This window comes from Cucumis sativus, chromosome 2 (genome assembly GCF_000004075.3).
Source record: "Cucumis sativus cultivar 9930 chromosome 2, Cucumber_9930_V3, whole genome shotgun sequence".
Taxonomy (NCBI): domain Eukaryota; kingdom Viridiplantae; phylum Streptophyta; class Magnoliopsida; order Cucurbitales; family Cucurbitaceae; genus Cucumis; species Cucumis sativus.
Window position 1 is genome coordinate 22,446,932 of NC_026656.2, and position 119,372 is coordinate 22,566,303.

At 32.8% G+C, this 119,372-nt stretch overlaps 19 protein-coding genes and 1 non-coding gene across 36 annotated transcripts; 11 read left to right on the forward strand and 9 right to left on the reverse strand.

Annotated features, from left to right (window-relative positions):
- Positions 1-1,507: 1,507 nt before the first annotated feature.
- On the forward strand, positions 1,508-4,996 carry LOC101215269 (protein PLASTID MOVEMENT IMPAIRED 2). 2 transcript variants are annotated; one of them, XM_004138755.3, is made up of 3 exons: positions 1,511-1,916; positions 2,291-2,422; positions 2,899-4,996. In XM_004138755.3, exons 1-3 carry the CDS (start codon positions 1,893-1,895, stop codon positions 4,669-4,671), a joined length of 1,929 nt encoding a protein of 642 aa, XP_004138803.1. In that variant the 5' UTR covers positions 1,511-1,892; the 3' UTR covers positions 4,672-4,996. The 2 variants fall into 2 exon arrangements, with proteins under 2 accessions (XP_031736893.1, XP_004138803.1); XM_031881033.1 differs by lacking the exon at positions 2,291-2,422 and having other exon boundaries at positions 1,508-1,916.
- Positions 4,997-5,179: 183 nt separating this feature from the next.
- Positions 5,180-8,329, forward strand: LOC101215026 (receptor protein kinase-like protein ZAR1). The gene is made up of 2 exons (XM_004138754.3): positions 5,180-7,342; positions 7,470-8,329. The coding sequence occupies exons 1-2, from the start codon at positions 6,055-6,057 to the stop codon at positions 8,117-8,119; spliced, it is 1,938 nt and encodes a 645-aa protein (XP_004138802.1). The 5' UTR covers positions 5,180-6,054; the 3' UTR covers positions 8,120-8,329.
- A 2,960-nt stretch (positions 8,330-11,289) lies between these two features.
- LOC101214789 lies at positions 11,290-13,956 on the forward strand. Its single transcript, XM_004138753.3, has 7 exons — positions 11,290-11,848; positions 12,006-12,169; positions 12,260-12,362; positions 12,586-12,702; positions 12,797-12,967; positions 13,205-13,328; positions 13,401-13,956. The coding sequence occupies exons 1-7, from the start codon at positions 11,579-11,581 to the stop codon at positions 13,535-13,537; spliced, it is 1,086 nt and encodes a 361-aa protein (XP_004138801.1). The 5' UTR covers positions 11,290-11,578; the 3' UTR covers positions 13,538-13,956.
- Positions 13,139-15,837, reverse strand: LOC101214305. 2 transcript variants are annotated; one of them, XM_004138583.3, is made up of 4 exons: positions 15,650-15,837; positions 14,516-14,696; positions 13,725-13,860; positions 13,139-13,648 (listed from the first exon to the last, which is right to left on the reverse strand). In XM_004138583.3, exons 1-4 carry the CDS (start codon positions 15,774-15,776, stop codon positions 13,592-13,594), a joined length of 501 nt encoding a protein of 166 aa, XP_004138631.3. In that variant the 5' UTR covers positions 15,777-15,837; the 3' UTR covers positions 13,139-13,591. The 2 variants fall into 2 exon arrangements, with proteins under 2 accessions (XP_004138631.3, XP_011649932.1); XM_011651630.2 differs by lacking the exon at positions 15,650-15,837 and adding an exon at positions 15,294-15,643.
- A 1,075-nt stretch (positions 15,838-16,912) lies between these two features.
- On the forward strand, positions 16,913-19,742 carry LOC101214062. Its single transcript, XM_031880757.1, has 3 exons — positions 16,913-17,759; positions 18,191-18,836; positions 18,988-19,742. Exons 1-3 carry the CDS (start codon positions 17,053-17,055, stop codon positions 19,495-19,497), a joined length of 1,863 nt encoding a protein of 620 aa, XP_031736617.1. The 5' UTR covers positions 16,913-17,052; the 3' UTR covers positions 19,498-19,742.
- Positions 19,743-22,485: 2,743 nt separating this feature from the next.
- Positions 22,486-26,665, forward strand: LOC101213816 (putative lipid phosphate phosphatase 3, chloroplastic). 6 transcript variants are annotated; one of them, XM_011651634.2, is made up of 9 exons: positions 22,489-22,711; positions 23,397-23,518; positions 24,773-24,997; positions 25,104-25,191; positions 25,275-25,384; positions 25,479-25,569; positions 25,684-25,872; positions 25,957-26,016; positions 26,153-26,665. In XM_011651634.2, exons 3-9 carry the CDS (start codon positions 24,782-24,784, stop codon positions 26,362-26,364), a joined length of 966 nt encoding a protein of 321 aa, XP_011649936.1. In that variant the 5' UTR covers positions 22,489-22,711; positions 23,397-23,518; positions 24,773-24,781; the 3' UTR covers positions 26,365-26,665. The 6 variants fall into 6 exon arrangements, with proteins under 6 accessions (XP_011649938.1, XP_011649934.1, XP_011649936.1 ...); XM_011651635.2 differs by having other exon boundaries at positions 23,417-23,518; XM_004138581.3 differs by having other exon boundaries at positions 22,699-22,878; positions 23,417-23,518.
- A 3,867-nt stretch (positions 26,666-30,532) lies between these two features.
- On the forward strand, positions 30,533-33,822 carry LOC101214547 (zinc finger CCCH domain-containing protein 14). 3 transcript variants are annotated; one of them, XM_011651638.2, is made up of 3 exons: positions 30,533-30,664; positions 31,449-32,114; positions 33,163-33,822. In XM_011651638.2, the coding sequence occupies exons 2-3, from the start codon at positions 31,473-31,475 to the stop codon at positions 33,454-33,456; spliced, it is 936 nt and encodes a 311-aa protein (XP_011649940.1). In that variant the 5' UTR covers positions 30,533-30,664; positions 31,449-31,472; the 3' UTR covers positions 33,457-33,822. The 3 variants fall into 3 exon arrangements, with proteins under 3 accessions (XP_011649940.1, XP_031736506.1, XP_004138800.1); XM_031880646.1 differs by having other exon boundaries at positions 30,553-30,664; positions 31,463-32,114; XM_004138752.3 differs by lacking the exon at positions 30,533-30,664 and adding an exon at positions 30,727-30,924.
- Positions 33,823-42,153: 8,331 nt separating this feature from the next.
- On the reverse strand, positions 42,154-48,274 carry LOC101213578 (probable histone chaperone ASF1A). 2 transcript variants are annotated; one of them, XM_011651639.2, is made up of 4 exons: positions 48,120-48,274; positions 47,764-47,940; positions 42,880-42,995; positions 42,154-42,798 (listed from the first exon to the last, which is right to left on the reverse strand). In XM_011651639.2, exons 2-4 carry the CDS (start codon positions 47,870-47,872, stop codon positions 42,442-42,444), a joined length of 582 nt encoding a protein of 193 aa, XP_011649941.1. In that variant the 5' UTR covers positions 47,873-47,940; positions 48,120-48,274; the 3' UTR covers positions 42,154-42,441. The 2 variants fall into 2 exon arrangements, with proteins under 2 accessions (XP_011649941.1, XP_004138628.1); XM_004138580.3 differs by having other exon boundaries at positions 47,764-48,241.
- A 10,437-nt stretch (positions 48,275-58,711) lies between these two features.
- Positions 58,712-59,050, forward strand: GRX4 (glutaredoxin-C1-like). The gene has a single exon (NM_001308894.1). It carries the CDS (start codon positions 58,712-58,714, stop codon positions 59,048-59,050), a length of 339 nt encoding a protein of 112 aa, NP_001295823.1.
- A 2,106-nt stretch (positions 59,051-61,156) lies between these two features.
- LOC101214064 (GRAS family protein RAM1) lies at positions 61,157-64,204 on the reverse strand. The gene is made up of 2 exons (XM_004138750.2): positions 63,260-64,204; positions 61,157-62,355 (listed from the first exon to the last, which is right to left on the reverse strand). Exons 1-2 carry the CDS (start codon positions 64,202-64,204, stop codon positions 61,243-61,245), a joined length of 2,058 nt encoding a protein of 685 aa, XP_004138798.1. The 3' UTR covers positions 61,157-61,242.
- Positions 64,205-72,096: 7,892 nt separating this feature from the next.
- Positions 72,097-79,261, reverse strand: LOC101213341 (actin-related protein 2). 3 transcript variants are annotated; one of them, XM_031881336.1, is made up of 16 exons: positions 79,106-79,261; positions 78,540-78,719; positions 78,230-78,340; positions 77,735-77,869; positions 77,547-77,618; positions 77,386-77,464; positions 77,063-77,112; positions 76,572-76,675; positions 76,395-76,463; positions 76,217-76,280; positions 75,883-75,951; positions 74,354-74,437; positions 73,316-73,374; positions 72,972-73,038; positions 72,497-72,580; positions 72,097-72,379 (listed from the first exon to the last, which is right to left on the reverse strand). In XM_031881336.1, the coding sequence occupies exons 2-16, from the start codon at positions 78,579-78,581 to the stop codon at positions 72,299-72,301; spliced, it is 1,170 nt and encodes a 389-aa protein (XP_031737196.1). In that variant the 5' UTR covers positions 78,582-78,719; positions 79,106-79,261; the 3' UTR covers positions 72,097-72,298. The 3 variants fall into 3 exon arrangements, with proteins under 3 accessions (XP_031737196.1, XP_031737195.1, XP_031737197.1); XM_031881335.1 differs by having other exon boundaries at positions 79,042-79,251; XM_031881337.1 differs by lacking the exon at positions 79,106-79,261 and adding an exon at positions 78,768-79,017 and having other exon boundaries at positions 78,540-78,663.
- A 930-nt stretch (positions 79,262-80,191) lies between these two features.
- Positions 80,192-83,600, forward strand: LOC101213818 (pentatricopeptide repeat-containing protein At5g14080). Of its 3 annotated transcripts, none has more exons than XR_968789.2 (2): positions 80,192-82,643; positions 82,866-83,001. XR_968789.2 is itself a non-coding variant. In XM_011651644.2 (2 exons), the coding sequence occupies exons 1-2, from the start codon at positions 80,738-80,740 to the stop codon at positions 82,902-82,904; spliced, it is 1,689 nt and encodes a 562-aa protein (XP_011649946.1). In that variant the 5' UTR covers positions 80,192-80,737; the 3' UTR covers positions 82,905-83,049. The 3 variants fall into 3 exon arrangements, 2 of the variants coding, with proteins under 2 accessions (XP_011649946.1, XP_011649945.1); XM_011651644.2 differs by having other exon boundaries at positions 80,192-82,387; positions 82,866-83,049; XM_011651643.2 differs by having other exon boundaries at positions 80,195-82,391; positions 82,866-83,600.
- Positions 83,601-84,145: 545 nt separating this feature from the next.
- On the reverse strand, positions 84,146-86,979 carry LOC101213097 (ACT domain-containing protein ACR6). The gene is made up of 7 exons (XM_011651645.2): positions 86,550-86,979; positions 86,210-86,255; positions 85,996-86,110; positions 85,846-85,913; positions 85,132-85,731; positions 84,931-85,035; positions 84,146-84,849 (listed from the first exon to the last, which is right to left on the reverse strand). The coding sequence occupies exons 1-7, from the start codon at positions 86,594-86,596 to the stop codon at positions 84,508-84,510; spliced, it is 1,323 nt and encodes a 440-aa protein (XP_011649947.1). The 5' UTR covers positions 86,597-86,979; the 3' UTR covers positions 84,146-84,507.
- A 3,845-nt stretch (positions 86,980-90,824) lies between these two features.
- LOC101212858 (ABC transporter I family member 11, chloroplastic) lies at positions 90,825-96,822 on the reverse strand. Of its 3 annotated transcripts, none has more exons than XM_011651646.2 (11): positions 96,646-96,822; positions 96,505-96,562; positions 96,192-96,266; positions 95,775-95,826; positions 95,511-95,644; positions 93,490-93,604; positions 93,298-93,384; positions 92,833-92,881; positions 92,262-92,346; positions 91,483-91,590; positions 90,825-91,342 (listed from the first exon to the last, which is right to left on the reverse strand). In XM_011651646.2, exons 1-10 carry the CDS (start codon positions 96,734-96,736, stop codon positions 91,512-91,514), a joined length of 825 nt encoding a protein of 274 aa, XP_011649948.1. In that variant the 5' UTR covers positions 96,737-96,822; the 3' UTR covers positions 90,825-91,342; positions 91,483-91,511. The 3 variants fall into 3 exon arrangements, with proteins under 3 accessions (XP_011649948.1, XP_004138625.1, XP_031737255.1); XM_004138577.3 differs by having other exon boundaries at positions 96,192-96,271; positions 96,646-96,821; XM_031881395.1 differs by lacking the exon at positions 96,505-96,562 and having other exon boundaries at positions 96,646-96,817.
- Positions 96,823-99,375: 2,553 nt separating this feature from the next.
- LOC101212622 (probable WRKY transcription factor 75) lies at positions 99,376-100,704 on the forward strand. Its single transcript, XM_004138576.3, has 2 exons — positions 99,376-99,694; positions 99,928-100,704. The coding sequence occupies exons 1-2, from the start codon at positions 99,420-99,422 to the stop codon at positions 100,115-100,117; spliced, it is 465 nt and encodes a 154-aa protein (XP_004138624.3). The 5' UTR covers positions 99,376-99,419; the 3' UTR covers positions 100,118-100,704.
- Positions 100,705-104,575: 3,871 nt separating this feature from the next.
- On the reverse strand, positions 104,576-105,423 carry LOC101212375. The gene has a single exon (XM_011651650.2). The coding sequence runs from the start codon at positions 105,122-105,124 to the stop codon at positions 104,915-104,917; it is 210 nt and encodes a 69-aa protein (XP_011649952.1). The 5' UTR covers positions 105,125-105,423; the 3' UTR covers positions 104,576-104,914.
- A 2,934-nt stretch (positions 105,424-108,357) lies between these two features.
- On the forward strand, positions 108,358-109,481 carry LOC105434681. Its single transcript, XM_011651651.2, has one exon. The coding sequence runs from the start codon at positions 108,969-108,971 to the stop codon at positions 109,176-109,178; it is 210 nt and encodes a 69-aa protein (XP_011649953.1). The 5' UTR covers positions 108,358-108,968; the 3' UTR covers positions 109,179-109,481.
- Positions 109,482-109,594: 113 nt separating this feature from the next.
- LOC101211888 lies at positions 109,595-113,552 on the reverse strand. The gene is made up of 2 exons (XM_011651652.2): positions 113,231-113,552; positions 109,595-110,104 (listed from the first exon to the last, which is right to left on the reverse strand). The coding sequence occupies exons 1-2, from the start codon at positions 113,430-113,432 to the stop codon at positions 109,878-109,880; spliced, it is 429 nt and encodes a 142-aa protein (XP_011649954.2). The 5' UTR covers positions 113,433-113,552; the 3' UTR covers positions 109,595-109,877.
- On the forward strand, positions 111,220-111,715 carry LOC101212134. The gene has a single exon (XM_004138574.3). It carries the CDS (start codon positions 111,392-111,394, stop codon positions 111,596-111,598), a length of 207 nt encoding a protein of 68 aa, XP_004138622.1. The 5' UTR covers positions 111,220-111,391; the 3' UTR covers positions 111,599-111,715.
- A 1,699-nt stretch (positions 113,553-115,251) lies between the features above and the next one.
- On the reverse strand, positions 115,252-115,333 carry TRNAS-UGA. Its single transcript has one exon. It is a non-coding gene; the product is annotated as a tRNA-Ser (tRNA).
- Between the last annotated feature and the right edge of the window lie 4,039 nt (positions 115,334-119,372).

The following is a 119,372-nucleotide window of genomic DNA, read 5'->3' on the forward strand; positions in this document are numbered from 1 at the left end:
CCATCTAAGGGGACGTGAGTTTACGATTGGGCGTTTTATCCTTAAACTTGTGATTGTAAATATATAAACATAGTAATGATATGTTGATATTTAAATAAAATAGTTTGTTGTTTTATATTATGTTTCAATATTGCATAATTCAATCCAATCAACAAAATATATGGTTATTTAAATGAAACTTGAACGGTATGGAGTTGACATATAGTAGATTCTATTCAAGTAGTATAACCTTAAGAAATCAATATTAAATGAGAAGGAAATAACATTTGAGAAGTTTGAACACAAGACTTCCCTAGAACAACTACTCTGATAGCATATTAAATCATCAATCAACCTAAAAGTTTAAATTAGTTAGTAACCGTAAATTGAATTACATATCACTAACACTCCCATTAGTTGTGAGCTTACAAAATGAGAAAGACTCAACAAATAGAAATCAATATGAAACGAAGAGGAAATAGCTTTGTAAGGGTTTGAACACTTGACCTTCCTATACCCATCTTAAATCACCTGTCAACTCATCAAGTTAAGTTTTTTGGTCAATTGATTATTTAAGGGTACATATAAAACCCAAATAGACATATTCGATCCACTTAAATATGATTTCATCTTCAATTGGATACATTTACAAAAGCCTTTACTCTTCTAAGAAAATTGTGTGTTTTTTATATCCACATCATATCGAGAAAGTATATTAGGTGTACAAACAAAAAATTTAGTTTGTAGAGAGCCTCCAATTCAAATGATTACTAATCTTTATTTAAACAACTTGTAACATAGAGTCAATAGCTTAGATTTTCTTTAACCTAAACTTCAAAATGGAATTGAGATTTTAGATTGGGTTTGATAGCAATTTTGATTTTTGAAAATTAAATCTATTTTGTCTCGATTTCTTATTACAATTTTCAATTTACTAAAATATTAGAATTGATTCGAACAAAAACTTACTTCTTTCCGGTTTCCAAAACTATAATGGTAAAATGTAAATTAAAAAAGCAATAAAATCATTGAAAATAATGCGTATTGATTGAATTTTAAAAATTTAAAAATAAGTAAAATGAATCGTATGGTTTTAAAAAAAATATTATTTTAAATAACAAAACTTATCAAAATACTTACAAATATAACACAAATATCACAATCATTTTTACTATAAATCAATATAAATTAGAGATATTTTTAAAAATAGCAAAATAAATTATTTTGTAAAATTTAAAATTTTATATATTTGAAAATTTCCCAAAAAATTCAACCCAAATTAGAAGGGTTGGGTTTTGTTTGGAAAGTTTACGTGGCCTATTTCTTTATAAATATTGAAGGAAAAAGAAATGATTGGGGTTGTGGAGGATTGTGTGGCGACGGGGAGCAGGACGTGGCCTCCAAGGAGACGTGGATTATTGTGTGGGCCCCTACATGACTTGTCTCCAAATAATCGAAGCAAGACAATTTATTGTAATAATAATTCATGCTCAACAACAAAGCTTTCTTTCTCCTAACCTTTGTCTTTTCTCCCACTCTCTTTTCTTTTTCTTTCTTCTATTTTCCATCCTATAACACACTTGTGTTGCAAAATCTTTGGGACTTCCAAATTCTTTTGATCACTTTCAATCAAACTTACCCCATTCATTTATTTCTTTTTTACTTCAAACAATAAATTGTTTTTGAAGAGGTGAGATGTGTGCACTATGTTCGTACCCACGTACCTTTCTTCCATTATTCCTTTTTTTTTTTTCAAAATTGAAAAAGATAATGTATATTCTTTGTACAAAAGGAAAACATTTCCCTCGTTGCTCGGCTCTCTGTTATCTGTTGCATTGCGATTGTGGTTCATCTTTGCTATGCCCTTCTTCACTTAAACCCATTCCCCAATCTCTCCACAACCACAATCCCCCATGCCTTTCCCTCCCAATTTTCAGGTAATATCCATTTCTGCTATCATCGTCTTTTCATTTTTTTCCCATTTTTTTTTTTTTTTACCTTTAATGGACTGACCACCAAGCCTATGGAATGCCGGTTTTTGCTTTACTTTATTCCCTACCTTCTTCAAGTCTTTGGTTCTGAGAATTTTATGATTTTCTTTTGAGCTTAACCTTTTTGTCATTGGTCTATCCGTGATTTCTTTTCTTTTTTTGTAAAAAAAATAATATTGTAAGTAAGGAGAGAGGGCGATACCCTCTGCTGATACTGACTTTGAGGTTGATAGTACAAGTAGTGAATCTGTTAAAGGACGCTCGTGTTGGGTCAACCAATGATTTAAGAGAACCTTTCCTTCTTGTGGATGAATGAATAGGTGGAGATGGAGAGGAGAGAGTTTGACAGCAAAATTAGAGGTGGATTAGTCAGAGCAGCTGTTAATCAATATGGAGATGGTAAAGAGAATGGTATTTCATGGAAGAATTCACTCACCCAAGATTCCCCAGAGGTATGCAAATGCATGATTTTAAGAGATTATAGGTGGTTTCAAATGGGCATTACTTTACATTTCATGTCTTTTTGACCTGTCTTTTTTAGAAGCATTTAACTGATTTTCTTTCTATAATAAGTGCTTCTACGAGGATTTTTCGTAAAAGTGCTTCCATACTCACTCAACATGCGTTTAGATTATAAAGATATTAAATGCTTCCACTGACCAACCATCCAAAATGTATTTAAAATATAAAAAAAAAAGTAATATATTTGAGTGAATTCTATTATGGATATGAAGTTCATCACATATATTAAAAAGTGAATTAAAATATTTTGAAAAGACATGACAAATTATGATTAGATAATTTGATGGATACTTTATTCTATTTTAGAATGCACTACAATATTTTCCTTTTAAAAAGTACTCTCCAATGTAGCATCTGGAAAAGGTTTAAATGGAAAGTAGTTAAATACCATGTTATCCAATTTCAGTATTCCTTAAAGGCAAGAGAGCTCCAAAAGGCAAAGACAGACATTGACCATTATAAAAAGAGTAGAAATGCAGCAGATTCCTCTAGTGCCCAAGCTCAACTTGAACTTCTCAATGCCAAGAACACAGTGAAAAAGCTCTCCTCACTTTTTGACAAATCAAATGCCATGGCTCGGGCGCATAAGCAGGAACTCGAAACGTTGAAGAAGTCAGCTTCTGTCCAGGGCACGCGGTTGGCTGTGGCAAGCAGTGAAAATCGTGAGTATGCAGAATTGATGCGGGAACTGGAATCTGCAAAACTAGAATTAAGCAAACTCAAACTTGATATGGCTTCTGTTTTTCATGAGAAATTGCTGGCAGAGAAGGAAAAAGAAGAAACCATTTCGAAATTTCAATCCCTGTCGAGCTCTATTGAAGAGCTAAGGAAGGAGATCGATGAAATAAATGAAGAACAAGTACTAGTTGAGTTAGCTCAGATAGAGGCTTTGAAGGAGTTTCAAGAGATAGAAGCCCAGCGAAGCATGGAAGCCAAAGAATTCTTATGTGCCATTGAAAACAAGAGGAAGATTATTGATGAACTTGTTCAAGAGGTTGAAGGCTTAAAAGAGCTAGAAAAGCAATTGAGTCTCACAACATCGGATGTGAATGTGTTACAGAGGGAACTAAAGTTGGTGAAGGAATTAGAAATCAAATCTCATAGAAAAGTTAAGATGATAGAACTGGAAAAAAAATCTCAGGTAGGAGAAGATGAACTTTTGTTGCAGTCCATCACAGAAGAACTCAAGACTGCAAAGAAGGATTTGGCCTTAATACGAGATGAAGGTTTTCAGTTCATGACATCAATGGATGCTGTACGAAGGGAACTAAGGCATGTCAAGGAAGAGATTGCTAGTTTGAAAAAACCTAATGAAAAAACAGATTCAATTGTTCAAAAACTGAACTCTAAACTGCTTAGAGCAAAAGCAAAATTGGAGGCTGTATCTTCTGCTGAAGATAAAGTCAAAGCAATTGCTTCTAATCTGTCTTTAAGCATAGAACAAATGAAGAAAGAAACGGAAGCTGCAAAGAAAGAAGAAGAGCTTACTGAAGAAGAAATTAAAAACAGTAAAGCAGAAATCCAAAAGATCGAATCTGAAATCGACTTAAACGAGATATGCTTACAAGATGCCTTGCAAGAGCTTGAAAAAGTGAAGTCCTCTGAGGCTTTGGTACTTGAAAATTTGAAGTCACTATCAGAAAGTACAATGAGATCTAGAGCTTGTGCAACTAATAATAGTTCCTTTATCACCATCTCTCGTTTCGAATACGAGTACTTAGCTGGTCATGCGGTTGCTGCCCAAGAAGTTGCTGAGAAAAAAGTTGCAGCAGCTCAGGCTTGGATTGAAGCCATTAAAGCAAGTGAAGTTGAAACAACAAAGAAAATTGAATTGGCCGAACTTGAAATCGAAGAGATGAGAATGGAAGAAGAGAAACAAGTATACAGGGCAAACAGATCTCTATCTGCAAAAAGAATGGTGGAGGGAGAGTTACAGAAGAGACAAAAGCGTGAGAATAATGTAGATGATGAAAATGGGGAACCAACAAATCGTCAGAAAACTATTAGGAGAAATGGAAGTATGACTCCATCAAGGCGATTAAAGTTCAGAATATCAGCCTCACCATCGCCTCATATGATGAATGGAAGAACCGACTCCTTTTCCACGCAGAAGAGAACAAAGGTTGTGAAAAATCTTGCCAAATTCTTCAATGGCAAGCAAGCTAAAATGAATCCTTGAATTGGGTGAAAGATTGTTCCTACTGATTGTGATTGTTGCAGTCAGAAGCTCCATGGCCTCATATTTTGCAATCAATGGGAGCGAGGAGTTCAGATAAGGATTTTCTTTTCCCTTTATAATTTGATGTGCATAGAAACAGAATTCATTCAACTTTGGATTTTGCTTATTGGAGTAAACTAAATTCCAAAATCCAGATTATACCAAAATCTGCCTTGAATAATTGCCTTTATGCAGCTTCTTGGCTATGTATGCTCTAACTCACTAACTGCAGTTTTCATGAACTCTCCTATTATGAATTATCATACACAGAAGTCAGGTTTTTGTCTTCTTGACCAGATAAGTTCTTCATGTAAGAGTTATATAAAGTTGATCCAATATCTTCTCGATGTCCACTCTTCATTTTGTATTTCAGCAGAACTTGCATTACCTAAAATCATTTAAAAAGGGATAAAAAAAAAGCTAGCCCATGAAAACATATTGAAAGAAAAATCAGGAGTAACTTTAAAACAAATTATTTAAGTAAGTTAACTAATTACAAGTTAGTAAGTTTATTTGTAACTTTACAAGGACTACATCTGAGCATAGTTACTGTGTTTTACTTGTACATTACATTAAATTGGTTCTTGTTTTTAGTATTTGGATGTTCATTAGTTAGTTTGAATTGAGGTCACGTTTATCCATCTGTAACCAAAATTGGTATAATTATAATAAGATTTTATCGATAGAATTATCCCGATGGTCTCTATTGTAAACATAATCAATCGGATTGCTTTTGATCATTTTTACTTAACGTTAGTTTTTGCTTTGTCTTAAATGGAAGCTATTTTCCAAATGAAATCACCATTGACAGATTGAGATCTCAAATAGACATGGCCCGAGTTAAAAGAGGTGTTGAGAGATCCAATACAATTATATTTTGTGTTTGATTCCTTTACAAAAGAGAGAAGGAAATAAGAAATAAACAAAGAACGACCAACAAATACATGTAATAGTAACATATCTTGACTTTGCAGCATATCCGTCCACACCAATCCCGCCGTACTTCTCTTCATTCAGAACTATGCACGATTTCCACGAATGGTGGAATCAAAACAAACCAACATTTGTCCATTTCTTACAACATTTTCCACTACAAACAAAATCTAAGCCAAACTTTTCCAGCCAAAAACCTTCAACAATCAGCTCAGCAAGAATCTCCTCCAATTACGCCGAAACCAGTCCAAATGGACCACCTTAAAATTTACAAATCCCAGCAGCCTTCTTTCTTGTTTTCTTTCCCAAGTGTCAAACTTACTGGTCACGATCAGGAACCTTCTGGCTTTCCATTTTGATGCTTATTTCAAGGAAAACACTCTTTCAGATTGTAACATAACTCTAAACAATATGGATCTACTGGAGATTTGGTTAGTTTTCATTGTGAGCAACTATTTCTCGCTTGCCTCTTCTCTGAACGAAGAGGGATTAGCTCTGCTTTCATTCAAAAGCTCAACTTTTGATTCTCAAGGGTTCCTCCAAAACTGGAACTTGTCTGATGCAACGCCGTGTTCATGGAATGGAATCACTTGTGCAGAACAAAGAGTTGTCTCTCTCAGTATTGTAGACAAGAAACTCTCTGGTACTCTCCATCCTGCACTCGGGAAACTTGGGTCACTCCACCATTTGAGCCTTCAGAACAACAATCTTTTCGGAAGCTTCCCAACTGAACTCTACAACCTGGTAGAGTTACAAAGCTTGGACCTCTCACAAAATCTCTTTAATGTTTCTATTCCAGATGGGTTTGGTTCCCACTTGACATCTCTTCAGAATCTCAATCTTTCCTTCAATGTGATCCACGGTCCGATCCCTGCTGACTTTGGCAACTTGACCAACTTGCAAGGTACTCTTGATTTGTCTCACAATGTCTTTACAGGCCCAATCCCAGTGAGCCTACGCAGCCTCCCTACAACCCTTTATATTGATCTCAGTTACAATAATCTCAGCGGCTCAATTCCACCACAAGAAGCTTTCCAGAACCTTGGACCAACAGCTTATGTTGGGAATTCGTTTCTCTGTGGACTTCCCCTTAATGTTTCATGTTCATTCGTAATGCCACTGCCAAACCACGACTCATGGTTCCATTGCCCATCACATGGAAAAGGTGGAAAAGCTTGTTCCATAATCACAGGCTCGGCTAGTATCATAGTTGGTTTCTGCTTGGTTATCCTAGTAGTATTTTGGTGCAAGAGAGCTTATCCGGCTAAAGGTAGTGAAAATCTAAATGGCTCCTGTAACTTTCGGCAGGTATTGATGCTTAAAACAGAGTTTTCTTGCTTCGCAAAACATGAAGCTGAGCCCCTACAAGAAAACATGGATAACTATAACTTTGTACTACTTGATCGGCAAGTCGACTTTGATCTTGAGCAACTTTTGAAATCCTCAGCTTATCTTCTAGGCAAGAATGGGAATGGGATTGTGTATAAAGTGGTTCTAGAGAAGGGACTAAAGCTTGCAGTAAGAAGGTTGGAAGATGGAGCATATGAAAGATTTAAAGAGTTTCAAACTGAAGTTGAAGCAATAGGGAAAGTGAGGCACCCCAATATTGTAGCTCTTTTAGCTTATTGCTGGTCTGATGAAGAGAAGCTGCTCATTCATGAGTATATACCTCAGGGAGACCTAGCCACTGCAATTCATGGTAAATATTCAAAACCCTTCTAAACATATGGATCAATTTCACACCAAACAGGACTAATCATCCAAATTGAAATTATTTTCACCAATAATGCTTCTATTTCTAATGATATTTTCCAATATTCAACCAGGAAAAGCAGAAATTTCCTACTTCAAACCACTTTCTTGGACTGATCGTGTGAAAATCATGAAAGGAATAGCAAAGGGATTGACATATCTTCACGAATTCAGCCCAAGAAAATACGTCCACGGCGATTTGAAACCAACCAACATTCTCCTAGGCAACAACATGGAACCCTACATCGCAGATTTCGGACTCGGACGACTAGCAAATGCCGCCGGAGATTTCACCTGCCCACCATCGGAACAAACCACCACGGCAACGCCGCGGCGGTCTCCATTCCGATCAAATTCCATGTGCTCCTCTCTGTCGATAGGGTCGTATTATCAAGCCCCAGAAGCGTTGAAGGCGGGAAAACCATCGCAGAAGTGGGATGTTTACTCGTTGGGGGTGATATTACTAGAAATTATAACGGGAAAGTTTCCGGTGATTCAATGGGGTTCATCGGAGATGGAACTGGTAGAATGGGTGGAGCTTGGAATGGATGAAGGGAAAAGGGTATTGTGTGTGATGGATCCATCGATGTGTGGGGAAGTGGAGAAGGAAGAAGCTGCGGCGGCCATTGAAATAGCTGTTGCTTGCACTCGGAAGAACCCTGAGAAGAGACCTTGTATGAGAATTGTCTCTGAATGTTTGGAAAAATTGGGAACTTCATCGTAATTGAACCGTAATTGCAAAATGTGAAGATGAAGAACGTCTCATGCATCACCGCCGAAGAACATGAATGAATCTCTGTGTCTCCTACGATATTGGGAATCTAACCTTTATTTTTTAGATTAGATTTCAAAAGTTCAAATAATAAACACATATAAATTGTAATCTAATAATAAACATATTTATATTTATGAAAATTGTATAAGATTACGAAAAAAAAACGGCTCACGACACAAATATATATATATATATATATATATATATATATTAGGAGAGTGCAACTATGAGACTTTAACTTTAGTAGAATGACTCATTAGTTAACGAATGTCGATTAGCTTAGCCTAAAGAGTTTAGCTAGTTAATTTCGGTTCGTTGGAGCCCATGATCTATATGTCCACTGGATTTCTCTACTTGCTCGTAAGAAATTAATTTAGAATGTTTTTGTTGGAATAATTTGAATTGTTCGAATTAAGTAAAGAAAGAGAAATCAACATATATATAGACATCAGTTACAAGTTTAAGATATATCTTTACGTTTAAATGTGATTTAAATATGAATACATATTCATATTCGACAGCTTGGAATTGATGAAAACGGTCAAAATTGTAAAAAGTCAAACTTTGATAGGTTTTATATTCAAATGAAATTTGAATTTCGAAAAAATGAATGCGAATTTATGATCGGGAGGTAGAAATTAGACATGATGAACAAAATAGTAAAAACGACTTGAAAAGTTAAAACTTGAATATGATTTAAATAATGTCAAATTACCATATTTCCCTTAAACTAATTTAATTATCACTATCAATTATTTAGATTTGGCAAGCTCATCACATGCAATTTTGAAAGTGGTTTCATGCATGTAACACACCTAACTCACTAATAGTTAATGGAATGCCAAAATTTGAGACTGTAACAAGCTCGTTACATACATATAAGACACCTAACCTATTGATAGTTAGTGGAATGTCAAGTGTTGAGAATGGGGAGCTCATTACACGCAATCTTGCATGTAGTTTGCTTATAAAAAAAATTTATTACAAATGGGTAAAAGAATCATTTGATCATTTTTGTAATTTAAAATTGTAAAATAAACCAAATCACTCTTTAGTCTCTTCGTAATCTCAAACAAAAGTTCTTCCTCCAAATTCCATCTCTCTCTCTATTCCTCCATTGTTCGAGTTGGCCCACAACCTGGTTCTAAGTCTGGAGAATAGCGGGTCAACACTTGTGGTAGTCTCAGCTTCAAGTTCGTGAGGAGATTACGAGAATAGAAAAGCTTCAAAGGTGAGTTTTTCTATTTATCAAGGGTAGTTATGCATGTTAATTACTAAAATATTTAGTTGCATTTAGAGTAAAATTTTGTCTTTATTCCTCTACACATGTCCTCGTTTTCCATCACTCCAATACCCACTTCAACATCTAGAAAAGTCGCATTAGAATTCATCTTATATGTGCCTAGACGAGTGACAAAACCAAACTACGTCTCCTCAATGGAACAAGATTTAAAATAAGTAATTTAGATAAAATTATATCTTTTCTTGTAACACAAGGCACTACAAGAAAAAAATGACCTACCACGACATTTAAAAAGCTATTAAATTTAAAATTCTTGACAGTTTTTTGCAGTCATTGTATCGCCTATAAAAATATGATTATCTATGACAAAAAAACAATCATAATAAGTATTGTCAGGTTGAAAAATAAATATCACATATCTAGTAGTATTGATAAATAATAAATGTCATTATTCTATATCTTATAATAGTTAGTCATATGTAATTTCAAACTTGCCATATATATATATATATAGTCCAACAGTTCAATCAAACTCATCTATCAAGAAATCAACGTTAATTGAAAAAATGACTCAACATATAGATCAACTATCAACTCATTTGCAACAGTTCAAGAACAGATTGGTTTCATATATATATATATATATATATAATTAATTAATAATAAGCATAGGTTGGTTCAGATTGATTTTGGTTATTTCGATGAATCCATAAAATTTGAATCTCTATTTAGCTTATCACAAGTTTCATTAAATTTAATTCTAATTTTTATAGTATGAACTAAATTATTACAAACAAAAATTGAATTTGAATTGGGAAAGTTTGATTTTTACCCTTTGCTTATTTTTGTGAGATTAATTTAGGAGAAGCAATACTCTATAGCCAACATGGATAAAAGGAAGTCGTTCTGGAAAATTAAATTGTTTAAAAAGTAAAACATTTTTTATTATGCTTCTTTTTAGATGAATGTTCATGTTCATGTCAATTATTTCATTCATGTTTTTGCATCCGAATGAGGTAGAAAATTTTGAAGCTCCATCTTCTAAAAAGAATATTAGTATATATGAACTATTATTTAGTTAAACTTTGCTTCCATATACTATTTTTGTTTGCAGATTAATTTTCAAAATTGTGTTTCATTTATCTTCAAATGTTTAACTAAACATTAATTTTATGTCTAATTTGAATCTAATCATTCCTTAACATATTAGAAAAATTTATGAAACAAAGTTTAAAATCTAATCACATAAAATTTAATTTTATGTCAAAAGTATTAGTTTATGTAAAAAAAAAAAAATCCAAAAGAAAATTAATTGTCCAACTTAATTTTATCATTAAAATGTTGATTGCCTGTAAATATTGAGGTTGATCATTTTATACATTTTTTTTTATATATATAACTTTGCAATTTTAGTTTATGAATGTAAATTTTAAGTTTTATTTTTAAAATTTGAAGTCACATAGATATGTATGAAATTAATGAGTTTGAGTATATTACTTTATTTTTTCTGTACAAAATAGTTTAGCGGATCATGTAATTTCTCTATGTTGAAATTGAATCCCAAGAGTCTACAAGGTTTTTATTCTTCTTTTTTTCTTTTGAGTATCAACATCTAAAATTCAAGAACATGAAGGTGGTGGCAACTTTTCCACCGCAGACTCCACCCTCTTTAGAGTCACACAATCTGAAGGCCTCTAGGGTATTATCCATACATACAACTATACTAAACTTAGTGTATCAATGAGTTCAATTCAAGCATAAGTAAAGTAGATAAACGTATCACAGAAGGGCTTACAATGCATCACAATTTAACCCAACCTAACAATAATGGCTTAAAGCAACTTCCAAATTATATTTAGGAAGTCAATTGGCCAAACACCCCCCAATGACCATGTCAAACATGGGGTGAGAATGTACTATATTGTGTGCCATTTATTGCTTGATATGAACATCCATGACTGAATTATAACTCCAACAAATTTCACGTGACAACTCTCTGATAGGTGCAAATTAACTTATACTATTTATTTATTCTCAACCCATTATAAATTATACTAGGAAACCATAAAGCAGGCACATAGATAGAGAAGAAGATAAGTCACGCTTCAATTGCACCAAAACACCATAAGAAGAAAAGGCTGAGAAAAAATAACAAAAGTTGGGCTATGGAAGACAAAAAGCTGGAGATCTTTGAAGTTGGTCCATGCGAATCTGCCTACCAGATGGGGTTCTTGATTGGAAAGAGATTCTCAGATACAATAAAGAGCAGATTGCACACTGACCTTGTTCTTCGCAACGAGCTCCTTCCTTTTGCTCAATCCCCACAATCGCATCCTCTTATTGAAGCTCTATGCAATAATAACAAGACAAGGTTTCCAATATATTGGGATGAACTTGTTGGAACTGCAGAAGGAAGTGGTGTTCCTATTCTTGAGGTAATCGTACAAATGTAGAGAGAATTTTTAGCATTGACTTGATAGATGAGTTGCTATTGCTAGCTTTAGAAAATGGAGTAAAAAAGAGGTACAAGTGTGGAAATAATACCTGGTTTCTGTTCTGTCTATGATGTCTTTGTTGAAAATCAATATGCAGATTGTCCTAATCAACTTCAGGAAGGAGATTCTTCCGTTTCTTCAGAAGGAAGTACCTTCATCAGTTGATTGCTCAGATGATTGTTCTGATCTTCTTCTTGTTAGTGATAACATGGCCATTGCAGCACATAATGAAGATGCCAACAATGCTCTGGTTGGCCACACGTAAGTTCACAAACCTGAACTTCATTGCACTTTATAAAAGAGCTCAGAACGGACTAATAACCAAGTTCATTTTTTTCTTCACTTTTGTAGCTATTTAGTTAAAGGAAAACTGCAAAATGGGCTTTCCTTTCTTGCTTATACGTATGCAGGAGAGCTTCCGAGCTGCGCGTTTGGTTTTAATGATCATGGACTGGTAAAGTTTTCATATCATTATCATTCACTCATTCATTGTGAAGTAATTAAGCACAGATATATCTTACATAGGCAACAATTGGCCTGGCCAGTTTACAACAAGCATTCCAGGTCTCCATCGTAGATTTTGAAATATTGAAGAATGACACATAACATCTTTTCCAATGTTGTCCAACTATTTTGATATTGAACGCTAAAACATAACATTTTTTTAACTCTTTTAGGCATTTACCTTGAATTCAGTGCCTCCAACCAATGATGAGATTGCCGCTGGGGCAATTGGACGAAACTTTATATCCCGGGACCTCCTTGAATCTACAAGCCTTGAAAATGCAATATTTGTAAGACTCCGCAATAATGTCTTCTAGCATAAATGTTCTAGTTTACCAGAGCAATTTTGAAAATATGACACGTGGGGTTGGATCCTCTTTACAGAGAATTCGCTCAGCCGAAGTATCTGTTGGGCACAGTTATAATCTGATTGATGTTCAGACAAGAAGAATTGTGAATGTAGAAACAGCATCAAGGTATAGATTTTCAGTCAGCGAAGTTGGGGCTACACCATTTTTCCATGCAAATATGTATACACATCTTCAGATTAACCAGGTAACAATGTCGGGAAAAACCATTTATATAGCAATGACAGCAACAGCATCCAATTAAATATGTTTGGCCATCTCAACGAAAATAAGTTGCTTGCATACTTTAGCCATATAGTTTCTACTCAGAACTTTCTCCATGACATTGAAATTTGAACTACACATAACATGCTAGAAATTAAGTATGCCAAGTGATCATTTACGTTAAGGTATTGAAGTCAAATTTAATTCTTTTGAAAAACAGGTACAAGATCCAAATTCCATAAGCAGGCAGAAACGAGCTAATGACCTGCCAAAAGAATCAAAAAATGATTTCCTGTCGGTTCTAGGAGATATGGATAACAAGAAATATCCTATCTATATGACAGGTAAATATTAAGATGATTTAAATATGTCTGTCCTTTCAATCCTACATTTGAAAATTTTCTTAATGTTTTCAGGCCCTATGCTTTACACACTGTGTACTGCCCTAATTGACCTGGACGAACAAACTCTATCAATTATTCAAGGAAATCCGAAGAAAAATGTGATATCCCACGTCTTCTCCATGCCTTCGGTGGAGTTAAGGAAACCGTAAGCACACTGCTGCCACCATATGTTGCAAGTACTCAAGAAAGTTAACTCTGAGCTCTTATGCTGGTTCATAAAGGCCCAACATATGGCCATCAATACATCGCATGGACGCAACCTGAAGTGAGCATTTGACACTTTAAAATCACTTGATCATTTATGATCCAAGAGAAAGGGGGTGGGGGAGTTTGTACCTTTCCGTGTATTTCATACTTAATGGAGCCGTCTAGTTCAGCTCCCATTGCCATTAATTTGGTCACTGTGCTGTTAATATCTGTCACTGTGAATGATAGCAGCGAAGAATAACCCTTTTGCTGGACAATATGGTCACTGTGACCCCAGGTTAGCAACGCATTTAAATATGTGAAATTAAAAACCTCAAATTTCTACATTGAACTAGAAGAACAAATTTGTTTCAATACCAAACAGCTCAAGTTGCTTTTATAATTCATATTAAGGACAAAACAAGTCCATGCCACAACTTAAACATTCAAATCCTTTGCATTCATGGCTTCCCCAAAGGGGAAACAATTTAACAAAAAGTGCTTCATGAGAAATCTTTTTGACAAACACCAGAATTTTCATGAAATGTCCAGCAATCCACGTACATACCAAGTAAACAATGTAGATTGTTTTTGTTTTAAATTAATTCAGATATCCTCGAGGACAATAGAACCAGAATAAAGCCTTTCATGTATCTTCATGGCTCATTTATCCCTAACAGTAAACACCATATATCTTTTGAACCAACATAAAGCTTTTCTTATTGCAAAAGAGAAACACCTTTTGTATACCCTGTGAATTGAGCCCTTTTGTATACCCATTGGCCAGATAAACCTCTATTTGGCCGATTTCATTTTAAATTTATCACAGGCAAAACATCAAACACAAACAAGGCACCTAACTATGTCACACTCATTTTCGCTCAAACAAATCTACTGCATAGATTAATCAATTCGAAGAGAACTAAAAATTGCGAAATTACTTGGATTGCATGAGAGCCAGCTTGAGAGGCCCAGATTGAAGCTCCGCCCAACGGAGAGTGCAGACATTAACAGTGAAGTCCAAGCCTTCAGAGTAGAATCTTGCCGCTTTAGGGACGTCCTTGTGTAATTGAAGTATCCACCTAAATGAAGCTGCTGCCATCTCTCTCTTCCAAGTTTTCACTGCATCACACCTTGAAAGATTTACGCTTCTATTTGGAGTGGGAATAAAGAAAACCAACAACTGTATGGATGTAAACGAGTCGGATCACGTCGGTTCTTCTTCAAAACCGATTGGATAAATATAAGCCTCTGGCCCTCTGTCGCCCTATAATTCTTACAGACATTTATTCAAACAGTGGCTCTGCTTCCGAACAATTCTAGAAAAGTTTTTTTTTTTTCCAAAGAACACATTTCATTTCAAAATCAAATCAAAACGAGAACTCATAGAAAAAGCCCGACAGTTTTTATAGATAGATAACCAGCCTCTACAAACAAAAACAACACATTTAATTCAAAATCAAGTGTAACAGACAGGCCAATCATTCACAAACTTTAAGCAATTCCAATTTCCTTTGCATTTAGCAACTGGAAAATCTGATTACACGAAACCCATTAATCTGAAAGGCGTTGCCGCCGAAAAGGTTACAACAACAAAGAGATTCAACAACATCCCTCCAAGAAATTATAACGACAAAGTAAAAAGCAGTGGTAACCCCCCAAAATGAGAGCTGATTACAAGATGGCACAAAGCAAAGGGAGAACACGAATATTGTATACCATGAGAAGAAGCCTCAGAGCTTATGAGAGAGTGCAAGGCTTAAAAAATATCCGGTAGCTCTTCAAAAGACGACAATCGAGTGAAAAGAAAACGAGGGATTGAATATGTATAAAGATTCAAAAAGACCCTCAAAGACAAGAATGAAAATTTAGGACAATTTTGAATGAAAAAAATGAAAAGAGTTATTGAATGAGCCTATGAAATGTCTATTCTGCCCTATAGTGAAAAAGACCCTAAATTCTCCATAGCTATCTGCGTAAAAACAAAAACCCATCTCCCCAATTCTGATTCTTGCCAATAACGACTACCCAAGTGACGTCGATCTCACAGTAGTGTGCCCGGCAACGATGATTACCTAACCGACGGGTGATGGTGATTACGTACCCAACCAGAGTTGGTCGACGACAAACACATAGAAGAAGATAGATATAGGAAATTAAAAGATTGTGAGTTACAGGTTGTTCTATGGTTATCACTGCCATTGGAGAGTTAGTAGGAAAGTAAGATCTAAGAAATTCTTCTTCTTCATTTTTCTATAATAAAAAAAAGTAGTACCATGAGTTCCCAACATAAGAGATAGAATACTTTTCTTTCCTTTACATTTTATTGATTTGAATTCCTTTGAAATTAGTTGGATCTTAAGTAAAATCTAACGTTTAAAATCCAAGTTATACTTGTTTTGTAAATAAAATTGACAGTAGAAAAGAAGTTTTGTTTTGGATACAAAATCTCTAAAAGATGTGTAGAATTACTATAAATTGCATAAAACAAATATATACAATGAGATACTTGAGAGATAAGAACGTGTGACTAAAAACTTGCTGAAACATGTGGTAAAACCAATAGTAAATTGATTCTATACCTTTTAGATGATCTATGAAAGTTTTGCACACGTTTTAAACAAGTTTTTAGCTACTGTTTTTTTGTATCTCACAACTTTCAAACTTCAAGTGCTCAATCTCAAACACAGTTACATACTTTTACTTTTTATATGTGTTTTAAGAAGTTTTTAGCTACTGTTTTTGTATATCGCTAACATGAAGGGAAAAAAATATATAGTAACTAATTTTGATCAAAATTAATGATTTTAATTCTAGTGCAAGAGCTTGTGAAATGTTTGGAAGAAGACAGAGAGAACATTAAATACTAATAATAAAAAAGAAAACATACACCTTTGCAGGAAAAAATATTAATTTTTTTTTTTAAAAATCAACATTAAAATTTGGAAGAAAAAACAAAAAAAGTTAGAGAGATAGCACTGAAAAATCCAAATAATCTATGTTAAAAATTGCTAATATTTTATAATTTAAGAAAAAGTAGGAGTGGATATGAAGATGAGACGGTGTTGGTATCATCGTAGCAGCGCTGATTCAACGTTCACGTGTCGTCCAAATGAAACATAAGAAGTTCTTCCCATTGTTCGCACCTCAAATTCATATACCCAATACCTATATCCATAAATAACAATCTTTTCTTTCCATAATATTAGTATGCGTAATAAACTAAAGTTTATGGTAAATGGTTGCTTTTAGTGAAAATTGAAGGATGAAAAAGAACTAATAATAATAATAAAAGAAAGAAAAAGCATTAATGTAGAATGTAGATATATAAAAGAAATAAAGCAAAAATACAAAGTCAAGGTTCCTTTCCTTTTGGGTCCCCATCCCCTGTTTGAGTATCTTCCCGTACACTCCCTCTGCTCTGTTCTGCTCTACTCTCGCCAACGCACGTCAATCCTCCCCGATCTCACATACCCAAATGGACCCACCACCGCCACCACCCTCCAACGCCGCCCCCACCATCACAAAGCTCCGTTTGATGTGCAGTTACAGCGGTCATATAACCCGTCGCCCCCGCACCAAGTCCCTTTCCTATTTAGGCGGCGAAACACGCATTATCTCCGTCGACCCAACCACCGTCAACACTCTCTCCACCTTCATTTCCCACCTACTAACTATCCTTCCCATTAAACCCCCCTTTTCCCTCAAATATCACCTCCCTCACTCCGCTCTCGACTCTCTTATCTCCCTCTCCTCCTCCGACGACCTCCATTTCATGTTCTCTGAGCATCTCCGTCTCTCCTCTTCTTCTTCCTCTTCCTCTCGCATTAGGCTCTTCCTCTTTTTCCCTGAACCCGAGAAACCCCATAATGTTATTCATCATCCCAAGACTGAGGCATGGTTCTCCGATGCGCTTAAGAGTGCGAAGATTTTGCAAAAGGGGCGCGATTGCTTGGTGGGTTTTGATGGGGAAGGGTTGATTGGAGAGAATGAAGTCAAGGGTATTGTTGATTTGGGTAATGGGGGTTTTTCTTTGCCGGAATCCATGGTTTTGGAGACTAGTTCTTCTTTTGGATCATCGTCTTCTTCGGCTTCTTTGGCTAATGTGTCTCCTCCCATTAAACCTCAGAGTGAGGATTTTGGACTCAGTTCGGTGGCTTCGGATTCCGTCGCAACCCTCGCGAGGTAACTTTGACTTTTGAAATTGCTTTGTTTCAATTTGGTTATAAGCTTTGTTATTGATGTTTTAGTATTGGCTCTAGTTTACTTAAATCTCTCTTAACAACCTTTACTATTTTTGGATTGCGTATACGAGAATGTTAAACTGGTTAATTGTATTAAGGTTTGAGTGAAACCAAGTTGGAAGAAAATGAAGATTAAACTGTTTAATTCTCATTGCTTCCTGAGAAGGAAAGAAAACAAGGATATGGTTTTTCAGCTGTTTTTTTTCTGTTTGGATTATCATAGTTTTGCCAGTAAATTGGTTAGTTGTGAAATTTAAAGCTTAATTTCCTCAAAAACGATACAGATTAGTTTCAAGATCACATTTCTCCCTATTTTTCTTGAGCTCTGATAACCAGTCTTCTAATAGGCAAAAGAATTTGTAATCTTTACAGTGATATTCCCCCTACCAATTCGTGTTCTTCAGTTGAAAATGGGGTCACGTCTGTTCCTGTAATAACAGAGAGTAATTTTCACAATCTCGCTGCCGGAGTTCGTTCCCGAAACCCTCATGACTTTTCAGGCTATGCCCGACCGAACCTTTTTCAGCACCAGGAATTGCAATTTGTTCAACCAAGCATACCGGTAGAGAGCTGCCTTCCTGTTGTGTATCAAATGCCTTCTTACTATCCAGTCCAGCAGCCTCAGTTTGTGCATTACCAGCCGATGCCGAACCATATGTATCCTGTGTACTATTTGCCCGTTGGACAGACACAAGTTTCAGCCCCTTCCAATCTACCCGTGCAAGCCCCCGTTGGACAGACACAAGTTTCAGCCCCCTCCAATCTACCCGTGCAAGCCCCTGTTGGACAGACACAAATTTCAGCCCCCTCCAATCTACCTGTGCAAGCCCCCGTTGGACAGACACAAATTTCAGCCCCCTCCAATCTACCCGTGCAAGCCCCCGTTGGACAGACACAAATTTCAGCCCTTTCCAATCTACCCGTGCAAGCCCCCGTTGGACAGACACAAATTTCAGCCCCCTCCAATCTACCTGTGAAAGCCCCCGTTGGACAGACACAAATTTCAGCCCCCTCCAATCTACCCGTGCAAGCCCCCGTTGGACAGACACAAATTTCAGCCCTTTCCTTACAATCCGTGCAAGCCCCCGTTGGACAGACACAAATTTCAGCCCCTCCAATCTACCCGTGCAAGCCCCGTTGGACAGACACAAATTTCAGCCCCCTCCAATCTACCCGTGCAAGCCCCCGTTGGACAGACACAAATTTCAGCCCTTTTCAATCTACCTGTGCAAGCACCCGTTGGACAGACACAAGTTTCAACCCCTTCCAATCTACCCATGCAATGGGGCTTGCACAATACTGCGACGGCAATCTCAACTCATAGTTTGGTTCTGCCTGATGCGTCACCTGTTGTTCCTCTTCCTCAGGTAGCTTACAAGGAGATGATGCCCGAGCTACACTCACAGAATCATGGAGCAATGCCATCTCTTGCTAATCCGACTTCGCTCGAGTCTGCTGACGAAGTTCAGCAGCATCCAGTGATCATTCCTAATGATGTTGCAGCTGATGCATCCAGTGAAGTTGGACATACTTGTGACGAATACAATGAAGATGATCCTACAAGGACCTTAATATACAAATCTCAGCCTCTGCCACCGCTGCAAAGTAAACCAAGAGCCTCAACAAACCTTCTATCGGACGCGATGGCACAGCTGCAGATGATAAAAATCAACCAGTAAAAGATTTTGATGACCCAGTTTTATGGGATTCTTTTTCTTTTATGATTGGGGTTCCTGATGAGGATTGTGTTATAGGTGTAAAGACTGAATGGTTGTTATTGTTGTTCTTTTTCTTCTCTGTCTATGTTGTATTTCTTTCTTTGGTCATGGGATAAATCATCTAATATATATGTTAAACACAAAGTGTCCTTTATTTATATGGAAATTGGATTAGAAATGTTATAAACAATCCATTCAACTTAGGAGCTCAAGGTTGAAATCAATCCATTTAAACATCCAACATTTACACTCTTTTGTTAGGTATTTGTTTGGATAAAACAAAATATTTATAATATATAGCAAAATATATGTGTAGATTGTGATATTTTGTTTTATATTTAATATATTTTGCTATATTTTTAAATACTTTTAGAAGTTTTGTTATTTAAAATAATTGTTTTTATTTTTTTAAAAAGTTGTTCATGCATCAACTAAAATATCTCTTGTATTAATATGATCATAGTGCATTTAAATTGATTCACTAGATATCACATTGAAGTCCAACCACAACTTCAGAGCAATAAAAGTTGGCAACAAAAAGCCGGACCAATCACCACAAACATCGGTTGGACGAGCCATATACCAGTCAAGACTCTTGGGCAGAATAGCATAAATGAGTTCATTAGAGTCTGACCCAACCACAAGCAAAATAGTCAAATAAAGAGCTAGCATCACCAAAGCTTCAAGGGTTGAGCTAGCATCACCAAAGCTTCAAGGGTTTGAACAAGCCAAGGCAAACTCTCCCGCATCCAGCAAGGAGGAGTCAAGAACCACTCAACTAATGCCCCCAACCCCTTCATGATCCAATCAAGACGCATTCGAATTGAGCTTCCAGAACCTAGAAGGCAACGACACCCACAACTCCATATCACCTGGAACTTTTCCCACAAAACTGGAGCCTCAAGTGAGTAAACACCCACTAACTCCTCCAACCGCGCACGAGTACCCTATTAGTCGACATAACACAGTCTGATCGGGACCCTTTGTGCTTTAGTTGGTTTCTGTAATTCCACACTTCCCATTGAAGTATATAGCATTGACTTACTGATTCAACCCTTTTAGTGCCTCGGTAGTTCCTTTCCAACGATCCATTAAGCTTCGATAGCTCTTGAAACCCGACAAAAAGGAATATAAGGAAGGAAAAAGAGAGAGCAAAACACGCCTAAAAATTTTGCATCCCCAAAACATGTGACTCGCATCCTCCACAGACTTCCTGCAAAATAAACACAAAGGATTGGTAATGATTCCCCTTTTGGTGATATTACTGAGAGTAGGGAGGGAGTTAGTAGCAGTCTTCCACATTGACAACTTGACTTTGGGAGGCACCCTTGGTCTCCACATTGACAAACCAAAAACGTTTGTCAATCAAAAAAATTAAAGATTAAGTTGCACAATGCCTTTCCTCTTGTCAATTGCCTAATTGAAAAGATGAATGTCACTCATTAAATCAATAAATTTAAAATTTTAACTTTTAACAAATGTGTCAAATGAGTTTAGCGTAACTAAATTTTTCATGGCTATTTCTCTAAAGATTAAAATTTTGAAATTTTGAAATTTTGAAATTTAGTAATTTAATAATTTTCTACTTAAGAAATATTCAAAAGAAATTTAGTTTTCAATTTGCATTTCCTATAGTATGAATTTAAAAACATTCAATAAGGTTTTTGAGCATGCTCATTTCTACATCTAATATATTTATGTTATGTTTGAGTTTCTTAGAAACAAAAAGAGTCACCATCAACAAAATTCATAAAATTGATAACTTAAATCTATCATTTAGCAAAGGCCAAAAAGCAGAAACATTCGAGAAAAGAAAAGAAAAAGAGGCCAAAAAGCATAAAAATGATTAGTAGAATGAAAATAAACAAACAAAAAAAGTCTTTATTTTCCACTAGGAGTAGATGACCCTTTTTTGGGTGTAAAGACAAAAAGAAAGAGACTTTGTGAAGTCAGATTATAGGGAAGTTGAAGGCATATATAGTCCTAAATTTGATGAGCCTCCGGGACTCACTTCTCTCACTTCAATCTCCCTTTGCTTCTTTTGTAGCCTCCCTTTGGTCATGTGAAGGACATTTTTTTTTTGTTGAGAAAGTACAAAAAGAAAACATTTAATATAGAAATGAACACATCAAACAATATTGATTTAACGTGGTAGTAATTGGTATGCCCTTCTATCCTAAAAGTCGATGAAGTTCAATCCCCATCCCCCACAATTATTTGAACACATCATGTCATATACTAAATGCAGCCTTAAATGATCCTTCACATGGGTTCTGTATTTAACAACTATATGAACCAATTATCTTTAATAATGAGTACTACTAGTTAGAGGCAAAGCAAATGAAGCAGTATATATCAAAATAGTAATAGTGTCTATCTTTCACGTAATATCTTAGTATATTTATAAATATTTTTTTTTAAAAAAATTCATTGAAAATAATTCTTCTTGACTAGCATCTTATTTACCTAAATATTGATCAACATAGTAACTACTAATATACATATAAATTTTTTTCTTTAAAAAAAACCATATTTTTTGTTGTATGAGTTCTGTTGATATGCAAATTTGAAAAATCTGATATAGAAATTAGTTTTCAGTTGCTAGATTTGCGGTTACCCAATCTAACCCTACAATCTAGTGCTAAAGTTACCCAATTTTTATATTCATTTTCAGCGAAGAAAGGTTCTTCATTTTTTAAGTTAAAAAATGAGAAGAACACCACGAATTACGTTAAATTTACCTTCATTCGTTTGTTTACGATAAAGATCCATCCCATGATTTGAGGAAGAGTAGGGCTAAAAAGAGAGAAAAAAAAGGAGTAATCTGATGAAAAGTTTGCCACATGGTAGTTGTCTTTGTAATAATTGGAGGAATGGTTTTTGTCCCATCAATAAGAACAGTTTTATTACTGGGAGGAGATATTGGCCTCAAAAAGGCCAAAAAAAATATCTTCTCTCTCACACCAGATCCAACCTTTGTACCTATCAAATTTGAAAAACTTTGACACCCATCACTTTTTACTGCCAAATTTCCATTTTTTTCTTTGTGGGTCTTTCTGAATATCTATCCGTATTCAATTCCTCGTTCACTTTTAACCCCATTGTCGTCTTTCGAGGAGCCAGCGGATATTTTTCAAGCCTTCCACTCTGATAAGCTCAGACTCTTCTTCGCTTGGTATACGATATTCATATTTTCTTTTCCCTTTGTCTTGTGACGTCTTGTAATCAGCCCTCATTTTGGGGGTTTCCCCTGCTTTTTATGTTGTTGTTATAATGCCTTGGAGGAATGTTGTTGGATCTCTTTGTTGTTTTAAAGTTTTTGGTGGTGGCAACGCCTTTCAGGTTTGTGGGTTTTCTTGTTACTGGATTTCCCAGTTGCTAAATTCAAAGGAAATTTGAATTGCTTGAACTTTGTGAATGATTGGCCTGTCTATCGGTTGGATTTACTTTTGAATTATATGTGTTGTTTGTTTTTTGTTTTTTTTTTGAAGCGGGATATGGATCTATCGAAATTGCAGAGCTTTTATATTTGATTTGATTTGATTTGGAAATGAAAAATGTTCTTCTTTTGACTTTAGTTTTTTTCTTTTGATAATCTTTCCTTGAAAATTCTTCTTTTAATTGATCAAACTGTTTGAATAAATGCCCGTAAGAATTGTTTGGCTGCAGAGACTCATATTTATAATCCCATTCATTTGGTGGAAGCCTTCATGATTAAGGTTTTCTTTTGTTTAGGGTAATTATACGAACAAATATAATTGTTTGGAGACTTGTTAAGATCTCTTTTTAGGCACTTTTGCAATATAACTTTGAGTTGAAGTAAGTTTTCTGGAGTTTTTAACAAAACTTTTCCTCTGAAGGTTTTGTTGGGGTTATTTAGGTTGTATCACAAACGAGACCACAGCTTTCCTCCATAACTCTTGATTGCTTTCCATCCATTAATTTCCCATTGATAGATCGCCAGAATCAAGAGAATCAAAAGGTATAAGTTTCCATGCTTTGTTTTTCTCGATGATTGTTAAGTCTGATTCTGAGCTTCCTTTTTTCTTTGTTTTTTTGCATTAAGTATCCTTTTTCCTATTTTTGTATTAGAGAATCAGATTTGATTTATACTGATTCAAGAAACTTTTTCCATTTCTAGGAGGAGAAATGCCTTATTCTCTCTTCCACCCTCCTGTACAGCTTTCTTATTAATGAAAAGTCTCGTGTAGAATTTTCTTTTTAGACAACTTAGGACTGTAGATGGAGTACACCTTATTGAATTTTAAATAAAATTTCCTAGTTGATCACTTCCATGGTGTCGGTTGGGCAAGCAGGTGTCTGGGGCATTCCTAGATAAAATTCCACAGATATTCTTCCAAATTCATCTTGATTGTGACAATAACCCCTAGGGTGGGGATGCACCAACTTATGCTATGCAATGTTCATCAATGATTTGTTGAATTTTTTAGTTTTGAGATCAAGCTCTGTTACAACAGTTCCATTTTTTTGGTACTATTTTCAGCCCTGCATTCCACTTGGGGAAGGATGATCCTAATAGTTCTACAATACATTACTTCTAAATCTTTTGGATGAATTAGTTAATAGGTCATTGAAAATTATATTTACATCAAACTCTTCATTGATTCCACTTCTACTGTGTTCTACAACTTTATTCAACTATTTGATTTTTATACCCAATGAGCTTAAGACAACAACCAGGTCAACTAACAAACTGTTTCGGTGGAAATTCATTCTGTAGGGACTATCTTCTTTAAGCGCTCTGGATGCCTTTGAACTTTTATCGCTTTTTCAGTTATAAATAATCCAACTTATTTCTCTTATACTGTTCTTTGTAGTTTTAACGTAACTATTTCTATTAGCATGCTTGTAACCAAACAGCGCACATCGTAGATGGGTGTTTGCATGTGTATGCATGTAAAATTCTTTGAATTTTCTTAATTTCAAATAGACAATACATCTTTCTTTGATCTTAGCCTTTGTTGAGAGCCTAGAGTAAGCTCTATTCTTTTTCAATGTATTTGTTCTTTTCTGTTTGTGGACAAGGTGCAACATATTTTTTTCTAACATTTGTACAATTAGTCCTGCTGAGGAAAAGAGAATTCTAGTATTTTCTCACAGTTCTTTTCTTCTATTAACATGGTTTACAATGCAGCGTACTGCCATCATATTACTGCAAGGTGAAGGTGGAGCCTGATTTTATTTCATTTTTGGTTTTGTTTTTATGCTTGTGCAGAACAGCAGAATGAGGGAAGTGCAGCTTGGTTCACACACTTTAAGGTCCCATGGAGTTGCTGTTGCGAGGATACACATGCACGATTGGTTTATATTTCTTCTTCTTGTGCTGATTGTGGCCATCCTAAATTTGACCCATCCATTTTATCGCTATGTCGGAAAGGACATGATGAATGATCTCAAATATCCCTTCAAAGATAATACTGTTCCTATCTGGGCCGTACCCGTAGGTTTGCTTGTGTTTTTCTTGTCTATGAAATTTTTTATATATAAGCTGGAATGGGAACTTATGCGACTTTTATTTTTCTTTTTTGTGATGTGTGGATGATTAGCTGTATGCAATGCTGTTGCCAATAGCAGTTTTTCTATTCGTGTATTGGCGTAGAAGGGATGTTTACGATCTTCATCATGCCATACTAGGTGAGATACATGACCATAGTTTCCTTTCTTCCATTGGTGATACTTGTATGCAACTTGCTGAAGTAAACTGGAATATCCTGCAGGTCTGTTTTACTCTGTCTTAATAACAGCAGTCATTACTGATTCGATAAAAAATGCAGTGGGGCGGCCTCGACCGAATTTCTTTTGGCGTTGTTTTCCTGATGGGAAAGATGTACATTGTTTGAAGCAACATTTGGCAGTTTTTTGTCTGTTTTAATACATATCTTGTTCGACTTCTTGTTACATATTGGTTTCTTATTTCTCAGGTGTATGATAAATTAGGTAATGTTATATGCCATGGCGATGCGGATGTTATCAAGGAAGGGCATAAGAGCTTTCCGAGTGGGCATACTTCATGTAGTTACAAAAAAAATTCTTTCGAAGTTGATTCAATAGTAGTTTGATTTGAATATCTGGATATGGTATTTTAACCTTCTCGATTTCCTTTTGTGAACTTTTGTCCTGAGGCAGGGTCTTTCGCTGGTCTTGGCTTCCTGTCGTTGTACTTATCAGGAAAAATAAAAGTTTTCGATCAGCGAGGTCACATTGCAAAACTCTGCATTGTTTTTCTTCCCCTGCTTTTTGCAGCTCTTGTAGGCGTTTCTCGAGTGGATGATTACTGGCACCATTGGCAGGATGTGTTCGCTGGAGGTCTGATCGGTATGTGCATTTTCCTTCATCATCTTGTCACTATTGCAACTTATACATGAAAGTAAATGATTGTAAAGAGCTCTACTATTGCAGGGCTTGTAATATCTACCTTCTGCTACTTGCAATTCTTTCCACCTCCATACCACTCTGAAGGTATATAGTTTTGATCCCAAAACCATGACTCATTTTTTCTCTACTGAAGATTTAACTAGGGGTGTTGTCATTACTAGTCGCATGCTCATTTGCTGTAATTAAATCACGGGTGTTTTCCTTCGATTCTGGCCTGTAGGTTGGGGACCATATGCATATTTTAGAGTGTTGGAGACACTTGCCAATCCTCCACCGCCGCCGAATGCCATAATTGTTGCGCAGAATGAACACAACGTCGGAAGGCAGGCTGAGAACGAGGTCGATGACCGAAGCAACGATAGATTTATAGGATTGTCAATTGATTCCAATTCTCGATCAACAACGCAGGAAACTGAAACTGAGAGGAAATAAGTGGTTGCATATAATGTTTGTTTGCAGGCTTGAAAGCACTTTGCTGCAACCTTCAATGGCACAGCATTGGTTGTATTTGTGTGGTTATTCTTAGTCTAATAATTCTACCTGATACAACTTTTGTACAGCAGGTTTTTCTTTGGTTTTTTTCTTTTTCTTTATACAGCATGAGCCATTGCTATCTTGTAGTAAACAACTCTTTTCGGCCCTATTTTTTACCAAAGCAAAGCTGATGCTAAAAACCAACTTTATTCTGTTTGTTTTTAATAATCGTATGACATCTACTACCTAATTGGACAAACTGAATTGTTGGTCAGTTTTATGTAAGCCTATGGATATATGCTACCACTCAAATTAGGGTTACGGTAACCATTTTTCTTTTGTAAACTGAATTGTTGTTCATGTTCACCATGCTAGTTTACTAACATTTTTACTATAAAAGCATACTCACAAATATGAAAATGATTAATATTAGTTGAAGAATTTGATAGTGGTGGATTAATAAAATGAATGTGCAATTAATGCATACAAATTAAATGGAGAAATAAGAAGTCGAAAAAGATGTTGAAAGATGCAAAAAAAAATTCTGAAAGGAGAAGATAAAAATGAAAGGGTAAGGAAATGGGTAAGAGAGGAAATTTCAAAATTGAATGAGGGAAGGCTGCTTAGGTTTAGGGTTAGAAATGAGATGAGAGAAATAAGAATCAACAGATTGAAAGGAGACGCCATATCCAAAGCCTTGCCCAATTCCAAGCCCTAACCCAACGCCACAGCCGGCACCCAGGCCAAATACGAGGTGAAGGTGATTCCAGGGCGAGGCACCGGCGTGGCCGATCCCTCCCACGAGTCCGAACCCGATTCCAAGGCCGCACCCAACTCCTGCTCCTCCCCCGGCTTCCAAGACTAAGGCTGGTAGTTCCTTCGTGTTGCGGCGGTCCTGGTCGAAACAGAAAATGGTGGGGAAGTTGTTCCATGGGGAATTGGAGGAATCTGATTTCATAGTGAGAGGATGAAAAAGAGAGAGTGAGAGAGAGATGTGAATTTTGAACTCTATGTTTGTTGTTCTTCACATATTTCTTATCCCATCGCCCAATCTCACTTCCCGTTGGATATCTTCCAAATTTAAATTCTAAACTCTTTGAACTTTTTATCTGTTTTCGTTCCTAATCTTTAAAAAATGTATTCATATCATTAAAGTATTTACATGGTAAAAAAATACCAAATAAATTCGACCCATGTAGAAAATAAAAGTATTACACCCGACCCTAAATACTATTTTGTTCGTTCGTTAGCTACCATAAATACTATTTCAAAATTCTCATATGTGAGTGTATTTACTATATATTACATGTTACAGTATTTGTTATATTTTTTACTATTTTATATTCATTTTTTTATTCTTTATTATAGTGTTTACTATTTTCTTTCTAAACTAAAGTAATTTGCACGTTAATCAAATATTATTATAAGATTTTTTTTTATAAAAAAATATAACAAAGGCCATATAGAACAATTTTGAAAATGAAAAAAACTCATTGACCTACCATAAAAAATACAAAAAATAACCTTGTCAATTAATTGGCCACTTGCGTATTATATTTGGTATACGATCATTTAGCTTTGTGAGATACACGATCGTTTAGATTTGTGGTACACAATCATTTAGAATTGACTAACGATTGTGTACCAATATTCCAACTGACTTTTTTTTTTAAATCCTGTATTTGGTACGCGATCTTGAACCAAATAACATTTTGAAGCAAAATAATATAAGATTTACGATTGATTGAAAAAAAATATTATTTAAGTCGAATTACTAATTAAGGTAGAGTTTATTGATTGTTTTTTAATCATATTTACTGAGAATTATAAATATGTCACATTTCTGTTTACTTAGAATTACTTTTCAATCATTTACTTAGATTTACAAATATGTTACATTTACTTTTATTGTTATTGTTACTATTTGACTCTAACGATAAGAGTAACAATGAACGTGACATATCCATAACTCTCATACTGTAACAATAACAGTAACGACATCATGTAATTTACAAACACAATTGCATATTGATCACTCTCAGCTTGTCAATCATATTTTTGAACTTTTTTATTAGACTTTGGAGTGGTCCTATATGTTTGAGTATGAAAACGAATCAAAGGCAAACAACGAACGAACATAATCAAATTGGATTGAATTTTTACATTATCACTAATTTATTACATTTTTCTAGAATAACATAGATCTAAGTTTATTGTAAAACTTTATTATAGAGCTTGAGTTTAAAAAGATTTTCTAATTTTAATCTTCCATTCCAATCATTGTTTGTAGTGTGGAAAAAAAGATTGGATTTGTTAGGCGGTTAAGTTGGGTGAAATAACACATTGGTCAATTGATATTTATGTAGCGCCCCCACACTTTTGTTGTAGTGCACACGTACGTATCTAAAAAGAATTAGTTATGCTAATTATAACTAATGAAATTGAAATTTTGGAAGACAATTCTTTCACATAAATTAAGTTATCACACAATACGCCCTAACAAGTACAAATACAATAGTAAAAAGAACATAAAGGTGAGAAACAATAGTAACACATAAGTTGATAATCCATCTTGATGATACAATAGCTACATCGTTTGAGGGGACAATGTGCCTAGAAAAGATATATAATCCACTAATATAATTGAATCAAACGATTACAAAATGTTGTACTTATTTGTATACACTCAAGATTTTAGTGACAATCGTCGTAAAGCTGACTAACTTAGTGAACACCTTATACTCCCCCTAGATGCAAAACTCCCTCACCTTTTGAACTAAGGCTCCCCCTAATTAAGTATATGTCTATTACTAGTGAATAACTTAGGCTCCACCTTAGCATGTGAGACCTTGATCTCTCACTTGAAGTCATCTTCTCTATTCTTCTTTGTGAACTCCTTTCATCCGAATAACTTTTGGATCCCTCCAAACGAATGAGAACTCCCTCAAGAACGAATAACCTTAGGCTCACTCTAAAACATCGTAGTACGATTATTGAATTCAATGCAGTCCCAACTAACTACTCACGAGAGTAGGAGCCACACACACAAAGAAAAATGTTTGCTTCAAACACACTTTCTATCGAAGCACAACGAAGAACAAACAATACAATATGTGCAACAACTGTAGCAATAACAAATGCAAACTTGAGCTTAAATAGTACAACAAAGTAAACAAATAGTCCACATAATAAATCAATTACAAATTAAAGATCTAGAAAAGGATAAACACCCCAACAAATCAAATATGCATAATAATGTAACTCATGTGGAAAAGAATGTTTAATAGAAACCACGACTTTAATGATAATTGTTGGAGACAGTAACACTCCTTAAACAAATTCTAGGAAAACCATCAAAACAACTCGGTAGCAATCTAGAGAACTTAAACAAATATATTTAGTCAATTATAAATGCAACACACTAACAAAAACTATATTCAAGTTGTCATCATATTTTAAGTAGATCCGTTGGACGATAATACATAGACTTTTTCTTATACAACAATTATAAGAGAAGTAGAAGTGAGGATTAAATTTCTAAGATTCTACCATGGAAGAAATTAAATACGATGTTAATTAATCAATATGATTGACCAAACTCACATTTAGATATATCAAATGAGAATTAGGAAAAAAAGGGGGGAGAGGTTGGTTTATATAAATGAAAAGGATACATAATAGAAGTTAGAAGGAACATGCACCAACATATGAGGGCCATCCAAGTTAGTTAAAGTTGTGACAAATAAGCAAACCATATAGTAGTTTTCTCTCCTCCAACTTTAAAAATCTATTGTATGATTGATTATCACTACACATCCAACTTCCTCCTTTTTCTAAATCCCCATTTATAGATTTAGATATTGAAACCAACACCACAATCATTCATCATTTGCTTAATTAAAAAAAACCCATATATAAATTATATACACACATTGTAATTACCAATCTTCTCATTAACAACTCCCCATCTTCTCCAACTTCTCACATGCTTCAACGCCACGCTAATTTTCTTTTTCAAAATCCTCTTTTCCCTAACAACTTCCCCTTAACAAACTTCACATATATAAATAAATAAATACATACATACATATATAGATATATATATCACACACATACACACGTGTGTGTATGGTTAGCTATAAAAATGCGGCCTTTCTTGTGTTAGGGTTTATTTAACTGCCAATATTCGGCTTGAAATTTGTAAAGAAAAGAAATGGGAATGGAGGTTTGAAATTTGAAGAACAAGTTGTTCAATTAGGTATAAATTTTCTAATTTTGCTTTTGTTTTTCTTTTTTTCCTTTCTATTTACGTTTCTAGGAGGGTAATGCGTTGGAAAGAAGGGTGTTTTTGTAATGCTAAAATCATTTGTTTTCTTCTCTTTTTCTTTCAAAAGCATACATAATCATCATATACACATATATATTAAGTTTATCATATGTTTGATTATATGGTTCCATCTATAGTTTCTTTTAATTAATTCATGTTATGAATTAATTGAACTTCACATTGCTGATCTGGTTAGTATTTTTTATTTTTTAAATTAATGATTTTTCTATTTGCTATTGGAGTTTGGGGAAAAATGAGAGAGAGCAGTGGTTAATTCCATATATATATATATGTGTTATTCTTTGACATATTATTTTGCTTCAATTTACAAATTTTGATATTTATTTAATTAAAATTAAGCATAATTCCTCTAGCTATATTCTTAAAATGGTTAAAATTTAAAATTTCTTTTTAATTTTAAAATGTGACAATAAAAAATAAAAAAATTGATTTGATTTTTTAAAGAACATTGGTAAGAAATAAGAAAGCTGTTAATAGGCCTAATTTAAAAAAGTTAATACAAAATCATATTGTTGCCAATGCTAACACTATTTCTTATTTCTAAACAATATTAAAATTGAAGCTAAAAGAGCTTATAAAAAAAGAATTAATTAAATGAAAGATATAGTGAGTATAGAAACCAAAATTGGATTAAGAATTGAATGATTGATTAATTAATTTTAAATTTTAATTTATGGGGGTATTATTAATTTAGTGTGAAGAAAGCAGATCAGTTGCAATGGAAGAAGAGATGTGTCCGCCATTGTTGCCGTCGACTCTTTCTACAACAACTGAATTGTCAGCGGTGGAATATGAGGATTTCGGTCACCATTTCGCTTCAATGTATCATTCAATTTTCCCTCCATTGTTATCATCTTCCTCTCTTCCAAATTCTCTTTCGTTTACACCATCGCCCTCCTCCGCCGACGACGACCACAACAACCACTGCACCACCCCCGCCGCCACTTCCACCACTGACGACCTTCTTTTTCAGGCACGTCTTATTCTCGAAAACCGTCACCTCCATCACCGTCACGATCTCTGCCTCCGCCGCCTCCGTCAAGTCGCTGAAGACGCTGATTATCTACGGCAGGAGAATGCCCAGCTCCGATTGGCGAATGCCGAGCTAGTGAAGGTTATTTCGTCCAAGACAGCCGTTGACGATCTCGTTTCAATTCCGAATTCTCATCTCCGGACTCTGATTGGAGGCGGCCAAAGTGGGGATGAAATTGGTTATGATATGATTAGTCCGACGAGTGTGATTGGAAAATATAATGATCAGTTCGATGGGAGAAATAATCTCCGCCGGAACTCTCTTCCAAGGAGCATTTCCGTCCGCTCTGCCGCCGCAGCCTCCTCCGTTCAACTCAACATCAAATCGGTAGGCATATTGATTATTATTACTTTTTCACTTTTCTTTTTAATTGTGTTTTCCATTGTGAGCATATTGAATTAGCGCTGAATAATCATTTTGATTACAATTTTTGGTTTTTTAAAATATCTTTTTAGTTTTTAAAATCTTAAAAATAAAAAAAGTATGGACTATTTTTAAATATATTAAAATAAATTAAAATATTTACTAAATAAGTTAAGTAGATGATATATTTATAAATATTTTGAGAAATTTTTTCTCTTAAAATAATTTTTCAAAAATCAAATAATATGTTTGATAATGGACGTTGATTTTTTGTTTTTAAAAAATTTGAAATATGTTTGGATGATTTCTTAATTACGTATTTATATATATAAAAAATTGAACTCTTTTTGCAATATTTTTCATCTAAACATATTATTAATTGAAAAATTATTTTAAATTAAAAAGTTCTAATTTTTTTTGAAAATAGAACCAAATATTACAAGTTGTAAATTAGGATATTTTGCTATATTTTTATTCATTTTTCTACCTTTAAAAATAGTTAATATGTTAAAATTTTATATTTTCAAATTTTTATATTGATAAAACGATAAAAAGAAATATTTAAGTGTATAAACTGTTCAGATAAAATGGAAAATAAAAAAAACAACAAAAGTAAACCCTAAAATTTGAACAAAAAAATAAAGTATTTTTCTTGTTTCTAAAATTTCTTGACAATCTTACAAATATTTTTTAAAGTGAAAAAACAACAAAATCCAATTGAACACCAAATAAACTAAACATAATATATGGAAATATAACATTCTTAACACATCTCTCTAAATTCTTAAGTTCAACTAATGCAATATATATATTGAAACACATGTATCTAAGAGATATATAACTAAATTTTTTAAATTTCATATTTAATGTGCGTTAATACTCATACTCACAACAAAATTTCATACTCCCATTTTATATATATACAAAAAACTAAAAAATAAAAAATTGAAAGAAGAAAGTTAAAAGAATTATTAGAAACAAAATTGTTGAAAGTTAGAGTTGGTTATGGCAGCGTGGGGCGTCTACTCCGGTGAGCGATGGTGGGAGTAGAAAGAGAGAAGAGGAGGCAACGGAATTTGAGGTGTACAATCAAGGTACGACCAAAACAGAGCTCTGCAATAAATGGCAAGAGATCGGCGACTGCCCTTATGGGAACCATTGTCGATTTGCTCATGGACTGGAAGAGCTCCGACCTGTCATGAGACACCCACGTTACAAGACACAAATGTGTAGGATGGTACTCGCTGGTGAAAAGTGTCCTTATGGTCATCGGTGCCATTTTCGCCATTCTCTTAGTGAACAATAAAAGATGACTCACCACGAAAACAAACAGACAGAAAACCACTGGGAAACAGTACGCAATAAAGATGAAACAAAGATATATATTAGAAGAAATAAAAGGAAAAAGAAGGGCAGTTATTTGGCTTTTGTGTAGTGTATATAATAATGGCCTTATATATATATATATATATTTGTTGTTGTTATTATTATCATTATGATTATTTTGATTTATTTGTGGAATGATTTAAAAGGTTTATTTTCCCTCCTGGAAAATGAATATTGTATATGATAATTCTAAGTGTTGAATATTTACTGTTATAGCAGAAATAAAAGAGTTATTATATATATGGTAAAAGCTCTTGTTTGTTAATAGAAGGCCAGCTTTTTGAAATGTTTCTAAATTTGATTTATTTTTGTTTATGATGATGAATTGATAAATGTAAGTTTGTATAAGTTGTAACAATAATTAAAAAGTAGCAGGCATCCAAAAACTCATAATAAATAGATTTATAAGTGTGGACCAATCAGTTTGTTCAATGATTCATATCTAACACTCTCTTTCTAAGGTTTTTTCTTTTCTTTAGAGAAAAACTGTGGTTCTTTTAATTATATGATGATATCTTTATTTCTTTTATTTTCACTTTATATTTTAAGGAAATAATCAGCTTGGGTATTAAGTAGAAAATTCAGTACTGTTTTTTAAGAACACAAAGGAGAGTGTGCTAGTGTTGTTTGTTTATAAGTTATATATGTAAAATACCCTTTGATCTTTGAAGGTATTCTTAGATTATATTCTGAAAATTTTAATTCTTTACCTTCAAACTTTCAATAGAATTAAATGACACTAAAACCTGTAAAACTTGAAAAGTAAACATAACATCATTTTTACAAAACACCAGAATCTATAAAGAAAACACTAGTATAGCAAGATGCACATGTGACCATAAAACAAATTAGAGTTTGATGGTTGGCCATTTGAGTGGTTTCCAGTCATGCTTCCTTCAATGCATCCTCACTTGCAAAGTCTGTAGAATAGGGTAAGTACATAATATACCCAGTAAGTAGCTTTCACATATGGTAGTGCCTCAAATGCACAATCATACATGCAACGTCCTGCAATGAAAACATATGGTTGGGATCCAAAACTTGTATTTGTCACAACAATGGGGCAGTTGATTACGCTTCCAACGGAAGCCCTAATAAGAAAACTTGGACTTAAGTGAAACTCAATCACCTGATGGTTAACGTGTCATGCAGCTAGTAGAGCTAGAGTCGCACATCCAACAACAACCATAACATAACTATAAGGGAACGAGGGAAGGTACAACCATACATACTCCATTCTAGCCCTAATATAAACATAACATAAGAGGTAATTAGGTCTAGAAGAGTGATATGTGTGGCTGACCTGCCTGTCCTGGAAGCATAACTACATAGACCTGCTTATAAAACTTGATTATAATTAATCATAAACATACATATGAAGCATGGGGTCCTCTATCAAGAAACATGTGTTTGAGTATGTCATGCAACATAACAATTAAGGATACAAATCATACAATAATGCAACATTTTAAAGGTACATTACCATAAGCCATGGAATAAAAGAGTGAGATTAAGCGGCTTTACCTCGATTGGGATCCTATTTTTTTTCCTAAGTATTCTTTATAGTTTGATCCTATATGTTCGATAAAAAACACTTATGATTAACACTAGTTTTGTGCAATTTGTCTAAATTAATAAAGGTTAATTTAGCATGTGAAGAATGAACATGTAGATTTAAGTAAAATGCATACAAATTAGAATTGTTATATTTGTATGACAGAATATTACTGTGTTTTTATGGTCTCAAATATAAAAGACACATGCTGTTGTTTGAGTTAAATTAATTGGATATTTTAGACAATTTATTTTAATTCAAATATTTACAATCAAAGAAAAGAAGAGTATAATATACTTAGCTTGAATATAGTCCTCAAGAAAACCCTTTTCTTTATATATATAAAATAATATACTATTGTTAAATATATATATATATATCTCACTAATTTTCCCAAAATAACAATGACTATGTAATGGAATTCCTAAACACTAATTATGGAATGTACAGATATATTCTTAAGCCAAAGGAACCTAGAATTCAAACCAAGATTTGGCAACGGAAGACCCCAACATTCCTTTGTGTTCCTTGCAACCCTGCAATGATGAAAAATTATCTGTTGATTGACCATATAGAAATGTTTTTGGACTTACGATGTAAATCAATCTACAAAACTTAAGTTTCTTTTTGAATGAAAAGAAACCGTGCAAATTGAGAGAAAACAAGACAATATTCAAAAAGTAATATGGCAAAAAAATTGATCATTAGTAACAAATTAGAGCACACATTATATTGATAGATCAGAGGATAGCCATATTGGCAATAAAGATTGATAAGATTTTTGTAATTTTCATGTAAAATTGCTGAGTACAAGATATTGATTTCTTTGTGAAGACTAATAATGATTTTGGATGTGATTTAAATCATTTAGAGAAAAGAAAAAGAGTGATTGAAGTGATCATATGAAATTTAAAGTTTTTCTTAGTGAAAAAAAATGGAGTCTAATTAATAGCAAATTAGTCTAATACTGACGTATAAAAATTCAAATTAATACAAACAACTGAGTAAAATAATGGGGAAATTAGATGATAAGAACTCAAAACAAAAATAATTGAGAACATATAAAACTCTTACCTCTTCAATCAGTTCACAGAGACCTAATAAACCAATCACACAAAAGAAACAATAATGAGTTCATTCATTAAAAAATACACCCAAGGCTTAGAAAAGAAAGATTCAAAAGTTAGAAAGAAAAAATGTGGTGAACCAGAAGTAAAAGATTTGGTTCGGTAATTATTTCCTTTCTAAACACTAAGTCTAATTTTTTGTCAACTCTTACCATCTTTTACTTTTAGTGAAAGAGTTGGAATTCTTAATCAACTTTTAATAACAAAGATATTGATCACTTGAAAAATATTAGTAAAATGTAGATAACAAAGTGGTGTTTACGACTCTAAATTTTCAAAGCTTATAGTTATCAAACAAATTTAGAAGGAGACAAAAAGGTGATGACAGAAGTATAGAGAGCACAAAAGAGTGAGATGCGCCAGATATGCATTTCATCATCTGTGCCCTCTATCTTCTGTCAACAACATATAGCTATCACCGTATTGGCGTTCTTTTTTTCTTTAGTTCTGTTTTCAATCACAAACAACACCAAAAAAAAAAAAAAACCCTAAATGAGATAGAGAAAGATGAAGAAAATGGTTGAATTTGAAAGAGACGATGTATATGTGAAGAAATGGAATGGATGGGATGGGATGGTTTACCAAAGTTGAACAATGTCTCAATTTATAGGGAAGTTGATGGGGTTTGGGGTCCTCCATTTGTAGCCGTAAAACCCTTTTGAAATTGAATGAATAAAGTATGCAATACCCACTTTTTAAATATCATCATATTCTCCTCTCACACACTTTTCCCCTTCTTTTATGCCTTTTTCTAGCTACTTCTTTTGCTTAATTCACACCAATTTCATCGTATTGGACCCATTAATCTTGAATAGGAAAGTTTTCGTTAAATTTACGATTCTTTTTCTTTTATTTCTGTCTTCTTTTGACGTCTAGTCTCTCTCACTTTTGTTCGTTTCAACTTAACCTTTACTTTTGCAGACGTATCGATTCGATACTACTTCATTTTTGTTTCATTGATTAATCAACGATATTCGAACCTTTTGATTGTAACGTGATATTAAATTCGTGATGTTTTAATATTTACTTTAATTTGTAGATATATAGTAAATAATATTAGTTCGATATTTCATTCAACTATTGACATGTTTTGAGATTGTGTGATTTTAACATTTGCTTTGGATAAATGGATTGGTTGTTTGATGTTATGAATTAAATAGATGCATACTAAAATGAACACATTTTTGTATGTGGGATGGTGATACTTAAATTAATTGGTGAAAGTGGTAGAGAGGAATGGTGGATGGGGTTTAGGATGAGGGGAATGGGTAGGCCAAGTTGTCAAGAAGTATGGAGAAGGGAACAGCAAATTGAAAAATCCCCCACCACTAAAACTCTAAAAGATTATCCCATTCTTCTTATCATTTTGGCCCTTTAGCTCTTGTCTTTTTGACATTCACAACTAAAAAAAATTGAGTGGGGATTGTATGGACCTATATTCCTTCCATTTGTCACTTCCCCATTGTGCTTCCCCTCCATTTCTTTTCTGTCATTGAGATATATACTTCAAACTTTTGCCCTTAATCTACCAATAAAGTATATATCATATCATATATACAAATTATTATGTGTGAATTCACTGTGGAACATTGCTTCTAGACATGTCTATATCCTGTGACATAATTATTCTAGTTAATTCAATCAACATTTACCAAAACCATTTCCCAAAACCATTTCCCACTTAAATCAAATATTAATATTCAAGTTTCCTAAGTATAGTTACAATTAGTATGGAAAACCCTAAGTAGAGACAAATCTAGAGTAATGCTCTTTACCTTTACCTTTTTATGACTCATACTCCATAACCATTAAATCATAAGTTAATTAGCTTCCTAATGTTTCAAGTTTGCATGAATTTCTAACAAGTGTCTAGCAAGTCATATGAACTTTTGAATTTATATATTTACATATTTATATTTCCAACTTGTTTCCATGGAGGCACTTACTTGAAGTGTTAAATTGGTTACTATAGTATGTGAGATAGACTATTTTAGTAATGATATTTTATGCATAGTTAAAAGGTAAAACAGAAACAGAAAGTTAGGTTACAAGTGAGGATGATTTGATGAATATATTTAGGGTATAAGATAAGAAAGAGGTTGATAATAGGTTAGAGATAGTTGATTGGAAAAGAGCATTCCATTAGTGGCAAGTGATGTGACCCCAAGTGGGTAGGGTAGGGAGCCCTTATATTATTTATCCCCTTTAGTTTGGATGCACAGCAACCTATCATTCAAACATCAAAAAACTATTCCCCATAACGTCACCTGTGCCTCCCTCCTTTTACCTTCCATATCTATATGTATACTAAACTTCCCCCTTTCCCACTGTACTTTTGGTCATCTCACCTAAACCCAAACCAATCACAATCTCACTTTCATTTGCTTAAAATACCATTTTCATTACTCTATTTCAGACCTTAGTCTTAGTTTTGTACTTTTAAACATCTAATTTTATATTCTATTAGCATTTTAGTTATAAATTTTACATACGTAATGGTTGTATGAAAAATCAATAAATAGAGAAAGAAGAAAAGCATAAATAATAAAAGATTGATATAGAGATTTAAATAGTTTAGTAACAATATGTTGACCCTGCCTATGGAGAAAAAGAAAACAATTTTATTAATAGTGAAAATATCATATCTTACAAATTAGAAAATGAAATTTAATGATTATAAGGTTTATATACAAAGCAGTACACTTCTTTAAAACATCCAACCATAATTGAAAATAACACCATTCATGTAGAGACTGTGTGTTTAGTCATTTAGAGCACCAATTGCCAAATTCAAGACTCCTACATATCAATGGAAAAATATTTTATTTATGGTTGCCAAATGGTGCTCGCTACTTCACCTCTCATTTCTTTTAATTATGATATTTTTGTGGACCAATTTTGAGTTCTTCCCTATATATCTCTTATGTGTCATGATTCTTTTTGGATGAATACAATCACTTATAGATTTGAGGTAGGACGAGAGTGTGCTAAGAACATGTTAACTTCTCGTTGAGATATGAGATGTTCACATACGCTATTCATTCTTCCTTCCATACCAACTTGTTAAAAAGAAGTATATAACTTTTCATGCAAATTATTATTACCCATTTTGATCAAATTTACCTTTGGGGACTAATTTTTTTTATTTTTTATATCTATTGAAATCACCGAATTAATTTCGAACAAACTCCAAATTCCAAAGTTATATGAATACTTTTAACACAATTGTGAATGGATGAGCTCATGTAGTCACTAATAGTAGGGTTTTCACCACATATTAACATACAACTAGCTATCATTTTAATCACAAGTTCAATAAAGCTCAAATTACACATTAAAGTAGTTTCTTGGATGCAATTGTTTGGTGTAATGAGAAGAATGGATTGATGAAAAGCATCATTCTTAGTGCTGATTGAGTGTTTATTCTTTTCATTTTTAATACATATATATTTCTTAAAGTAAAGATCAGTAGCCCCCATTTCATCTCCTCCATGGATTTGTAAGTTCTTTTTTTGTTGCAATTTCTATAGTATTTTATATGAAAAAAAGGATCTATCCTTTCCTCTCCCTTTGTCACCACCATGAACAGAAACAAAGGGGGAAGAGTACAAACATGAGAATGGAAACATCATCTCATATATTCATATCAAACATAATATCACAAACTACTTAATTGGCTTCCACTCAATAAAAGAATGTGATTCTCAATCTTTTCTCTTTTGTTGACCAATTGTTTTTAAAAAAATCAATTATTGAATTAAAGAAGGCAACAAAAGTCTCATATTAATGGAAGGAAAAGATCGATCCAACATATTCAAACTATATAATATAGTGTCGTGTACGGTTATATTTTTTGCAAAGATGAACATCAACTTTAAGTGATCTATATTTGGATGATCATAATGAAATGTATGGTTCTGTTAGAATATTGGAAAGATGGAAAATTTAGATGTTTGGCTTCCAACAAGGGAGCAATATTAGACATGTGCTTAAGGGTTACAATTCCTATCCATTTATTTAGAACTCTAGCTTATAGCTTGGGAGCTAGGAAGGGTTTGATTAACACCACATTCAAATAAATACAATACTTAATCTTCCCTTTAAAGTTTCTTCCATGTTCTATCAACTAAAATATATATATACACTTTCTCAAGATTTACTTTCTCTCTGATAAAAAAACAATAAGTACTAGTAAATCTGTCTAGTCTTAACCTTTAACCATATATCTTTTGATCTCGAAGAGTATTGTCTAGAGAGAGATATTCAGGTTCCTATAAAGGATATTGTAGAAAAATATGTTTAATTTATTAATTTGGACTCTACATATAATCTCTTATCTATATATAAATATAAGAGGGTAATACCTTGTGCTCACAATATCAAACAAGCGAGTAAAGTGGTTCACTAATAGAAATTCAATAATATAGGTGAGTCTTCGAACGTTCAAAAGTACACAGATATATTAGATAACTTATAGGTTTCATCTTGAGCATTATAAACATCATGAGAGCTAGTATATCTAACAAGCATTCAAGTGGAAAGAATTCTATTCTTGAGATACACTATATCAAAAAGATTAAGTGTTTCTCACTTCTTTGTTTTGTGCTAATTTTTTTAACAATGTGACAGAGAATGTATCATTCATTTATATCTTGAAAAAAGATTGACCATAAAACTCTTCTTGATACATTTGATACCCTTGAAATGTAACACGTGTACTTTATTACTCTAAAATAAATTATTGATTGATTGAATAATATTGTAAGTTGCAAGTTGTTGTAAGATATTGTGGATGCATTTGAAATGTTGATTATTATCATATAATTGTGTTGATACTTTCATATATTGTTAATGCACTTGAAATGTTACTTTAAGTATTTAATGATTGGTGTCACTCGAGTATTTAAAATGTTTATATGTTTATTTTTTTTATATATTTAAAATACACCAACTATAATTTTTAGGGCTTCTTCTACATTTATCATAATAAATTCAATAAACTAAGGCCTATGACACATAACTTTTGGTTTTGCAAAAGTGTCAAAATTGAAACCCAACCTAAATTTGAAAATGAAAAATTGCCTTATTTTTCACTGATACATTTGATTGGTTTGATACACTTAAATGCTTCACTAATAAGTTTGTTACACTTGATGCACGGCTGATAAACTTATTACATGCTTCATTGGTACACTCAATGAATTTGATATGCTTGATACACTTGATATACTGCATATACACTTAGTATTGTTCACTAATATAATATATCTGATATACTTGAAGTTCTACGGATACTACTTGACTAATAGATTTTCTATCATTACAAAACTTTTACCTATTACTATTATTATTCTTTAGAGAATAAAAAATAAGAATGTAAGAGATAGATGAGATAATAAAAAAAGTATTATTTATCCAAACAAAATGCAGTAAAATTTTAATTTAAAAGACAAGAAAAATAAATAAAAAATGAACAAAATACATTATCATAAAGTTTTAAAGTAGTAGTAGTAATCATGATGGAAAAATAATAATAATGAGGAAAGAATGAAGAAAGAAAAGGAAAAAATTAAGTAAATACAAAATAAGAAAAATGAGTAAATGGAAAAGGAAAAGGAAAAAAAAAGGTCAGGATGCCGCCACCCTAAATAACAACAACAATAATAATAATAATAATAATAATAATAATAATTAATAATAATAATAATTATTATTATTATTATTAACCAGCCATAATAAAAGAAAAATTTTCTTTATCCCTTGCTCTTTCTCTCTATATTTTGGAGAAAAGAAAATAAGGGTGAGGGTTAAGACTAAAAAAAGAATACAATTCCTTGTGCCTCTTTCTTTCTCTCTATCTTTCTTTAGAGAAAAAAAAAAATGTTAAAAGGCTTGCAAGTTGCACGTACTGCAGATGGCTGACCCATGCAGTAACTTTAAGATCAGAAGTAAAATAGCATTGTAGATTTATAGACCAAAAGTTTTTTAGATATCAAACAAGGCCTTCAAAACAATGAATTTGCACTATCTTTGTACAACTACAAACCAACATGCAACCAACTGCGTTGCAAATTCAGCAACTGAAGTTGAACACTGCATTCCAACCATCATATTCTCAAAAGATGTCTCAACTTTTGAACCCAAAACCCATTCAAGACTCCACCCATGATGATCTCTTACAACAAGTGGCCACGACTTGGTGTTTGGCAGGAAGTTCCAAAATCTAGGGATTTTGATCATTTGAAGGATGTTCAGGAGATGCAGGTAGTTGTTCGTCACCGTCGGTTTCGGCTGATACCGGATCGTTAGAAGGAGGTTCCTCTCCACTATCATTAGTCTCAGGGTAGAAATTAATGGGAAACTTTGTAACCCTGGGTTTATCAGATAGGATGTTTCTCTGAACCCTATCGATCAAGACTTTGGCTGGAGGTTCTTCTCTGAGCTGCTCATCATCGTAATCATTGTTTACATAGTAACCAACACGGATGAACTCCTGCCCCATATACGAGCAGGTCAACAGAAGTACAGTTACACCAATGATATCTTCTTCAGGGATTTTGGACGGGTCTGGAGGGTCAGCCTGGGAGAGATGACAAGGTTAACTCCATGAACAAGATAATGTATGATAACCGAATACAGAAATTTGTCATGGAACTTTTACCTGCAATACAAAACGATAGTTACCGACATTGACAGGTCCCACAAGAACACACTCCAATAGTTGATCATATGTCTCAACCTCAGCAGATCCCACGTAAATTAGTTTCCATTCCAAATCTGAAACAGGATGAGAAAACAGTAGAAACGTTCAGTCAACAAGGTACTAATATAGGTGCAATGGTAGATCAATGCAATTGAGCGCTAGACATCTAAGAAAGTAAAAACAGGTAGAGTTTCTTCCACTGTGTAGGATATATTTTTAATCTAATAAAATAGAAGTTCCAATAAGAAAAACATTCTTTATGAACTAACTGCCAAGTGCTCATCATCTTTAAAAATACTCCCTACTTTCCCTCAAATTTCCTTCTAAATAACAAAGTTAAACAACCTTTCGAATTATCAATTAGATATACGCATGCTTCTCGGTGGTGCGATAGAAAAAACTTGATGCTTCTACAAGAAATATGCACGATACAATATAATCTATGTTCTTCGGGACAATACAATCGAAAACGATATAGTAACATGAATAATAAAATGAGGAAATTAGAGCTATTGTAAGAGTTGTTTACAAGAACAATTGACTTTGCGAATATTTATCATAAAAAACGAACAAAGAAAAAAGGCTGAGGTACACAAGTGAGTAATGAACCCTTGCTTCTTGGAAACTGCACCAGATCCATACATTACCAAAATCATAGGGCAAAATATGAAGAAGAGCCTTATTTACCCCCTATCAAGGGAAAAATAAAAAAGGCCAAGGCATGTGCCTCATTAAGGAGGCGAAGTCTCTTGGAAAGTGCACCAGATCCATACACTACCAACACTATACACAGCAAGAATATCAATAAGAGCTTTATTTGTCCCTATCCAAAGGCTTCCGTTGTGTCCCAACTCCAATCTGTAGCAATTGTACCCACTTCTTCGGATGATGCGAAGTGGACCACAACAGCAAGAAGTAAATTTTTCATATCTGCACGCTGCACCCTAATACAAACTGTAGAATGAATGGCTGAAGTTTCAATGAACCAAGACACCCATAGCAAATTCCACGTCTTTAAGAGGGAAATTAGTGAACTGTATCATTTGTGCTCTGCCTCTTAGCCAATTCAATTCTAACAATCCAAAACTGCATTTTATTCCACCAAGAGCTAATCCACACAGCAGCCTGCTGAGATAAGGTCGCAGAGATAGAGAGAAGAATGGGCAATAAGGCTTACTTTTTTGGTACAAGAGGCCAGATCAAACCAAGCCAGTGATAGCATACATTGGAATTTCCTGGACATTTAGGGTTATTTTCAGCTAACAGAGTTCTGAATTCAGCTCTAGTGTCTTAAATCTGGGTAACTGTAACCTAGTTTAGAAGAGGCAAGGACACCAAGGTCCAAAAAGAACCAAATTCTTTATCTAGAACCCTGCACACATCTTAAACACTTGAGGCATAGTTCCATCAAGTAACCCCCGTCTTCCAATTTCTTAAATTTGCAGACATAGAGATGAATTTCATAATCTTTTTTTTTGGCAGTGCAATTTTACCACAGGGTACTACCAAAAAGGGTGGAAGAAAATGCTTCAGAATTCCTATCTGAAGGGTATTTTAAAGATAAACTAGAATTTAGTGGACAATGCTTGAAGAGCTCCTCCTTGGCTGCTTTGGAAATAACAAAACCAAAACTATACGACACAGCGATCAAACCATAGCTAGACGCATTCATTCAAATACAAACTGCTTTAAGAAATACAGAAAACTGACGTGGGTACTTCTATGATGGCCAACTTGAGCTAATTGAAAGCAAATACGGCACTGCATCTCTAGTTACTGTTCAAATGGGCGTGCTAAAGAACAATACCTAGCCACAAGTTTTACTGGAGTAACCCATGAGAAGATCAAGGAGAACTTTATGCTCCTCGATTAAAGAAGACGTTGGGTGTTTATCAATCCGACATTGACTGGACATTCTTTTGGTCAGTCTGGACCCACTGTTCTAAGATGATATGGCCTAAATATACTAGTTGGCTTTGCCTAAATGCACTCCTTTCATGTAACATACAACTTGTGTTTCTAACAGGTTCCTAAAAAATAAATGATTTTTTTTTTTATTAAAAAAAAAGCTGAATTTCTGTAAGAACATCTTCAAGACATCATTCATTGAAGCCTTTTATAAACAGAGTATCCGTTGGTCCAAATAAAAAAAGGGAATGATTCAATGACCTAAAGCCTAATCCATAAATCAGACAGAGTAATTCAGATTCTGTTCCCTGCCTTCCTATTTACATATACCACCTAAGTACTAAACTACATAAGTATGTCCTTTACACATATACCAACATAAATACCTCAAACAGCGTAATAAAATATAGACCTTCCGCAGGAGTATGGACTAAAGAAAGAACATAGTCTCTTCTGAGAAATTCTAAAGTTGGACACAAAGTAAAATGTTGAAGAACTACAATGGTGCCCTTTCAATAACAAACATCAAAAGTTCAAAACCATGTCATCCAACAACGTTTAAAAATTCGTCATAAACCTCTATCAGAATAAACTTTTAACTTGATACCCTAATTAAGCCACTACAGCCTATTTAATGTTGTCATCATCACAAAAAATTAATCATAATCTGTAAATGTCAAAAATCTTTGCTCAATACGCTTATAGAGTAATCTCAGCTGACAAAGATACATAAACAAACTAAGATAAATATTCTGTTCACATCCATGAGCCCGCTACAGATTCAATAAATTGAAAACTAGCAGTATAATATCCATCAACACATATAGGGCCAACAACATCGATTACTTACCTAGATGGAGTAATAATAAATACAGCAGGAAAACATTAAGAATCTTGATATGACAATCATTTGGCACAATGAATAATATGTAATACAACATCAAGAACAAGGTCATACATTTCCATATGTATCCCAGGCTCATATTCAGAAAGCATGCAGAAAAATTTGCAATCTCACAGGTAAAACTTGGACCAAGATGACTATAAAATACTCACCTAAAAGTCAAAGACAAAACGAATGTCAACTGAGTTAACTAGCCATTTTGCCGAAACCACAGATCCAGTTCTAGACATATTACATCCCCCCTCTCACTAGCCACAACCCGGTAGAATGATATAGTCTGGAGCGCTCTTTGTTCTGTCCTTCCTTATATTTATCACCTTTCTTCCCCTAAAAATCATCTATTCTCTAACTTCTTGATTTGGTTTGAGAACTGTGTCTTTTTCCTTTAGGTTCCGTCACAATTTGTCCAATACGAAAAAGGCGAAGGTTGCCTCTTTGCTTTCTTTATTGGAGGCGTGCACTTTTAGGGAGGGGAGGAGGGATGTTCGTATTTGGAGTCCGACTCCTAGGGAGGGATTTTCTTGTAAATCCTTCTTCAAATTGTTATTAGACCCCTCTCCCACCGGGAAGACCATGTTTGATACCATTTGAAGGATTAAGATTCCTAAGAAAATCAGGTTTTTTATCTAGCAAGTCTTGCTTGGTCGTGTAAACACTTGTGATAGGCTTGTTAGAAGAAAAACTTCGCTTGTGGGGCCTTTTTGCTGCATTCTTTGTCAGAAGGCAGAGAAGACCTAAATCATCTCTTTTGGGGCGGCCAGTATGTGAGGACGATGTGGAGTTTGTTCTTGTAGAAGTTCAATGTTAGCATTGTTGGTCAGAGATGTTCGAGCAATAATCGAGGAGTTCTGTCTCCATACGCCTTTCAAAGTGAAAGGCTGTTTTTGTGGCTTGTTGGGGGGTGTACAGTTAAGGAAGTGAGTCAGCTAGAGGAAAACTCCACACCCAGGCGAGCTCAGTCCAAGTATGTCATTCAATACAATCAACTTAGCAGAAGATATTCCAGCTCAATTATTCCAAAAGCATTATTTGGTTGAAAGTTTGTTCTCGTGTAATATTGTGTTGTGCCATGTTGTTTTCTATTTTTTTCTTATTTTTACTTGCCCTAAATTACGGTTCCTGTATATAAATTGACCTAAGGTCTCTCCATTTTAATATAGAAAATACAGAACAACTTTGAACCTTATTTTCATTTGGGATATTTGGGGGAGAGAAATGATAGAGTCCTTAGAAGGAAGGATAGGGACCCTTGTGAGGTTTGGTCTTTGGTGAGATTTCATGTGCTCCTTTGGGCTTCATTTTCGAAGCTTTTCTATAACTATCCACTGGGAAATATATCTTTTACTTGTATCCCCTTCCTTTAGTGGGAGGTTTCTTGTTGGGTTTGTTATGCCCTTGTATTCTTTCATTTTTTTTCTTAATTAAAGTTGTTTCTGTTAAAAAAGAAAACAAAATCTAGAGCGCCCATGAAGATGTAACAAAAACATAACATCCTAAACATCTTAGAAAATCATAGAGAATAAGTGGAAAGAAAAAACTGAAAGGTATAAATACAATTCATTACTGATCTAAAGACCAAAGGTATAATTTCATACCCCAAACTGTTTAACTCAGATACGACCTCTTAGTATCTTACACTGTATTTTACAATCAAAGAACATTCTTCGTTCAATCGAGTAATTCGGCTGCTGTAAGCAGAAATGCCTCAGGCCATGAAGCAATACTGAAATCTTATATTCAGTTACGCAAAATCGAAGGCAAAAACCAATAGGTCCTCGATATGAAGGCGCTCTCCCTACAACGAACTTCTTCGTAAGTTCCCCAACCGCATAACCATCAACAAAACTATCTATCATCAGTTGAACTTTTACAACCATGCATTTAAAAATCACAGTCAATTATGGAAGGAAAAACTCCGAAAGATCAAATCGTAAAAAGTAAACCCTAATAGAATGCAATTCAAACAGTACAATCATGATTGAACACATGTAAGAAATAAAAAGCGAAAAAAGCATAGATGGAAGAAATACCGTATTTGAGAGCAGACAAACACTCGTAGGAGATCTCAAACTGAAGGGGAGTAGAGAAGGGAGATGGGTTGTCAAGAACTGCAACGTTGGTGATATTAACCGCGCTCATTGTGTTGGAATTCAAGAGAAACAGTTGGGTCGCATGGAATTAGTGGAGAAATGAAATAGCTAAAAACCCTAATGTGGAAGACGAAGCGTTAATCGAACAGCAAAGATGACGGAATCGGAAAGAAGTTGAAGAAGAAGGAAGTCGGAAGTTCCATAGCCAGAGATTTTGGTTTTGTTTCGGGGGGCTGAAGAAGAGAGATCTTTTCTTTAAAAAAAAAAATTGAAAATAAAAGGAGTAAGAAGGTTACCGGAAATATGAGGTGGTCACCGGCGATAACCGGTTGCAGGATTTGGCGGGAGTTGTGAGGGCACGAAATTCATCGGTCTCCTGCGGTGGCGTATGGCGGGCAGAGTCGATGACCAATTTCATTTCTCAGGCGAAGTTACGTCATTCTTCCAAATCCAACGGTTAAAAATGTTGTGTATTCAACTTAACGGATGGGTGCGATTAAATTAGTTTTTAACACCCGAAATTACAATTTTGGTCATCCATTGTGTAAGTTATTTACAATTTTGGTTATTTTTCTAATAAAGTTTTACCAAAATCCTCACTTTGGACTAATATTGTATTTATTAGTCTTTAAACTCTTAAGAAAAATAAGCTCTTCAATTTTTAATATTTTAAACCTTAATTTTAAAAAAAAGATAGCATATGTAGTAGAATGGTAGTTTCTAGATGTATGGTGAATTTCTCATTTCTCCTTTTCCAATTTCATTATTTTTTTAAATATAAAATTAATTCTTAAAAATTAAATACACATAACAATTAAGTGTATTAGTTATGTATAATGAATAGTCCATATTAGAGCAGTTTCAAATGTTATATCCATATGACATATATGATTGTTGGATCGGTATGACAACCTTAGAGAGGGGTGAATAGGGTTTAAATAAACTTTTTTTGACAAATAAAAAGTAAAATCAACTAATTAGATATATTTTTAATTTAAATAAAGAACTTTGTAAACTTTGTTAAATAACAATATTGATAAAAAAATATATGAATGAAAGTATGCAATCAAACTCAACCAATAAGAATATGTAACTAAAATTAAATTAAAAAATAATTAGAAAAGAGTTAGAGAAGAAGACAGCGTAATTTTATAGTGGTTCGGTTAAACTCAACCTACATTCACTTTCCCAAGAACCTCTTGGGATTTTGATTGAAAATCTTCTTTGGACTCTTTCCACGGATTTGTGCCGAATCGATTCTTACTCCTTTTTCGGGTTAAAGAGTAAACTCGATCCTTTCCACAGGTTAGGATCCAACCGTTACAATATGTTGAAGTTTTTAAATCACACAAAAGAAAACTCTCTAAAAGAGTGAGTATACAATTTGAAGCTCACAAATTTAATCCTCACAATACAATAAGAAGCTCTCAAGAATAAGATAAAAAGAATAAAAATTGGAAGCTTTAGAGAGAATAACAATGTTGGCTTTTTACTTGAGGATTGTAAAGATTTAATGATCTTGTCTTTTAAAATTTGGAAAAAGTGAAATATTTAAAAAGATGGGAAAGATAAATTCAAAATCATCTTGGGTCATTAGATATAAGTAAAAGAAAAATGAATGGTTGAGATTTAAACATAATTAGCCGTTTGACACAATACAAATAATAATATAATAATATGTTTTTTCAAAATATTTTGTTTAAAAAGAAACCAATAAAGCAACTTCACCATTTTTTAAAAAAACTAGGCGTTAGACACAAGAAAAAATAATAATATTAAAGTCATTTTCTTTTTAAATTTATTTTCTTTCATTGCTGCAAGTGGCTTTCTCTAATTGGTTCAAATTGAATGCTTGGTCGCCACGTCACCATCTCGAGTATTTTTCCGTTATTCTTTTAGCAATATTTTCTTCATTTGAACTTCGATTTGGGTGATTCAATAGGCGTTAGAATCATTTTTACAAGCTCTACGATATGGTCTATTCAAATTAATAAAATTGTCAATAAAAAAATTAGATTTGTTATCATCAAAACATAAATTAATTGAATAATTAAAATAAATTAATTTGAGATTAAGGGCCAAAAAGCCAACAATGATAATATGTGGTTACACTCTATATTAAAATAGATTTGACTTAGACACCTTTTTCGTCAACATTCTCTTGTCAAAATCTTAATTGGTAAAGATTCAAGGTTTGAGTCTAAAATTACTTGGCCAACACAACATTTTAGTCTAGCAGATGACAGCACCAAAGAGTTCCCAACCCCCTCTTATTAGTGTAATATAAGATCGAGGTGGGGAGATGGGTGTTGTCTCTTTTACTCTTATATCTCATGACCATCAAAATATGTTGGCGCTTTGTATTACGCGAATAGCTTTAGAGAGGATTAAGTGTTTTTAATTCTTTCTTCTCTTTACCCCTGAGTGGTTCACCATAGGTCTCGTGATATGTTCATGTAGTTGTTTGATTTTGTGGTTTGTTTGTTTTTTCTAAGAAGTGGATACGTCGAGAGACACTATTAGTACATTACATGTTTGTGGAAAAAAAATTAAATAGAAAAAAAGAAGAAGGAAATCGTGAAATCAAGGTCAAGACAAGATATATGTATCGGAACAAGGAAAGAAAGTGATTGGGCTAAACTTTCCCTCGACCGAGGAGCCTAATCCACACACGGGCGTGTCTAGCACATTTGAACTTGTTCAATAAACCAATGTAATTTGAATTAGGTTAATCTTACAATTGAATTTCTAAAAAAGATGGGAGGAGACTTAGATCAAACACTTGTATAAATATATATTATTATAACACGAGAGGTGATATAAATCATATCTCAAAGTCTTTACACTCTTTCCTTCTCCGACACCAAACATCGATGAGTGTGATAAGCATCATATTTGTATGCATATTTTATTATTTTGCAGGCCATCCTCTTTTTCCCTTAAAAAAAAATTATATGTTGAATGTCACACGGTACATCAAGTACATTTTTCTTGTTCAAATTTTACAATAATTATGAGACGTATACTAAGACTTGATCAAAGTACATTTTTCTTGTTCAAATTTTACAATAATTAGGAGACGTATACTAAGACTTGATCAAAAGAGTTCTCATGGTCGACCAAGCTAAGTTTTGTGCTAACCACCGTATAAAAGCATTGGGTTGCATGCCATTCAAACGTAGTCTTTAAGAGCAATATCTAAGAAAAGGCCAAAGGAAGGGCTAGAGCTGGTATAGTTAGATTGATTAGCTTGGTCCAAACACTATTTTGGCATACCCCAAGCATCTACATATATAGAAACCAGATATACAACTAATTGTAGATTATCATAATATAAAATAATTTACAAATATAAAAAAGGTTAGGCAATGCTCCAAGGGGTCGCTTGGAGTACCAATTTGGAAGTTGGTGGATTGAGTTATTATTATAACTTAATCCATGTTTGAGCACAAACTATAGCAGTGATATGTAAAATACTATTCCATACCCTATTTGCTACAATATTTACTATATTTTTCATGTTCTTTCTTTTCTTCTTTGTTATAGTGTATATTATTCCTCACCTAAGTAAAAAATACTTTACAATCTAAATACAAATAATTATAACACAAATTAAAATAGTATGCACATCAAACATTAACTATTATAACTCACTTATTATATATATATAATAAACAACTCATGAACACAACTCCACAAAACATTCTCTAGAGTCTAGAAATAATATTCCCAAATCACTAATAAAACACTATTAGCGATATGACTTATTAATATCACTAATAGAAGTCTATCAACAATAGAATTTTTCGTTGATACAGATTTTGTATATAACCATATATTGTTATGGGAAGTTTGGAAAAATTGCAAAAAAAAAAAAAAAATTATGATGATAGAACTTATATCACTACATTTTTTAAATTGCAAAAGTAGCAAATTTAAAAACGGATAGTCCTCTGATAGCTTTATGATGTATTTAATTATTTGTCATATTTGTGATATGCAAACAAAAAAAAAAAAACAAAAAGGTGTTATGGTTTTTTTTTTTTTTTTTTTTTTCTTTTTTTGCCCTCTAATGCAATTTTCCAATATTTAGGTTAATAAGTGTTACCCATTGCGATTATTTCTTTTTCTTATAACCAAATCAAATTGAACTTAGTTTTATAAATAAGAAAATCTAATTGATGTCCAATAAAGATTAATTTTTATAAATATAACAAAATACCAAAATATTTACGATCATGTAACAAAATAAAAAAATCCATGATATTTTCATAAATTCCAAGTTTGCCCTTGAGTAATGTTGACGATCTTTCACTTTTTTTTCCTTCTTCTTTGCGATTTATTATCTTCTCTTCATATTATTACTTCTTCTTAATTTTATAATATTATGGTTATTTATGTAAATATTTACAAGTTCTCATTTTCTCTTCGAGAATTTCTTTCTTCTTGTTCATTTCTCATCTTCTATTTCTTCTTCTTCTTGGCATAAGATCTAAATAATATTGGTACAAGATCTAAATGATCATTTACCAATATCTAAACAATCGATTGTCTATCCTAGATCAACAGAGACAAACCGCTATCACTAATAGATAGTTTTGATTTGGTACAAGATCGTTTAGATTGGATACAAGATCGTTTAGACTAGGTATAAGGGTGCATGATTGTTTAAACTTGCTACGAGATCATTTAAACTATGTAGAAAATGGTATAAGATTGTTTAAACTTACTACGAGATCGTTTAGACTAGGTAGAAGGGTACAGGATCATTTAGATTTGCTACGAGATCATTTAAAACTTGCTACAAGATCATTTAGATTAGATAGAAGAGTATAAAGAGTACAAGATCGTTTAGACTTGCTACGAGATCGTTGCTATGAGATTGTTGGTAAGAGATCGTTTACACTGGTACAAAATCATTTTTTCACACGTATGTGTGACTAATTAATTACAGGGGTATTTTTGTTATTTCACGTTGTGAGTTTGTGAGTTTTTTCCTTTTATAAAAGTATTATATACGGTATAAATATTTTCGCGCTTTGTTTTATTTTTGAAAAACCCCTTCTAATAAAAGTCAAAATCAATGGATCGATTTTCATTAGATTTGGTTTCTTGATCGTTTGGTTGTTGACTTTAGATCTTTTATTCTGTTATTCTAATCCTATAATTTTTATTTTGGAGTTTTTTTTAAAAATAAAAAAGTTGACAAACTATTTAAACTCCATATACACTTGATTTTTCTATAAAGGGTAAATATTTTGTTAAATTTTCTATTTTTGACAATTCTTCTTTAATTTTCGCTTTTATTTATTACTTTTCCATGAAACTAGTCTTTTTTTCTTCTTCTATTGACATTTTCTAAGTAAGACCTAGGGTGTTCAAATAACTCGATCCAAACAATCTGGACTATCCGACTCAAATTATAAAGTTTGAATTTAGTTAGTTTTTTTTTTTTTTTTGGCCTTGGGTTGGGTTGAATTTTTTTATACTTTTTCGGATTAGGTTGGATTCGAAGTACATTTTAAAAAGAGAAATTGCATTAAATGACAAAAAAATTTAGAAAAAAAAAATATCTCGTAACACCTCTTTTTTGCATATTGCAAATTTGGCAAATATGATTAGTAATTGACGATAATCTACTTTTAAATTTGCTATTTTTGCAATTAAAAAAATATAGGTGACATGAGCTCTATTATCGTAATTTTTTTTGCTATTTTTATAAACTTTCATTTTAAAAATTCGGGTTTAACCCATTCCAAATTTTTAATATTATTAAGATATACATTACAACTTTTATAAGTATTATAATTCATACATGAAGTTTGTAATAGATAATATATACGTCCAATTTTGATATTTAACATTTGAGTTTCTACTAAAAATGTGTCGTAGACAAATTTAATTTTAAGTTAATAAATAATATACTTAAGAAAAGAAATAAATAACCTGACAACCCAAAGTAAGATCCATTCATGCACCATAAAGAAACCCTCATTTCAGTTTGATTCTGAATGAAGTTTTCAACCAAAATCATTTTGAATCAATAAAATCAAAATGTCTAATTCTACTAAAAAAAGAGTTAAACCAAAGCAGTGAATCGGTTTCATTTAGTTTATTTGTCAACTTTGAGATCTTTTTTAATTGCATGCACTCTTAATTTCCTTAACAAACTAAATCAAAAATCCCAATGCCCAAACGATAATCTCAACCAAAGCTGAGATGTGTGATCCCATAAACATTCTACCATGAGCTAGCTTTGTCATAACTCACCCCAACCCTAAAGGAGAGACCTATATATAACTAAACTACTAGAAGGAAATTTAAGTTCTTTGATTGGATGCTCTTCCTCTAAATTTACAACAATTGGAACTTCTAACATTAAAAGGATGAATTAAAGATGGGAGAATAAAGTATAGCAGGAAAGTGGCTTGACAGTGGTTGGATTGAAAACAGATATAATTTGATATTGCTATTGGGCCACATGGAAGTAAGCTGAAATAAAGAAAAGAAAACAAATGATAAGGACTAATTAAGCATTAGTACACATTCTCTGAGAAGGGTCAAAGAGGACAATCTTTTTATATATATATATAGAAAAGAAGCATGGGAAGAGGAAGAGGGAGACAAAACAAAAGTGCTTCCCGTCAGATCCCAACACCAAAACATGCATAAAAACATATATCCCCCATAACTCCTACAACACTACTACTTCAAGTTCCTAAAAAAGCTTTGTCAAAATTAAAATAACACGCATGGTCGGTCATGACTTTGCTATTTGCTTCCTTCAGATTTGAAACATTACTAATTTTCCATGTTTTAAAAGATAATTGAGACATCACGTTTGTATTGATCTTGATGTGTAAATCTAAATGTAGATCGAAGTTGTTGTATCGTTAAAAGAGTCATATTGTCTTGAAAGCAAAATACGTTGCAACTTTGATGTTAAATCCTCAACGGCTAGTTGATATCTTTAGTGATAACACACAATTTTATATGTTTAGATTATCGATTAATTCAAAAGGTTTTGCTAATGAGCTTAAGAAAACCGATTCCCAACATCATGAGCGCTACATCTTTAATTACAAATTGATTTTGAAAGAAAACTCTATAAAGTGTTCAAGTGTGTTACACGAATCAAAATTATAATTAGACTTTAGTTCAAGAATAATAAACTCAAAAGAGAGAGATGAATACCCACATTTTCACACTCGAACACAATCATGATTGTCGTATCTCAATGGGTCAATGTCCCTAAGTAACCTTACAAGAAAAGAATAGAGATATGATTTGGGAAAAGGAAAGAGAAGAAGACAGAAGCTTAAAAAAGCAGTCAACGTTGGGATAACGTCACCAAATATGTATAATATGTTCAATGAGGGAAGCAAAGGCTGCCAAAGGGGCCGTCCATTGTCCCACACACACATATTCTCTCATCTCCTAAATAATTAAAACCCTAAAACACTTGATAAAAGTGCTTTCATTTAATTTAACCTATGAAAGAGGAGGAAATGGCAAGCTGTTTCCTTTATTCTCTTCTCTCTCTTCTTATTTTCTATGCTTTGAAAAGGGTGTGTGCTTGTGTTTGTGTTTGTGCTTGTGCTTGTGCTTAGTCAGAACCTTCGTGTTCTTAACATATATGTAATTGTTTATTATGACACAAAAAATATAGATAAATAAGCAGGAAAAGTGAAATTGTATATGACATGTATATTACTAGAGATGCAATGAAAGTTGGTTTAGTAAGGATAACAAACATGTCTAGCAAATTAAGACGAGTTTTTCATGAGAGTGTATATATCGAAAATAGATAATATCATATAAGAGATATATGAACGTCGTCGTCGTTTGTTGTATGATCTAATGAGAACAAGTGATGGTTATGAAAGATTTGATAAGATAAAAAAACAAAGGTATGGATGAATGAAGAAATTAGGAAGAAACATATAGAAGGGAATAATTAAAGATAGGTATATTAATTGATATATATATTATATAGTGGTAAGAGAGAAACATGTTGTGTACATGTCTCAAACATAAGAGAAACCATGCGTGCTTCCATTCCACTCACCAATATCACTACTACTAATTAAACATTATTATTATTATTTATCATATCAAATCATATATTATTATTCTCTTAATTAACTTTATTAACATTTTAATTCCCCTTTTTAACCTCAACATGTGGGATGTGGGATTTCCGGTTAATTCTTTTTTTACCTTTTACCATGGAGACTGTGCCACTTATTACCATTCCATATTTTTACCATATCTTGTAAACTCTAATTAATTTCCTTTTTCTTAATTTTCTTACAACAAACACTCTTTTAACTAATAGGTAAGTAGTGAACAAGAAGTAAATAAGAAGTAGACATGATTAAGAAAACGTTAGCACTCTACCAACTCACACGTAATTAATTACTACCACGTACATATCTTTTTGTTTTCATTATAAAAATTATGCAAAGAGACTATCGTAGGTAGATTTGAATTGTTAGATATATTTGATAAAAACTACAAAATATATCTTTGGATTTATATACCACTCTATGTTACGGGAGCATATATATATATACTTTTTTTCAATCTATATCCTATGGATTTACTAAAAGACAATCATATATTGTGATTATTTTTTGGATAATTTGTTTTCATTTTCACTCCTAATCATTTCCTTCTTTCTAATTAAATAAACTCTCTTTCGACTCTTTAACACCTCCTATCAACGATTAATTACATCGTTTTAAAGTATTGATCTTCATGTTATTGGTGTCTTTAGTATTTTGTCTAAGAAGAAAACATATATATTTTGCTAAACAGAAACAAACCTTATATATATTGATTACAAAGCAAAACACCATGCTCAATCACATGCCTATAAGCTGCCACAAGGGTATGTTAACAACCCATACATTCCCCCTCGTATTTGACATATAGCCCACCCGACTAACTTATTACATGACTTCAAATGATATTAAATTTTTCACTATCATTTTGAGTTTCATTTCATCTAACTCGATCTCTTTACATTTTTTACTTCAATAACCATTTGGATTAATTTAAAAAGTCATTATATTCATTTTGCCTCTATATATATTAATGAACGAATGTTGATGAGAGAAGTGCAGCAAAGTCTTACGTTTTGCTAAAATATGATTTTATGTGTGTAAAATTTGATGATCTTAACTATTTTTATTGATAGAAGGGTTTTTAGGTGGTTTTAGAAGTAAAGTCCTAATGATTTAATGTCTAAACCAAACATGATGAAAATAGGTGGAGGTTAATTCTAATTGTAGAAATGAAACTTCTCATTTGTTTTCTTAAATAATATTAAGCATTTTGCATTTATAGAAATTAAAGGGAAGGAACATAGATTAGTGATGTGTCCACGTTGGTTTTGTTTGGTATCTAATCCTAATCCATATTATTTAATCAACAAAAGGGGATCTAAATGCTCAATGATAACCATTAGTAGCAACCACCTTTTGGTCCCTAAATAAATTAATGAAATTAACAGTGATGGGACGACATTAGGATATTAATTTATATTTGTAAAATTTAAAATTTGTTAGAGATCGGATTATTTTATGAACGGAAGACTTAAAAATTTAAAAACCTCTTTGATACAACTTAAAAACGAACAATATTATTTATACGTGGCACACTCATCTCCATGCATCCTTTTCAATATTTTAGAAAGATATGACAAGTATGCATGTTATTAGACGAAAAATTTAAAATAATCAAGGAATCCAACAACGGTGATTATTTAAGGAACTCAACAAAGGTGTTTATACAAATGAAGAGGAAAGGTTATCAGATTGTTAAGAAACTTACAAGTATACTTTAACTGCAAATGATAAAATTAATCAACTGATTTTAAGTTCAGGAATTCAACAAACTGTCTAAACCAAACTTTATACTTTTACTACATGTCATTAGGTGAACCAGAGTATCCCATGTAGGCTGATACACTCTTAATTAGAACTCCAATTTCATTAATATAAAATCAAACAAATACAGAGATAATGTTGTGTTGTTGGATAGTTAAAAAATGGAGGTATGAGGGAGTGGTTGAAGGAGAACCACAGGGGAGGGAAGAACAAATAAATTAAATGAAAGTATTCAGATTCAGACATATATCATGGTTTAGGACTAATTAATAACCCGAGAAGAGTTTAATTTTGATATGCATGTGTAACATCAGATGCCAGCAAAAGAGCAAACATTCTCCCACAAATTATTACTAATAAATGCTCGTTTTCGTATAGTTGTTGTAATTGTTTCTTTCATTTTAGATAGTCCAACAAACAGCAATCGATGAATAAAAGATGATTTTGCTCTTTTGAGATTTCAGCTAATAATGCATAGAGCCTTGTGTTAAGGAACTGTCATATCCCATCCACTGGCCCCTTGAAATTACAATTATAAACAATTTATTATATATATATATATATGCTTTTGTTATGTTCATTTTGTCCTTCTTTCAAAATGCTTTTCACTTTTTTTCTTTTAGTTCATAATACCAAAAAAAAAAAAAATGTAATTCCACAATCTTTTTCTCTCAGCTCATTCAGATATTGCATGCGCTCGCTGACCACTATCTTTGTTCTACTTTTATATGGAGACCAAAGCTTTTGCCTTTTTGCCCCTTTATTTAATTCAATTCTTCACATCCTGTCCCTTCAAATTAATTAGTTTTACAAAAGTCCTTCCTCTATAAATAATACACAAACAGCCCCCCAAGTTTCCATTCACCAAAAAAAGAAAAACAACCCCAGGCTTCAACCCCATCTTGTGTCGTCTTTTGTTTTCGTGTTAGTTTCTCTTGTGTAAGAACCATAATATTAATATGCATTACCAAACCACGCCATCTTGGGGCTGTTACATGTCCACCTCCTCCCTCGAGGATCCCGTCGACCGTATAGAGCGGTTGGCAGCTGAGAACGCTGTCGTCATATTCAGCGTTAGTACATGTTGTATGTGTCACGCTATAAAACGGTTGTTTTGTGGAATGGGAGTGAATCCAACAGTCTACGAACTCGACGAAGATCCAAGAGGAGGGGACATGGAGAAGGCACTCATGAGACTTTTGGGAAGCTCCTCTCCTGTTCCTGTCGTGTTTATCGGTGGGAAACTCGTGGGTGCCATGGATAGAGTCATGGCCTCTCATATTAGTGGAACTCTTGTTCCTCTTCTTAAAGATGCTGGAGCTCTCTGGCTTTGACTCTAATCTCTTTTTCGAAATATTTATTCGAAAGGATTAGAGTAATGTGAGTTACAGTTCTATATCCATTTCCATTGGAGTACTAAGTTTTAACCTATCTCCCATGGTTTTGATGATCAGACAGTCATACTAAATCTACCCCAAGGAATAATTTTTTTTACTCAATTGTTATGAAAATAAACCAAGGGAGCTAGAGAATACATGTATGACCTTTTTCTTTTTCATTGATTCTTTTTTTTTTATAGAGGAAGAGGAGTGTCAGTGTTTATTTTATGGGTTTTATTTATTTGTGAGTCCCCACTACTTTGGACATACTAATTAATGTTCAATTTTGGTAAATCATTATTATTATCTTTCTTTTCTCTTTTGTTTAGTCATTTGGTTTAATCTCTCTTTTGATTAGCAGAAAAAGATTGAGATGTAATGCCTGACCTCCCTCCTCTGTATTATTAGTTGTTCAGACAAATTAAGTGAATGAATGATATTTTATGAGTATAATTTTGATTTTTCATAAACCCAACTCAAGTTAGTTGAAGCACAATTTAGTTAGTTAATTAAAGAAGTTGTACATTATAAAGTTCAAATCTTCATCTGCATTTCTGATGTAAGAAAAAAGGAATATTAGTTTTGACTATATTAGTTGTGTTAATGTTTGAGTTTGATCATACAGGTAAATAATAATGTGATATGTGTTTTATAATAGAAACAAAATCAATAAAAACTAAAAGCGTAAAAGAACTAAGAGAGATGCTTTTTATTATTTAGAAGATCATACTATAAGATAACACAAAATACTTAATTATCACACCAACTAGGTGATTAGAGAGAGTGTACATTTTATAAAGTTTTAGACCAAAAATCTTAAATAGTTTACAATGTGTTGCTCTTGAACTCAGGTGAGAGATTTCGTGCATGATCATAGAATATCAGTATAACAATTTCAAGACATTCATGTTATTAACATAATTAAATTATTTTTAAGATATATTATTGATTTATGTATTTTTTTTCTTTAAGTGTATTTGTGTTTGAGTATATTTCTAAATTATAAATAAAACAAAGATCCATTCTGTACAAAACAATATTAATTTTGGATTTCTTTTTGTGTATGGAGTGTGATGTAACGTATCATATTTTTGTACATGTTTGGTATTGCTTCCTTTTCAGCTTTATTTATTCAGAAATACAAAGTGGAGGTTTTAATTTAATTTAATTTATTGGGATCTAACAATTTTAAAGGGCTTTCAAGCTCAATTTACTTGATGTCCTAACATATCATTTTTGTTCCCCTTCCTCTTCTTCTTCTTCTTTTTTGCTTCTGTTGATATTCTAATCCTTTTGTTAAATTTATATATACATTTGAAACTATGTGTGTAACACTACCCCAGGACTAACTTGTGTACTGTCACATTTCAAGATGAATGGTTTGATGGTAAAAAGAAAATAGATAATAATAAATAAGGGAAAAAAAAACCTCCCCAAGCTAGGTAGGCCCAATTACCCATATCTAAGCCCATTAACTTAGAATTAATTTTAGGCCTGCTATACATTTTTCTTCTAAAAAGTAGCCCTCAACTTCTATAGTTTATCAAAGAAAGAAACTTGGCATCCCTCACAATTCTCTAATAAAATATTGCAAAGTGACAATTTTTTATTTAGAGAGGATGTATGAATTAGATGCAATCTAAGGTTGCACCTAGTCAATATTTTGTTGCCAAAATTATTAGTTAATCTCTTGGTTGGGTGCTATTATATTATATCAAAGTGAGTTTGATTTAGTGATAGTATTAACATGACCATCATCTATCTTGTTTCAGAATTAACATTTACAATTTGACTATATTTTGTTTCATTTCTAGTAAAATTAGTTTGAACAAAATGAAGGAAGGAATAAAGATTTTTTTTTTAAAAAAAATAATTAACATAACATGTAATACCACAAGGAACAAATCTATAATAATTAATCCAAGAGATATCCCTTTCCCATGAGCTGTATATAATATGAGATTCTTCTAGTTCTTAACACTATTTTTTCTTGTTCTTGTACATTGTTTGTAAGTTATAATAATTAAAAAGATATATAGATAAAAACTATAACAACAAATTCATGATGATTAAAATAAACAAAAACAAAAAAATCACAATTATATTATTGAATTATATATGTAATAAAAAGAATAAAAATATCCTCCTCAGCATCTCCATGCAGAAGCTGCAATAAGAGCCCTATCTTGCCACCCCAACAACAAGCATCCTTTGTCCTCAGTCAACCTATATCCATCACATGAATACAAACCAAGCAATATTTTTGATTGTGTCACTGCATTACTACTCAACGCCACTCCTTTAAATCCTTTTGCTTCCATTAACTTCCTCCATTTCTCGAGCCTCTCGTGTCGTTCTATCCTCTCTGGTCCTTCACATGCCACGATGTTTCTTATCTCCGGAGCAAATATATATTGTTCCACCTTCGCCCGTTGTGCTGAGTCCGGTGGAAATGTTGCGTCCAGTGAGTCGAAAATTGCAGAGTAATAATGTAAGGCTTCGAGAAACCTCCCCAAGAAGTATGGCCCGTTATGGCTTGCTTCTTGTTCAACTAGGGTCACGATATTTGGAGCCTGATCTCGGATCATTCCTAGTAAATTCCCAAGGCTCTTTCCGGGTACACGGTGGAGGCGGTTCACAGCGTTAACCGCTAGAGCCTCGCCGACGCGACGGTTGAACATGTTTGGTTTTAGGGATTCAAGTTGTTCACCGATTGCATGGAATTCGAAAGGGACATTGAGAGAATGAGCGAGCTCGGTTAAGCAACGACCGGTCTCTCGAACGGCGTCGATGGAAGGGCCGACACCAGTGATTCGGAGGAAAGGGGAGCCACCGGGGCGAGCGGCTAAGGCTTGCATGAAAGCTGGCCATTGGTAGCCTTGGAGAATATCAAGATCAATGACATGTACACGTTCTTCAGCTTCAAAGGCTTCAAAGATGGCTTGATTAGCAGTGAAATGAGCAAATTTGACATAAGGACAAGCTTGATAAACAATTTGATAAATCTTGAGGATTTCAAGGGAGTTTTGAGGGAATGGAGGGATTGAAGAAGAGGGTTTTGAGGTTGTGAGAGTGGCAGCAAGACGAGCAGTTAAAGCTTCAGTGAAACATGAAGCAACTCTTTGCATGGAATCACCAATGGGAGTTACAACTCTATTGAGATGATGAAGATATCTTCTAGCTAACATGTAATCTTCTTTTGCTACTGCTTCTGCACATGCAAGAAGGAGGTGCACCAGTTGAAGTCCACTATCTTGTTCCTATATATGTTTTAAAAATGGAATATATTAATTTACACCAATTTAAATCAATCATATAATATATATATTACCCAATAATTTTGTGATTGAATTCAATTTTTTAACAAGAAATGGGTAACGAGAGAGCAACAAATCTACCCAAATATCTTAACTAGGTCAATATATTCTTAACACATTTATTATATCTTAGAACTAATATCATTAATCCAAAAAGAAATGTACAAAAAGATAGATATGTGCAATATTAAAAAATGTACAAAAAGATACAAATGAGGATAATTAACTGTTTGGTTTTGAAAATTGTATTTATTTTCTCATAACTTTTCTTACTTGTGGTTTTTTCATATATATATATTTTTTTTTGTAGACATTTGATTTCTTAGCTAATTTTTTAAAATGAAAAACAATTTTTTGAAAACGACATTCATTTTTTTAACATTAAAAATTTGGATTTGATTTTGAAAACACTTATGAAATGTAGACAATAAAAAATAGAGGTAACAAATAAAAAAAGGTGTTTATAGAAATGGAAAATAAAAAACTAAATAGAGTTATTCATGGAAAGACTAACCTTTCATTTTCTCTTTAAGATCATTTTGTGATTAGTTTATGAGTTAATTGCACAGAACTATTTCTTTGTAAAGGATTGATTTTCTAATAATCGTATTACATGCTTTTAATTAAGTCAATTAATGGACTTTGAGAATCTTCTTGCTAAAATATTATTCATGACATTCTTAACATGATCATTTCATCTGTTTTCCCTATAATTTATTCATTGGTTAAATGCACAAACTTCCGAGTTTAATGGGTGTTTAAAAGGATGTTGTAAGATTAAAGTGATGATCAAACCTCCCATCTAAGTAATTAAACAGATAGTGATCTTTAATTAACTAATAATTACCTGCTCAGATCCAACTGGAAGAGGAGCCATCAAGCTATGGTTGAGCTGATTTTGGGGCTGCTTAGGCGGTGGCAGCAGCGGTAACGACGGTGGTGGCAGCTGCGGCGGATTCTCTTGTTCTTGATGATCTCCTTGTTGTGGCAATGAGGCAGTTGTAATATTAGAACTTCCAATTTGATTATAGAATTCCCTCTCCACAGTTGATGGTTCTTGATTTGATCCACAAATAATATTTGAAGAATTTGGAAGAGCCAAATCCTCAAAAATAATAGGTGGAAGAGAAGAAGTTGATATATCATAATATTGCAATGATTCTCCAATACCTGAAATCTTGCTCATGTTTTGATGATATGTTTCAAATCCTTCTTCCTGATAATCTTCCAATAATTCTCCAATAGTTTGAATTGAATTAGAAGAATTATTATTTCCCTCAATTGCTTGCATATATTGATTGCTTGGTGAATTAAAGACTTTATGAAGTGGACTAAGTCCTTTCCCTTTCTGAACACTACTTGAAGCTCCAACTTGAGAGCAACTCCTTGGTGGAGAACATTGCATCATTGCTTGCCCATAATTGTAGTTATAGTAGTTGAAACTCAAGTTTTGAGGGGACGGTAAGCTCGGAGCGGGGGACGAGATCATGAAATCGCAATCTAGTTGGTCAGCAAACAAGGAATCCCATACCGAGTTGTCAGGTGATTGGATCTCGATATCGCCATCGATGTCGAATTTCGGAGCAGGGAAGTCGAGGCTAGGTGGGGTGAGGGCGGTTTGCTCCAAATCGGAAGAGGATATTGGTACAGTTTTAGCGGAAACAGAATCCGTAGGGGAAGTAGGATGAGGAAGATGGTGTTGTTGCTTGGTGGTGCAAGTTGAGGAGGTTTGATCAGTAGTAGTATTAGTAGTCTTCCTGGATCCAATGCTTCCACAGAGAGAGTTGATCATCTTTGGTTTTTCTCTTTTGGTAATTCTCTATTGAAATTCTCAAACACACCCAGAAGATTAGATAAAACAAGTTTTTTTCTTTCTTTCTTTTTTTTTATGAGAAAGAAACAAGTTAATTAAAAAGAGGGAATTTTGATATAAAAGAAAGAACTTTTGGAAAGAACGAACTTTGGTTGTTTATATAATGGTGATGGGATTTTTGTCAGTTAGTAGAAAAAATAAAAAAATTAGAGGGTACATATGTATTATTATTATGATTTTGTAATGTATGAATTCTTATATGATTTCATAATCAAAATTATACTTAATTTACCTAGATTGTTTAGCTGTTTCTTAGAGAAATTATTGTTGTTTTTGTTTGGGCTTTTACTGTTTTACTGTCCTCCCCTAAGAGAGTTCAAAAGTCTTAGTTTGTGGGGAGTGGGGAATGCCCAAAATTTCATTAACTCCCAAACACATGGGGCCGGCTGATAGGAATGGAAGAACCCTTTCTATTCAAACAAAAAAAAAACCACCCAAATCTACCGTGTAATGTAAACATTAGTTTATCACTAATATATCATAAGAGTCTATCTATGCCAAAAGCTTATCACTAATGTAACAATAGTTAATTTTATGTTAAGTACTATATACATATATCATATGGGAGAGTTTATATAAAGAATATATATATAATGATACGATTGATTTAAGAGCATATCTAGAAAAATTGTAGTTTAACATATAGGACCAAAATAAATATCTAACTCTCACCAAGAAAAAATAGAAGAAAACAATAATGTAAATTTTGTTAAGTATATCAATTTTGGATTTTCTTTTTAAAGTTTATGCCATTTTCTAACAAAAGTATATACTAATTAACTTGTTGTTTAATTTATAATTTATGATTAATTAGAGAATAATTATCATTTAAATAAGAAATCTAAATCTCTTTTTACGTGTTAGGACCATCACTAAATTAATTATTGTTGTTGGTCAATGAAGAAATCTAAAAAGATTATTAATTAAAACACTTTCTTTTTCGCTTATGTCAGCATTTTTTTTAAAAAAGAAAAATTAGGAAAAGAAGATTAATTCACCATAATAGTATCTAAGAACAACATTAGTGTTAGTACTTAATTTCTAATACAAACAATTCTTCATTTTTTAAGCTATTCAAGAAGTCTATTTTTATTCGAAAATTGTTTTAAGAAACATAAACGAATTTTTATGTATTTGAAAACATGTTTGATTTTAATTGAAATCATTTTTATTTAAATTTAGAATTAAGTAAGATTTTATATGTTTAAAAAAGGCTATGTTTGTAATTTCTCAAAACAAATTTTAAAACAAAGAAAATCATACTTTATTGTTTTTAAAAATGGGTTATTTCAAAGATTGTTTTTGGAAAATCGTTTTTAAAATAAGTATATAAAAACTGTTTCTATTGTTTTTATTGTATTTTCTGTTTTTAAAAACATAAAAAATAAAAATAAATCACCAACCAAACAAAGCGAATAAAATTAGTTTTTTCCTAAATAATTTATATGTATGAACTTTTAGGATTTCTCTACCACATTTTAATCTAATAATTAAAACTTTCACTTTGATTTTCTATTCTATTATTATTTCTTTTACAACTATTTTTTTATCCATTTAATTTTCTCAATTATTCTATAGGTCACCAAAGAGTAATAAAAACTTATAGATATGATATATATTTAGAGGGAGGAGAATTATATCTTAAAAAGTGAAAAGGCACTAAGATGATTTGTCACACAACTGCAAATGTCGAATGGAAAGCATAGACAACAATCGTAACAAGTAAAAGAGAAAGGACATAGAAGTTGGTAACTCAGTTAAGGGATATATAACCTATATGTTTGGGAGGCAATGTGTCTAGAAAAAAAATAATTCACTAATATCAAAGAGTTTACAATGTACGATTTATCTACAACACGCACTTCTACTATTGTGACTCACATAGAGCTTAACTCATTTACCACCTAGACTTCTCCTAGATGGGTGTACTTAGACTAAGTCTAAGATCCTCACACCTTCCACGTGGTTAGGCTCTCCCAAAAAGTGCTAATATTAGTGAATTCCACTTTGGGTTCGATAGTATACGTGAGACTCCTCTCACGATGTTATCTTTCCTTCACATCAGAAAACTCTATTGTAAAAATAGAAAATCACATAAATGATTATTGTTTATGTTCATAATTTGTTTAAATCTATGAAGCATATACGATTAATGAATGGGCATTGGTGAGGAAAAAAAGTTCTTAATCAAACCTAAATAATGTGTTTGCTTCCTATTGGGGATAGTTTATCGTAATATTTTAACTTATTAAATACTATTCATAAACTACAATGAAACATAACTTTGAGATATTATGATCCCTAATATTATATATATATATTTTTTGAAATACAATGTTAAATATTTACAAGCATATTCCATTACATATATATATATAAATATATATATATACTATACTTTCAAATATTTTATTTATTTTAATTTTTCATTTAAAATTATTATATTTTTTAGTCCTCTTATATTGCATATTATAGGGAACTTTGGACCTATGAAAAAAACCAAGAGATAAAGTTAAAGTTTTAGAATAAAATCATAAAAAAGTTGTTTTGATTCCAAAACAAGTGGAAAACATGCCTAGGCAGATATTGCTGAAAACTAAAGTAAGTGGGTGAGGCAATCAAGATATCTGACTCAAAACGTTTGTCTCGACCTCAATCTCAAATTAAGGCAAAACAAATTTACCTCGAGCTTACCCTTAATTTTGCATGCCCACAATTGGAAGAAAGTGGATCATTTGGCCTAAAAGGCCAATGCTAGCCTACCTTGAACAACATTTTGGGTGTAGACTTAACCAACCCTTTTGTAGTTCTATTCATGAAGGGATAGATCGAGGAAACTCTAGGTTTAACCTCATTATATATAGAATGTGAAACCTCCATGTCACATAAGTTCATCTTTTTTTCAAAAGCTTGTGTTAAGAACTAACGTAAGGATTAGAGACTCGTTTTTTTTTTCTTTGTTGTTTTGCAAGCAATGCAAATTACAAATTTAAAGGTCGGTGACACGTGAAGATCATATGAATTCTCTTAACCAAATTTATTTATGCTCATAGTATTCTCTAAATTGAATTTGCATAAGTTGCACACTCTGAAAAATAAAAAATATCATTGTCAAATAATAATAATAACAACATAGAACAGTTTCTCAAAGATACCAAAATGAAATTTGATACAAAACCCAATTATTATTGATCATGAAATACATTCCAGTCCGATTTAGTCCAAAACCTCACCAATACCTAATTTGCTTTAATACATATACTCTTAATCTAAGTGTAATGTAACCTTTGTCATTATCAAAATAAAGACTTTAGTCTAATTGTCATTATCATAATAAAGACTTTAGTCTAACAAAAAAAACCATTATTCTAATGAAAAATGATCGTAACTATACAAAATTTACAGCCATAATCCACCATGCATTCCCATTTCGAAGATTGTAAACTCCACAATATAGAATTTTGAATATATACATACACACACACATATATATAGATATATAGATATATTCTTCACTTACTACAGCTACAGCATTGCCAACTAATTAATATATAAAATGTTCACTTGTTACAAACTACAAAAAAGCATTAAAACATAACTGAAAACACAGTATTAGTTGTAAGAGGATGATGATATCATGAAAATTCAACATTGCATATACTGTAGTGAATGGTTGAGACAAGTTGAGAGTTAAAAGGAGTATAATGTTGATTGCATGAAAGCAAGATCTGGAGATGTAATTAATTATGGTTTGGTAGGAGGAGTTTGGGAAAGGTAAAAAGGAAAGAGTTGTAAATGATGAAGGGAAATTAAAAGGAAGAAGATGACAAAAAGAAAACATAGGCAAAATCGTCGGTTATAGTGTGGTTGGCGCCGTCTAACCCTTGGATTTGCCAAAGGAATTCAGTGTTTGTCTTTTTTTTTTTGCTCTTTTCATTCTTAGTCGGCCAATTCAATTCTCCTTTTCTTCATTTCTTTACATTTTATCTTTTCTTTTTCTCTCACTCTCACTCTCACCAAATATATCACTCTTTTCAAAGCAATTTCCAACCTTAATTTCATTTTTAATAATCCTTTGCCTTCATCATAAGTATATACACCTTAGCTTTCATAATTAATTCATTATATTATTGCCTCTAAACCTGTACATTTCTTCTATTTTTTATTTTATTTTATTGGACTTCCACGATAATTTATAATATTCTTTTCTTATTTCATTTAATATCGACTTGTACTCTTAAAAAGTAGAGCAAATTTGTTGTAACGCGCTATTACTCAAAACTAGCAAAGAGGGTTTGAAAAAGAGGGTTTGAAGTTGTATGCAAGTTTTTTTATTTTGGAGTTTGGTGGTGTGATTCAATAGTATGATGTAATAGTATGATATGTACCTTTCCAAACACTATTTTTCAAAAAAAATTAGTTTAAGCATATTGGTGTGATCCAATATGGATCCTCTTTTTTCAATAACCAAACAAAATTGAAGCAAATGGTAAAGTGCAAAATTGTATGCTTATATCTAACTTTAGTTGAGAAAACAAACAAAAGTGCATACGATATTAGTTTTTAAATTAAAGTAGAAAAATAGAAGGAAAAAAAGAAGAACTTTTGGTGTATAGGTAGGGAAGAAAGTTTCAAGTCAAAGGATATATATATATATATAGGGTTAAATAGTTGAGAGTTGATATGAAATAATAGAATGGAAAAGGGTTGGAAAAAGTTTGTTAATATTATTGGGAAGAACAAATTAGGAAAAGAAATGAATATATATATATAATTACAAAATTACAAGACTTGGTCTTCATAATTATGTGTCCTTGAGGAAGAAGATATTATATTAATTCTAATTAAATGGAAAACTTAAAGTTGTATGCTTTGAGCTATTTTTGGAGACACACACTAACTTGTTTTATCTTTTGTATTCTTACCTTTCAATTTCTCAACTCAACAATTTAATTATATTATAATATAATATAATTTTTATTATAGTATAGTATAATGGAATATATATATATATATAAATAAAACGTTGAATGCTATATTGGACCATATACAAATCTTTTTTCCCACAAAAAAAACTAAGTAGTGATGTCACATACTCAGTTTTCGAAGGGTTTAGTATTTTTTGTTTTCATCATGCACGACTTTAGCTCAATGATTAAATGCTAAGTGTGACATCCTATCTTTTGCATACTCTATGACATAAAAAATAGTCTAAGGGTCAGGATTGGTGCTCGTTAGTAGAGTACTACGGTTCCACCCAAAACGTTCAAAAAATTACCAATGCTATAGCCTACAAAGAAACAACCCAATTTAGAACAATGTTAAAAAATTTCGAAAATTCACATTTAATTACTTGGTGGTCTCATTTTGAGTAATATTAAAGTTTTTTACCCACAAACATTGATTAGTGATGTCCCAGACTCATTTTTTATTTTTGTCTCAAAACCTGTCTTCGAAAGGTTTTGTTTTTCTTTTTTTCATCTTGCACCTCTTTAGCTCAATGTTTGTGGGTTGATAAATTTGGAATTCTATATTTTGCATACTCTATGACATACAAAAATAACCTAAGGGTCAATATTGGTGCATGTTACTAGTGTACTATGATAGCACCCTAAGTGTTCGAAATATGGTCTATGCTATAGCCTACAATCATTTTAGAACAATGTTAAAAACTTTATAAAATTCATTTTTAGTAATTTTAAAGTTTTTTGTCCACAAAAACTGAACCGTGATGCCCTAGACTAAGAAAACTTTAATGCTACTCAAAATGAGGCCACCTAATAGTTAGATGCGAATTTTCGAAACCTTTGACGTCGTTCTAAATTGGGTCTTTCTTCGTACGCTATAGCATTGACCCTTTTTTCAACGTTTTGGGATGAAAATGAGAAACTGACTCTCGAACATTTTTTTTTTTTTTTTGCTTTTGTAGGTAGAAAACTTTAATACCACTCAAAATGAGGTCTCCTAGTAGTTAGATGCGAATTTTTGAGACATTTGACATCGTTTTAAATTGAGCTCTTTCTTCGTAGGCGCATTGGCCCTTTTTTCAACGTTTTGGGACGAAAATAAGAAACTGACTCTCGGGCATATTTTTTTTGGCTTTTGTGGGCAGAAAACTTCAATGCCACTCAGAATGAGGTCACTCAGTAGTAGTATGCGAATTTTCGAGACCTTTGACATCGTTCTGAATTGTGTCATTTCTTCGTAGGTTATAACATTGACCCTTTTTTCAACGTTTTGGGACGAAAATAAGAAATGCGAATTTTCAAGACCTTTGACATCGTTCTGAATTGGGTCATTTCTTCGTAGGTTATAGCATTGACCCTTTTTTCAACGTTTTGGGACGAAAATATGAAATTGACTCTCAAACATATTTTTTTCGGCTTTTGCGGGCAGAAAAATTTAGTGCCACTCAAAATGAGGTCACACAGTAGTTAGATGCGAATTTTCGAGACCTTTGACATCGTTTAAGGGTTGTAGAGTTTGAAGAGTTTAAGGGTTCTCAATAAAATTTTTGGAATCTACGAAAGTGGAAAATAGGAAAGTTAGATTCTTTTCAGCTTTGAAGAGTTTAAGGGTTCCAAGGTGTGAAGAGAGTGATAACGTTTGAATACCTAAACATACACAATTTCAACAAGAATGTGTTAGTTAATTACAAATTATTTGGATTTTAGATAAACAATTGTTTCATGACTATTTTGAATTGGGTAGGGGCATCAGAGACATTATTTCATTTATTTATTTTCTAGATTTTTTCAGTTTTGCTATTCTAACAATTTAAAAATAATGTTGCTATTTTCTCAAAAGTAAAACTCATAATTTGCTATTGTTTTTGTCGACCCTTTTAAGCTTCTTGGGTCTGTATATTCAAGATACATGAATGCAACCCCATTTCTAAAAGGATTGTTCACAAGCCCAACTACAAAACTTATGAACTTCTTGGTTGCTGTTGGGCATAGTTGGATTAAGATGGAAATTTAAGAGAAGAAATTCACTTACAAAATTATAAAAATTAATCAAACATAGTAAAGTCTTATCAATAATATAAATAAAGTTACGTGAACTTAAATATTAAGCCTTATACTATACTATTGTTGAGATAGAAAGAAAATTCATCGTTTGAACAGAGGTATTAGAGATGTAAACACTAATGTTCACACCAGAAATGCAAAGAACTCCAAATTATGGTCTTTCTTTCTGTTCATAAATATTGATCTCCTTTCATGATAGGAGTGGATGGTCCATTCAAGATCATTGGAGTTGACTCTTGGATCAGGGAAATATTTTTCTTCTTTTTGATGGTGTTTGTTAGCAGATTTGGTAGGCACAAAACAAACTCCTTTTCTTACGTGTCTAGGTTAGGAGGGACTTTAGCTAATGCTCCAAAGTTAGATTATGTCAAATCCTGAAACTTGGAAGTTGAATACATTGTGGAGGCCTATGATGAGTGACTTTCAATCATCTTGGAGATAAAATTTCTCAAAGTCATGGTTGTTTCAAAGAGTTATCGATATGTACTTGAGTCTATTAATGGAAAGGTGCTTGTGGAGGCTTATTTTCCTTGGCTCATAAAGCTACGAAGGATAACCTGAATGATATTTTCCTAATCTCTTGCTTTAAGAGGTTTCACACTTTGACGTCAAATGACTTAATTTTGTAGTTTCTGATTTTGTTTTCATTAAATAAATAAAAAGAGGTGTGGGATGCATTTAAATATACATTAATGAGACTTAGTCTAAAAGTAAAGAAGTATATTTCTCCCAACGGGTAGTATTAGATGATACCTAGATTTCATGTGGAAAGGAAACAAGAACGTGGAAAGTAGATAACTATATAATTTTCATAATCATATTTAAACATACAAAGAATATAAACGTATAAGAATTTCCCATTTAATGCCATAATCAACCTTGTCTTCATAAGCTAAAGTCATAAAATTGTAGATAAAGTATATTTTCATCATCCTCAATTGATCTGACGAGCAATCATAAAGCAACTAGTTCTTCTAAAGAGTCACGCCTGGCCACATTTGCTTAGACAACCAAGACCTTCTTCTAGATAATCTTCCCTGCTGATCCAAAATTCAGGTGCATCCTGGATATGTCAACATTGAGTTAATTTGTAGTGGCCTCTTTTCTCAAATGGTTATATAATGCAAGCCATATAGCAATATGTTTCTGGAAACAACACCACCAAAGCATATAAATCTACCTTCATTATTCCTGCTAGGACTGCACCTCCCAGATACACCATGTGCTTTCTTCTTGGTGGATCCTCTATGCGCAATCTCAGTTTCTAAGAATCAGAGGACAGAAAACATACCAAGTATTCAGTTACACCTTGCAAATTTTGGTGTACTTTTCTAGGTTGAGAAGCATGCATACGGGTTCAAGACATGGATAGGACAAGATATAGACACAACAAAATGTTCTATGCTAACACGTTTGTTGGACTACCCACATTTGATACTTGTCCAACAAATCTCAAAGTATCGTAGTGTCTGACAAGTCAAACACAGGCACGCTAGCCAAACTAAAGTTTCCAGGCTTCTTAGTTTCCAGATTAATGTTAAAAACTCAAAAAATCCTTCTTAGGTGTATCAAATATTCATCAAGGGTATTGTCAATCAGATTAATTACAAGCATATATAATAGTTAAGAGTTAATAGTTTCAGATTAAATATTACCTTTAAACCGTCTCTGTTTCCCTTCAAGACAACTTCGAGATAGCGGTCAAGTATTTCTTTCTCCAAACTGAAGATCATTACAATCAGTCAGCATGTTATCAAGATCTAAACTTGTGGGAAAACTTTAGTAAATACACAATAAAAACCATTTATGGGTCAACCAATCAACAATTTATGAGTTACGATGGTGTCTCAAGAATAATAAATAAGCATACCATCATCTTCTTGCAATGAAGAATAAGGGCTCCTCCGAGGCATAATAAGCATCATAATATTAATGAAAGTTTAGAAGGTCTACAGTTGAAGAACAATATAATTATAGACCAAGAAGAGCTACACATTACCGACTAGGTAATCCTGGATACATTGTGCTCCCACCACTTAAAACGATATGCTGGTAAAGCTGCAAAGCAATAATATTCATATTTAATTTAACATGAAAAAGGAAATAAAAAGAATTGCTAAGTCGTGAAATTAAGTGATTATGCTCTACCAATCTGACTTGCGATTTCAGAAGATAAGACAACTGGTGGCTGTAACTCTCATGAGATAACAAATTCAAGCATCACAAGAGAAGAGGAGGGTAACAGAAAAGATATTACAACGAGTTATGCGCAATACCTATAAAGTTTAAATTGTTTTTTTATTGTTAATTCATAGTTATGTATGGCTCAACATTCATCAAAACATCAATGCTTTCACTAAACCTATGGAGAAGAAACACAAAGTGGCATAGTCTAGAATAAAAATGAAACAATGCACTGTTACGTGCAAGATATTTCCTCCCTTTTTGTATACTTTAATTGTACCACATACAAATGAACGGTATTGATTTCTCAGTCTAAAGTACACTCATGTTCCCTGCCCTCGCACTTGCACATATCCTCCCAGTCACACTCGTTCATATACGTTTTATTATTGCATGAAGATCCTTTCTTGCATCCTACTCCCCCATCATTGCCAAATTGGAAAAAAAGGATTTCAAAATTTCATTCTACACATCATCCTATGTTAGAGAGGATATCAAGAACTTGTCAAAAAAAAATTTCTTTTTTTTTTTTTTTGCTTCTAGTTGTGATCTAAATAGTATTTAATTTGACCATCTAACACGAACACAAAAAGTTACGTCCACATTGTCCCAAAGAATCCAATAAGAGTCAACAGGCACAAACCACACCTCTCTAAATTGACTCCTCCGAAGGCCAAAGGGCACAAAGGTTGAGCCGGTAGAGGTTTTAAGGCTAGGCCAATGCCCATATATGCTTCTAAAAACACTGGCAGAACTTATGTTATATTAATTCATTTTTTATCTTAGTAAAAACCATCAAAGAGGAACCAAAAGAAAGATGTTGCTTGAAAGCATATGGAAGATCTAATCATACCATCATCCGGTTATCAATATCCATTTCTTGTATGCAGCGAAAAACCATATCTGCCATGCCATCCCCTTCCACATCTATCAGTTCCTGCATGAAAAAAAAACTTCATATATTATGCAATCAACATTGGTATAACTACAGTGCACAGAAATCTGCAAAAATGTATAACAATAATAAAAATGACTGCATGTAGTAAAGATAATTGCTTCTAGGATACCTGTAACCATCTAATAAGTTCTTTCTAGTTTCTCAAGACTCAAGTAATGTGTTAGGCCCTGACGTAAACATATTATGGGGGGTAAAAGGAGGAATTCACCTCTTAGGGGGATAAAGTTAGGGTTGAACTATTTATTGTAAGATTAGATGTGTCTTGGGGTTAGGCTTGTTTTTGGGAAACTACTGTGTACTGTGGGCGAGTACCACCCTCTCAAATGGTGGCTCGTATTTTGGAGTAATATTAATATTTCAGTAAATTGTGCCTCTTCTTGAAAGGCGTCCTTACATAATGTTGTGTGCTTTTGGACAATTTCCAGTTTCAATCATACTTTAAATTTATTAAATGGATACAATTAGCCACATTTGTTTCCCCTTCCAACAACCACCGCCTCTAGAAAACCTAATAAGCTAAGCCTTCATTTATTTATAACTGGTAGTGTTTAGGTCAGCTTACGCGTATCTCGACTAATCCCACACGATAACCTATCTAACTCTACAACATTTAGGTATCAAGAAAACTCGTAAAATATTAAATCATGGATTGAACCATGACCTCTTAGCTTTTTATCAAGGTCAGGTCTCCTAAATAAGTATGCAATCAAATCCATTTTTATATTTGTCCTCTGTCTATTTCTAAATCCCAATTAGTCTTTCCCTTCCATTTCAATTCTTGTGAAATCATCTTTAGATGCCTTAAGGAGTCTTTTCTTGCAAGTTTTTATTCCAAGGGCACTTATTCATGATGATTATGTGAAGCCATTATTTACTGGATCATTCTGCTCATATTTGTAAGGAGTTGTGATAAAATATAAGCTAGATATTATTTATTAGGTTATTCTACCAATCAGCACTACATGTGTAAAGCAAGTATGAAGAACACTGATTGTATTCAAGATATGATTTCACTAAATATTTTAACACCTTTTGTTGGCCTACACCAAGCACTAGAAAAGTTTATGATTTCATGGTGTTCTAAGTGTTACGACATGTTTTTCCTTCCAGAGTCTGGACAATAATTTTTTCCAGAACTTTGCTCCCTTTCCAATGGTAGTCATGAGAGCTTTTTTTGTAATCCAATTGGCTTGCTCTTTCTGATAGTGTTTTATTTTTATCAATTTTCTCTATCCTAACCAAAACTGTGATGAATAAATCAAATGACTAATGTCCCATTCTAACATGAGACGTAAGAACTAGTATTCCACGTAGTTTGTGCCCAAAATTATGTCAAACTAAGGTAAGAATCAGCTATATAAATTAAAAAATAAACGCAAAGCTAGAATAAAGAAAAGAAAGATCAGTTAAAAAGTACAGCTTACTGGAGTAAAGAGTGCTTCAGGAGCTTGAAAACGTTCGGTGCCAACTTTGATCACTCTTCCATCTGGAAGCTGGTCAAAATAACTCATCCAAGTGAAATTAAAATATCATAAATGTAACACTGGCGAATCCATCATAAAGAGGCAATCTAAGAACAAAAGACTCCAGCCGGAGTTGTTTGCTTTCAGGCCCATCACCCTTAAAGTTATGTAGCTATGTCCATTAGGTTTATTACTGTTATGGCTTCCAGACACTTCAATCATGTCAGAGGTGGTTACTTATAGGACGGAACATGGTTAACTTGAATTCTAAGAAAATTTTCCAGAGATTACTTACAGTGTAGTTCTTGACAAGAATGGTGGTCTCAAGACCCAATTGATATTCCCTCTTGTAATCATAACTGCACATATATACATATACATATATATACATAGATAGATATAGATATATCATCAGGAGGTGGTGAAAATCACATATTTATGTAATGTATACAAAGGCAAATTGTTTAGTTCACCTTATATAGCATAGCTTCTCCTTGATTTCCCTAACAGTCTCAAAATCAGCAGACCTATTCATAGCATACCTTCAAGAAGTTGCATGTGTTAGCCAAAGAAACAAACCATTTAATTGAAGAAGTAGTTTCTTAACCCCATCCATTTCATGTTGACTAAAAGAAAGCAAAAATCCCTACCCTCTCCGTGAGAGTAAATCAACAAGATAGGAAGTAATGTGTCGCCCAGCTACATTCATTCTTTTTGTAAGATGAGGAAATGAGTAACCATCAACAACTGGAACCTGGAGAAGAAATTAACAAAAGACTGTCAAGCATCAAACTCAATCTACACTCTCCATATAAGCTTCACAATACTAATAAGTTGATTCTTTAAATATCAAAGGTAGTTTTCTGTGCGGAATAATTGTTTGATAGAATAACTACTAAGACAAAATGAAACTGCATTTGTTAATTTAATATTTTAATGTATATTCTACAATGCCTAAACTAATTATCTTTAGCATAGCTGAATCTCCTTCCTTTTAGTAGAGGTGCCTTTTGAAAAACTTCACAAAGCACGGCATAAAACCAAGATAAACAAATCAACTTTACTCAATAAGAAGTATATGGAAGAGAAAGGGTATCCATGAGCTTTATGAAAAGATTTCAACAGTACATAAATTGTTTACCACATGAGTGACACCATCACCAGAGTCGATGACTAACCCAGTCAGTAAACCTGCCAGCACAAAAGAAAACAATTGAGTGAAGAATTAGATGAAAACTATATGAATTTAAGGGTGTGTGGATCATAGGCGTGTGCCTTTTTCATCACCATCACAATCAAATGTAATTTTCAATTCAACAGTTATGATCTTCTAAACAAAACATAAGGAAATGTGCACCTTGATTGAAAAGTAAGAAAGATAGAGAGAGAAAATAGTGGGGAAAGATGACAGGTTCAGAAAAATAACTAAGCACAATTTTGACCTTCATTCATCTTTATAAGCACCTTGAGCATACAAAGTTAAAACTGCTTGGATTTGAATGAAGACCCCAGAAAAGTTGTACTTCTCAAACATGGTCTCAACCTATCAGGTTAAATTGACCCAACTCATTAAATTGAGCAAATGAAATTGAAAGAACATTGAAAGAAAATCAAATATCACAAACCATTTTTTCACGGTTCTTTGAAGGATTGAGAGGTGGATCTGTGAGCAAAATTTTACATTGTTTTGGATCTATCTATTGACAGAAAACACAAAGGCAATTTAGAGCAACATTATGATTTGTCCATGGGAAAAATGTATAATGCTCAGAGTAGGAGGTAAATGGAAATTTAAGTGCTAGAAAATTCTTTCCTTGAGTTCGTTGAAAAATGCATGATCCCACACATGACACATATCATCCCAATTTTGTACGATACCATTATGAACAGGATACGTTATATCAAGCTGATGGCGCAAATCAGCACAGCTTTCTCCAACAACAATGTCCTAGGAGGAATTCAGCAACAAGACTTGAGAAGAGAATGAATAATCAAAGAATAGTAACTAATCTCATGAAGATCCTTTCTATGAAAATGTGACATCCTGATTGAAAATTTCTTCAGTTCACTACAGTACAATATTCTCACTCATAAAAGATAATCGCTGCATGGGAAATGATCATTTCTACCCACATTTTACAGAACCCAAGATATCAACACATCAAACTGTTTTTCTGAGTAGAAAATGCAATCATAGCTATCAAACGGATTGAAAGTTGAAATTTCCCGACCATTGACAAACAATCATACCAGCTCTTCCTTTTTCACACCCAGAAAAGAACTAATAAAACACATGGAAATCACAAACCTTCAACTCCTGTTCGATGAGTGATTCTTCATAGCGAAGCAGCGGCCTTCCAACCACACAGGGAAACACAGAAGTTGGAAAATTCTCCCCAGCAAATCCACATTTTACATACTGCAATTAATCAACAAAAAAATATTAGCCAACCAACCAAAACACACTAAATAAAAGTGTGCTCCACTGGGACAGGTGAGGCGAACAACACGAATCTGAAGCAGAAGAAAATGAAATAATGGGTAGATTTACACAGGGGCATGCAAGATCAAGCAAGTGGGTGAAGAAGTGATTAAAAAGAAGAAGAAGAAGAAGATACCCCAGTGCCATTGTCGCAGACGACAACATTCCGATTATCCATGCGGGGGCGATGCGGCAGAGTAGCAGATGGTTGTGGGTGCCACTTTTCCGAGACTCCGATTGATTTGGTTGGGTTGCGATGGCTTGAAGTTGAAGTTAAGGAAAGTAGGGAAAGCGTCAACGAATTGAGATGGTCAGTCTATGCCACCAAATACAAAGTTTAGTACTTCAAAATAGCAATCTTTACCAATCTCAATTTCGTTCTTGCTGAATTGCAATTCCAAGTCAAGGGATCTTGTTCTTCAAATTCTTATAATTCCCATATTCTCAAATCTAAATCCCTACCCTCTTCGATTAAGAAAAATATATGACTTTGGTTGGTATAAACATCAGCTTAGTATAGGCTTCAAAGCTTGAGCCTCAACTTGATGTTGATTAGAGAAACGATAAACAAAAATAGTAAAATGAAAATTATATTAGGTGGTACAATCAAAATACAAATTAGCAATAATAGCCCTAACCTTTTCAATTTTGTAAATATAGCAACTTCTAATTTTGGTTGATATTTTCTATTTTAGAATTGACCTCTTGGTATTATTTGAATATGCACCACCGTCCTCCACTTTCTCTCATCTTCTCTTCGTTTTCTTCTCGTCTTCTCCACCATTTTTCTTCATCCTTCTTCTCTTCTCTCTTTTGCTTCTTTCTTTTAGGTTTCTTCTCTTCCTTTCCTTCTCTTTTTACTGTCTTCTTCTATTCTTCTTATTCTTTCTTTTATGGGAAAAACAATTTGTTTCTTCGATTATGTATCTATTTCTTCTCCCTTTATTAAAATCATAATTATTCTTTCCTATCTTTATTTATATATTTCTCTAAATCATCTCAATATCATCATCTTTTCTTCATCTATTCCTTTCATACTATTATTGTGTGCTAGTTTATTATCTACCACTTATGGTGGTTTACTTCAACCATACAGATTGGAGTGGTGTGGATGTGAATGATAATGTATTGCTTCCAATATTTATACATCCAGCGCGAAGGCCTCCAAAAATAAGGATTCTTTCTATGGTAATGTTTCAAAAAGCTTAAAATGTAGTCGTTGTAAGAGAATCCGTCATAATATTAGAACTTGTACATTTGAACCTATTTGAAAATTTTAATTGTTTTGAAATTTATACATTACCAACGATGTATTAACCGTTTTATTTGGGAATATTTTCTTCTCTACTTTATTTTTTAATTATTTGGAAATATAATGTATCTAAAGTTCAAATATACCTATGTGATATACTCAAGATAAGGTCTATCAACACACACAAGCATTATGATTTTAATTGATATGTGCGATATAAGATACTTGTCGAAACAAGATAAGGTATATCGAAGAGACATATGTAATTCAAAATAAGGTATATCAGATGCAAAAGAAACCTACATAATTGAAGATAAGGTATATCACATATGAAGACATATTCTAAAAGAAAAATTTATCCAGGTATCGTAATTATTGTTGTGGGATATGCAAATCAAATTGAGTGGTTCAATTGTAACATATGTCTTTTGTATCTCAAAGATTTATTATTTTTGGTCAATTCCAAATCAATAGCTTTTTTTTGGGGGGGATTTAACTCCGTTTTTGGTGACTCATATTGCACTTGACACTTTTGATCCTGGGCTAATCTTGAGGCTTTCCAACCGAGATGAAGGAAGAAGTGAAATGATGGGGGCTAATCTCTGTCTTTTAAGTTTCTTTAATTTGAAGGTATTAGCATATTCAATCGTAAGAGATGGAAACTTGAATATCCAGAGGTAAGAGGTAAGAGGTAAGAAGTAAGAAGTAGCAGATGTTAATTATAGTGAAGATTTAAAAGGTCTATGTAAGATTATGAAAATTTCAACAAAATATTGGTTTAAAATTATAACCAACAAGAAATTCAAATTCAGCGATACACAAAATGCATAAATTCAGCATTAAGAAGTTACTTGTAAACGGCAAGTGTAGTAGCAGTGAGTGGTAAAATTTTCAAATTTCTTGAAATTCATACTTTTGTTTCATTTCAAGGGATCCCTGATGCTTTTCAAGCTTTTGGTTAATTCAACGTTCCCAATGAAATTCATCCTTAGCTTCACCATAATTCATTTTGCTTCATCAATTCGAGAATGAACTAAACTAACTCAGAAACAAAAGGCTGTTCGTTCCCGCGCACATTTGAAATGAGACCCCATTTCCCAGAATTAGCTACTCGATTGAGCAGAGCCATACTTTCAATTTCAAATCAAACAAGCCCAGCTGGATCATGGACCCCTTCACTGGAGCAGAATTTGCATCGACTCGGTTTTCGCCAAATGCTGAATCCATCTCTCGTCTCTCAAGTCATCGACCCTCATCTTCTTTCCCATCACTCCCTCGCTCTTGGTTTCTTCAATTGGGCTTCTCAGCAACCTGGCTTCACCCACAATTCCGATTCCTACAATTCCATTCTCAAGTCTCTCTCTCTTTCACGCCATTTTGGGCCCATTCATAGTCTCTTGAAACAGGTAAAAACTCAGAAAATTGGCCTCGATTTATCAGTGTATCGCGCTGTTATTGATTCCTTGATCATTGCCAAGAAGACCCATGATGCTTTTTTGGTTTTTAATGAGGTTACTTCAATTACTCATATTATTGGATCCGAGCTCTGTAATTCGCTTTTGGCTGCTCTCGCTTCTGATGGGTTTTTTGAGCATGCCCAGAAGGTTTTCGATGAAATGTCTCTTAAATCTATTCCTTTTAACACTCTTGGATTTGGTGTGTTTATATGGAGGATTTGTAGAAATACTGATGTAGTTAAAGTTTTGAACATGATAGATGGTGCCAGGACCAATAATTCGGATATCAATGGTTCTGTTATTGCCACATTGATCATTCACGGGCTCTGTGAGGCATCTAGACTTGAAGAAGCTTCAAATATTTTGGACGAGCTTAAGAATAGGGGTTGCAAGCCTGACTTTTTGACGTACTGGATTCTTGGAGAAGCATTTCAGTCAGCAAGGAATGTGGTTGACAGGGAGAAAATCCTGAAGAAGAAGAGAAAGTTGGGGGTAGCTCCTAGGCTTAATGATTATAAGGAGTACTTATTTGTTTTAATAGCTGGGAGACGGATACGTGAAGCTAAAGAGTTAGGTGAAGTTATTGTCAAAGGAAATTTTCCTATGGATGAAGAGGTTTCTAATGTGCTGATAGGGTCAGTGGCTTCCGTTGATCCTTACTCTGCTATTATGTTCTTCAAGTTCATGGTTGAAAAAGGGAGGTTTCCAACTCTCCTGACTTTAAGAAATCTGAGTAGAAATTTGTGCAAGCATGGAAAAACTGACGAACTGTTAGAAGTTTTCCAAGTTCTGTGTATAAATAACTACTTCAATGATTTGGATAGATATCATTTAAGAATTTCATTCTTATGCAAGGCTGGAAAGGTGAAAGAGGCCTATGGTGTTTTGCAGGAGATGAAGAAAAATGGATTTGACCCTGATGTATCTTTTTACAATTCTGTCCTGGAAGCATGTTGTAGAGAAGATTTGCTTCGGCCTGCTAGGAAACTGTGGGATGAGATGTTTGCTGGTGGCTGTTGTGGTAATTTGAAGACGTATAGTATCCTCATTCAAAAGTTTTCAAAATCCAATCAAATCGAGGAAGCTTTGGTGCTTTACAGTCATATGCTTGGAAAAAACGTCGAACCTGACATTGCAATCTACACGTCCCTGCTTCAAGGGCTTTGTCAGGATTCACAACTTGAAGCTGCTTTTGAAGTCTTTAGCAAGTCTGTTGAACAGGATGTAAATCTTGCGGCAACCTTGCTGAGCACCTTTATCCTGTGTCTGTGTAAAGTAGGCACGTTACTTTCCCTGGTTACATATGTCATGTAAATTCTTGTGCGTTTCACGTTTATACATATATGCTTACTGTCTGGAGTCATTTGTTTCTCAGTTAACTAGTCCCTTGGTCACTGCCATAGCTGACCCTTTACAAACATCTCTTTTATTGGCCAGATCACTCTTATTTAGGGTTGTCTCTTAGAGTACCCCCATTTTGGCTTTATTAGCTAGACACACTTCATAAACAGCCAAAGCCATTGTTGACTCTGTAAGATCCTCGCTTTATTTCGCCAAATCACTCTCGTTGGAATTAATCTCTTTTACTGCTCCATTTTCAGCTTTGTTACGCAAACACTTATCTTGAATTAGCATTGTCCACATCTAGCATCTTCTTGTTCTAAGGAGGCTTCTGTAGAACAAAAAATTGGTTTTATATTCAACATTTTAATTTCGTGATGGAGCTTTTATTTAACCTGGATTCCAAATGCAGGTCATTTCCTTGCTGCTTCAAAATTACTCCGTGGTCTAGCAAGCGACGTCGCTCATCCAGACTCTCATGTAACTTTACTGAAAGGTTTTGCAGATGCTGGAGAGGTTTCACTCGCTAAGCAGCATGTAGAGTGGGTTCAAGAAACTTCTCCATCAATGTTGTCTGTTATATCCACCGAGTTATTAGCATTTCTTCCTTCCTCTCCAAAAGCAGATCCAATTTTAGAGATTCTTCAAACAGTACAAGAACTATCACGTTTCAGCCATTGATGAATATATGACAAGGATCTTTAGTAGATTCTATCCTATGTGATCAAGTCGGATACTCTTTCTTTACGAAAACAAATTTTATTGAGAAGAACTGAAAGAATACAAGAGCATAAAAAAAATCAGTGCCCCAAAAACACCCCTACTAAAAGAGGGAGGACCAACTAAGTAAAATGCTACAAGGAGAAAACCGGATACTGTTTGTTCTATTGCGGCATACAAAATGGTGAAAATTTTGTGTTACAAGGTAACATCTTCAATATTGCTTCTTTGTTTCTTTCTCTATGCTCATGAGAACTATAGCAAAAAGTAAAGATTTTTATTTAACCATGCACCAAACCTAGTGCATAGGCATCCATTTTTTAGCTGAAACTTCATAAGGGTGGTTTATATTATAACTCATGAAAGGAGCAATGCTAATTATTTGACCTTGAATTTTGGATATGATGATAAGTTAATTCGTTCTTTTCTTGCTCTGTGCTAATTCTTACATCAAATAACCAACAAATATCATTTTTCAAAAATAACAAGTAACCCTGTAAATATAGCATAATTTAAACAAAATATTCAAATAATAGTAAGTCAGAATTTAGATTATTTCTTTAAGTGCCGATTATACTTGTGATGTAAAAGTTAAAAAGTAATGTGCTTTATATCTTCACTTTTAAATTTAGCTCCTAATTTAGCCCCAACTGTCAGTTTCATTTCGGTTGTTTACCTACTAACAATTTTCTATTCGTCTCGTCACAATTAATGAATGTTCAAATTGGTTGATAATAAACTCATGTAGTACAATATGGAACAAGGACAGAAAACTTAGAAGAGAAGGGTCATTTAAAAGAGGAAAAACATACATTTTCTACCTATTTCTACCAAATTTTACTCTTCTGATTCAAACTTGGGAGTGTCCTTGTGCTGTCGCAGTAAGGTGCAAATGGAAATAATGGATTGCCTAGCATTGAAGGCACTAGACTTTGTCATCCATGATTCTAACGTAACTGAGAAGCACATGACTTGATAAACAATAAGCGGACCATTTTCTGCATCTACTTCCATTAAGTTTGAAGCCAACAATTATAGCTATACAGTCTTCTACAATTTTTGTAGAAACAGCATTTACCACACTACACTGTCCTGTACACATAATTTTCTTAAAAGCATCATATATAAACATTCCAACCAAGCTTGCCTTCGTCGGTTTCTCCTGGGTTTATTACCTACAATTTGAGCTGATGTACCAAACCCTCAATTCTAAGGGCTGAAGGAAGGGTTCCTATATATTTACATTGTCCCTTGAATGAACGTGTCATGTATCTCTGCATTTTTTTTTTTACTTGTGAAAGGAATATACACACAAAGGGGAGAGCAACTGGCTTTCAAGAATAGGATCTTATCAATTTGAAATTCTGAAAAGTTCTTGCTTTGAAGAAGTACCCTAAGAAGAATCCTGCTGTCATCTCCTTTGGAGGTGTTTCGGAGAGGCATGAGTTGTGTTTCACTTGTAGCATGGCATCACCAATCTGTTTTCGAATGGACTCGACGACTTTTGCATCGATGGTGGTTCCTGTCATGTCTGTGACATAGAAAATATCTTTTGCTTTTCCACGTTTGGTGGCTATTTCTGCTCTCCTAATACATAGGCTGTTTTCCCTAAATATTCTTGTGATGTCTGAGAGAAGCCCAACTCTGTCTTCTGCACACAGTTCTAGCTTAAGTCCCTGCAAAGGAAGGCACGAAACATTAGTTACTTCACCTTCAAACAATAAGCAAAAGAAACTCAATAATGGCCTCTCTTGTACCTCGGACTCCCTTCTTTCAATGGCTGCTTCAAGACAGTGCAATACTCTATCCCTTTCCGCTTTGGAGCTAATCGGCAACCCATCCTTATGTCTTATGTAAAATTCCTGGAAAGAAAAGGACCAGTTTTCCTTAAATCACAACCAAATTCAAAAGCATAGATGGTAACACAATTCTAAATAAGAAACGGGTCTTTAGATTACCAGAAAAGCTTCCATCCTCCCAGTCTCGACCATCCCATGAAAGACAACATATTCCATGTCTGTCAAAGTGCAAAGGACATCAAAAAGTAGCTTAGGCCGATCTCGAGTTCTGGTAGTAATCAGAGTATAATCCTTCTCAGTGCAATCAAAGACAGTAACATGAGGTCTCAAGTTCTTATCTTCAACCTCAAGCTTGGTTTTAACAGCCCTTTCATAATCTCTATCAGCCAGCATGATCTGATGCAGCCTTCTGTCTGTACTGGTGACCCCAGGAGGAGAAAGGGTCATTTTAGCTTCCTTTAACTCGCCATTCCCTCTAAGAACATTGCACAATAACTCTTTGATTGTTAAGAGCCTTTGGGGATCGTTGATCGCTCGGCCAGTGGCATCATCTGTCACATGTACTACAGCTGCAGCCCTATTATTGTGTGTCCAAACATCAGCATTTACTACATTACAGTGAAGGTCCGCAAGAACAGCACAAACTTCAGACAATAAACCAGGCCTGTCAGTACCAGACAGCTCAATTGAGGTGTGATCTTCGGAGGGCATCACACCGACCGACTCCCTCAATGATGGCACGAAACTCGCTTCAAGCCTCTGCGTTGTGCAGCAATTAAAGAACTCTTTAGGAAGAGAATAAAATCAAATCCTAACAAGTTTAGAAATTATGATAAAGTAGGGATAAAATTGATGAAAGGAAAGATGCTTCACCATTTGAATGGCGTTTATCACTTCTTGATCTCTGATTTTGTTTCCCTCATAAGTGATAACATTAAAAACTGGAAAAATAAAGTAAACCATAAGTGGTTATTGGTTGAGCTTTTCAGATTCAAAAGAACTGAAGGGTTAAAAACTACTTACCATCCATGAACCAACCTCCATCAGAGGAGATGTAAGCTTTGGTAATTATTAGGTTCATATCCATGAGAACTTGCACAACTTTCAAGAGAATCCCATGTTTGTTCATACTGTCAACCTGATGGGTAAAAGAAGAAAATGATTGCAACAATATTTAGCCCATGATGATGGAATAAGAAAGAAATGAAAAATCATCAAAATTCTAGAAATAAAGCACCTGGATGACAGTAGCATCCTTACAAGCGTTATTGTCAATCACAACTCTGCAGCAGAGAAGACAGAAGAGAATGAATAAAATAAAACAAATCAGAAGAAGAAGAAATCAATTACATTCTGAAGTAAAACTAAAACAGAGAGGTTTAAATCATGAGCTCATGAACCAAAACCACCTCTGTTTTTCATTACAGATATTACTCCAAGAAGTCAACAAAACCAAGAAAATTGGAAGAAGAGAAGAGATGATCGAGAAGACCCAAAATCAAAATCTGGATCAAAACTCAAAATCCGTTCCATTCGTAAAGAAAAGAAAGAAAGCCCATTAATAGAAAGAAGAAAACCTGGGTGGGTTCAACCTCCTGATGAGTTTATCGTACTCGTTGTCCATTGCTGAAACGCTTCAACAAGAACAACCCACAAAAACTTAAACCAAGAAACGATTAAAGAAGGTGAAGAAGAAAAAGAAGAAGAAGAAGAAGGGTTGGTAGTACGTGAATTTGTAGAAATAGAGAGTGAGTTTGTGTTATGCACAGGAATGGAGGAGGATGGAGAAGGCAGAAGGGAGAAGCGAGAAAGGTAAATGTGTTGGGAGAGTAATATGGATGGCGATGGGGGAAGTATAAAGGGACCAGTGAGGAGGGGGGCTGGGGATCACGTGTCATCTAAACCTCGGGCCTTTGGTCGGACACTTGCCGCTCTTCTTCCCGGCATTTTCAGCGTGACCTACTCCTCCTCCTAAAACCCTACCCCTTTTCTTTTCTTTTCTTTTCTTTTCTTTTTTCATTCATTTTTTACATTACATCTTTTTCATAATATAGTTACAAAAATTTAATGGTTTGTTTACTAATTAACCGTTGGATTTAGGAAAGTAAACAAATCTGATTAACCGTTGATTGATTATTCAGCGGACACTCCACCAACCAACCTTTACCAACCCATAAATATCATTTTATTTATCCTTTCTTTTTCTCAATTTTTCTTTTCTTCTATCTTCAATTTATTATTATTTTTCTTACGTTAAATAAAGAGAAATTATCAAAAATTCAATATTTAACAAAATATTTACTCTAAATAGAAAAATTAATAAATTTTGTCTATTTTATCTATTTTGTTTAGTTGGTCAATTTTTTATTTTTTTAAAAAAATCTTTAAATTAAAATCAAAGTTCTAATATTTATGTCTATTGAGATTCAACCATGGGAATATCATAGGTATTTATCTTAATTAAACCAATTAAAGATTATATTCAACTAAACAAGAATAGTTTAATTTGTTTTTCATTTCAAATTTTAGAGAGAAAAGTTAAGGGTTAATTTGAAAGAAGCAAAAGATCAAATAATTATCAGACGAGACATACGTTAACAAAGGAGAGAAAATATATAGAAAAGAAATGAGATGTGATTTATGTTATGGGATAAATGCACCTTATCTTGAAACAAACAGCAATTGGTCAACAACATACAAACGTGGACTTTCTTTAACTTCATATTATCAAAATTCCATATTTTTTGGGATAAACAATGGGATAATAAAAACTCTTATCCTACCCTTCATATCCTATTGCATATATATTATATATGATTCCAAATTTCTATATCAAAAGTGGCCAAACATCAACTTGTGTGTCTTTCTTTCTAATTACAATCACTCTTTTAATTGCTTAATTCTACCTATTATATCACCCTATCCATTCCCATACTAATCCATAACTTATAATCTTATTACCATAATTACATTTTCTTTATCAACATTACAAACATACAATCTTGGGTATGACATGTCACGAGATATTGAAAACTAATGAAGAAAATGTGGAAGCAAAATGAGATCCTCATATGACATGTCACGAGCTCGTCTTGTCGCTTGCCAACTTTCCAAATTCTCTACCTTTTGTATGAAATATTAAACGTAGAAAATAGTAAGTGTATAAATATACCCAGTAGGGGACCCCACTATTGGTTGCACTAGGTGATCGGTTAACTCCTCGTTAAAGAACATAATAATGATGTCGTGTGTCCAATGAAGCACACCTGGATGAATGAGACTGTATAAGTACTTTTAATCGTGTGAATGGTCCCGTAGGAACGCTCCTAGTCGTGTGAGTGATTCAAGATACACACTCCTAATCATGTTTGTGATATGTAGGTACACCACCTTTAAATCGTGCAATTGATTCCGTCGAAACACCCTTAGTTGTATGAATGACCCTGTATGAACACAAACTGACCCCTAACCGTGTATGTGATCCGTAGGTACACCCCTAATCATGCGAGTGGTCTCGTAAGAACACCTCTATTTGTGCGAGTGGCCCCATAGGTAAGAACACAATACATGTAAGTACAAAGTCGAACAACGAAAGTTAACATACACACCATGCATTGTCTAAAAGCATGTAACAGTCAACATAACATGTCATAAATCATCAGTCATAACAGTCCATAAAGCATGGAATCCATAAATCATGCATAATCAACATGTACCATTAGCCAACGTCTACACATCTCAACGATGCATTTTAGCTACCATCAATGCATAATCTATAAACACATGCAGTCTCTTAAATTTAGTTCAAAGGTCCAGTAGTAGAATCTCTTACCTTGAGATTAGGTAAAATTTATTGGACACAATAGTCCAAACCCAACAAATACATAAAGAAAATTAAATTAATAATTTTATCTACTCATATTCATCCATTATTTAACTTAGCTTTCCAAACTTACCCAAAATAGAGATCAAACCTTCTTTTCAATCCGACTTGGCCTCACAAATGATTCAATGCATGCGACTCGACTGAAGGCTCATCCACTTCGTCGGACAATCGTCGTCACATATGAGTTAGTGGGCTGAAGAACTCGCGACAGCCAGAATAAATTGATATCATATCACATTTGAATGAGAAGGATCTTAAGAATACGAAAGTAATGTAAAAGAAAATTTGGTTGGATTGTTAGGTGAAATGTGGAGAGAGAAGAAGAGAAGTAATAATCGGGTGTGGATGAAACACACAACATGAGAATGAACCCCATGATTTTGTTTATTATGACACGTGGGCTTACAAGATGATGGGAATATCTCCTAAAATCCGAGCTGTCTGGTGATGACGTGTTAGGAGCAAATGTATTGTATTTTGTAAGAGCGTTTAGGAATTAAATCGGCAGTGTGTGAGCTGGAAACTCATTCACAATGACTCCATACTCTTTCCAACCCATTTCTACACTTTTTTCTTACATATTTTTCTTTCTTTTAACTTTTTCATTTTCCTTCCTCTCTCTTTCCTATTTATTTTCTCAAATACAAACTATTATAAACTCGACAACAACTAAATTACAAAGAAGGATTAAGAAAGAGAAGAAAAAAAGATGGGTCTATTTTTATAGGGAGGGGGAGATTTTTTCTTTTCTCTTTTGGAAGAAGGGTATGAATTGTCTGATGATGCAAGTGTTTGAAAGCTATCTCTATACAAAAAGGAACCTTCCTTTTTCTTTTTCACCACTCATATTTAGGTATATCAATATGTTACGGATATCCTAAGAATAATCCCTATACATTGAATTAGTTCAACTAGTTAAGACACGCGTTATGTATTCCTAAAAAAAGAAGAATGCATCATGATTTAAAGATCTATTTTAAATTGAGATTTCTATTGGCATTACCGTATGGTGCTATATTCCCACCTTTTATTATTGCTATAATTAAAAAGTTCTCTAGAAAAAGTATAATTATGAATACTTTTTTCTCAAAAAATGTTGGAGCTACAAATAATTTTGGAAACCAAAAATAATTTAGAAAAACCCAAAAAACTTGAATTGTTTTTCAACCAAGTATAATTAACGTTTAAATTAAGAGGCCTAAAAGGTGCAAAAAAGGGTTTCCACAAGCCTTTTGAGAGAATTTAGAATAATAGGTTATAGGGTACAATAATGTGAACTTAGGTGAGAGAGATTCTTTAATGGCCCAAATGATTTCTAAGTTCTTTCAAATTCATCTTCTTCAGGTTTGGATTCTCACAGTAATCTGATTTCAAACAATTTAGGTGTAGGAAAGTTTTTCTTTACAGACACCCAAACCCTAAATTGATCCAACCACTCTAAGGATTGGGTTAGACAGTGTTTACCACAAGATCAAAGATCTCCAAAAGAAACAAAATTTTCTCGGCCAAAAATCAAGATGATCAATTAGGTTTGTCTTCTTGACAGTACAACTCTAAAACATTAATTATATTAATAAGATGAAGCAAAAGTAATCCAACTTATCGATAAAATTATATCGAAATCATTAGATAAAATATGAACAATAATTTGATTTATTTGTTGTTTCCATCTCAGCCAAAATTTGAGTAGACAGTGAATGAAAAATCTGTAAATGCATTTCTTTTGAACTCAAATATTTTTCAAATTCTGAAAATAGAATGAATTTTATTTTATTTTTTAAATAACGAAAAATAAGTTTAGCTCCTTAGAAAACATTTTCAAAATTTTCATAATGCTAAATTCTTTTGAATAGAAATACACACAAAAAAAAAAAAAAAACATATTTTTCAATCCATAGGTATAGATAGAATCAGCTGCTGGGAATATACTTAGGAAAGAATGTTGGATTGGGGAATTTTAAGCCACTTGCCAAAGAATAAATGAAAATTGACTCAATACAAATTATAGTGGAACCCTCACCATATTATTCTTTTCACACTAAATCATTGTAAAAACAAACCAATTTATTTAGTGGGATGACACCTTCAAATTGCATCATCTACAAAACATTTCCAGAAAACAGGCGAACCCAAAATCCCAAGCTTCCAAAACTGTGGCCACTAGTTGTGTCTATGATGGTAATGTATGTCGACTATCGATTTCAACAAACTTGAGCTTCTCTACATTACAACTCATTTGAAGAGGAATACAGATATGTAATGACATTGTTTGGTAAGATGTGGAAATGGACTTTAGACCAAATTTGTTTCTGCCAAATGTTGTTGAATATTTCAAACTGTTATTGAATTAACAGAGATTCAATAATTTTAAATGGGTTGGTTACCATAAGCTTGTGAGAGTCTCCAAACAGTTTTGGTCCTTGAGTTGATGCTGTGACTTGCAAAAGCAAGAATAAAACTGCATAAAATTGATGCCGTCCCATGCTGAAAATTTTAAGCAAACGAAATGTTTCATCAAAATGAGGAGAATTCATACCAGCACAAGTTTGGTTTAGAGACTGGCATGCTTTTATGAACAAAAATGGAAGAATAAAGTAGAAGTAGCAGCAGGAAATAATACTCACAGCATTAACGCGTGGTTAGAAGTTACAAATTAAATAGGGAGAGGTTCTTCTCTAAGAACACCGCCCATTTCCATTCTCCATGAATTGTCAACTAAGCCAGCGAACTCTCTGAAAGGCACATAGAATTACAGGAGTGAAGAACACTAACATGAACAAACCTATCAAATGAAATCAGAATAGGTTAAACTGAAAGGCAAAAGAATGATTGTATTTTGTCCTTTGCCAGATGTTGGTTTGGTAGAAGCAATAAACTGCAGTTGCATTAGGTTTGGTGCAATAAACTTGACGCTTGACAAATTTCAAATTTCGAATTACTTGCAACCATTTGGAATATGGACACAACATAATGGTAAACTAATCAGGGGAGGATATTTTCTAGATCATTTTTTGAAAATACATCAACATCATTACTACCATAAAAACTTAACCAAAAAAGAAAAAAAAGGAAACCCCATCAGCTTTTCATTAGTTATAAAAGCTAACATAAAGGCATAGCAAATCTATGACCAAGTTGAATTAAGAGCTCCATCCATTGGACACAGCTGGACAACCTATAGAACAGATATTGTTCAAGTAAGGTTGTTCCAATTAAAGAATTTTAAGAACATGATTCCAAAATAACATCAGTGTATCATCAGAGGATGAAATTGGCAATTTTTTCTCTCTACCAAATCTATTTAAGCTGACCATGTAATGAAAGAATCGATTCTTCTTTTTGGGACAAGAAATTCAACGGATAGAACTAATAGTTGAAATAAAGCTTGGAAGAGGGGACTAACTTGAGATCATGGCTGACAATGAGTACAGTTAATTCTTTCTTTAGATTCTTTAAAAGCTTCACGACATCAGTACGAGCCTTCCAATCTATCAAATAAGAATGAAAGGGCGTAAGAAAAAGCATAGGCCAAGATTACATCTTACGTTTCAAAAAGCATCATATGCTAAGATACCAAGAGATATGAACCAGTCCTTATAAAAACGATAGAAACATTCTTCTAAAAAAACATTTGTTTCAAGATATTGTAATTAAAATAATGGAAGGCCAAGGACAAATGAATCCAAGTATGAATAACTAAAAACAACTTGAAGTGGAAGCTATTCATTCTTGCCCTCTGATTTAATTAATGGAATACTAAAAGTCAAGTCCTTAAATTCCTGGAATTTTTCAACGATAAAAGTGCCATCAAGTCAACAGAAATATGTGAATTAAATGATGATCAAGAATTTCCTTAGTTGAATTTCCAAATTTGAAATTTTATTGAATATCCCCGAGTTTGTGGTACATTCAACTCATTTACTTTGTAGACAATATTATTGTGTTTATAAAGATCGTAAAATTGATCTTCATACCAAGACCAGCTAGAGGCTCATCCAGTATTAACAGATCTGGGATCTGCACCTGCAAAAGATGTGATTTATTCAACTTGTAAGAACACAAGCATTGTGAATGGTACAAATAAAATACTGAATTATGTTAACTAAAAATTTGGGAATTAGAATCAGATAAAAGAAGAATAGCATTTATATTTTTCTCCATGTCAGCAACAGAAATTATTTAGTCAGTAATTATAGTAATACTCCAACTACCCCGAATATTGTGGAGTGGACAGTATTTTTCATCAATAATTAAATATTCTATTTATCTAACTTTAAAATGATGTTAGATTAGACCAAAAACAAAAGGTACAATTGCAGTAAAAAAATTTGTAATCCAAATTATATTATAAATGCCCCAAGTTCATTCAAACATATCTTTACCTTTCCTTAACAAATTGAAGGTCCCCACATGAGTCCATTTTGTTATTTTAAACTTACCAATTGAATTGCCAAGGCAAGGCGGCGCTTGTAGCCACCACTAAGAGAGTGAGGATCTTTGTCCAAGGCTATGCCATTTAATCCCACCTATAGTCATCAACAGAAAAGAATAAAGAAATCTATTGTGGCAATAATAATTAAAACAAAACAATAAAAACATGTAAACAACTGTTGGTGAAAAATAAAAATTACCCAATTAATTGCTCTTTGGAGTCTCAAGGCAAGGTTCTCTTTCAAATCAGAATCACTCCTTTGCCGTGGCCAGCCAAATGTGACTTCATTAAGCACACTGTCTGTGATAAAGTACCTACCTTCAGCAAAAGAATATTTTCAGCTACTTATCTAGTATCACAGAATAAGCTATAAATGATGAAGAAGTTTAAGAATAAAGTTAGATTTTTGCTTTCTATCATATGGAAACTTGGAGATACTAGTAGCAAGACCGTAGGAATGCCATTGAAGTAGTTATGAATATTATTTAGCAAAGTAAGAGTACATTAGTCATTAGTCAAGGAGTTGGATAAAATACGAGATGAAAGTAGGCAATTGTTAAGTGGATTTAGGCAGAGTATCTTGAGTGAGAAGTTCTAAGTATCTCAAATATTTGGAGAGTTATTGTATTCCTTTATTATTTTACCTTTCAATTTTATATTATTTCTAGTTATTTAGGCTTCATCACAACATAAGCACAAACTAAAAAATTTATAGAATTTGACAATTTCAATAGTCAATGGGTGTATGTATAAAAAATTGAACAAAATAGGTATTATTAAAACATATGGGACTGTCAATGACTTCAATGAAGATAATGGTAATTCTTTTGCTCATTAAGTATACTTTCATGAAACAAATCAAAGATAAAAGAATTGTGAAGTTGATTGATAAATCCTGAATTCATGAATCTCCACAATATTCTAGCCTTCTAAGAAAATTCTTATTGAGTTCTTTTCTCAAGACAGAGTGTATACTTATCAGGGGAAAAAACGTCCACTGATTTGGAAAACCAAAAAACATATATGATCCTTCTGTTCATCTGGCCACCAGGTCTTAAAGAAGGTTTAACATAATCGAAACCAACCCAAATACAACTTTTAATCCACTTAAATTAGTTTGTGTGAGAAGGTTTCAGAAGAAATTGATCACTTGGGTATTGCAAGCCTGAAAGTAACTTATGAGATTACATCGATTTCTACCATTTACAAAAGTCCAATATTTAATAATAAAATAAGAATCCTTGAGTTCAATTCCATTTTAGCGGTTTTTGTTTTTCTTGAAAAGTAAGGGAAAAGAACAGAAAGGTTTATTCAGAGAAATGTAAGGAGCAGTATGAAATTCAAGAATGAATGAATGTGACTCGAAGACTTCCTACTTGACAAGTTTTTTATTTTTCCTCTAGATTCTTTCTGACCAATTGTAGAGTTTATCAATAAGCTACTTTGTTCCCTTCTTTCAGATTCGAAACGTAGTCCTTCTTACATAATTTGTTATTACTACACATGTTTGCCGTCCAAATAAGTGAAGATATGATATGAACCAATCAATTAAGCATCAAATTATTAATTAGATTTTTCTTAACAATTGTGATGTAATTTTAATATTTTCCATTTTTGTCATTTTTAATAACATTTAAATAGGGTTAATTCAATTTTTTCACAATGCATTAGGATTTTTATTGGAAGGCTATTTAAGCCTTGCCTTTAGGTTGTTTCAAGAAAGTTCTTGACAATTGAAGTTTTAAGGCTTTTCTATCAACATAAATCCTCTTGTAGATGACAGAGTCTCATCTCTACCTTTTTGCAATTCTTGATTCAGAGTTGCATGCCAAGAACATTTAAGTAAGTTTGATCACCTTGGTTGTGGAGTGTTCGAACTTGGAATGAGGAACTAGTTCTTCGTTTTCGATCAAAAGGTAATCCAACTCTAGTCCTTCCCTTGGGGTTGTTGTCAAATTGATTTTGGGGTTTTAGAATTTGATATTAGCGGTTCACCAATTGGGTTCCTAACTATTAAATTCTAGGTTTTCATATCAAGATATATAGCAAGCAAAATGGAAAATGAGGTGATGTGTGAAAAAAGAAAGACCATACAAATTTATGAGGTTAAAGAAGCCTAGCAGTTTCAATGCTTCTTATAATCATATTTGAACGATTTTATAAACTAGTTTCAAAATATTAGTTCTATAAAGGGTAACCAAAATGGACGCTAGTCGCTACCTCTCTGGAAACTGAAAGACAATACCAACTCTCTCAGGGGTTAATGGCTGAGAAGACTGACATGGTTTGCCATCTTTATCATACTTTTGGACACAAATGGAACCTGAGGTTGGTTTGCTTAGACCTGCAAGAAGCTAAACAAGAACAGGAAGAAAGATTAACATGCTTATAAACCATAAATCAACAAGAAAAGCAGATAAAAGAGAGCATGAGAGAAATAAGGGAAAGCCTAATACATTTAAAATTCAAAGAAAATAGCTTAACCTGCAATAAAGTAGTTTTTCCACTTCCACTCTGTCCAAAAATTAACCCAAAACTGCACAATCAACAGAAAGGAAAGAAATGTGGGAAGGATCATGAGGTATATGTGCACATTAAATTAACCGAGAAAGCAATCTTAGGCAAGAAGTTCAAAGTAGAAATATGTTATGAGACATCCTTTATTACTACTATAAGGGAGAATAGACAAGTCCTTCCTTGAATACTTGATTCAGGTTAGCCAGGCTGAACTTCTTCATATAAATTATTCGAATAGAAGTAAAGAAAATTTTAGGCAGCTTCAGAAAGAAAGCTTACTCAATCATCAACTTTTAAAACCAATTTGCTATCCATGCTCATCATTAGAGACTATGAGTTAACTTTAAAGAAGACTGCAGATTAAATCAGAGAAACAAATTGAACCTTTTCTCTCGAAGGGAAAAATTAACTGCGTTGAGGAGAGAATGCTCTGTCCCAGGAGGTCGATAGCTTAAATCCCTAACCTTAAGGATAAAAAGTAAACTCAGTAGCCGAATAAATTTTCAAAATAACAACAACAACCCAGCGAATTGCAGAAATTGAAACGGAGTGAAATGGGTCAATCTGAATTAGGGCAACTAGAAACATGAAATTGAAATTAAAATTAAAGAAGAAGAAGAAGAGAGATAGGTGGTAAATGGGAGAGAATAAATGGATGCAGGCAGGGAAAGGAAACAATTGTGAGAGAGTAACTCACTTCAAAGCAAGAGTAATTGGATTTGAGAGTGAGAGCATTGGTTCTCCGGGAATTGGAACTACAAACGCCAAAAATCAAAGTGATGGGTTGTTCGAATTCGCAAAAGGAAATGAAAGGAAAGAGTGGGGGTTGTTGGAATACCTGAAGGAGTGAGGAGCAGGTAGATATGACTGTGGGATTGGGTTTCGGGTAATGAAGAAATTAGAAACAGAAACAAAGCTCGCCATGGCATCAGTGTTCACCGGAGTGATGGGATGAAAGCTGAAGGATCAAGAATGGTCAAATCCAATCCACTTGCTTCAATTAAATTGATTCAATTAAATCACACAATCTATCATAATACCTACATAGTAATGTTCTTTGGTGTAAGGATTTTTTTTAAAAATAATGTGTTTTATGAAAATATTTTGAAAAATAGGGTTGTTGGGAAAGAAATTATAAGAATAAGGTTGTTTCCCAAACTATTTTCAAAAATAGGTGTTTTTTTTGAAATTGAAGGAAGTCGTGTACGGGGTACACGACTTCCAAATGAAATTGAACGAAGTCGTGTACCCCGTACACGACTTCCTAAATGCACATGTCAGCACATTTGACCACTTCGCTGCACGTAGGCACGAGTTTGACCCACGTGGACGGAAGTCGTGTACGGGGTACACGACTTCCTAAATAATTGTTTTTAAAATTATTATATTTTAAAAGATTAACTATTTTTAGGGTAAAAACATTTGTGAAAGACGGATTTTTTTTTTTAAATAATGTGTTTTTAAAAAGTATTTTCAAAATTAGGGTAGTTGGAAATTTATGTTTTTGTTTAAATGTTCAACTTTAAATATATGAAAATTTTAGTTTTTGTTTAAATGGCCAAATTTTTGGTAATTTATGTTTATTATGAACAAATTAAAAAAATAAACCAAAGGTAAACATATCATTAGTGATATCTTATAAGAATTTTGAACGGTTTTTTTAATACTTGGTTCTCTACTTTTAAAAAATATATATTATATATTGATATTATTAAGAATACTTCTACATCTAAATCATGTATTAGCAACTTCTAATTTATAATTAATTTAAAAAAGTTCAACTTTTTATTTATACAACTTGAAGGAAGAGGAAATGAAAGATGAAGGAAGAGGAAAGGAAAGAGGAAGGAGGAACGAAAAAGAGGGAGAGGAAAAATTAAGAGAGGAAGGAAAAAAGATTTGGAATGAAGGCAGAATGATGGGATTCTAGGGTTTTTAAAATAGGCGAAGTCGTGTACCCCGTACACGACTTCCTGCATGCGCGACACGTGTCCACACCCTCTGAACCCTACGTCCACCCGTGAACCCTACGGTTGACTGGACTGTTGACTCGTTGTACGGAAGTCGTGTACGGGGTACACGACTTCCACCATACGCGGCAAAATGTGCCAGCTGTACGGGAGTCGTGTACCGGGTACACGACTCCAGTCAGAAAACGTGGGCCGGGTCCACGACTCCACTCGGATATCGTAAGCCCGGTCCACGACACCATTTTGATTTATGGAAGTCGTGTACCCTATTTTTGTAAATACTTTTACAAAACACATTATTTTTAAAAAAAATCCACATGTTTTTATATGTATTTAATTTAATGGTGCTTTTCAAAATATAAAGTTTAAATTCTGTATTTAATGAAAACATACAAAAAGAAAAAAGAAAACAATTTGCCAAATACATATATACCGGATTCGATGAACCTAAAAACACATAAAATAAAATCTGAATTCTCCACCAAAATATATTAGTCATAACTAAATTCCTCCATATAGTTTTAGTCAACCAAATGCATTAAAATTTTCAAACAAAGTCACCATCTCCATCTCTCTCTACATATAATCCTCTTATTAATTTATTTGATTTGAAAACTATACCTAAGATTCATTATTATATATTTGATAGTGTGATACACCTAATTCAATTTTAGGCGTAATTTGTATCAACTTTTATATTTTTTTCAAATTTGTTGTTAATTTATTTTAAAGTACAAAATTGAATTGATAATTATTATTAAAAAAATTATGGAGGTGTGAATTGTGAATTTAACATAAATAAGGGAATAATAAATCTATTTAATTACAAGTTGCCAAACTGCTCCTTCCTTGTTAAGTAAATTAAAGTCAAGGGTCCAAGAAAGAGACCATGAATAATATTAATTATTTGTTAGAAATTAGTCAATAATAATAATGATGATGATAATAAATTTTCCAATTCATGTTGAAATTTGGAGGCCGGGTGGGCTGCTGAAGGAGCTAATCAATGCCTATTTCTTTCAATCTTCTACTTCACGTGCCTTCTCGAACCTCATTTCTATCTATTTCCTCTAATTACCAACCATTTTCTCTCAATGAGATATATCTTTATTCATATCTAAACTCCACCAACACTTTGACACATATCTCAGTTTTTGTTTTTAGATCTACATATAGCCATCCCTATTTATACACTTTAATGACTAAGTTAGTGTACAAAGTGTTTAGTATAACTAATTAGCACAGAGAAAATACTGCTTTCCTTAAGGTGGGGTGGAGTGATGAGATTATACTGTTTTGAAGCTTTGAGTCACAGGGCTTTCCACAACAAATGGTGTTTATAGTATGATATATATGAATTAGGGTTTGTGTAGATGATCAGTGTGTGATGGATGGATATGGAAAGAGGTGGGTTTTTTAAATTGAAATGAAAATAAAATGAAATGATGATGGTGAGGAAGATAAAGCAAAGTCGCCAGCAAATAAATCCACGAAGTTTGACCAAATGAACATGTTTCGTGTCCTCTACGATACACCTACCTCTCTAATTAGCTTCTTCCATTTTAACTTGTTATGTATTTATTAATTCATTCATCCCCCCAACTCTTCAAATTATTATTATTATTATTACTACTACTAATGTATGGATAATAGTTATAAAAACTTCTTCCCAACTTCCTCATCCAGTTTCTTCCACAACTCATTAGCTATGGACGAGGAGGAGGATGATGAGTTGGAAGAAGAAAGAAGTTTGAAAAAAGTGAAAAGTGAAGAGTCTGGAGGGGAATTGAAGAAGAAGAAGAAGATAAGAAAAAGGAGATTTGCATTTGAAACGAGGAGCCAAGTTGATGTTCTTGATGATGGCTATCGTTGGAGAAAATATGGTCAAAAGGCTGTTAAGAACAACAAGTTTCCCAGGTCCTCATCTTTTAATTATTTATTTCAATTTCTTCTTTCTCAATTCGTTTTTTTGATCAAGCTACTGTTGATTATATATTGAATATGAACTTAAAGGGTATAACTCTCCACAGGGTGAGAAATTCAAATATTTTTTAACGAAGATATATGTCTTAACTAGTTGAGTTATGTTCAAGTTGACATCATCTTAAAATTAAACGATGAGATTTATGAATATATATATATATATATAGGAGCTATTACAAGTGTTCGAATGAAGGCTGCAAAGTGAAGAAGCAAATTCAAAGGCTAACAAATGATGAAGGAGTTGTATTGACAACGTATGAAGGAGTTCATTCCCATCCTATTGAAAAACCTCATGATTCCTTTCAAAATATCTTGACCCATATGCATATTTACCCTTCTTCTTCTTCTTCCTTTTAAATCCCCCTTTTAATTATATTTCATTTTATTAATTTACTTCTCAACACAACTTTTATACTCATTAATGGTTGACCCCTTGGTCTTCATTCTTGAAAAAATCAACTTATTAAAGACAAAATCATTTTTTCATATTTCATATAACATTTTGTGTATATAAGAAACATCAAAATTGTAACCCTAGAAATAATGTATTTGATCTAAAGTTGAAAAGTTGGAAGCCTATTATACATTTTTTCGAACTTCATCAACCATAAGACATAAATCTAAGAGTGTTTCAGCAAAACATCCATCTAAATCCAAGAGCAATCAAGTCCAAATAAAAAGAAAGAAAAGTTCATGCAGTTTCATTTTCAGTTCTACAATCAGGAATAATGAAGAAGAGGATGCTTCATTTACTTATCTCTATTCCATCATCATTCACCTCCTCAATATTCTTCCTTGCCACTTCAAACGTCTTCTTCTTATTTCTGTTTTATTATTGAAGTTCTTTTTTTTTTTTTTTGTATAGTTCTTAAGCCATGATCAAAATATCGATTAAAATAGGATGAAATATCTATGAATTTGAAGGGTTTGAATTTTGATGTCCATATTAACAATTTGTTTAACTTTTATTTTATTTTGTTAAGGTTTTGTTTAACTTTTTAACAAAAATTTGCAGTCTGCTTGTACTTTTAAAGCTTACATGTAAAAAAATTAAAGAATATGTAAAAAAAAAATGAAAGGTGTTTACAAAGTATAAAACAAAATTATTCAAAGATAAAATTTATTGTAATTTTTTTTTTACAATTTTTCTTTAAGAAAATATATTGTTACAAAAATATAGCATATTGAAATCAATTTTGGTCTACTAGGAATTTGTATTTATGCCTCAAGAATTTGATTTATCATTCCTAAAGGCCTCAGAATCTGCCAAGTCAACATTCTTTTTGAAAGCCATGTCATTTTCAGTTCTAGATTGATCCTTAACAGGATTCACTTGATTACATACATCATCAAGCTTCTGTTGCATACTTATAAGAAGCACTTGATCCTAGTAATTTCAAAAATAAAATTAGTTACTCCAGCAATTTAAGCTTTAAATTTGAAGTTTGAATCAGTTTAACTACGCATAAACCAAACCATTGAGCAAGAATTCCCTTTTAGTATTACCTTGAGTTCCCAGAAAGTGAATGAATAGTTAAACAGTCCAAACCCACCAAAGAATTCTTAATAAGAAATCTTTAGATATGATTGGAAAGACAAATGGGGCCGAGGACTAGAACAAACAAAACTAGTGGTTTGAAATTGTAAAAGCATACCTGCAAAGTAGCTAACAAGATTAAGCAAACTTTAAAACATTTCATGACAGAAGAAATATAGAAAAAATTTAATCGATTACCAAAGTAATTTCAAAAGATTCAAAAAAATTGAAGCAATATCCTAAGTTCAACAGCTCGTTTAAGCTAGCTGATCTGATGGTTGCTCTTAGACTTAGAAATAATGACGTCAATGACAACAATTATAAGAAATCGTTCAAGCAATGGCTTTCTCAGGGTCAAAGCTGCCTCCAAACCACACCTAGAATCAATTAAAGTTCCAACAAATATTACATAGCAGAAGAGCAGGGGTAACGGTAACAGTAATTTTGACAAAATTTGTAATTTTAAGTAAAAAACTCAACCAAACACAATCCAGTTACATTTGCAATTGATACTTATTACCATTGATCCATAAATGCGAAATTCTATTATAATTACATTCATTTTCATTGTGGTTTGATAAACGTGGCCTAAAATAAAGTATATGTAAATATCTTGCATTTCCATCCATGAAAGATTTGAGTACAATTGAGTTCATCAATTAATTAGAGTATTGATTTAGGAAACAACTTTGTTTACGCCATGATATACACTTTTGTGCTACCATGAGATGACTTCATTTAAGCCATGAGACTCATCAGTGGAAGAGTCAACAATATGCTTCTACTGTTATAGATTCTTAAGAGCAGATATTTAGGGTAAGTAGTCGTCAATTAATGCACATGAAAAGTGGTTGTGAAGAGTCACTTCTCAAAATGAAATACTCACATGAAATCTTAAATCAACCTAAAATTTGATGTAACGGCTCACATATATCATTAATAATACGCATTAGTTTATCTCTAAAACTGCTCATAAGGCACTCTTAATGTAACCTTGATTAACAAACAACACACTCGTGCTTCCAGCTCCCTCACAACAATAATCAAATCATATTAATTGTTACTTGAGAATTGATATAATCATTGAATATCAACCATAGAGTACTTTAATTTAAATGAAACTATTACTTAAGTTTAAAAAATCAGATATGTAGAAATGAAGAAAATAGAAAAGAAATAAAAGGGAGAAGGAAAGTTGAACCTTAAGCATAGAAGAAAACATTGAAACATTACTTTAATTTAATTAAGATGCCAACCAGGGTACAAACCTTTTGCTTCCAAACCAAGCAAAAATACACCTTTTTTTTTCTTAAGAAAAACAATAAAAGTTCAATTAAAAACTAGGGTTAGTTTTTAAAATATAAAAGCAAAATAAAATAAAATATTTACTACAACAAAATATTATTCATAATCGATCTAATATCACCAATCATTCATTGAGGTTGAAAGAGAGGGTCTATTAATCTCATGTTATAAAATGATCCATCTAGAAACTATCAACTTTGGATTAATTACCAATCGGATTTTTAATCATGAATCCAAGTTGAAAGTTGATAAAGACTCATCAGAAAAAGAGCATTGTTTTGGCATAAAGGGCAACTATTTTACCTTATTAGGAAGGGAAAATGAAGAGTTAACATGTGGAAGAAGGTCATTATCTAAAACACTGGATTCTCCACACCACAAATTAATCAAAAAAATATTATTATTAATGAAGAGATTAAAAACTTAATCTTCAATTTGGCCTTTAATCATATTCCATTAAATCCTTATAAAATTCATAAAGAAATGAAAAGGGGAAATTGCCATTAACTCTATATTGGGTTTCTTAGTATAAAAGACTAAGGTCTCTATCCATATCTTACCAATATATCTTTTTAAGAACATTAATCTTTGAATATTATGCTCTTAGATATTTGTTTTTTCCTCTGGTGGGTCACCACTAGAATACAGTGAAAAATTCTCTCATATCCATCTCTTTTTTGTTAATGAATCAGATGACAATTAAATATCACTTCCTCCTTCACATATATATAAATAGCTAGCCCATTCCCCACTTGGAAACATAACACACATTCAAAACACAAAACTTAACTATAAGAAAAATAATGGATTCAAGATGCAGAGCAAGAGGTCTTGTGAAAGGCATGGTTGGTCCTCTCCATGGCGAAGCTATGACAGGCAGCAGATCAAAGATCACACCCACCACGTCGAATGCTTCACTATGCTCGAGTCATATTTCGTTTACGGTTCATCATCAAGAAAGGGCACTGATGGCTCCATCAAATCATCGAGTTGTTCACGATCAAGCCATGAATAATGTTCACGAGGCCACCTTGTGGAACCTTTATGGTGTTGGCGTGGATGAGCATATTGATCGGAAGGCCTCTTTGTACATATCATCCGTGCAAGAACGCTTTAAACTTGAAGGCTTGATAAATTGATATGTATGACAAAATAGTTCAACAATTATGTAGCTATCATCTTCTTAGTGCAAATACAATAATATTTAAAGATAGGGATCAAACTTTCGACCTTTAAGAAAAGAAGGCGTTACTTGTCTTCTTTAGTTAACTTGTAATTACTAATAGTTTTCTTTCTTAAAATTATGAAAGTGAATACTTTACACGGGGTGGAATTGTTTAATCTATCGTGATATTAAATATGTAACAGAGTTAAAGAATCTGAAACTTATAGACTCAATTATATTGACACTTTATTCTGCCTTTTTTTTTCTTTTCTTCAAAAAGTAGTTTAACTAGGTGGCATGTTGAAGAGTAATGATCAATATGTGGAATCAGTTTGTTTAATATTAAGTTCCAAAGACTAATTTGACCAATGTGGAATCATTTGATTCACTCTCATATTTTTATATATACACTACCAGAGTGAACAGCCTAACAATTAATAAAGCATAATACTTATTTTGATAATAGAAGGTGTAACTCATGCTCTGTTGAAGTTCTTAATAATTGAAATACAAATTCTTTTTTGGATTCATCATTTTTTTAATCCAACCTAAACTTTACTTTCGAATTGAATGCCCATTCAACCAACATTACGTGCTCCACCATGTTCGATGACTTCACATCCATACCCTCTACAAAGGCATAAATATGCAACCATTGTTTGGGTTTAAATGCGTAGACAACATATGAGTGGTACTTCTCTTAAACAATGAACAATAAGAAAACTAAATCATCTCTCTTACACGTAAAAAAAAAAAGTGTTTCCTATTGTAAACAAGAAAGCAGTACAAGTGCAACCATCTAGTAGTGGATCTAACTTCATGCACATCATTTTTCTTAATAGTAAAAAGGTAAGAACAAATAAAGTTTGTAATAGATTGACATACTACAAATTTTTATTGTACAACTCTCTGAGCAGCAAATGTTTTTAGTAAATAACTAAAATAAGCTTAGCTTAAGAGTAATTGACATTATCATCTTAGAAATGGAGAGTTTGATCGCCTATCCCTGCTATAATTGTTAAACTGAAAAATACACAACGACTAGGAAGAATTGATGGAGAGGAAAAAAAAGGAACAAGAAGAACAAAAAACAGAGGATTTTAAAGAAAACAGAGAGAAGATGGGGGAGGGGGGTTAGTTTTAACTTTTATCCAGAGGAAATATGGACGTCAATGGCGATGACAAAGATAGTGATGAGGCCAAAGAAAAAGATGGAGTGAACGAAGACGGAGATGGCACTGGTTTGCATGTTGATGAACTGCACAACTCTGTCATTTCCAGGAAGCTGAAACAGAACGCCGGGGCTAAGAACTACGAACAGTATAACAGCTATTAGAACAGGGGCCCAATCCCCCATTTTTATTTTTCTAAAAAACAACCAGGTTTGATTTGATTCTAATGGGATTTAGAATCGAGAGGTTTGTGTATAAATAAATGGGAATTGGGATTTGTTGGCCGTTTCGAGGCTCCCTGTTAAAGGAAATGACAAATTACTTAATGCCGATCCGATTCGATACTCACGAGCTCCGTTGAGAGTGATGGGATTTGTCTCTTTGAGGCCGCCGGCGTGGAGGTTTAATGTGAAGTTGGGATTAGTTCAATTTCTTTTTCATGGAGTTTGTTTGTTGTTGTATGGAACTCTTCATCTTTATCATATCACATGTGATCATGGATTCAAATATGGTTCTTCATCTTTTGTAAATTCTCTACTTAACTATGATTCATATCTCAAATAAATACAAATTCTCTGATCTCGGGTCAAAGCCCCCGACATAGATGTTGTGTCATCGAACTAGGTTAACAATGTCTTATGTTATTGCTGCTATATTTATTTACTATTCCTTTTTCTGTTCATTTAGTTCTTAACTGGAGAAACTTCTCGAAGCACAAATATTAAATGTTTTATTGTTTTATCAAAGATGTATTTTTCACTTTTATCATCAAACTTGTTTCTTTTTCAATATGGTATATACACATGAGCAATGCTTCCAAAAACTCTAAGATGGAAACTTCCAAGTTTCTTTTCACTTCATGCTTCTTGTGGTGTTTTTCCATATACTCTTTCTTGTTAGAGATCATTTGAATAGGTAGATCGCACATGCTACTACTTGTGTCCAAAGCTCTGGGTAATTTTTTTGTTTTTAAGCATACTTCTTATTATGTCAAAATTGGTTTTATTCTTCCTCTCTGATACTCTATTTTGTTGAGAGGATCTCGACACTACTAAAAGTCGATGAATTCCATGGTCCTCACAATATTTTTGGAATTCATTTAATGTAAGTTCTTGATCTCCGATCACATCTTTCATGGTCTTGATCAACATATCACTACTTTCTTTCTCTACGAGGAATTTGAACTTCTTGAAATTCTTGAACACTTTTGACTTATGCTTCAAGAAAAACATCTATGTTTTTCTTAAAAAATCATCAATGAATAGAAGAAAATAGTTACTCTTACCAAGTGAGTTTGACTTGATTGGTTCGCACACATTTGTGTCAATGAGTTCTAAAGGTCTTTAAGCTATTGAGTATGACTCCTTTGAGAAGCTTTTCTTGAATTGCTTTTTAAGTAGACATCCTTCGCACCCTTGATATCGAACCGACTTATTTAAGGTATATAGTCCTCTCCCCATGTTATTCTTGGAAAATGACTCTAATCCTCCCAAAATTGAGATGTCCATATCAAAGATGTCAGACTTGCCAAGATGCATTTTTGTAACACATCTTGAAGCACTTTGCAATGTCATTTTGAGTGTTCGAGTACAAACATCCTGGTTTTGGTCATTGGCACTTTAACAATCAAAATACTTGCATTATCCTTTATTGAAAGGTTATTATCTTTTAATTGAAGGTCATAACCTTTCACTAAGAGTTTCCCCAGACTCGAGATATATTATATATAATATATATATATATATATATATATATATATATATATATATATATATATATATATATATATATATATATATATATTACTTTTTATATTTGGCATATAATAGACATTTGAAATAAGTTGTTGCTCACCATTCTTTAATCGGATGAGAATGTTACCTCTTCCTTTTACTTCTACCTTGCATTCATCACCAAAGGTTACATTACCACTCACCGATTCATCAAGCTTCACAAACATGCTTTTTACTCCACATATGATTGCTTTCCCCGTTGTCCAAGTACCATGTATTATCTTTGCTCCATTCGCTATTTGTACAAGTCATCAACAATGTGCCACATTATTAACTTTTATCTTCAATATAGTTTGTCTTCTCTTTAACTCTATTGTTTCTAGGAGCTCTACGTTTGGATGCATAATGACCAAACTTCTGACAATCATAATATTTGATGTTTGATTTATCATACCTTAATCTTAAGTTGCCTTATCCACGACCTCTTGTTAAGTTTTCCTTCCTTTCTAAACTTGTAATAATGATAAATAAGAAACCCGTTTATGTAACTGTCGTTCATTGTAGAAACTAGAAAGTAACAACAACATCCTTCCTTTCTTGCAACAAATCTTCACAATATTAATCAAAGTGTTGTTTTTGTCACAATATTTTAAATTAATTCAATCATAAGTCCATTTTTATTCAAAGGATCTTTCTTTTCAAAATGGTAAAACTTACCTTTTTCTTTTTCTTTTCTCCCTCCACATTTTCAACCAATAACTTTTTTTTCCTTTATAACACAATTAATTCGATCCTAATAAAAATGGGTGGCTTTTCTTTAAAAAGGTCGTCCCATAAAAAAATGAACAAACAAAAGGAGGGAGGCAGAGTGGTGAGTGGAAAGATGGAGAAAATAAATATTTTGTCTAAGTTTGAAATTTAATTGAATGAAGTTCAATTTATACTTAATAGAAAGTTTAGACGACCCAACCATAATTGGCGTGGAATCATCCCTTAAACTCATAATTGTTCTACGGTTAAAAAAAAGTAATTATAATTGATGACCGAATAATAATTAAGGATATAACAACATTTTACAAAAATTACAAATATAGCAAAACTATCACTGATAAACTCGTATGATGTATCGGTGATAGATCAATTTTTACAACATGGTCTATCAATGATAGACTCTATCATTGATAGAATTTGATAGCTATATACTTAAGTATTTTGAATTTAATTGTTAAATTTGTAACTATCCCTTAAAAAAATATAATCTTTTGGATCCAATATAGTTGATAACAGATTTGGTTATTAATTCTCAATTTGACGAGGGATTTCTTTGATAAAATCATATGTGTTATTGTATTTGTAGCTATTTTATTCCTCTATTAACTTAAAGGCTAACATTGGTCTTGGTTCATTTTAGTCTCTGTATTGTTCATTTTGGCTCTTTATGAGAAAAATTTTATTTTGGTCATCTTACTCTCAAAAACGCCACCGTATAAAAACCAAAATGAACTAAAGTAAAGAGTGTAAGTAATATTTAAACACAATTGGTTTGATTGATACCTATTCATACTTTAGAGGACATGAATGATCTTTGATTGCTACAGAGGTGAAGAAAAGAATAGACCAAAAATTATAAATAAATCTCAAAAGTAATGCATAAAGATAAAAAGATATCATGCAACCACAAAAATATTCTCTTTATTACCCAAATCAAAGTATGTGAAGTCCAATCTGCCTCCAAAAATCATATTCATACTTGCATCATGCTATAATGAAATTCTCCAACTTTAATTATCTTTATGGCAAGACCAATCCTTCTAAGCTTTTGCCATAAAGAAACAATCAAACAACAAAGCATTCTCAATACTCTAAGCGTAATAAACCCACCTTTACACTTAGCACACACATCCATTTTATTCTTTAATCAAAAGCTTCCACCTTCATCACACATCCCTAAAAGAAAGAAAAAAGAACGGAAAAAAAAAAAAGGGCTCTTCAAATGAAGGTAAATTTAAATCCTTTCCTTTCCATGTTCATAAAGCAGATCCACTTCCATCAACCCATCCCACATACCTTTCCCTTGCTTATAAACCATTTTCTTCTTTGTCTCCAAGTTTGGCATCCATTCAAACAACTTCTTCATTAAGCAAATCAACACACTTATTCACTCCTTATAATCCCCTTCTTTACTTTCAGCTACTTCCAATCCAACCCTTGAATTCTCTCCCTTTCATTGACACTTGAAGCGTGATTCTATCAACTAGTTCAATTTCAAAGCATACCTTATTTTGTGTGGGTAGAGATGAGTGCAGACTGGGGTCCAGTTGTGGTGGCGGTGGCGTTGTTCATTCTCCTCTCCCCGGGGCTGCTTTTTCAGTTGCCGGCGAGAATCAGGGTGGTGGAGTTTGGCAATATGAACACCAGTGGAATTGCCATTTTGGTACATGCCATCATATTCTTCTGCATACTCACCATATTGATCATTGCAATTGGTATTCACATACACGTTTAGCAAGTTCATCATTTGCTTTGGCTATACCTTCAGCAAATGAATTGCTTGATCCTTTTTTTTTCTCTCCATTTTCACTAGGATTTTAGCATACTTCTGCCTATATTTTCCTTCATTTCTTGTTTTCTTCTTCCCTTTCAACAATAACTTACTATGTTGTAGTCTGCCTAAATGTAAACTATAATTTCCATTCTTTTTGGGGGTTAATAAGAAAGGTAAAGTTCTGTAAACAGTCATATCTCGAGCAAAGTTCTTCTCATTTTTCTTACCAATTGACAATAATATACTTATTATCGCTTGCTTTCACCATGAAACAAATCAGATTTATTCCAAAAAAATTAGCGAGATTATCCGCACTAAAACGAATTTCTTGTTCTTGAGATGCGTGAAATTTATGAAATCAAAGAATAGAGTGAAAGAAAAAGAAAGTTCTCGATAAGAAAAGAGTAGCTACAGAGTCCAATGTTAATTAGATCTACACTAACAATGGAGGAATAGGCGTATGTAAAAACGAAATTAACGTACAAAATGCCTTTTAATGCTTCCAAGTCTCCGACTACAGAAATAACAAATACAGACAGATCAAACAAGATCCTCTTCAAAAATAAATACAACACACAAGGCAGCAGACACATCAGCAGCTTCAGTTGGTAAGAATCTGGAAGGAAAAGAAAAGAGAAACAAGAAGAAGAGATTACCGGATCAGCCAGTGTAGATGTGGATATGGAGAGCGAGAATGAAGACAGCATAGAGGACGAAGAAGATGAGAGTGTGTATAGCAACAGCTTTTCCATTGGTCTTCATGCTCCCAAACTCAAACTGGCGATTATTACCCGGAAACTGAAACAGAAGGCCAGGAGAAAGCAGTACGAAGAGTACAACTCCGATGACCACCGGTGCCCAATCCGACATAGTTTCAGAGATACCGTAAATCAGTAAAAGAAAAGAGAAACTCAAAGTAGAAGAAGGTAAAGCGATTTGATGTTTAGAAAGAAAAAAGAGAAGAAAAAAAAATGGCTTCGCAGTAACGCGACGAAGAAGAAGAAGAAGAGAAATGGAATTGAGCAGAGTTCAGAGTTTGGTTGAGGATTCGAAAATTATGGGAATCCGAGAAATTGTTGTTAATTACGAGATTGACACTGATTAGTCAGGTTTCAATCGGGTGTGGGCGGAAGTATAATATTACCAATAAATGAAGTGTTAAATGGGCCCGAAGGCCCATAATTGGATGAAGAAGTGGGGAAGGGGATGGCCCAGGAAATTGCGCGGGTTTGTTAGGGTCGGCGGCAGAATAAGCGGGAAAGGGGAAAGGGGAAAGGGATGGTCCTGAAATAATGGTGGATTTATGTGCAATGTGCTCTTGCTTTTCTTAACCATTAAATTGCTTTAAACTTTGTGCCCTACACCCAACCCCAACTTTGGGGTCCTCTCTACTTCCTAATATTTTAATCTTTTGGAAAACTACAAATGTTATTTCAACCCTTCACATGAAATGAAAAGTTGGGTATCACAATACAAAATAACATCAAATCTTTTCATATCATTCTTGTTCCATACTTAATAGGTGAAAAAGTGCTCAAACTGTATCCATTCATAATTCACCTCACTAACCACACAAAACTAGGTCACAACTCTCTACTTTCCTATTTTAACTCATCCAATGAAGTACCTATAATGACTCTCGTTTCATAATTGTTGGTAACATGTGCAATGTTAAAGTAGTTTAAAACGATTGATGCTACATAAACTCAACTCTATTACTTTTCGTTGGTATAGGTTATTCACAAGAGGTATTGATCTTTCGTTTTTGGGATGCATATATGTTGATCTCCTATGACAGCTTTTAGTTTTTCTTAGGATTGAGTCCATTTCACTATGGGTGTTACCTCACTCAACATTCAACAATAACAAATAAAGACGTATGAGATGGTGAGTGTTTTATCAACTAAAGTATATTTGTATTAGAATATTGATGAGAATATATAGTATAGGATTGAAGTGGAGGACATAATTATGCAAAGCAAGGGGAAGGTGTCAATGGTGTGTGGGGTTATGTGGGGTTATGGACAATGTAAAAATAGAATAAAAAAAGGGAAAAGAGTAAAGAAAAAGGTGGTGGGCGTTTAAAGGTTGAGTTTTTAGAAGAAATTCTTATTCCTCATCCCAATAGAGAAGAGATAAAAGAGATCAAGAGAAGAGAAGAGAGGAGTAAGAATATGAATGATTTAGCAGGTCCATTGATAGCATCGATATTGTTTGCGTTTCTATCACCAGGAATGATAATACAGATGCCTGGATCAGAAAAACCACTTGAATTCATGAACTTCAAGACAAGTTTTGCTTCCATTTTTGTTCATGCTGTTGTCTTTCTCCTCCTCCTTATTCTCTTCCTTGTTATGCTCAATCTCCATATTTACATCTAATTATGTAATCTCTCTCTCTCTCATCTCTTTCAGTTATCCACTTATATCGTTTGTAATTTCATCTTCCTTTCTTTCTCCTTCATTAATGCAAAAAACTACCTGTCTTCTTCATTTCAACTTCTCTTCTTGCTTGCTTTACTTTCTTTTCTGTTTACTTCACTTCAAGTTAAACTACAGGTTTAGTTGCTATCATTTTGATGTCTATTTTATTTCATGATTTTTTTAAAAAATAATTAATAATTGATCTATTAAGCTTAGATTTTAGTTTTATTTGTTGAATGAAACCTAAAACTTCAAATCTTTTTTTGGATAAATAGGTAAATTTTAAAGATTCAAATTTTTTTAAGAAATCAGGACTAAATTTTTAACTTTGAAAAAAAGGACTTTAAGATTTTTTTTGAACTTATCAGACTCTGATCTTGTAATGATTTTGTTAGATGACAAATTCAAAACTTTAGCACATACTTTTTCTTTCAAATACATATGTAAAAGCTTAGCATTTTGATTTATAGTTAAATTGGGGAGTAAATGATTCAAACTTTGAGTCCATTTAGTTGATTCCATTTGGGTGGTAATTAATTTATTATAAAGAATAATATTAGTTGCGTAGGAAATTGACTCAAGTAGTCAATAATTATTTGGAAGAATAAAGTCATGGATTGGTGTTGTTGTGTTTCTAATAATTATTATATGATTCTCTTTCTTTTTACAAGATAATCAAGTCCATGATCTTGTTGTTGAATTAAGATCCCATATCTCTACTAACTGATGATTATTATTCATTCTATATGTTGATATTTAATTTATTGATCAACCAAAATAAATGTAATTAACTTTTTTTGTGTTGGTAAAAAAAAATTTAACTTTTGCCCAACACTAGCAACATTTACTCAAGCAAGTGCGACTTTAGGACGTATTATTGTTAAGAGTTTAGTTGTTTATGCACAAAAAAACTCAATCTTATATAATATATTTCACATTAATATTTGAAGTTTTCCTTCCGTAAAAGAGTTGGATTCATAATTAATTTTAGAAATATAATTAGGTTTTCAAAACTTGCGGTCTTGTTTGATAATTAAGACGAATTTTTTAGAAGAAAAACAAGAACTTCGATACTTTGTTATTAAACTAGATCAATTTACAAATATTGACCGTTGAGAACAGATAACGAAAAGAGAAACAGTTTTAAATACTAAAATTGTTGAAAATATTTTTAAATATTTATTTTATTATTCATTGATATATATCTATGGAAGTTGTTTAAACTACTAGATAGTAAAAGTCTATCAATAGTGTATCAATTTTATCGTACTCGTAAATATTTTGAAAATGTTGATAAAATTTTTTTTTGTCATGAGGAAATATATGTTTGCACATGTGATGTGATGGGATGGGATTGATAGATTTGAAGAATCAAAATCCTCAAAAACATAGAAGAGAAAGTTAAGAGAATGATGCTATATACCAATTCCTCATCTTCAAAGATGGCAAACCCACATATACTTATTAACAAATCAAAGGAGATTGAGAAAAAAAATGGATACAAAACAAGTTTAAAGACAAAAGACAATCAGATTTAAGGGAAAGAAAGAAAAAAAAAGAGAGAGAGAAAGATGTGAAATTAGGAGCCCATATAAACATGAACACGAACAGCCAACAAGAAGATACAGATCAATGCAAAATAGAGAATTGAATGAACCAAAATGGAGACTCCACTCGTCTGAAAATTCCCAAATTCAACGAACCGACTCTTCCCAGGCATCTGAACCAACAAGCCCGGAGTTAGCAGAACGAACAACATCACCGCTACAAAAACCGGACCCCAATCCGCCATTGATCTTTCTCGATAGTACCTCTCCCTCTCAACAACAAACCAACAGAGAGACGATCAGGAACATATCAAAAGCAATGGAAGCTAAGGTGTTAATAGCGGTGAAGAAAAGGACAAAATTATGGTGGAGGGATGACTTGGAAAGTTGAAGCTTAGTGAATGAAGTTATTCAGATTCACATGTTTTCTTTTTTTGTTTTTTCATAAGTGGGGTTTGCTTAATTGTATTATCTTTGTGGTTTAATTGATTTACAAATCATAATCCATCAAATTTGTTATCTAACATTCAAATACATCCAACAGAGATTCAACAGTTACTATTTAACATACTTAATTACGACTATAACTCTATGATTTAGAAAATTAAACATACCATTTGGCTTGTTTAACTTAAAAGCATCATTCATTATTTGATGATATCCTCTTATAAAATTGTTCCATTTTCACTTTGGTAACGTAATTAACAAATAATTATTTTTAAACTTGCATGTCAATTATTTTTTTCAATTTTGTAACATTTGGTTAATTGTTGATGGTTTCTAAAAATGTGTATTTGTGGTTGGATTAAGATAGCAAGATTATGCGTCTAATTCACCACTATCAAATTTGATATTACCCTTTGTCATGTGCACAAAGTTCCTTCATGTTTTATTCTTGGCTTTCTATTCAATCATTAATAACCTTTACAAATTCATCCATAACTTTACGAAATGTGTTGTTCATATATGTTTATATATATTATTCATAGTAGGAGGTGATATTAACTTGAATATAGTTAATTAATTTGTTAAGGTATATTAGATGATGAAATAGGTTGAGATATTAGGAGAAGAGACCATGGTCAAATTAAAGAAATTCATCCCTAAAATGAAAGAAACACTCTCTAAATATGATCTATATTGAAATTGAACATACACATATACAATGCTTTTTATCATTAAGTTATGCTCAATTAATATTAGTAGTATTACTCTTGTAGATTAGTGTTTGTCTATTGCTATTTATTTTGAATTAAGAAACGCTTTTAGTTTTTTGAAATTTAATGTGACAATTTAGTCCATCAAACCTCATACCTCAATTCATGTCTATTGAGACCATTGATAAAGTAGTAAACACAAAAATATTCAAGTTGGTGCTCCACCTCAAGGTATATGTGAAGGAGGAGGGGCTATCATAACAATTGGGCTTGGCCTGTATGGGCTTATCAGATCATCAACATGGTGTTGGCCCTCAAAATTGTTCCTTAGAAGTTCGATACCTCATCATATCATTCGGTTTTTAGTGGAATAATATGTGATAATGATTATAAATTATTTAGTCTCATGCCCTTATTATCATATATAATGTATTGAGGACTTCATACATCTTGTTGTGTGAGATCAAATAGGTAATAAAAACATCCATAAAGATCGACATTCTCATATCTAAGCAATTGAGAGTACTGAGAGTTGAGAGTATTTAGAGGATGGATTGGATTGAAATAATTTTGTATTTCAATCTCCTACTTGGTTTGTTGGTTATAGAATTGATTTGTAACCATAAACCTCATTACAACTCTCATCTATTATCATCAAACGACATTGCTATAAATCAAATAAGTATATGTATGTAAATCAAATTTGATCCGTGTAATTTTTACTAACCAACCTAAACCCTAAATTTGTTTAATCCACCCTTAATTTTCAATTAATTAACTCAACAATCAATAAATTACAAATAAAAATAAGAAAGAAAATATTAAAAAAAAAAAAAAACAATCAAATCTCCATTTATTTAAAATATTGATAAAAGCAGAAAACAATCATACACTTAAAAAAAGAGAACGTCGACAGCAGGGTTCGAACCTGCGCGGGCGAAGCCCAACAGATTTCAAGTCTGTCTCCTTAACCACTCGGACATATCGACTCTTTGTTTCTCTAAACTGATCATTATATATTACTAATAGATTAATGGAACAATCATAAAGCTAACTTAGTAAACCTTCACAAAACATATGATTTTATTACCCAAATGTGATCTCAAACAAAATATTGTATATGTACATATATTTATATGAAAAGAAAGAAAAAAAAAAAAGATGTTTATTCCATTAAAAAGATAAAGGTTGTTTTAGGATATTTTCAAAGTCATATTCAATACGCAATTTGGTAATAGGACAATTGAAATTTATGGACTCACATACAACACTTGCGATGTGCTCTTCATTCAATTATCAATTTCCCCACTTATATAGTTGTATTTCACTTTTTTGTTTCAATCCCTTCCTTTCAACACATCTTATAATTTCATTCCTTTTATCTTCCTTTCATTTTAATATTTGGCCCCATTTTGACGGTGACGTGTAAAATTAAAATTTTTAAGAACGTGGGTTCGATTGAAAACTATCCAAACGTTCAGTAAAATATAAAAGACTTCTTTACAAAATCAATTAGAGAATGACCACATTAAAATTTTGATTAAATTAAAAATGTTGAAATTAACTAATTTCAACTCTCAAAATTTACAAATTCAACAACTTTCAAATTTTTCAACTAAATTCTACTAATTATGATCAGCTCAACACAGATTCCAAAACTCAAAACAAAATGCAAAATGCCAAAAACAAACATAGGTAGATTGAATTTATAAAATGAATGAATATTATTTTAAACATATAAAACAAAACATCGTTTTTTGTCATTTAATTAAATATGAAGGAAAATTAAAAAAAAAAAAAAGAAAAGTGAAAATTTTCTTTTTCTTTTTAGAAAATAAAAAAGAAATGGAGAAAGTATAAAGAGTTGATACGTGGAATATTTGCTTCCAAGTGGATTAGGGTTTGTGAATGACTCATCATCTTTATCCATTCATATTGAATCTATATATATAAAATGCTAATTCTTATCTTTCCTATAATTATATATCATTCTTTTTACCTTTCAATTTAGTTCAATATTAAAACCATACCCTTTTATATATATAATTTCTTCCAAAATCCAGAGATATGATACTTTGAATTTTAAGAAGGTAGCTTCATCAATTATTTAGAAATTTACACGTTGAAGAAGTTAGAACTAAAGCATGCTGGTTGTTTCAGTACTATTGGACGACACGTCATTTTATTAAGTTGTATTCTATTTATTTTAAGTTGAAATTGAGTATTTGGTTCTTTAAAATTTATTTAAAGAATGAGACCATTTAATTAGGAGTCTTGTTTTGAATTTTTCTTTTGATTTTTGAAATAATCATAGTTTGAAATTTCATACTAGTTAACACCTAACTTCAACGTTTTTGGATTAAAGAACACGTAATATGGATATAGATTGAAGTCATTTTGAAATTTTAAATTTGTGTGTTACACTTTATTTGTATTAAAGAAAACTAAAATAACATAGTGTTTAATTTTTAAATATGATTATATATGATATAGTTAACTTTATATAAATACAAAACAAATTCAAATGATAATTGGCTTCCACTATTAATAAGAAATAGGAGAGAAATTCACTTCTTCTTCCTTTTTCTTTCTAAATAAATAATTGCTAATTTGACATTAATTATTTCTTATAGTACAAAATCAAATCAGTCATTTCCCCACATTTATTTAACAATTATGAAACACTAAACTATATGATGTACCCAACGTCTCTTTTTCTAAAACAAAACTACATGTATGTGTTGTAATAATACTATAAAGGTACATTTATAAGAATAGTTAAATAAATCAAAATATATATATATTATAATAAAACTTTTGATTTTTATCGAATATTAATAGAAAATGATAATATTTGTTAGGGTGTACATGAGGTATCTATCTTTTGTTATCGAGTTTAATTTCCAACTAAAATAGTCCAAATAGAATTTTCAACTCAAACCAATCCAACCTTAAGATTTTGGGTTGAGTTGGATTGTTTGGTTATTTATTTATTAACTTAGATGCTTAAATTTGTTACTACATATATTAATAACTAAAATTTTATAAAATTGATCAAATGTTAAATATATAAAAATATAGTTATGAGTGAATCACGTCTTGTGTGATTATGTTCTTAGCTTTCTACTCGGTCTTGTCTCAAAATGATAAACATATTGAGTTGACAATCTGGTTATTTTCACCCGTACAAATGAAAGAACAATCTCTCTCACGAACAAAGGTTCATAATACACACATGATTAAAACTAAGTTACCTAGATCATCATCATAATAAAATAAAAACCTAACTAGTTAATAGAGTTATATATAATGGTTACTTATTGCATAGAATACTCTATCACTCGCATGTTACTTACACGAACGTGTGAGATCATTGTGTGTATTAAATACAAAGTGAGTTGTATATTCATAATGTTATCAAGATAAGGTATCCAACTTTATCCCTATAGTATCTCAAACATTGATTCTTGTATGTTTCTACATACAGTTCAAGGCTCATCAAATATCTTATGATTAAAATATTAGTTTATTTGATTTAGGTTATTAAAACAAAAAAATAATTAATAACACTTTATTGAAATAAGAATTGTCAAAAATAACAAATTTGACAAAATATTTAAACATATAGCAAAAATTTCAGATTATATCAATATAATAGACACTGATATGCTTCTATCAATGGTATTAACAAACAGTGATAGAAGTCTATCTGTTTCTATTAATGACATAGTCGAAAATTTTGTTATACCTTATAAATATTTTAATTTATTTTATAATTAATTAAAGAAAATCCCGATTGAAATTATAATAATAACATTTTATTAACAATAGTCAATGAATTACATAATTACTATCTACGAGTTTTAGAATATAAAACCAAACACCTACGTGTAGTTCGATCTCTAATATTTGACCATTTGATTCTCTTTTAATTGAATGTGTATGTGGATGTAGTTCAACTTCTATTGATTGTCGAGAGAATTTTCTTTAGGCTCTATAAAGACTAAAAGTTGATGAACCTCTCCAAATGAATAAAACTTTTCTAGTTGTAGAGTTCTCTACTCAGTTTTGTAGGCTTGGACTTGGTTGGTCCATGACTTGTCCGGTGGGTTCAACAAGTTTTAATATTTAATTGAATCAAAATAATTAAATGAATCCAACTTCGACACAACACTCATGTAAAATTTTAAATGACAACGACCGATAATTTATGACTTGATCCTAAATATGTGATTCAACAATGAATAGCATTAACATCAAACTTGGGGGTCGAACAGATATCTTTCAATATCCAACAGAATCATAATCATAAATGTAATATGGTATCACACATACCATAAGAATAGTATTATTCTAACATTAAGCAATTAAATATACTGCGGCGGCAAACAAAGCATATTTCATCACACAATACAATTTGTTTAAAATGTAAATAATTTATTATCAAATTAAACAAACCCATCAAATCATAATAATAATAATAATAAATATCTTGCAACTTGGCACACTCAACAATAAATATCTTCCTATGTTTGGTTCAATTATTTATTACTTAAAAAAATACTTATAATTTAAACTTTTTTATACTTTGTGGTTAATCAGTGTGGATGTTAACTTAACATAATATTAATCTTTGCATAATCTCTCTAAACTAAGCCCTTGTGTCGTGTTAAGTTAGTTGATGTTTAATTAAAAAAGCTAAGCCTGTCAATTCACACACATTTATAAAAGAAAATATATGAAGTTTTGATGTGTCTACTAATTCAATTTTACCATAATCAAATGTTTGTTCTTTAGGGAATTTTTGGCATAAAATACAATTAATTGTTTATTATTATTATTGAAAAAACCTATTGTTTTTTTAGACATGTGAATAGACAAAATTATCATTTATAATAGTGCACAATCATTTATGAGACTTTTCTAATGTAAATGCACAAAATTTCAAATTATTATATTGTCACGTGCTTGAAAAAAATGCCATATATTTTGAAATTTAAATCCTTCTAAATAATGAAGTGAATTTTT

Coding starts and splice junctions, on each gene's coding strand:
- LOC101212622 (XM_004138576.3), top strand. CDS start 99,420: ATGGATAATAGTTATAAAAACTTCTTCCCAACTTCCTCATCCAGTTTC. Junction 99,695..99,927: donor AAGAACAACAAGTTTCCCAG/GTCCTCATCTTT, acceptor ATATATATATAG/GAGCTATTACAAGTGTTCGA.
- LOC101214547 (XM_011651638.2), top strand. CDS start 31,473: ATGGAAGAAGAGATGTGTCCGCCATTGTTGCCGTCGACTCTTTCTACA. Junction 32,115..33,162: donor TTCAACTCAACATCAAATCG/GTAGGCATATTG, acceptor TGGTTATGGCAG/CGTGGGGCGTCTACTCCGGT.
- LOC101212134 (XM_004138574.3), top strand. CDS start 111,392: ATGAATGATTTAGCAGGTCCATTGATAGCATCGATATTGTTTGCGTTT.
- LOC101214064 (XM_004138750.2), bottom strand. CDS start 64,204: ATGATCAACTCTCTCTGTGGAAGCATTGGATCCAGGAAGACTACTAAT. Junction 62,356..63,259: donor TTCCAGTTGGATCTGAGCAG/GTAATTATTAGT, acceptor AAACATATATAG/GAACAAGATAGTGGACTTCA.
- LOC101213816 (XM_004138581.3), top strand. CDS start 22,810: ATGCCTTGGAGGAATGTTGTTGGATCTCTTTGTTGTTTTAAAGTTTTT. Junction 25,570..25,683: donor TCCGAGTGGGCATACTTCAT/GTAGTTACAAAA, acceptor GTCCTGAGGCAG/GGTCTTTCGCTGGTCTTGGC. Junction 26,017..26,152: donor ACCTCCATACCACTCTGAAG/GTATATAGTTTT, acceptor TCTGGCCTGTAG/GTTGGGGACCATATGCATAT.
- GRX4 (NM_001308894.1), top strand. CDS start 58,712: ATGTCCACCTCCTCCCTCGAGGATCCCGTCGACCGTATAGAGCGGTTG.
- LOC101213097 (XM_011651645.2), bottom strand. CDS start 86,596: ATGGACAACGAGTACGATAAACTCATCAGGAGGTTGAACCCACCCAG. Junction 86,111..86,209: donor AGGATGCTACTGTCATCCAG/GTGCTTTATTTC, acceptor TTTACCCATCAG/GTTGACAGTATGAACAAACA. Junction 84,850..84,930: donor TTGAAAGAAGGGAGTCCGAG/GTACAAGAGAGG, acceptor CTTCCTTTGCAG/GGACTTAAGCTAGAACTGTG.
- LOC101213818 (XM_011651643.2), top strand. CDS start 80,738: ATGAGACCCCATTTCCCAGAATTAGCTACTCGATTGAGCAGAGCCATA. Junction 82,392..82,865: donor CCTGTGTCTGTGTAAAGTAG/GCACGTTACTTT, acceptor TTCCAAATGCAG/GTCATTTCCTTGCTGCTTCA.
- LOC101213341 (XM_031881336.1), bottom strand. CDS start 78,581: ATGGATAATCGGAATGTTGTCGTCTGCGACAATGGCACTGGG. Junction 77,113..77,385: donor TTTAACTTTGTATGCTCAAG/GTGCTTATAAAG, acceptor TTGTGCTGGCAG/GTTTACTGACTGGGTTAGTC. Junction 75,952..76,216: donor TTCTTGTCAAGAACTACACT/GTAAGTAATCTC, acceptor TATTTTGACCAG/CTTCCAGATGGAAGAGTGAT.
- LOC101213578 (XM_011651639.2), bottom strand. CDS start 47,872: ATGAGCGCGGTTAATATCACCAACGTTGCAGTTCTTGACAACCCATCT. Junction 42,996..47,763: donor TTTGTCTGCTCTCAAATACG/GTATTTCTTCCA, acceptor ATCCTGTTTCAG/ATTTGGAATGGAAACTAATT. Junction 42,799..42,879: donor ACTATCGTTTTGTATTGCAG/GTAAAAGTTCCA, acceptor CATCTCTCCCAG/GCTGACCCTCCAGACCCGTC.
- LOC105434681 (XM_011651651.2), top strand. CDS start 108,969: ATGAGTGCAGACTGGGGTCCAGTTGTGGTGGCGGTGGCGTTGTTCATT.
- LOC101214062 (XM_031880757.1), top strand. CDS start 17,053: ATGGACCCACCACCGCCACCACCCTCCAACGCCGCCCCCACCATCACA. Junction 17,760..18,190: donor TCCGTCGCAACCCTCGCGAG/GTAACTTTGACT, acceptor TAATCTTTACAG/TGATATTCCCCCTACCAATT. Junction 18,837..18,987: donor AAATTTCAGCCCCCTCCAAT/CTACCCGTGCAA, acceptor GCCCCCTCCAAT/CTACCCGTGCAAGCCCCCGT.
- LOC101214789 (XM_004138753.3), top strand. CDS start 11,579: ATGGAAGACAAAAAGCTGGAGATCTTTGAAGTTGGTCCATGCGAATCT. Junction 12,363..12,585: donor GTTTTAATGATCATGGACTG/GTAAAGTTTTCA, acceptor TAACTCTTTTAG/GCATTTACCTTGAATTCAGT. Junction 13,329..13,400: donor ATATCCTATCTATATGACAG/GTAAATATTAAG, acceptor TAATGTTTTCAG/GCCCTATGCTTTACACACTG.
- LOC101215026 (XM_004138754.3), top strand. CDS start 6,055: ATGGATCTACTGGAGATTTGGTTAGTTTTCATTGTGAGCAACTATTTC. Junction 7,343..7,469: donor CCTAGCCACTGCAATTCATG/GTAAATATTCAA, acceptor ATATTCAACCAG/GAAAAGCAGAAATTTCCTAC.
- LOC101212858 (XM_011651646.2), bottom strand. CDS start 96,736: ATGCCATGGCGAGCTTTGTTTCTGTTTCTAATTTCTTCATTACCCGAA. Junction 95,827..96,191: donor TTTTCCCTTCGAGAGAAAAG/GTTCAATTTGTT, acceptor TTGATTGTGCAG/TTTTGGGTTAATTTTTGGAC. Junction 93,605..95,510: donor GTCTTTCAGTTTCCAGAGAG/GTAGCGACTAGC, acceptor TGCTGAAGGTAG/GTACTTTATCACAGACAGTG.
- LOC101211888 (XM_011651652.2), bottom strand. CDS start 113,432: ATGGCGGATTGGGGTCCGGTTTTTGTAGCGGTGATGTTGTTCGTTCTG. Junction 110,105..113,230: donor TGTTCGTGTTCATGTTTATA/TGGGCTCCTAAT, acceptor TTTTACTGATTT/ACGGTATCTCTGAAACTATG.
- LOC101212375 (XM_011651650.2), bottom strand. CDS start 105,124: ATGGGGGATTGGGCCCCTGTTCTAATAGCTGTTATACTGTTCGTAGTT.
- LOC101214305 (XM_004138583.3), bottom strand. CDS start 15,776: ATGGCAGTGATAACCATAGAACAACCTGTAACTCACAATCTTTTAATT. Junction 14,697..15,649: donor CACCATCACCCGTCGGTTAG/GTAATCATCGTT, acceptor GGTGTGATGCAG/TGAAAACTTGGAAGAGAGAG. Junction 13,861..14,515: donor CTGGCTCTCATGCAATCCAA/GTAATTTCGCAA, acceptor CTGGGGTCACAG/TGACCATATTGTCCAGCAAA.
- LOC101215269 (XM_004138755.3), top strand. CDS start 1,893: ATGCCTTTCCCTCCCAATTTTCAG. Junction 1,917..2,290: donor CTTTCCCTCCCAATTTTCAG/GTAATATCCATT, acceptor ATGAATGAATAG/GTGGAGATGGAGAGGAGAGA. Junction 2,423..2,898: donor TCACCCAAGATTCCCCAGAG/GTATGCAAATGC, acceptor ATCCAATTTCAG/TATTCCTTAAAGGCAAGAGA.